This window comes from Phoenix dactylifera, chromosome 6 (genome assembly GCF_009389715.1).
Source record: "Phoenix dactylifera cultivar Barhee BC4 chromosome 6, palm_55x_up_171113_PBpolish2nd_filt_p, whole genome shotgun sequence".
Lineage (NCBI taxonomy): Eukaryota > Viridiplantae > Streptophyta > Magnoliopsida > Arecales > Arecaceae > Phoenix > Phoenix dactylifera.
Genome location: NC_052397.1, coordinates 4,861,533 through 5,000,581, shown reverse-complemented (window position 1 = coordinate 5,000,581; position 139,049 = coordinate 4,861,533). Strand labels below are relative to the sequence as shown.

Below are 139,049 nucleotides of genomic sequence, written 5' to 3'. Positions count from 1 at the left end.
TTTATTTTTATAAATTAAAAACTTCAATTGTACGGTCTCAGGATGGGCCGTTATTTTCTTTTCTTGTCTGCTGCTCTGCATAGTTAAATTCTTTCTTTTTTCTTGATATGCCGACTTGTAACCGTCTGGATTATTTGCTCGGCTGTTACCCGTCTATTTTCAGCGGGCGGCGAATCCGAGCCGTATCATGCGGGATTCGAACGAGAGTAATGGTGGTGATGACGTGGCATCTCCATGAGCTTCACCTCCCGGCGCTCTCCTCCTCTGGGGTTAGCTGGCTCTAGGGTGTGGGTTTGGGGTGCGCGGTCGAGTGCTTGTTCCCTCGGATTGGAGCGGATTTGGGGCCGCCGGCGGCGGTGGACGGGGCGATGCTGCGGTTTTGGTACCAGTACCAATCCCACAAGGGCGGCGCGTTCGCTGCCCTTCTGGTAGTCCTTCTCCCGGTGTTCTGCCCTTCTCTTTTCTTCCCTCTCGGCCACGCCTCTCCTTCCATCTTCTCGGTGAGTTATGCCCTTTATCGCCCTCTTTCTCCCATCTGGAATCGTTGTGATTGAAGTAATTCAGAAATTTAGTGGATAGTGGTCTTTATTATTACAAATCTGATGTGATTTCTTCGTTTTTGGAGTTGTGAACGATTCTATCGTCATACAGGTTCTATTGTCATACAGGTTTTAAATTTGTCTCAGTCACTAGCCACAGGATGCATTTATAATATTTTATATTACTAATAATTGTACTTGTCACGCCCCCGCCTCTGCGAGGCACGTGAGGCACCTAGTGCCCACGTGGGGGCCACATGAGGGGGGAACACGGGGCTCCCCTGCTAGATATTGTCCGGTTCTGGGGCTTCACGCAAGCGTCCTTCACCCCTCCCCGGTTTTGTTTTCCACCCAAAACGCATCTGCAGGATTTGGAGACACCCGCCTCATATGCCCAGGCTCTAGAACGAGTCTTTCCGATGTGGGACTATTGGGCCTCACACCCTTCCCACCATCGGACAAGAGCCGTCCTCGGCTCTGATACCAAATGTCACGCCCCCGCCTCTGCGAGGCACGTGAGGCACCTAGTGCCCACGTGGGGGCCACATGAGGGGGGAACACGGGGCTCCTCTGCCAGATATTGTCCGGTTCTGGGGCTTCACGCAAGCGTCCTTCACCCCTCCCCGGTTTTGTTTTCCACCCAAAATGCATCTGCAGGATTTGGAGACACCCGCCTCATATGCCCAGGCTCTGGAACGAATCTTTCCGATGTGGGACTATTGGGCCTCACACCCCAAATCCGAAATTCTACTTTGTGATAAGCACTCTCTGAGCGAGACTACTTTGGAGCTCGAGAATGATATTATGGTTACATACCTTCAAAGTTTGAAGGTTCAAGTAAGTTAATTTCGAGGACGAAATTTCTTTTAAGGGGGAAAGAATGTGAGAGCCCAGTTCATTAACCGGCCCGCATACAGCTAAACCAGTGGGCCAGGCCTATTGGCCGTTGCGGCCTCTAACTCTTCGGGGGCTATAAAAGCTTCGAACGTCCTTCCTCAGCGATAGGGTTTTCTGAACCTACGTTGATGCCGCCGGAGAGGGGCGTCATAGTTCATCCCCGAAGCCAGGTAAGCCCCTGACCACCTTGTTTTCTTTCCTGCATTTCCTCCTCCCGATCCACATGGGAGGATAGATCAATTACAAAAAAAAAAAGAAAGAAAAGAAAAGAAAAGAAGAAGAAGAAGAAGAAGAAGAAGAGGAAGGGAAGGGGAAGGGCTTTACCTGTGGTCTTCGACGGCGGATCCATCGCGGGAAGCGGTCGCAGGCTCAGCCACAGCCGTCCTGCGGGCGCTGCTGGCCGGTCGCGGGCGTCGTCGGCCTCGGCCGATCACCTCCCAAGCGATCCGGCATGGAGGTCTTCCCCTTTTGCTTCGCGGGAAAAGAGGGGAGATCTAATGAATCGTGAAAGGAAAAGAAGAGAAGAAGAAAAAGGGAAGAAGGAGAAGGCCAACCGTCGCGGCTTTTCTTCTTCTCCCGTGCGCATCTCCTCCGCGGGAAGAAGGAGAGGGCCGATCGCCATGGACGCCGCCGGCCATGGTTCAGCTCCTGCAGACCTCGCCCTCCTCCCTTCGTGGGAGAAGAATGGAGAAGAGAGGAAGGAGGAGTCGGGAGAAGAGAAGAGGAGGAGAAGAAAAAGAAAGAAGAAAGCAAGGGAGAAGCTTCGGGAAGAAACAGGAAGAGAAGAAAAGAAAAGGAAAGAAAAAGAAAAAGAAGGAAAAAGAAAAGAAAAAGAAAAGAAAAGAAAAGAAAATAAAAAAAAAGATAAAGGAAAGAAAAAAAAGAAAAAAAAGAAAAGAAATAAAATAATAATAAATAAATATAATAAAATAAAATAAAATAAATAGTAAAGTTGAGAATAGCAAATAATTGATTTTATATGATATTAATAGGTACAGTGGAGTTGCCCAACTGTACTTAGGGATTCGTGAGCGAATCAATGTAAGTAATCTTGGCACTGATCTTAAAGTTTTTAAATTACTGTTTATTCATCATTATGAAAATGTATTGCTTATGATATATTTTTCTCAAAACTAGGATCAAGTATATGATTGCATGTAATTCATGAATTTGATTAAAGAGCATCCTTCATGAATATTTGATGGTGTATGAGTTATGAAATTATGATTATGTTAGACTGTATGAAAAATGATATTTGAGGCATGTTTATGCATTTTAAATTATATAATGCCATTTATCATTTTCAAACCTATTTATGATGATTATGATTTATGAAAGAAAAAGAATATGATTTATGAACTCTCAGATAGCTATGACCACCTCTAGAAATAGAGGCCAGTCGACACCCTGGAGCTAGCATCCAAAGAATAACAGGCCCTCTGCTAACGGGTTAAAGTTGGTAACGAATAACAGAATTAGTCGACTAAGATTAACAGGCCCTGTCACGGGATTATAGTGACCATAGCAGCACATCCGTCTGAGAGTATGTTTTATAAAGTATGGATAAATGGCAATATTTTTATATGACTTGCATTATCATGATTATGAACTTTTATGGATAGAACATGCATTGCTTTATGACCTGATTTGTGTATATCATCTATAAAATGTTTTATTTTACATCAACTGTTGGCTTTTTAATCACTGCATTGGCATAATTGTACTTGATCCAATAAGATAGTACCTGGTTACTTACTGAGCTGTGTAGCTCATACCTTTTTATCTACTTTTTTTCCTACAGATGATTAAGACCACTAGAAGCAGGGAGCTTGATGTTATTCAGGGTTGGGGTAATTGAAAATGTTATGTAATAATCAGATTTTAGAAGCTCTGTACTGTTCCAACTTCTTCACTAATGTTATGACATTAGTAAATGAAACTATTTATTTTTATTATGAAATTTTATGTGGCTTCGTGTTATTGTGTGCATAAGATAGCAATAGCACGGCCGTGTCATGATCCGGATTTGGGGCGTGACCGTACTTTTGGCTTCGGCTTTGAGTTTGGGAAGTATTAGTAGTGTGCCACGAAAGCATCACTTTCGCAATTCTAGTGTGGTGGAGTATTTTAGTCAGTAGAGAATAGTAACATGGTTAAATCTTAGATGCTTACATCCTATGGGGTCACATAACTATCAGTTGGCTTGTTTGTGCAAGAATAATAGCGCTAAAGTTTGATGTGGTAACTTGCTATTAGGTTATATAACCATCAATTAGCTTTTATGCACCCTAAAACTTTGTTTTGTAGTATCTGGGCCTGGTTGGTTGTTAATCAGTCGTTAGCAAGAGGAGCCAGAGAGCTGGATGGTCTGAGGAAAGAATTTCTTTGGGCTACATTTGATCTGTTTGATGTACGGTCTTCCCATGAATTTACTGTACTTGAGAAGGATTTGATTTGGTTGTGGGCACGTTAATTGAATGAGTTACTTTGTGAAGAGGTCGAAGTTCTTAGAGTGTAGACTATTGTTAATTAGTTATTTTGTATAGGGAACTATTTGATTGTGGGTGCCATCAAGGGCACATTCCAAACCTGATTAGCATTCAATTTTGGATATTTGGTTCTACATATCACGCTTATTTTTAGATTAAGGTTTGGTAGGTCCCCTTTTTCATTTAAACATATTAAGCAAACCGGCTTTAAATCCACGCTCTCAGGTATTGACTTGATATGAGAGATTGCAGTTTGTTCATACACTGGTCTACATGTATTTTTGGTCCAGACCCAGCTCCAGGAAACATAGAGCTAGTTGACTGTGTGATCCCAACCCTGGCTTATGTTGTGCTTTCAGTTTGTTGTTTAATTTGCTAAGATGTCTGGAAACACACACAGAGGAAGCAAAAATGAATTTCAGGGATTCTCATGTATGCTGCAGGCTTAATGTATGTATGGTTGGTTTTGTAAATTTTGAAGATTGTGTGGACCATATACTTAAATGACTAAATATCTAGTTTCAGTGGTTTGAGTTGGTTAACTCTTTTTTCCAATGTTTTAGTAGTTTGTTTCGCAAGCAATGAACTGCAGACAGTTTTAATGCATATAGCTTTTGTTTGCAATTGTAATTTGTATGCATGTTTTCTTGCTCAATGGTATTTATGGTTCTTCCACTTATGATTCTCGTATAATGGAGGAAATTCTTTATTCCAGGAGTGGAATGCCCCTAAACCTAGGCAGATGTCTCTTCTGATGGGTGCTTTACAACGCCAAATAGTGAGTAAGCTGTTGAATTAGCAGTAAAATTCTTTCATTGAGCTTATACATCACTTTGCATCCATGGCTCTGATTTTTTTTTTCCTTTTTTTCCTATAGTCGGATGAGCAGAATTCTGAGCTCTGGCCCCCCTTGGCACACAAAAGATGGGGACCATGTATTGAAACTGAAAACAACCCTGGTAAGTACCTGATAACAGCAAGAGCTCAATCACTTTCCCAACTTAAGTGGTAAGTTAAAAAAGAGGTAGTTTTAGGTACTTTTTTGCTTTTAAGCAATATTTGTTTGATCTTCATGAAATGCTTATCTTTCTACAGACATTTTATTTTATTTTTAAATTGATTTGCAGTATTGATACCTACTAAGTCATCTGATATATTCAAGTATTCCTTGATGGCGGGTTGAACCAACAGAGAATGGGGTAGGCTATTTACATCATCTGAGTCATCTGAGTGGACATCTGATATATGAACATATGTTTATGGATAAGAGAAGCCATATTTGTTCATTTTCTGGGAAAGCAAGCCATGGTTTACGTATCGAATATTTTTGTCTTATAGATTTGTGACGCAGTTGCTGTTGCTAAAATTTTAAATGCAACCCTTGTGATACCTCACCTTGAAGTGAATCCTGTTTGGAAAGACTCAAGGTACCTCTAAGTAACATCTTGTTCTTGTTGTTCTTTCAGTTGCTAAGTAGGGCATTTGGACTACAAGCATTTAAATTAACTTGCATTTGCTGCTGCAGCTCCTTTGAAGATATTTATGATGTGGATCACTTTATTAATGTGTTGAAAGATGAGATATCAATAGTTAGAGAATTGCCTCAAGAATTCTCATGCAGCACAAGAGAGTATTATGCTTTGGTTATTCGAGCTACTAGAGTTAAAACTGCATCAGTTGATGCTTCAGCGAAATGGTATATTGAGAATGTTGCTCCCCTTCTTCAGAGGTTCGTAAAAATGATGAATATTATATTGGTAGCTGACAAATAAGTTACTGATAAAACTTTTACAGTTATCTAAAATTTTATGTTTGTTCTCATTTCGTTTTATTATTGTCTTGATCATTCTTGATGTTAACTCCTGTATTGCCAGATATAGTAGGTTACCATTTTTATTACTGTTTGGTTGGTGATGGAAATGATGAAAATTGCTATTCTGAATTATTTGGGCCATCTGATTTTGGAAGTTAGCAGCTTTGTCATACCTGTATTGCAGGTTGCAACATCTTTATTCATCAAGAAGAAGATTTAGTTCTTGATAAGATGGCTCATGTTTGCATGAAGGGTTAGGTTTGAAACAATTTGATCTTAGTCTGTATCTATCCGAGTTAGTGAACTTTAGTGAACTCTGTGAGAGGAAGTCTAAAGCTTGACCTTTAGACAACATTGGCTTTGGTTTTCTAGAACTACCTAATATGGTTTTCTTTTCTTCCTTTTTCATGGTTTTTTCTTGCTGGTTCTGTTGTTGTTTTCATCCTCTATTGACACCCATCCCAAACATGACCACATTGAGTATTGAGAATGCTCTTGGTAGTTCATCTTTGCTTGTCATGGGCATCAAAAGTCAATCGTTCTGTTGAAGAAATGCTCTATGACATTGTTTCATACAATTTTCTTCTGGGTTTGCTTGGACACATTTCTTCCCTTATGTTGATTATTCTTCTCTATTGTTGAGTTGCAGAAATTGGCTAATCTTCATCAGTCTTCTTTTCACGTGACTGAACCATTTCAACAAATTTTGGTTCCCTTCACTTAAAGTGATGCAGCTGATCAGCTCCTGTCATGGATTCTTTTCTAAATTTCCTCTTTATAAGCATCCAACTCGACATTCTCATCTAATTTTTGCATTGCATATGCACCATTTTTTGCCCCCTAGCATAGTGAATGATGACCCTGGGTTGACTACAGGTTCTTGCCATTCTTAAACCCGAAATTCAGGATAAAGCTTTCCTTCCATTGTCTAAGTACATCCAAACGAAGAGAGATTGGACCTCCAGCCTACCCATGGAATTGTATATTTACACGAGGCTGTATTGGCTTTTAGGACAATGGATTACAGTGGAGGCTGACAATAAATCTTCAGTTAATAACAATGGTATATTTGTAAGTTGTAACCTTTCTTATAGAATGGTATCACCATACAGATTCATTCATTTGGCATCACTTTATTCTGAAATTATATCATCTATGTCATTTGCCCTCATATTTTCATAATTTCTTGTACTTATTCTATTCCATTTAGTATCCATGCCTTGTCCTTGTGGATCCTTTCATAGCTTTATCTACTTATTCTATCCCATTTCATTTGCTATATACATGTGACACCAAATGTCCATTTTATTACTAATATGTGGTTTTTTTCTTTTACTTTTCCTTTTTTTGGTGGTTAGAAACTGTTCCGCAGATATTTCTGTTCAAGGCTTTTCTAGATACTTTAGAACAGGGAAGCAAAACAAAGTCTGATAGACAAATCAATGATGATACATTGAATCAGTTGGGCCAGAATGCATGCTTGGGACTTCAGCTGGCAGGCCACAACCAATATCAGTCGGATGGTCTGAATTTGATTTGTGAAAAGAAGTTCAAACCTCGAGCTGAAGTTAAACTACAAGAAGCAAACCTAGATTTCCAAATGAATGGCTTTGAGCTGCCCAGGCCCAGATATGATGCCAGTATTCAGATATGGACTTCTACCTGTGGTCCGTGTGGTCTTCCTGTATTTGCTAAGAACTCTTACCCCCAAGTAAGTTCTTGTGGATTTACTTTATAATTTTGTTTATGTCAATCATTTGCTAAGATCATTTGATATTGGTAATATGAACAACTAAAATGGGGGAGCTATGCAAGGTGACAACAGTAAGCATAAGAAATAATATGGCATCACGAGTAACCAAAGCTTTTGAATACTTGAAGTACATGAAGTAGCAAGTACAACTGAAGTAATTCGTACAAAGTATATGCTTTTCAACCTTTTTTTGATGTTAAACTCAGCAAGCATGGTTTTGCTGGTGACTGGCGTTGGCAAAAGTTACACTTCAGCTGCTGGCACAGATGCAGTGCTTTATTCCCTTTTCCTGCTGAAGCCAATTTTAGTTGCAGTCACATGGGCATGACTATGAATTGCCAAGCATTTCTGCCAGACATTCCTTGTCATATGATCATATTGATGTTTTTCAATATGACACCCCTTTTAATGATAAACTGGGAAAATGGCATATGACTGAATCAATCAATTTCAGAATCTACATGCTTAAGCCTTCATTTAACATTGGGCATATATTTGCAATCTCAGCATGCATGCATACATTGTTGAGTTCTTAATACTGCATTTTTCATGTCTTCATGTTACTTCCTTGGCTTATTTTTTCTTGTAAGGGTGTTCCCCTAGTATCTTAGGTCCCAGTTAAATTATCATCATAAGAAACATGAAATGCAAAACAAAGTTCCAAGCTGGACGCATAACATCTAATGTTCTGACGTATTAGGGAAGAAACTGAATATATTTATGTGTTCCATTTGCTTCAATTAATATTTTTCAGTGATCGTGTAGTATAAAGTTACTGTGACTCTCCGACACATAATTTTGACAGGTACCAAGCTGCTTCCTAGGAATGCATGCACAGGTGGATTGCTAGGACTATGGTTTCTGAAAAGCTCTTTATCTGGATGTGAATGGCCTTGTCTTCCTGTTGCTGATGATTACTTAATCTACAAATTGGTCTCCAATTTCAGTTTCTATTGAGGTTCGTATTACTTTCCTTGCAGCAACCAATAGGACTTCATGACTTGTAGCATAGTTGCATTGCGAACTTGGTACAAGCAGGTTTGACGGCATTTACTGCTGCTGATTGGCACAACTCTCCAGCTGTTGTCAAGATTTTTCCCCTTCTCTCTTTTTTCATACAATCATCGGAAAAAAGGGTACATATACTAATGGTAATTATGTTCTCATTGTTATGCTTGTTCAGCAACCTGGCCAGCATCAAAAAAAAAAAAAATTACATACTGCTTCTCGGATCGTCTTAGTTATCATACCTCTTATCTGGAAAGATCCTTGTAAATTATATTATAATTGTCTCCTCTTGGCCTGCTTACATGGCCAGAAAGTTTTTGTTCTTGTAAATTATACACAAGCAGAAAAGCTTCAAAGCCTGTAATACATGTAAAAAGAGATGCCCCGACAAACTGACCGGAGCTGTAAACTAAATTCAGGTGTAACTGAAATTTATATATCCAATTCTCTTTCAATACTTTAAATGTAAGGATGCTTCCTGTGAATCTTAATGCTTTAAGAGGATCGATGGTCTCTCCTTGCAATTCCACGCTCTGCATGATCAGTTTTTCCTCATTTCTTGATCAATGAATATCCACTGCAATCCTGTATTTGCTTCTTATTCTCTTAACTATAGTTTGTCATTTGAGAAGAACATCGAATAAATTTATCCTCAATAAGCGCAACTAAAGGTGAAAATAGAGAAGAAGATGTAGATGGCATTACAATAATATTCAATATCCCCTGTACATGGCAGTTTTTTTTTTCTTTTGTTTTACATAGTGGCCCTTCTGACTCAAAAAGGCCATCTTACCCTTCTGTTACACAAGACAAGAACCTAGCCCCGGAGTGTTTGAATAATGGTGTTGTGCCATGGGTCAGAAAGGTGTTGCAGGAGGTTGTCAAAGGGACCTTGACCAGTAACATTGTGCTGAATAATAAACCCCAGGAACGCCAGCATCGCCAATCTCCCTGCAGATCAGTCAACCCAGGACTTAGCAATCCACACTATAAAGAAAGCTTTTAATGGGTGCTTTGATGCTGAGAGGTTACCATTTGCGAGCTCCTTCTCCTTGGCCTCAACCGTGGGGTCGAAGTTGAGGGGGTTGAAGATTATGCCCCCAGGATAGCCTACCTCATTGGGTGGCAAGCTGTAGTTCTTGAAGATGGGGTCCTGGTTGACGCAGCCTGGGTTCTTGATGTCCTGCCACCTTCTGATCTCCACGTAGTGGAACAGGATGAATTCGATCACGAAGAGGGTGGAAGATGATGCGAAGTATTCAGCCTTGCCGGCGTCATACCACTTGGGCACGTTGATGATCCCGATCTTCGTGAAGACCTCCGGGAGGAGCATCCCGACGACGCCCAGCATCGCCCACCGGCTATTGACGAGCTCCGCCTGCACGTACCACTTCAGGTTCTCTGGATCCTCAGCTAGTCCAAGTGGGTCGAATCCATTGTCCCCGGGGAGGCTGCAACAAAAATTACAAGACAGCTTTGAGAAGATCGTTAACGGACCAAGTAACGGTAATGTTGGTCGAACTCGCAATTGGATTTGAGACATGGTATTGACCTGCCATTTAGGTAGGCAGGTGAAGGCAGGCCCGGGAGCCACTCGCCCTTCTTTGCCTCCACCTTGAGTGAGGTGGTGGTCTTGGAGCGTGCTGTTTTGGTGGCGAAGTCTCGGGCGAGTTTGCCGGAAGAGCCTGTGAGAAACCTGGCTTTTGATGCCTGGGGCCGGAAGACGGCAGCCGAAGCCTGAGTTGTGACCGTCGCCATCTTTCCGACCAACCGACCGATGAGTTCCGGCGAGGGATCAGAACTGCCTGATGATGGTGTTTTAGTCCCTCTTCATTCCTTTGTATTTCGCTGGAGAGGAAGCTTTGTGGTCTGGATTCATGGATAGGACGCACGGTTGATGGTATGAAGTTTGGGAGATCGAACGGGTAGGATCTGCATGGGTTTTAAGGGAGCCAATGAGAACTTTTGGTCCTTATCCCTTCTTATCTGAATGCAAGATCCCAAGTATTAGTTGAAGCCCTGCTATTGGCCAGAGAAAGCCTCGTGGGACAACTCTGATGGCGATTCCTCTTTCGATGCATAACAAGCGACTGACTGGTTCTGGTTGTTCTTGCTGAAGGGTTGGGCTAGAAAAATCTTGTGGGCCTACCAGTTCCGTGGCGTAATGCTATTGGTGGCAGATAATGGACGGCACTCAACCAGGAGGTGCAGCTAATTGTTGTCTAGGGTGTTCATGATCTGGTTTGGATGGTTGTGATCTTACGAACCCACAATGGGTTGGGATAAGGTAATCTGGCCTTAGAAGTCATGGTCCGGCCCAGCCCATGAAACATCCACAAGTTCCCAATTTTGTATTATTGCTAACCTGAGCCCAGCCCAGAAATTTTATGTTAACGTAGTCCGCAGAAAAAGATTAGGGTCAAGGTTTAGTAAAATGTATGGAAGTAGCCCAGTCTGCTAAGACGCTGGCCCAGTCCACCAAGCACCTGGGCTCTCCGGAAGCGGAATCCCCCGGCAAGCGTTCATCTCCTACGGGGACCGTTGAAGCCGAATCAGGTGTAAGCTATCAAGGTTTGAAAACACGGCATAACATAATCAAAAAAAGGAAACACTGTATAACTGCAATGAGAACCGCACATCATTTTTTTTGGAATTAGCTATGGTGCTTCTTAAAATCTTTGCAAGATAATTTTATAGGATTAGGGCTACGCTGGGATTAGGGCTCCATAAAAATTTCCCCTGATACCCACTAATAATCAGCGGTTAGGATGAGTCTCCACTTCTTAATAAAAATTAAAGTAAATTATAAAAACTTTTCTGAGATTAGGGGTAAATTATATTTACACCCAATAGTATGAAAACCTAGGCTTACTCCCTTGAGGTTTATTTTTATCCAATACTTTAGCCGATAATTTAATGGAATGCTAGTCAAAATCATTAACTTTTAATGGGACCCAAGTGCCACATTAGGAACAGTTTTAAAATGACAAATAATATTACAAAAAAATCCTAAGGTTTATATTTATTACACTTATACCTAATATTTTGTAAAACCTCCCGTTACACCCAGTTAAATTGATAGCATTAATGAAACCATTTATTGATTGTAAAAAATTAAAATTACCCCTATAAGAAAATAAAGCTCCTCTTTCACCATCCTGATTCTCCGATCTCTTTGAAATCTTCCATCTTTAAGAATCTTCTTCTCTTCAAGATTGAGTGGCTAGAATTTTTTTCTCGCTTCACCACCCCACCATGAGCGTTCCTTTCCAACGAGCGACGTACAACAAGCTTCCTTTCTAACCAGCATCCGATGATAAGCATATTTTCTGATTAGGTTTTGTTCTCGCTTCTTCGCCCAATATGTCATAGAGATCAGAGATGTTGGTGTATCATTTATTGATTATGAGTTCTACTTGTCCAATACGTATATATAATTCCTTACTATTGTCGTTGTGGATGAGGATTCCTATGTCTGTATATAAAATTATGATAGCTCTGGCAGCCTATAATCAAAAGGATCCAAATCCATACATGTGCGAAAACTCTTTTTTCTTGGAAGGTGCATCGATTATGTTTCCATAGTCTGGCTTGGACCATGAACAGACTGGCTTAAGCAACAAAACTTTTGATACTAGTTTCTTGCAACAAAAAATTTTAGACGCATCCACTTGCCTGAGAGATCTAGATTGCTTTTTTTTGGTACATAGCTCTTTTTGATAATTCATCAAGATCAAGCTTCAGACCCATGGCGACTTATGGTTGTTTTTCTTCTTGGATGGTTGTTATATTACTTTCAAAAGTATATTTTATTTCTAATCTCAAGAGGTTTTTTGTAATTTACTCACCAATCAGAGGTAGTTTTGACTTTTTACATGAGGTAAATGAATTTACTAACACCTTTAATTTAACTGAGTATAAGTGTAGATTTTACAAACTATTGGATGTAAGTGTAATAAATATACACTTTAAAGAATTTTTTTTGTAATTTACTCTAAAATTATAAAAAACATTGTAGCAATCTCCTATTTTTTTTTTATCGTTGCAAAAAAAAAACTTTTTCTTTTGAATCATAGATGAGCTCTTGATTGTTGGATTAAAGAACGGATATGACATACCTTCAACATGCATTGGATCATTTGATCGCTAGCACAAGATCAGCTGCATATTGTGCCTCAAGGTATGTGATCAAGTAAAGTTCATACATGCATTGTGGGAAAAAGCTGTGTGCATCATGGATCCACAGCACATGATGTGTGAGAGATCAAGAATTGCAGCACGTATAGAACCTGCCTACCAACTAAAACTGAAATGAAATCATATTGACTTCAGACTGGTAGAGAGAACAGCTTGTATGATAGGTTTCCAAGTGGTTCTTCGAGCCTTTGGAAGAAAACCTGTTGGCGGAATATATATGACTGTTTGATTCAAAGGATCATATCTGTCTTCCAAGTCTGAATTTGATTGCTATTGATGCTGCACCAACCATAGTGCTGATGCTTTGGCCTGTTTGTTTACTCATTTGTAATTAGACGGGATTCTTCTTTGAGTGGAAAAAAATTATTGTTAAGAAAAGACAGCCCTGAGAAAAAGAAAAATGAACAAAATGCTGCAAGCTATGCTGCTTGCCATGTTGTCAAAACTGTATTGCAATTTATATAGGCCAAATATTTAAGATAAGATTCGCTGGCATGACCATCTTAATAAATTTGGCTCGTGCTAATGCCCTTTTTCAAGGAAAAAAAAGTAGAAGAAGAAAAGAATTTATTGCCACGATCATTAGCATCAAATTAACATTTGAGAGTAGTAAGAAGACCAAACAATCTTGTCATTCAAAATAACTCATGGAATCCAAGTAAACAAGAGAAAGGGCAAAAATAACGAAGAAAGAAAGAAAGAAATCTTGAGGTAATCTCCCCCCCCCCTCGTTTTTTTTTTTTTTTGGAAAGATAGATGGCACTTTTTTGGTGGTTGTGAGCCCAGTTTCTTGGATATCTTCAGGACAGACAAACCAGTGGTCTTGAATGAATCAATCAAAGGTACTATTAGTTTTGATATTTCATCCCCTGCAAGATACTCGTGCAAATAATCAGAAGCTGGTACAGATGTTAGAAAGAAGGGTGCTTCCATCACCGCAAGTACCCACAAGCAGACGAGAAAAGAAGAGGCCAGGAAGGTCCCTTCCGGGCCCCTCTCCCTTCACAAGCTGCACCTTTTCAATTTTTTAGAAGTACTAGCAGTCCAATTGCATTGAAGGATCAAAGTACGTAAAGTGACCCAGAAGAAATACATCAAGAAACTTCATTAAAATTTTAACACACCCAAGGATCATTTCTTTACTTTTTACCATGAGAGAGAAATGGTAGGAATTTAACCTGCGTTCAGAATAAATTCCAACAGGGTCCAAAGCGGCAGCCTGGGTTAGACCGAGGAATCCATTATCCTCTTGGGAGGACCAAACAGAAGCGTTGCCTTCAATGGAGGCGGGGAAGCTTCCCGGAAGGCTACGTTTGAATGAACTTCGCTCCCTTGAAGGCCGTTCTTGTAACATTTCGAAGTGGTCACATCTCGTTAATAAAATTCTACAGCCGCCGTCCTTCGTCCAGTCCAATCGTACTCGTTACTGCATCTCTATAGCTCTGTTGGGTTTAATTTCGAAGACTGGATTAAGAATGTGAATACCAAAACTTTCACATATTAATTTATTCTGTCTATAAGTAATTTCTGGCTAGAAAACATAGCCCTGTTTACGGGAAACTAATTAAAGTTTAGGAATTACAAGCAAAACTCCTTCGAACTGTTTAAACTTATATTTATTTTATTTGGCGACCCTTCTTTTTGCTGTAACTATTTTTTTTTTTAACTTTTTTTGCCTTTAAAGGAGATGCAAAGCTCCCATAAACTTCATTAAGAGAATAAAGGCGTACAGAAGGATTTGAGTGTGTTCAGCTGAAGCAAAAGCAGAAAAATAAAGCAGCATGGATTGAGAGAAGTTAAAAAGAAAAAAACAAGAAGAAAAACTACATCATGGGATGAAGTGTGAGATAGCTGTTTGTTTGTTTGTTTTTTTTTTTTTTTTTTTTTTTTTTGTAAAGATCATTAGGTGGTTCCTAAGGATCTTTTTTATTTTTTAATCAATAATTCTATCATTTCAATCAATTTAAGAAAATTGTCTGAAGAACTACACATATTAAATACTAGAAATAAACAACTCTCAAGTAAAAGTAAAAAAACAAAACATCCTATAGAACAGCAAAACCATTCGATAATGGTTCTAGGTGCAGCTGCTTATCTTTCATCAAATAATGCAACATCAGTGATATTGGAACTTAAATTTCTCATGTGAAGCAGTAGCATAATTTTTCATTCATTAAAAGAGCATGTACCTCTTTGCTAGCTAATTATTTATACATATTTCACATTCAGTCCAATGCAACTTAAACATGAAGTCCTAGAGAATATCATTCATTTCCCTGGCAGTTGATTAGTGCATTCTGTTATCTATGGATTCCGGGCTAACTACATCGGCCGGTTTTATTCCTGAGTGTTGATTGGATTAGACTAAGTACAGTCATGGGACCCACTAAAATGGTTCGAGGTTCCTGACACCAGCATTTTTGCACTTAAAACCTCGACAGGGATTTTAAATATATTGGCCATGGAATCCATAGGATAAGATAACAAAGGCACCATCAAAGTACTTTCTCACTCTAATAGCATAACCTCCCAGCAAAATTTTGAGGTAGGGGAGAAAATATCTTTTTCTGAACTGAGTTTATGGAAACATATCAAGCAAAAAAATTTGATTTTCTGAACTGATTTTTTTTTTTTTTTTTTTTGACGCATAGGTGGGATAATTTCACCAGATCAAACACCTCAAGAGATAACATCTCCCTCTAGTTTTCTTGTTTAGGGTTTTCGCGGCTTAGGAAAGGTTAAATTTTTTGGTCTGCTGTTTTATTCAGGAAATTCTCAAAAGAAGATTAATGTGATGATTACCAAGCAGAAACATCAAAACAGAGTGAAGGTAGCCAGTTGGTAATTCTTAATTACATTTGACACGGAAAATTTTATACTTTTATGATTTGAATGAGAATCATCTTATAATTAACTGACTAGAAAGTGTTGAACCCCACCTTGACTAGATCTGAAGTCTTCCACTTCTTAACAAGTCAGTTCTTTGGATCATGCTTATCAAAGCAGCCTTCTGAGAGTCATTGTAAATAGACCTTATGTATAATTAGACAGAGCGCTCCAAACAAGTGCAACTTGGAAATGATGAAGAGGTAGAACAAAAACATCATAAACACCAAAGAATCCACTTGCATTTCTTAAATATAAAATTTAAGATTACTCTCATTAACACGGCTCAGTATAACAGGTACATACTCAGCTAGAAGCTGATTACAATGACCACTTGTAAAACTTCAGCAAGCTTCCAGATAATGAAACACAAACACAATAAGATAAGTAAAAGGAACGATGCCTCAGAGCTCTTCCTATGTGCCTACTGGCGGGTGGTGAAGGCTCCACCTCTGCCATTCTTCCACACTCAACATGAGACAAAGGCCCGCAAAAAAGGCCTTTTGCAATGGAAGAAATCCCACAATCCAATTATATAATATGATAAGAAGGGCCACTCTTAAAATAGACGCTTCTCATCCTGTCCTTTTAGTATACACTACTAAGACACCAGATTACTCTCAATAAATAGACTTAGGACATATCAAATCCGTATAACCTACTACTACCATACCCCCAAGGACAGAGGGTTCAGCGGAATTGGCCACCAGCGAAGGTTTGGCCGAAGGACCAGCTAGCAGGAGCCGCATTGTAGGAGACCACCGAGCGGCCATCACTTGTGGTGACTTTGAAGGAGAGAGCCTGGCCATTGAGGTAGCTGTTGCTCTGCCAGTTCTGGCCCCAGTTCCTGGACATGGGCTGCCACCCAGTCCTGGACCCTTTGATGGACACTGCATGCACATCCCCAGCCCCTCCCACATTGGTGATGAGCACCAGGTTGAAGTAGGAGTGGCCATTGATGGTGAACCTGATTCCCCCCTTCTTCCTGCATGGAACCCTGCAATATAGACCAAAAAGAAGGGCCAAAAGAGAGATGCAAGACCTTAGTGCTCAGAAGGAACAAGTCGTAGGACCAAGCTAATGAAGGGAGGTTGAAGATAATGATAGAAGAAGACCTCACATGTGAAGAAAAGTAGAGTCACAGAATGGAAGCAGGAAAAGGAAAAAGAGAGGGCATGGTGACCCGCAAGATTCTTATGGGCAGTATTGGTACTTTATAAAACATGAAGTAAAAACAAAATAAATGGCTACAGAATTTACTAAAGTAAATGAGGCCCTAACGTTTCCAACATAGAGCAGGGGTTTTTTTATTCCTTTTAATCACTAAATGACTGAAAGAAAAAAAAAATAGTTATTGCTTCAAAAGGGGCAGATGAGTATTGTCAGTACTTAAGCGGACCATGATTAAAAAATGATTAGAAATCGTTTCCAGTCTTAATGAAGAATTTTAACAGAGCACATGGCTTTCTTTTCTTCCAGCCTACCTGAAAGAAGTTAGTTTATGGCTTCAAAAGGATCATATGAACATTAGCAACACAACAGAGTCCACAGAACCACATAGCATCCAAATAGAACAATAAAAGTATAAAAAAATTGCTGGCATGGTAGTAGTTGTTTCCTAAACGCAGGAACAGTATCACAAAGGAGAAGAAGATACGTGGTAGGACAAGAGAGAGAGAGAGAGAGAGATAAATGAAAGATCCAGTATAGGCACCTTCTGTAAGCAACAGGGACAATTCCAGCCCTATACTGAGCAATGCGCTGGAAGACAGGCTGAGAAAGGTCAAAATGCTGCAGTGGAGCGTTGCACCACCCCCCAGCATCGTTAGGAAGGGCATTGTTAGGAGGGCAGAAGTTGGTGGCAGTGACCACAATGGAACCAGGAAGGCACCACCTGGAGTCATCCACACAACTTATCTCATAACAAGCCCCACAGCTCAGCCCATTGTTAAACAGGGCAGTGCTCAGGGCTGCAGTGCTAGTTCCATATCCCTGGCTGTACAAATTTCCATAGCCACAAGCCCCACCTACAAAGGATTAAATGAAAAAGGAAACACATTACATTCAATGGGAATGAAATAGTTCGAACCTGATGGATTACCACGTTGGCTTACCCATTGTCCCAGAAGCATCACCACCTCCATAGAAGGTGGCATGGGCTCTAGACCAACCCCATCCATGTCCATATCCATGGGCTGGAGAGAACAGTGGAAGGAGACTCAGCAAAAGAAAGCCAAGATAGGCCATCTGCCTGCGAAAACAGAGGTGGTGTTAAAGTTAAGCCGTTATAGCTATGCGGGAATCAAAGGAGGGAAGAGAGATGATTACTTGGAATGGAGTTTTGAGAAGAGGAAGAAGGTGGGGAAGACAGGTGTGGGGAGGGAGCAGGAGAGAATGGTTTGTGTTTTGAGGGAAAGGGAGGGAGGGTTTGGGGGGCAATAAATAGATGTTTGCAGAGTGAGGGCAGTCCTTTAACCCACATTTGCAACTGGCTCGGTGGGGACTGTTCTGGGTAAACAGGAGAGCTATGTGAAAGTGCTGGGAGTATTTTGATTTTGGAAGAACCGTGTGAAGGCAAAGACTCAAGTAGACTTCCAAAACAAGGGACATTGTTCATAAAGGACTACTTAGGCAAGGAAGCAAGAGAGATGATGATGGTAATGAAGCTTTTTGAGGGACTGAAATGTCCTCAAGACATAATAGCATTAGCTTTAGCAGGAAGTGCCATATTTCTTTGTGACACAGCCTTCTCATTAAATACAATATCTGTGCTTGCAGGCCCACCTATCTGTGCTTTAGCATTAGCTTTTTAGCAGCCTCCCCCTAGAGAAAAAGAAGACCATCCATCCCATTTATTATAAGCCTTTAAGTCCACCAGTTAACTCTCCAGTCAGGTGAATCCGAAAGAGCAGTAGACTCTAGCCTGCTGGTTGCAATGTGGAAATTAAAAGAACAAAGACCATGCGTTGCGACTCCCTCCTCTCCCAGAAATAACTTACTGCTGTAGTGCAAGAACTTGTTCTCTAGTTCTCCTTTAATTCTATGATGTGGTCAGAGAACACCCGAATATTTTTCGGGTTACACTTATGATTATTCTTATTCCCCCACAAAAAATAAGAAAAAACAAAGGAAATCTTGATATAAGCATTTGCGTTTCCTATGCTCTCGACTCAGCTCAAAAGACAGCATGTATTGGTTGGTACCTACCATTAACAACTTCCAGCAAGTTTCCCGGTGCAGGTACGTTGTTTTCAGATGAGATCAAATCCAAGGATTAATGCACGAAAATTTTTACCAATGCATGTTTCCCATTGTTATGAGGATATAGGAATTACAAGATCTCACCAAGGATATATGTGCTTCTCCTTTCTGAGATATGTGGGATCATGAAAGTGACGAGAGGAGCTACTCGGCAGCCACTCGCGAAAAGAACACATGCAACCTGTTGGCCCTTTTCTGGTCTCCAAACACCTCTTGGCTCGTACCATTTTGTAGCTTACCACGAGCTTGTTCGATTACATTCGCAGATTCTTGCACACCAAATTTTTTTTTTTTTTTTTTTTTTGCTAAAGACGAATTTTTATACAATACGTGTACGAATACATCCAATAAAATCAAAAAATACTAACTCACGGAGAGCCAGTGACAGCTTCCCCTCCCTCATCCAAAGGGTGTATCTTGAATGATGAGCCACGAAGGCAGCTACTCAATCGGCTGCCCCATTGGCTTCTCTAAATACATACTTGGCCTGAACGGTCACCCCAACCCCACACATCATCTCTATATCTCGAACTAAGGGGTGGTCTGTGCCCTCGCCCCTCGGCCCCTTCTGGATCCAACTGATAACTGTAGCCGAGTTGCCCTTCAAAATAATCGAACCAGCCTGCAAAACCTGCCTCGCATATCGTACACACCAAAATCAATGAAAGAAAAACAATCAGAAGAAGTCAAGTGAAAGCAACAAGTAACCTACAAGCTGAGAACTCTACTTTATCCTGTCCACATCCATCGTAACTTTCAAGTGATGTTGCTAACTTTCACCATCCAGGGCTAAACGGCTTTCGCCTTGGCCCAAAGGACTAGCTAACTGCTCTGTAGCTCTACAGTGATTCAGACTTTGGTGGTAAAAAGAACAATTCTCCCCTCTTACTTGGACTAGATTAAGAAGGATAGGTTTTTCCTTTTCCTTTTTTTTTTTTTTTGGAAGAAAATGCGTTTCTTGGGGATGCACCACTCATTCAAAAGGCTCAGGTCTCAAATCATTTTAGATCAGGCATGGTGGGCTGTCACAGTGTGACGGTGGATTTATCAAAAAGAAAAAGGTGAAAGTTGCCACACATACAGGGAGGTTGTGGCCACTTGCAGTCCATCCTTTTTGTATCTTGGGAATTTAATGGACCGTGCTGTAACCACCTCCCCTTTTTTATCCATTTCCCTTTCCCAAGTTCTTATTTTGTGTGCTTTATAATGGACGCTTGATGCTTGTAATATGTTTTTGGATCTTTTCTTTTAAAAAAGCTTTCTTGCTGCCCTTTGCATTATATTCTTTGCTTCAGAATAAGTAGATAGGTTAACCAACATCTTATTCCATATGCAGGAAACTAAAAATGAGAGAGAGAGAGAGAGAGAGAGAGAGAGATGTCCTGTAATCTAAGCATTAGGGAAGTGATCTGGTCAAAGATTGGCGGACTTGCATGGTGTTCTTATATACAAAATGCCATATGCTGGTTATTTTATTTCAAGTCCTCTGGCCAATTGTAGCAACCCAAGATCTCACCTAAAATAGCTAGTCAAAAAGTATTTTTTAGGTTTCTTAGTTCTATATAAGTACCTAAAATCTCTTCGACAAATAACTGATGTGGGACTGAACACATGTCATGGGTCCTTACATACTTTTAAGCTCTGACATCCTCGTCGAGCTAAAGGTTTAAATTCATTGAAATCTAATCATAAGCACCACGATTGGCCCATAGTCAGCCCTAATACATCGATACCCTACTTGAAAACACTATTGAAGAATTATGAGATATCATATGATATATCACTCTTGAGGTGCTGAATTTTTATTGATATCTGATGTATATAAGTCTATTGTTTATTCGAGTACTATTAATAGTTAGTTTGTGATTTCATGTTGTATGTGACGATTTCTTGCTATTTTCAAACTTATATTATGGTATTGGTGTAGATGTGCGGGGATTCTTAGTGGACTGTAAAACTCACATCATCTCTCCTTTTTTTCAGAGTTGCAGGATGCATAATTTGGGATAGGTTGGGTACAAAATTCGAGTATCGGAGTTATCAGTTAGTTAATTATTTTTTTTTTTTGATACCGATGAACATTTGAAGATTTTGTAACTGAACCAGTTTGATTATGTGGACACGATGAATTTATTTATTTAGGTTAATTGATTAATTGTAGAGTTATTAGATTTTTTGTTCATCTTTGGTCTTGCATGATCTTTAGGACACTGCTCTAGGGCTCATGCGAGCCGTGTCATGTGGTCGACCCAGATAATGGGTTCGGGGCGTGACACCAATCGTATAAAACTTTTCTATGATTGGATACATGTTTAAAGAGATTTAGTTTCGTCTGCATAGTTATATCATGGGACCGTACGTACTGGTTTCTTTAGTCTAGTTTCACTGGCTTCTATTGTAAGTTTCATACAATTAGCGCAAACTCTGCGGTTTTGTAAGAAGTCGAGTTTATTATTTGGTTCATCATCTCTTTATGAAGGTCATGATCAACACACAAGACTAATTAGGGTATGCTAGACTTGACTAGCTAGAAGGTTTTAAGCTAGGAAGGTCGATGTTATAGTTATGTTAGCGAACAAAGCCTACTAATATTTACAACAAAAAAAAAAAAACAAAGCCAACTAATTAATGTTCCATGGAAAAGTTAAGATCATGGCTTTGAAATGGTATCATTTCACTCCACCAAATCTCGACAAGAAGAATCGATACATGATCTCTACATAAGAGACTAAAAGAAGGCCATTCTTTGGGAAAGCATGGTTTGGCCTTGATTGGGGCTACATTGGCCTAATAGTATGTACTTTTTGAAAAGATGGGTGGGTCTCAACTTCCCAACTGCCACCGCTATGAGTTCAAGTTAGTAGTGACTAACCGTTTAATTTGGTGAAACACTATGGGCTATCATTTCAAGTAAAAATTTCAAATCTGCAATTCAAGCTTCCAGTAGAAATCCCTTCAACTCAAACTAATGGAAAAGCAAAGAGAATAAAGTGCGCCTCCCCAAAAACCCACCTCAACTGCAATGTGTGAGTTCGAAAGTTGCCAAGGGTAGAATCATAGGAAAAAGGATATGGCAATGGCCCAATTCGATTTTGAATGGAAAAGAATACCATATCATTCGCCGCAATGCGAAATCAATCATGTGATGATTACCTTAAAGCAAGGTAACTAAAAGGATAACGTAACCACTTCTTTTTTCGAATAATTTCTCTAACTTCAAATCTTAAATCATGAACTTCTTTTCCCTTCATCTTCTCCCAATGTGCTAGGTATCCTTCACTCATCTATTCAATCTAGAATGGGAGCAAGTGCATGTGTGCTAATTAAGTAAATGCAATGACTGAAGTTATTAGTCCAGGTATCTTGGTTCGTGAGGATTGTTCATCTCTTCCAGAGATTATAAGTTAAGAATGCTCTAAGGACTCGTTCGGTTCGCGAAATATTGTTTTTGAAAAGTTGATACCTGGAAAAGTAGTTTTTACATATTTGGTTGAACATGAAAAAATGACACATTGCAGAATAGCCTATATTTGATTGAGTAGCTACTTTTTTAAAAAAGTTATGTAAAGTACTGGTTATGCCTTTAATAAAAAAATTTACTCTATTCTATCTAAAAGCTTAAGAATATTTTTAAAAAAAAAATTACTCCAATTTCCAGCCAATAGAAATTAGATTTTTCATGTCTAATATGTTTTTTTAATAAAATATAAAAACCTTATTTCTATATAAAAACAACCAAACATGAGGCATTCATTAATTTTTCCATCGGCCACATTTTCCCTCCTCCTCTTCCTACAAACCAAAACGAGTCCTAAGATTCCCATAGTTTTACTTTAATCACTAATGGGACCAAAATAGGATAAAGGGGTATATCAAGGATAGATTTAGCTTTTTCTTTTCTATTTTTTCGGGCGGATCTTGGGGAGACGATGCGCTTCGACAAATTAAGGTAAAGATGATTCTCTACGCAAGGATGAATTCTGATCTTTTCGTAGAGTATAAGATTCCAATGGGGGACATGCCAAGCTAAAGACGCTCGCTAGATTTGACATGCATGACGGTCTACGTCGATGGGTAACATGGCTTGTAGTTTTACTTTAATCACAAAGTGCTTGTTTCATAAGCAAGAGAAGGCTTGTCACAAAGTGCAAGCCATGACAAAGTGCTCCTGGATCATGACTCAGTCCACGTAAAATTGTAGGACGAATTGGATGTGCACTTTTCTGTCCCATCTCACTCAACTTGATGTCAATTGTCATGTGAATCAGCACACAGACACATCGTATGACAAAGAAAAAAAAAGGGAAGCAAAAGTAATAAAATTCTAGATGAAATAGCAATTACTCTGTTTAAAATGATCTTCTAAACAAGCAAGTCAAGAAGGTTAGTGCTGAAAATATTGGAGTGATTGTTTTGATAGGACTCTCAGCCATCTTAGTAGAAGATCGGAAACGGCGAAGCATCTCCATGAACCGATAGTTAAAATGTCATTATGACTCACCGTGTCTCGAAGCATCATATTGGAAACTCAAAGCTGGAATCGCTGGGTAATGCGTGTTCCCTCTAAGAAGACTTGTACGTATATGACAACTGGTAAGTAATTGTCCTGCTTCAACACCAAAATCAAGTATCCAATCTTCACTATAAGCGTGCGTAATAGTTTCTTTGGTAATTGACACCTTGTGTATAGCTATAACAATCTAGAATCTTGTCCAAGAAGACTAACCGGAAGGTATTTTTTAGGCTTCTTAGTCCTATGTAAGTAGCCAACATCTCCTCGACGAATAACCAACGTAGGACTAAATCCGTACGAGTCCTCACATACTCCCCTCATTTAAGTCTCGACATTTTTATTAGGCTAAGAGTCTAGGTTCATTCAAATCTAATCACAAACACCACAATCGGCCTATGGTCAACCCCAATAAGCCTGTGCTATAGTATCTCCTAGTTCGCATGGGTTATATGTGAATGCCTGGCCCGTCTACTTGATTGGCCTAAGCTTGGACCAAAACTAGTTGGTCGTGCATGCTCGGCACGTGATCAACCGAGGAAGACTCCTAAGGTCACTAGAGACGCTAAGGCTCCTCTATAAAAGGTACCCCCTTCCCTCTATAGCCCTCTACCAACGAACTTTAAATGATTTATTGATGCATATAAAAACTTATGCTTGATCCGTTAAGTTAGTAAAAAGATTACTTATTGAGTTGTATTGCTCACATATCTTTATTCTTTCCTTTTCAAACTAGTAGGATCGTTAGGATTGAAGGATAGAGATGAAGAATGATTCAGGCTTGGAATTCACGCTAGCAAGTTTAACGATTTTGTAGTAGAATTTTAGTTTTTTAATTGACTATGAAATTTGTAGTTAATGAATGACTTTTTGAATTTTGAGGTTATGAATTTTGGGTATTTAAATTTGGATTTAGTTGCTCTGAACCTGCTCTTATTTATTTATTTAATGGATGATGGATTTGGATTATTTTGTTATATTTTTATTTGAAGTAGATTTGTTTACTAATTATGATTGTTGGCTTCGTATTATCGGGAGCAGTACCCCTCGATAGCATAGGCTATATTTCGAATTTGGGGTATGACACTATGGATCGGTGTGCTCTAATAGCATTTGTAACAATTCAAGACTTTACTTAAAAAGGCTATTTGCAAGATATTTTAGTTTGGGTTCTTTAGTAGTATATAAGTACCCAAAATATTTCTAACAAATAATCGATGCAGAATTAAACACATGTCCGCATGGGTTCTCACAATAGCACACCACAAACAAAAAGAGAGCAATGTAATCTCAAGTCTTGGAGGCCCGTATGCAGTAGGGCTTCTTCTAAATGAAACCACCAAGATATCAAAAGAACACAAAACTAACCCTAGGAAAAAAAGGTATCAAAAACATTTTCTCAAAAGGAAATGTCATTGGAAAACAGAGAGAGAGAGAGAGAGGGAGGACCGTGACAAGTAAAGCCAATAAGTGCATGAACTTGGTAGGTCTTGACAGCAGATACGCTTCCATGTGGCCAATTGCATCCAGCTACTCACGCCAACCTAACTCCTATTTGATATTGGTGGAGGAAAAGTGGCATGGTCTTGTGATAGAGATGTGATAAGGTAGGGATAGCGCGCATAGTCCAATTCAAACCCCACTTTAAATGAAAGTGGTAGTTTTCTCATTTTCTGTTCCTGACTCATTAATCCAGCCAATATTACCTTCTTTCTTTTTTCGTGTCAAAACGTTTCTCTTAATCATAAGATTTTGGTGATTCTTTCCCGTACTCAGAAAGCTTATGACATCTACAGCGTACCGTCCGAAGAGTTCTTTGCGCAGTGTGAACCGAGAAGAAAGTGTTTTACTTAGAAGACATTGGATACCAAACATGAGCCAAATAAGGTCCTATGGAAAGGGCGGAAATGTTTGAAAATAATCCGCGCGCAGTCAAAAGCCATGAAACGCGTGGAACCGCTGCTACTCGTCACCAGCTAGTCCCGCTCCCACACCAAACATTGGATCGGATAGTATATCCCGTAGGTGAGAGCATCAATTCCCATGAGCTGGCTCCTTGTACCACCATCCTGTGCGAGGAGACAGCTCTTGATAGGTATCTATCGCTGGTCTGAGCCTTGTCAAGCGTTCAACTCCGTTAAGCCAGCGGCATTAAATGGCGATGTAGTTGTCTCACCGGCTCCATCACCACATTACTGTGACAATTTGACGGAATGTATCCATTCTGACACTGTCGGCATGAAGATCGTAGCGTACCAAGTTGTGAAGGGGGAGGAGTTCATAAGACCAGCTAGGTCCAGCGCTGCATATTAATTGCCGAGCATTGGCAGGTCAAATTTGAGACTGGCAGCGAGTCATGCGGCACGCGAAACGTGCGCTTGTACGGTGTTATATCAAGAGCACACGTGGGCGGAGGACCGTCGTCGCCCTTTTGCCTTGGGCAGGCCCCGGAGCAAAGCTTTCGGTGCATGGCTTTTGCCTGAACAAGGACAGCAATGGCGGTCCGAAGTCTGCATGGGAGACGCTAGGACAGGCTCCTCTCTGCCTTCCTAGGCGAGGAAAGAGTGTGTTCACCCGAAGTACCCCACGGCGACTTCATCAAAACTAATTAAAAAAATAATTAGAAAAATAATTTTGATGACAACATGTCCACAGATAAAGATCCAGAAGGCATAGACTTTATGATTAAAGTTCATGGTTCCAAACTGATTACAGCTAAAGACGGCGTGCTTTTGATATAATAGTTATAGAGGCAGAGCTCAGAGCATCATGAGAGGACATCACTTACGCAAAATGTATTTTAGAAGCTGGCAACATTTATCTTGAAGAAGATTCAGCTATGATGATTGAGTGAATAAAGAATGAGATCCGATGGAGGATGGACACCTGCTGCTTGGTGACATTCATAGGCTGGTGAAAGATTGTGGCTCTTTTCAAATTGTTCATGTGTATCGAAAAGCGAATAGAGTCACAAATGGTCACCTCCTTTGTTTGCTGCTCAGTTTTCGGAAGAGATCTTCTGGACATGTTATGTAACTGCCTCTTCATCTTTGCGCCATCTCATTTTCTCTTGATGCTTTCTTTCGTAAATTAAGAGTAGCAGCTTGCTCATTCCCACCCACTCTCTTGAACAACTAATCGTAGTTCCAACTTGGTTTTGCCAAAGCTATAAAACATTCCAGTTCACTGAAGCCACAGATTAAACGATTCGCTTCTATGATAACAGTAGGCAGCTGTTGTAAGTCTTCCAATGATTAATTCCTTCTTAAACTTCGTTTGACGAGTTGGAAATCTATATTGACTGCATCAACCACTATTTACTAGTAACCAGTGATTTTTTGGCTGCATACCGGTAACCAGCGACGAAGTGTTATGTTTGAGAACCGGCCAATTTCGGTTGGATAGGCAGCCGACCAGATTGTATTCTATTATAAAAGAAAAACAAAAAAAGGTTACTTCAGGTGAAATAAAACCATCAAACGGATTTCCATCAAAAAAAAATCCAACAAAAAATTGTACAACAGATCACTCAGATGAAAACGGTGAGAAGAAGGCGAAGATGACTGAAGCACTCGGTTTTGACTAATCTTTTTTTTTTTTTGGTTCAAAGTCTTGACTGATCTTTGATGACAAAAGATGCCTCTCCATTTGACGACTGTCCCCATCCAGCAGTAATACTATTCTCTCGAAAAAAGCCTCAAATCGCAGTAGATACATTTTTTCACTTTGGAAAAATGGCTTCCCAAATTACTCTTAGTAAGTGAACTTATCAAAACTTATTCAAACTGATTATTAACTTTGTGCTTAGATTTCAAAATAGCAATGATATTTTAGCTATTGTTTATTATTCTTAGTTACGTCTTATTTCTTTTCAAGAAGTATTTCAATAAATTCATATCCACAAGTTTTGTTTTCCCCCGACCTTGGGTAATCCATGGTCTTTCCATCTTTTCGTTAAAAAATTCCACATTTTTTCCAAATTCCAAATCTTTGCCTCACGCCAAATCATTTCCAAACGTCACACTACACACTCGGCAGCTAGGAAACTCCAGCGGTGAGCACGTCAACAATATGCAAGATTTCCTCGGGACCCTCGACGACTAAAATCGCCGGCGAAAATCTGCCTCCCAGGCCCAGCAGCGGATTCCGATATAACACTTTTTAGTGCAGTCACCACATATGCAAGGCTCCGATTGGATATTTACCACAAAAAAAAAGGCTACGATTGGATTAGACAACCCACATAATCTTCGAGATTCAAATCAAAGGGACGGCATAAGGACCCGTTACGGCTGTCTTCCTCCATTCCGGGTCTCTTCCTGATGTCTCTGAGGCAGTTTACAGCTCACAATGGAGATTTAAGTCAATAAATAGGGAGTGCAAACGAGTTCCACGAAACCTGTAGGGTATGGCTCCATTGATTGGTTGAACGCGTCTCTCAGCAATGTCACGGGCATTTGTTGGAGACCTGCTGTTTCGTCGTCATCAGAGATTCCTACGTCCCAAGAGGTAGCCATGAATCTAGAGACATTCATCTTTCCCCTTTTTCTTTGTTGCAAAATTTCGTGGTCATGCTAGCTAACATAGAGAAAAAATTGCTTCAAGCATTCCAGGATGGAAAAACTTACAGCGTTTCCACCTTCAAATGGCGTTTAGACTGCTGAACATAATGAAGAGATTGGACAAATATGAATGTCACTGCTTCCAAATCACGAATTTATTCAAATATGATCATTATAAAGCCTAGTTCCAACCCTTGTAAGGCCAGCATAAACACTTGATAATGCAATCTGTAACTCGCTATCCCATGCCAACAATGAAAGACTCCACCACATTTTCCAAGAAAAGAAGGTAGGATAAATTGGGATAAGGTAACATCTAATAAGGGCAATTTGTTTCCAGGCTACACAAAGCATCTCCGTTCAACACCATCAACATACAGAGAAAAGAGTCATTACAAAGTACCATCAGATCGTTGATAGAATATACTCATTGAATACTTGCAACAACAGATGCGAGGGAAGCAAAAAGAAGTCAGAGGAGATGCAGCTTACGAAGGGTAATACAGAGGCTGCCCAGCTGATGCAGAAGTAGGTGGCCGTGCATTTGGCAGCATACCATACTGGGCCATTGGTTGTGAAGCTTGAAGTGATTCAGCAGGAGCACTAGAGATGGCTGCCGAGGCAGGGTAATGGGAAACAGGGGGCGGTGCAAATGTTTGACCCGGATATGTGCTTGGAGCTGCGACATAGGCCCCTCCCCGCATGCTAGGATCCCAAGTTGGCATTTGCCTATTGGGACCTGGTGCTTGTGCACCAACCGCATAGTCGTTACCCGCATACATAGATGCAGACTGGGGATTAGCCTGCCAACCAGCAGCAGCAGTTGGCAAACCGGGAGCTTGAGGTATCGTAAGCATACCTGTGTCTGGAATCGTGTAGTCTCTGCTTCTATCATTATGTGCCTGAAAACACAATGGTGTATGATCAACCACAAGAAGAGCAATATATAAATAAAATAAGGTGTCAAGAAACATACGCAGATGGACAGTCAACAAATGGACATCAAGAACCCAACCGTTTTCTTTTTCCTGATGCCTACCAGAGGTTTCTTCCTCTAAAACCACTTTTTAGCTTGTTTTAACAGTTCTTACTACTTTATGTAACCCAAAAAATCATATTTATACCTTTACATTGAGATCAGTATGACGAGAGTATGACAGATGAAGCTTACAATAACCACCCTCATAGATGCAGTGTCCCTCCAAAGACTCTTTGGCAACTGCTGCGGTTGCTACATCTGAAAGGACAGAGACTCAGAATCACAAGCGTACCATTTACTTGGAAGAATAAGCACACATGACTCTTCTCACCATAATGAAATACTAAACAGTTAAGATTTTTCATTATAAAAAAATTGTTTAAAATAGGAGGGCGCCAATTCACATGTCTGATCACAGGGGTTGGCCATTTTATGGAGAAAGAACTTTCAAGCTGAGGCAATTGCCATGATGCTTTCAGCGTGACATTTAGAATCTCAGCACAAAAAAGAAAATAAAAACACATAACTATGTGGATACAAATTTGAACAATATGAATGCATTAATGGAAATAAAAGACTAAAACACAAAAAATCATAGAATATACTCAGTTTATTCGAAAGTAGTCAAAATTTAGCAGTTATAGATTAAAAACTCCAATTCATTGATCATTGTACAAACCACCTCTTCAATCCCCCAACATTTTTTCCCTGGTCTAGTATCAGTACACCCTTTAAATGATTAGTTGAACTAATGACCACGTTAACTATTTATATGAACATCTGAACAGCTAAACAGATGTAATGGCTCATTTAATCTTGACGCAACCACCATCTGATCAGTCCTATGCATAAATGTGAAAACAGAATTCAGATTCTGGCATGTGATGATAAGATTTGGCTTGAAAGTAAGAATTTAGTAAAAGCATAGGAGTTCCAGAAGGATAAAATGGTAGAATCAATTAATATGTATGTGAAAATCTGGAGGGACTTCGCATGATCTTGTTTGTGTAGGAGGGTCCAGAAAGAGACGGATCAAAAGATGAGACCAGGTACCAAGGATTCCAAAATGCTTGTACAGATGGAGGACAAAGCCCTCGAGTAATAGCAGATACATTCTTAGAACATTTGGCATAGCGTCTCTTAAGCATGTGAACAAGCATGGTACATTTCCACTATAATGGCCAATTCTGAATTGGTTTTGATCGTTTCACCAAAAAAAAAAGAAATGTCGTTATGCATAGTTACACATACATAAATACACTTTATCATCTTATGGAAATCGCAAAGGATTTCAAGCTTATATTAGGCACTTGAGGAGACCTCCAAACCTTTGGATGGAGTCCTTATAGCATGTCAGATGCATCACTAAACATCACCGGACCATCTGGACGGTGTCCTTATAGCATGTCAGATGCATCAACAAACCTCAACGGAGCACTACTTTGGAGTCCCAATGAAGTTACCGAGTCTTCACTACATGTTTTAGTTTATTTTTCTGTTTAGTCCCTTCTTTTAGTTTTAGTGTGAAATAAGTTGTGAATAATTTAGTCAGCATGCTTAAGAAGCACAAGGGAAATTTGAGCATTAGAAAAGGAATAGCCCTTCATATGGGTTGGCTTGTTCCCCTATTTCCATTTTATATCATGTGCATACTTTCCTCTCAATGAAGCTATGTTCTTTTCCGTGTGTAGCTGTGTGTTTGAGTGTAGTTGTGTGTGAAACGTGGATGCAGGTGTGAAGCCCTGGGAGTTAGTCCCCAGCCACCAATGTGAGATCGGAGACCATAGCTTTCTTCATGTAGCTTTTCATTGCATTCTTGTTATTGTTTTCAGTTGTCCTTGTTTCCAATCCAATCACGGTGAACTAAGCTTTCCCAACAATCACCCATCTGTGTTTAACATGGCAGCAGCCTCATCCATCGAAAACAGGCTTTATTGGAGTACCTGCCTGGCTGGAACCAGTCTCTACAGGGTCTGGCCAGGTCTGCTGTTCCAAAGGACCTCCTTGTTCCTTTCTTGAAGCCTTAAAAGTTCCTTTATTCCTCCGCTGAACCTCCAGAAATGCAACCAAATGGTGATGCAAATTTATCACCTTGTGATCCTTTTGATTGCATTAAGCTACGCAATTTTCTGATCTGCTTTGTTCTGATAACTTTGAAATTAATCTTTGAGATTCTTATTCATATTAACCCCTAAATTAGTTCCTGAAAGTCCTTGTTGTAAGCAACACCCTCAACACAAGGGAAGCATTCAGCTGCAGGGCAGCCATACATGCTCCAACAGCAAGGAACAGGAACAAGCTTGGACCATTGCAGATAGTTGTTATCAGCTCACGCTGAAAGAATGGACAACAATCATCATAAATTACTGTAATTAATGAAAATTTACATTATATTTGTTCATGGACTGTGTTTAGTTGTCTACTAAGCATCATCTGATGTTTATTTTCAGCAACCTGTATACATGGCATGACTTTCATAAATCCACTTTGCATCTAAATTAACTTCTAGTTTATGTACTGGGAATAGGAGTCCCTGAATTTAACTTCCAGATCACTAAATTAACTATCATATTGGAATCAGTTTCACATCATTATAAAAGCTTGGATTTCATTGAAAGTGTGTGGCATTGCATATCAGGTTCCGAAGGGTTGTCCTGCATTAACAACCCTTCTTTTTTTTCAAAATTTTGGCTAAAGTAAAATCCCTTTCCATTCTTCACCTTGTTATCCGTAGCAAACAAATGTTTCTATGTCATGGATTTCTCGAAACCCAGAATGGCAGCATGCTTTAACAAGTAAGCACATATCAGCCCCTCATTTCTTGGAAAGGCTTAAAGAAAGAGAAATTTGTCACAGATAGCAAGATTTTAAAGAATGTGTAACATCCTGGGGCAAATAAACCAATCACACAACCCAAATGCCGCTTTTTTTCCCCAAAAGAGAACAGTTAAAATTTAACGGTGAAAAACTTCTGAGAAAGGCTAATAAGATGTTATTCGGACTCTAAACAAACATAAAGAGTTTTAGACCAAACAAATAGACAAAGGAATATCATGCAAACATTACATGTCTTACCATGGCTTGAAAAAACAGACCAACAGAAGCATGACTCAACAAAATTTACCCATACAAGTATATCAGCATATCAGAATCATCTGTTATCATGCATGCGTGCATGCCTTCCTGCAAGCATGAGCATGAGCACATGCATGTCCAATTACAACCACACACAGTTATTAGCTCATACCTTACTACAGCATGTGCTTAATATCAGTTTAATTATCAAGTAGAAACCTCAAAAAAAAAAAACTATCATAAGGAACATGCTTCTCGTCCTACAGAAGCCTAGTATTTGCAATTATTGTATGAAATTGATACCAGATATATTAAATACTATGCAAATAACATCCCTACCAGGATATTGAATTAAAGCCTGCATTCCACCATTCTTCTCAAAAATTGCAATTTTCTGCACGGTACCAAATGTCGAGAACACCTGAAAAAGAAGTGTCAAATTTATTATTTATCTGTACTTCGATATAGAACTGAAAATTCATATTTAAAAAATATATTAAACATCTTACCTTATGAAGAACATCAACTGTCACTGCATATTGCATATTCTCAATAGAAGCTAAAAGTACATTACTCTCAGGCTCCTTTTTCCTTCCATCTGGACCCAATGTAGGCTGCAAATAACTACTCATGAGTAGACCACAAAAATTAAACAAAGGAAAATGTGGCGAAATCATTCTAATATATAGAAGTCACCTGTAAAGTTCCCTCAATCGCTGAGGGGTTTACAGGAAGATAAGGGTTTGTGTAATCCCTGCACAATCAGCCAAAAACTTAGGACAATCTAACCAGCTAACAATTTAAATGGCAGTGCTAGTTTGAAACAAAACTAAACACATGCAAATGCAGAACAGTTAAGAAAGTAAAATGTTAATGTAAAAAAGAAGGCAGAGGATGTGTAACAGTATAGTGCATTATAAGCCAATATAATCACCATATGCAACATAAAATAGTGATATAACTTTTATACAGGTGGTTCATTTAAAATCCCTTCTTTTTCATTGTTCCCTTCGAGGCCAAGGCATCAGTAAATGTAAGATTATTGAGATGCTATTGCAACATCCATCTCCGAAATCTTCCATTCTTCCTGATCCTTCAACACAAAACCCAATTCCTTCCGCACAACAGGTCTCCTCTGGTATTTACAAGCACATAGCATCACAACCAGCATCATCATTTGAAACTCCAGAAGCATCATTTATATAAAAGAAAAAAAAAATAGATCTGGCCATAAAAGGATTATTATTGCTCAAAAACATGGTCTGCACCACTTCATTAGCAGCAAGTTACAAGATCCATATACATTCAACTTGCCAAAGGTGAAATTTCCATCACTAACATGACTTCCATGCTTTTAAGAAGTGAGATCTATTTTATGCTTCATACCCGTTGTTCCTTCAGTTTTCCTTGACTTTACCACCACCATTCAGAAACATGTTTAAGATATAAAGGAGACAGGAAGGCTTTAGCATTTAGAAATCCCCCGGAAAACTTATATAAACAAAAACATTTTATGTATCCAAACAGGTTAAGCAACTCATCTATGCCTGTCCAAGCAGTTTCTTAGCTCTTGCAGTCCACAAGTTATCACACTCATAGATAATTATGCACAGTCAACAAAAGGACCCTGACAAGGAAAATGCAGCCATTAACCAACATTACCAAATTATTGTTATATTCTTTATATTTCACATGCAACCCCATGCCAAAGTGGTATTTTTTCCCGCACATCATGGCCCCACCAGTAATATATGCTAGGCTTGTAATTGGTGAGATCAAACTTGAAAGACTTGTTACATGAAAGCTGACTTGCATAGGTGACTTCATCATGTAAGAAGATGAGGGTAAGTAGATCACATCTGTCTACTTAAAATGTATTATACAAGTTCTATAGGTCATGCCCCCCAATATCAGAAAGTCCAAAAGCTGTGGGCATAGAAAAAGAAATTAAAAGCCATAACATGCACCAAGTATATGAAGGGTGCTGCCTAAAGGTCCCTCAGTCTACATGCCTAAATGAGCCATATGTTCACATTCAAAAAGAGATTTCTTTTTTTGTTTGTTGTGTGTGTGTGGTTGTTGTGTTTTTCGTGTGTGTGTGTGTGTGTGTGTGTGTGGGTTGGGGGGGGGGAGGGGGGGGGGGGGTTGCGCTTCTAGCCTACATATTAAAGATTGTCAATCATTCCTCAAAAATACTCATTGGCCCCAGCCTTCTAACATTAAATCTAATATTCTTTGATGACTCAATGGGCAGGTATTTGCTACAACTCTCGTCAGAAATCTATAAAGATCTAAAAGAGCCAATGTCATAGAGTTCAATCAAGTAGCAGTTGACGTGAATCTCATGTAGCACAATTGACGCAACTGCATAGATATCCTTAAGATCTTTCGCATTGTAACCATGCGCTTAGGTATTACCAAATTAGCAAGGTTAAAGTGTACACTGGTATATGAGTACATTACTGAAACACTTGACTGATAATTAATAATTACAGAGGCTGCACCGTACTGCAAAATCAAGATGGAAGGAGGTGGGGTGTCCATATTCTAGACTTGGCCTGTTTGTACAATAAGGCCAATGTCAAAGTAACAAGGTTGTAGCAGCATTTGTAAGCACCGCACAGTCTGAACATAAATTAAGTTTTGTCCCAAGAAAAACACAGACACATATAACACAAGTAATTAAACAGAAAATGGTGATTTATCAATCAACATGAAACAGAATTTTTCCTTATAATTATTTATAACTACAAAATCATATTACATGTTTAATTATGGAAACACAAGTCGCACCATATGCACAATCTGGATGGAAGCAGGTGGGCTGCTGATATTCGAAAGGCTGTTGACATTCAAAAAGTTACACCCAACTGTGCAATAAGGCAATCTGAAAGTGACCAGGTTGTAGCAATAGTTGTATGCACAGAACTGTCTGAACATAATTTAATATATTTCTCAAAGCAGATCTAAAATGTTTCATTTATAGTTTCCAGCTAAATATGCTCTGTAATAATGCCTAGAACATGTTATGCAACAGTTCCTTGCAGGGACACATCACCTTCATGCTTGTGAGACAAGGAGAATTACAAAAAGAAAAATGACAAGCATTGATAGATTGGTTGCACTGATTTACCTGCTACGATGTGATTGGAACTTGATATTCAAATCTGTGTGTGCAGAAAATGAGATACGCAAGTGGCAAGAGGTAACATGCTCCGGAAGTAAGTATCTGGAAATATCAAGTTCAATCAGTATGTTTTTCGAGAAAGAAAATCGAATTTTGCAAAGATTTATATTTTAAATGGAAAATAAAGTGGAACCTTGGAATACTTCTTCCATCCAAGGCATTTCTTGCATTTGAAGCAGTTTCTGCATCACTGTACTGAATTAATGCCTGCGAAAAGTTCAAATATCAATGTAAGTGACCGCCTTTAGATCATATAAAAATAGTCTCCCCAGACAGCAATGTTTTTACCTGAAAACCAGCAGCCTTTTCAAAGGTAGCAATTTTGTGCACAAATCCAAAGGCAGAGAACACCTGAGATAAAGGTGGAATATGATTATTGCACAAAATATTTTTACAAAAATAACAACCCCCCCCCCCCCCTTCTCTCTTCTTCCTCCTCTCCCCAAAACAGAAAACTATTAATTGATCACATTTGAATAGCAGAGGGGAACCTGTAGGCAGAGCATCGCATTCATCAAAACTTCATAAGCATCATAGATACTGTGATCTATATTTAAAAGGATGGACATGATGCATGAGATATTTATTTTTGACACCTCCTCAAAATAAAAATTAAATGAGGAAAAAGATGGATCCCCACAATGAATATGCCTTTAAAGAGGGATATAGCCAAATCATGTTGGCCACCAGAAATTTAACCTGTACATTAAGTACTTCAGTTGCAAAGAAAAGAATCACAAAAAAACGTTTGACAAGTTACTGTCAAGCACAAAAAACTTGCAAGCCCACTGCACCATGTATTAAAAAAAAATTAAAATTATAACATTTATGAGCACTGTTAGATTCTAGGTATTGAAAATTTGACTACAAAAACAGTCCATTCAGATCAACTTTGCCATAAAACTCCAATGAGGCATTATGATCAAGTACAGTTAGAGAGTACCATTCTGTCAAGTTTAGGTTCAAAAAGCTCTAAATGGATTGATCAAAAGAAAGAGATAGCAAGAAACGTTGTGTCACTCCCAATGCAGTAGGTTGACAACGAGGACATCTTCTTGTTAACATGGACCTGCTGATCCATGTAGAGAACATTACTAGAAGCCATAAAGATAAAGCAAGACCATCTCAGTTTCAAAAAATATATTTGACAAATTTCCACAAATTTTACTCGTTAATACAGTCCAATCAACCATAAGTGCACTTCTTAAAGATGATGACCATAATAGCCAAATGGGTCCCTTTATAGAGAAGAATCTTGGCAGATAGGACTTACCAAATGAATGACATCTATGCTAACATCGCCAGCTTCAACACCTTCAATAGTGACAAGCAAGACATTCCCAGCAACATCTCCAGAGCTCTTATTATTTGTAATTTCCTGCCTATTTGAATACTGGATATAAACAGTTTTACCACGAACTTGTGCAGGCTCAGATGAAGAAGCATAATATGAAACCATCGAAATTGCTTGATTAAGATCTGCCTGAGAGAGGGGAAAAGTTACTAAATGTAAATAAAGGTGAAGATCATGAGATTTTGAGTGAGAAATACAAAATAAAAGTTGAATTATAGAAAATAGTGAATTATGCATTATCTGAATGCAAAAGGCTTCATAAATAACAATATAAAGAGCTAAACTTCAAAACAACCTCAACGATATAGGGGTACAAGCTAGGAATAGGAGGAAAACCATGAACAAGAACAAAAAGGAAAAGCAATAATTTATGATGTTACAGCAACCAATATAGAAAGGAATTAAAATGAAATTACAATCTGACAGCGAAAACACAGAAAATATATTTCCTCGCTTTGTCAGCTTTGTGCCTAGTGCAAAGTGAAATAAAAAGTTTAAGAAATGTTTGCATAAATATAAACTATACAGGTCTAAACATACATTAAAAAAGAAAACCAAAATTATAACTACGAATATCCAGGGAAGTATCCTGAGGTGGGTTCCCAGTATGATTGTATATTTGATAGATGACATGAACACCCCCCTTTTTACCTTTCATCCTGCATTTAAGGCCTCCTAGCATCTGGGCTCACCTAAACATTTTATAATATTTTTCAAATTATAGCAGCACAAGTAAATTTAATAATTTGTCTGTAACAACTTATTTCCTCAAAAGTAATTTAGAAATAAAGAATTATGCGTGCAGTGTTTCTGTTTAGTGCACAGAGTTAGATTTTTCCATTTAAGAACTACGATTCAAATAAAGCCAGTCATATCAAACTAGATCCTAGTACGCAATCACTGACAAAAAATATAAGTTTTTACTCTTTTCATTTCAAATTTCTTGCATATGATCATGCTTATAAGCATAGCACGCTCGTGAAAGGTTTCTCACATAAGCATATTTCTCCCTCAAACATTTCCTTTAAGCTAATGCTAGGGAAAAAATTGAAAATCTTCTGGAAGATTACTTTTATGAACCTTATAAAAGATCATATTTTGACCAAATATTTATTTGAGACTGACAATGCTGCCTGACAAGGTCCAGCAAAGATCCATTAATTTTACTATATGCCCTAGCATGTGGCTAGCACAACATGGTACCATATAATAACATTAACTTACCAAGCCAGCAAGTGATTAGAACAAGCACAGGCAAAGAACATGGTTCTCTAATCCTTGCCCATGGTGGAGACTGGAGATCGATCACTACCTCTTTAGTAATGGTTCAAATTTTTAATTTGTGGAGGTCACTTAAGAACACAAACTTTAATAAATATTTAGCTCTGAATATCCAACCCTCATCAAATGTCAATTTTCGACTAGCTCCCAAAATACAAAATGCAAAATTATCTATAGTAAGATTCACCATACTAGTGTATACCGCCCCATATCAGGTGTACTATGCCATACCGGCACTGAACCAAGACTCGGTACATGCGCTCGAGGGGGGGGGGGGGTCCTTGTGTCTCAGTATGTCGAACCAACCCCTGCACCGACACTACATCAGCATTGTATCAGTAACAAGATTGTGAACCTTGATCTACAGAGGAACAAATAAAAACTATATTAAAAATCATTGCTAAACCATAGATTATGGGCTTTTGGGAACCTCAAAATCTTGAGGTCTAGTCCTAATTATAAACAATCGAGCAGTTATGGCTCAAATTTTACAAAAGAAAGACTCTAAAACCAGCTTAATGCAGAAAACCTGCATCAATGGTAAAAATAAATCATTATTTTTGGTAATTTGGGCAGCTCTTCTATAAAAAAGGCCATACTAGTTTACATGATCTGGAGCAACTGGAAAGCTCACCACTACACCTATTAGTGCTGATTTTAGATTCAAATTCTTTGTCGGTTGACTACAGCGAGGGCCTCTTCTGATGCTCTCTTGAAAGAATACTCCATATTCAATGTATTTGCACTGCTAATCTAGTCAGCCTCAAGCACGCCCACTGTGCAAGTCTCATCAGCAATCATAGTACCCTTGTTAAAACTAAAAGACTGAAATCACTGGAATTAAACAGCATATTTAAGAAAACGAAAAAAATAAATGACTCAATCATGAATAAAAATGTAAACCTAGTAACACGCACAAGATCTATTTATTATTATCAGACAAGACAAGAAGCAGATTAGCAGAATGTCATGCATCTCAGTCATATCTATCTTTGTTAACCTTATGCCTATCATAAACAAGGCAATTATCGAGCTTCTGCATTTATCACATATCAATAGATCACACCTTCATGCCCCAAGATGCTAAGAAAGACAACAAAAATTAATGACCACAGTGCATGTTCATATTATAAACTTGAAAAACCTTGAGGTTCTCTTCCAAACTTACCTAATCCAGCTTACATCAGTTTTCAAATCTAAGAATATTTTTAAATCCAGATTTTTTGGCAAAAGAGTAGAACTCGTGCACCCCATGACCAATGAAAACATTCAACTCTGAGCTTTATAATTCATTTGGAGTAAAACAAAAAAAATTCCATAATTTCAATGAGGTATGCATAAAACTAAATGAAAAAGAAAAGATTTTACAAAAACTATGAAAATCAAACTAAGATTTAACACAAAGCCCTAAACTAGAACTTCTTTAATCTAGTTAGATTCTTATACTCTGAACTTATATTGAAGAAAAAGAATTGCAAGTACAAGATTATTATTGTCATGGGGCAGATCACATGTTTCTCATTCTCTTTATCCCCATATAAATACCCTCCCACTCCACTTTTGCCCTGAATTTATTTCTTAACCTATCCAAAGACATTCTATGATACCCCCTTAACTAATTTATCTAGCTTGCTTCCTTAATAGCAATTGGAATCTTGATCATTGTCATCTCTCCGGCCCCAACTGACCACCTCGCATCCTCCCACCTGTAACCACAACCCCACATTTAGTCAGATTATCGCTCCTTCAGTCTTTTCCTTATAATCCCAGTCTATAACAAATGCCTGCTAAATTGCATCCTAGTGGCATGACAGTCAACAGATGACTGCTTCATTGCATCCTAGTGGCATGACAGTTAATGGATGACTGCTTCATTGCATGCACACGCGCACCCACGCATGCACACGCGCCCACGCGCGAGCGTGCGCGTGCATGTGTGGGCGCGCATGTGTGTGCGTGCGCATGTGTGTGCGTGCGCATGTGTGTGTGTGCGTGCGCATGTGTGGGCGCGCATGTGTGTGGGTGTGTTTGCGTGTGGGCATGCGCGTGTGTGGGTGTGTTTGCGTGTGGGCATGTGCGCGCGTGCGGGTGTGTTTGCGTGTGTATATGTATATATATACACATATATATATATAGCTAGACTTAGCTACACTGGAGTAGATCTTCACTCAGATCTGATCAGGTCTACATTGCACATTGAGGATCCCACATAGATGATCCAAGCCATTGGATGTAATCTGCTACTTCTAAACTACTTACACACCAAAAATTATGTAACTTAAAGCTCAACTTATGCATCAAGTGATCAAAAAACATAATTTAATTTTATTTAGACTGACCAAATTTTTGACTATTTATAGAGGGCTCTAAATCACACAATCTTTGGTATGTAAGTAATTTAGAGATATTAGATTGCATCCAATGGCTCGGATCATCAATGTGAGACCTCCATTGCCTAATGCAGCTCTGACCAGATTGGAGTGGAGATCCACTCAAGTGAAGCCAAGTCTCTATCTCTGTATATACACACGCACGCATATATATATGTATGTATGTATGTATTACTTTCAGATTTCATATTCATTATCTAGTCCACTTTTTATAACTTTGTCATGCGTTGCACATGTAGTTGTCCTATCCAAAACAAATCTATATAAATATTGCTAAAGCAACCCACTATTTTTGGCTGCAAAATTAGCAGCTCTCTCCTTTTTCTCTGCAAAAGCAAAAAGGAGAATTTTTCTAGTTTCAACACCCAAACTCTACACCTCTTCCCATGTTAGGCTATGCCTCATCTTTTTGATTGGGTATTTTAAGATTTAGATCGATAGTGATTTTTTCTAAAAACAAGTATAGATTAACTCTCTCGATAGCCAAAACTTGGGAGAAAGGCCAGACACACTTTTTTGCAGTCTCATGATTAACCAAGGAGGCAAAGTAGCGACCCTCTATTTGAACCACATTAGCATATAAAACTTTCTTTAGTTTTGATCTCTATCCAACTCTCAGTACCTTGCTCAAACCTTTTTGCTTGATGCTCCTCTCTTTTCTTCTAAATGTAACCTCAGAAATATTGAAAAATTAAGATCGATTAATGCAAAAGAGTAGGACTCAAACAAGCTGAGCTGAGTCAAGTAGTAGGTTGCTCATGTTTGGCTTGCTATATAAAAGGGTAATCAGCCTCAAGCCAAGCTTGATGACCCTTGCTCAAGCTCGGTTCATTTAACATTTGAACCAAAGATTAAACAAGCTTTTTATTATTATTATTGAGGCAGAGCCCCTGTTCACTTTGCTAGCCTAATGTGTTCAAGTTCAACTTGGCTATGAACCTATCTTTAAAAAATGTTTGAGCTCCATTCATTTTCTAGCTGAACTGAGCTCCAACGAGCCTATTATCAGGCCTAGCCCCAGCAACTTGATTTGTCTGCAGCCCTACAAAAAAGTAAACCTTCTTGGCAGCTTAGCAAGCAAAAAAATGTAAGTACAATGACTCTCTCTCTCTCTCTCTCTCTCTCTCTCTCTCTCTCTCTCTCTAAAAGCCAATAAGTACAAGACGACCACCTAATCTTCCACTAGACTATCATAAAGCAGCACATTTATATTTATCAATCATCACACCATTGCCTACAGCAATACCAATAAAACATGGAATTTATATCTAAAGCTAATTGACTTCATTCCTGAAATATCCACCCTCACGAAAAACACCGATTCTTGATTTTCATGTTTCGCTGATCCCATCCAATGGGCTTACCGATGTTATGTCATCAAAGGCTACAGACAAAAACTATGGCCATCATGCTAATCCCTGATACCCCGATACAATCAGAGACATCAGATAAAATGTACAACCTAAAGAAGAATTCACGATACAAATCCAATTGGATCTTTGCATGGATAGCTCATAAAAAAGAAGCATATCTTTTCTTTTTTTGAGGAAATACTTACAAACTCGACAAAAGCCTGGTTTCGGTTGGCACCGACGTTGCTTTTGGTGTTGATGATCTTGCCGAAGGGGTTGCAGAGCTCGACGAGCTCCTCCTCCGTGCACTCCCACGGCAGGTTGCGGAGGTGGAGCACCTTGGACGGCGTCTGCGTGTACCGGAACTGCGGCTGCCCCGAGGACGAAGACATCTCCCCCTAGCTCCCGATACCTGGATCACCTTCCGCGGCTATGACGGACGAAGGAGAGAAAACAAGATAACGGCGTAAGATTTAGGGTTAGGGCTTGGAAAAAAAAACTTTCCGAAACCCCACCTCTCCTTCGGCTGCGATGAAAAAAGCGAGCCAAGGGCGGGAGGAGAAGAACTCTTGTTCTCTGTCGATGAAATTCTAGGGTTATGATTTCCGAGGGAAAAGAAATCTGGGGGCTTTGGAGCTTGGGGAGATGGGATTCGGGATTAATTTTTTTCCTCGGAGGTTTCTTTGGCTGGGGTTTGAGAAGAGGATTGCCGTGCGACGGGGAGATCCAGCGGCTTCCTTTATGAAGGAGCAAGAACGAGAGGAACGGTGGTTCGTACCACATCAAGACGTGATCTTGACCGTTGATGTTGGCTAAGATGGCTAACCCGATAACCGAGATCGAAGGTTAGCAAGAATTCGCCCGACCTGAAATCAGCCCGAACCAAACCTTTCCGTATTAATTTTGTTCGGGGTTTTTCCAAGCATGGGTCGAATGTTTTTCGCCACAAGCAAACCTTAAAACAAAAATAAATAAAATAAATAAAACAAATACATATGGTTCAGAATTTTGAGCTGACTCAAGTAGGTCGAACTAAGAATTTTTTGAGTAATGATATAAAGTTGTTCCAATGTTCGTACCTTTTTTGCTTTATTATTAAAGTTTTAAGTCTAAATCTTGGAGGGTGGATCTCAAGTATTGGGTCCTAAGTAATTATAATATAGAGGATCTTCCTCCCTTTCTCTCCCAAAAAATAAAAAAACTAAATACCAGCTGTTTGAATTAGGTTGAAATACAACTAAAACTTGTAATCTAGTTAAGCATGTTAAATGAGATCGGGTATAATTTGAGTCTCAAAAATAGATTAAGCTATGAGTCTAAAAGTTTCGACTGGATTACCGATATCGATTTGTATATGGGTATGGATCAAGAGATTGCCAAGTACTTGATTGGGTCAAGAATTGATTAAGGTTTATATATTATTGTTGGGGGAAAAACCCCAAGTCATGCATCCACGGAGGCGCTCAGCCAAAGAGCGCCGACCGGAAAGCTGCTCGGTCAGAGAGCGCCGACCGGAAAGCTGCTCGGTCAGAGAGCGCCGACCAGAGAGCTGCTCGGCCAAGGAGTGCCGACCAGAGAACTGCTCGGCCAAGGGATGCCGACCAGAGAGAGCGCCAAGAAGAGGCGCCCAGCCAAAATAATCAAAATAGGGATGCTCGGCCAAGGGATGCCGACCAGGGGGCAAAAAGCGCCGAATAGAGGCGCTCTGCTAGAAGGTGCTCGCCTAAAGAGCGCCGACCAGGAGTACTCAAAGCGGCCCCGCCACAGGGCGCCCCATTGGGCGACCAGCTCGGCTCGGCACCCCTGCCGAGCCGATGCCTTAATGCTTAACCTCCGCCTAAAGTCCAAGTGACTTGACAACTCTTACAGCTTGTAACCTGCCGTTATCTCCAAGCCATCAAGGCATAAGATCTTCGCAGGCATTCGCCACGACCTGCCATTAATGCACGAGACTCCCTCAAGTCTCCGATGCACTCAAGTCATTTAATGAACACGGCCCAAGACGATCTCCGGATCACTGAACCATCAGAGCGTATGGCTCTACCTGACCGCCGGTTCATTCGGTAATAAATGCACTTACCATCCACGGACCCCAGGCCCACCACGGCCGGCGGTTCAACAACTCCAACAGGTCCGATCGACCGTGACAACTCCCTGGTTCCGGTCTGATCCGGTCCCATTCTCCACTACGCCATTAATGGGCTAAATCGTGCCCAATTATCACAGAACAGGACAAACCACCTGTCACCTCCCAGGTAACCAAATCCTTTTATAAAAGGAAGCCTGGGGGGGAAGAGGAAGGAGGCTCTGGGGACGGACTCTGAGAAACCCCTAACAAAAACTCCCCGGACTGGACCCTCCGGGAGGGGGTGGGAGGAAGCACAGACACAATTGATGACATCATCCCTTTCATCTTCTTGATCTTATCCAGATATCCTCTGTGTCTTCTCCACATACTCTCCTCCCCGCTCTCTCCACATACTTGCCCCTCTGACTTAGGCATCGGAGGGCCGGCGCCGGGGAGCCCGGCCACCGGCTTTTTTGCAGGACAGGGCAGGACTGGACGCACCACTCCCCTCCTCGGACGCTCCCACGCCCCACGGTGGAGGACGCAGCCGACCGGCGCACCGCCGTCCGCCCCCTGTAGCAGCGGAGCTCCTCCTTCTCCGGCTTCGCGGCGGCCCCCGGGTCCAATTTCCAGCAACAGTTGGCGCTAGAGGAAGGGCCCGAGTTCGCTGCCATGAAGCTAAGAAGCAAAGGGGCTTCCAATGCCTCTCAACGACCTCCACCTAGTCCGGAGCGTTCCGTCCGGAACTCATCACCTCCGACCGAGTCAGTTCATCAAGTTCGGCCGGAGCAGTTCGATGCCCTGGTACAACAAGTGCAGGCCCTGGCTACCGCTGTCCAAAGCCTGCAATCCAGGGGCATCCCAACGGCACCGCCTCCTCCAGCTCCGGTTCAGCCGGAGCCTCCTACAAGTGGACTTCCCCTTCAAGGTCAGGACTCCCAAGTCCAGGCCTCCCCCTGGAGAGAGCGCCCAGCCAGAGGCCACGGAGGTTGGCCACAGCCTTCAGAAGCTGAGTCGGTTCCAGGGCAACCTGCGCTCGAACGAACCACTGCAGCGATTCTCCAGAACGATGAACTCGACCGGAAGGTCGAGAGGCTGGAACGTCAAATCCAGGCACTCCACGGGAGGAAGTCAGGACGTAACGGCGACTTCGAGTTCAATACGAAGTCGCCCTTCTCCCAGGAAATCGAAGATGAACCGGTCCCGTCACGGTTCAAGATGCCCCAGGTGGAGCCCTACAACGGCAAGGCTGATCCCCTGGACCACCTGAAAAGCTACCGGGTCTTAATGGCCCTACAAGGAGCCTCGGAGGCCATGATGTGCAAAGCTTTTCCGGCGACACTCCGAGGACCAGCCCGGTTGTGGTTTACCGGGCTAAAGCCGAGTACTGTCTCCTCCTTTGAGCAGCTCGGCAGACAGTTTGCTGGCAATTTCGCCGCCAGCCAGCCACAGCGGCGGACATCCGACTCCCTCCTCGATATCAAACAAAAGGAGGGAGAATCCTTCAAGGAGTATTTGGATCGGTTCACCTCCGCAACATGGGAGGTCCGGGAGCTTGACCAGTCAATCGCCATGTCGGCACTGAAGACTGGAGCCCGGTCCTACAGATTTCTCTTCTCGATCGAGAAGAGTTTTCCCGCGGACCTCACCGAAATGTTCGCTCGGGCGCGGAAGTACGCCAAGGCAGAAGAAGCCGTGGCAGCCAGGCGGGGCGGAGCCGAGCAGAACCCCAAGAAGAGACGCCGCGAGGAGCGCGGCCAGCCTAAAAGCTCGTCTCCGCAACGAGCTAAGAATCCGCCCCGCCCAAAGAGTCCACCCCGGCTGAGGGGACCGCCACGGCAGAGGTCACCACCCCGCCCGAGGTTCCCACTGCAAGCCCCTGCACCTGAAGGGAGGTATGAAAGATACACTCCCCTCAACGCTCCTCGGGCCGAAATCCTCATGGAGATCGAGAGTCGGGATCGCATCCGGCTCCCACCTCCGAAGCCTGATACCCGAACCCGGCGCGATAACCGGAAGTATTGCCGTTTCCACCGGGATCAAGGCCATGATACCGAGGAGTGTTACCAGCTCCGAAATGAGATCGAAGCACTCATCCGCCGGGGGGTGCTCGATCGGTTTGTGCAAGGCCGGCGTGAAGAGAAGCAGCCCGCCGGAGGAGCAGCACAGCCTGAAGGTTTGAATGCCAACAGGCCCATCGCCGGCGTCATCAACACTATCCACCGAGGAGGAGCCTCGGCTGGAGAAGCTTCGGAGGAAGAAACCTCCTCAAAGCGCCTGCGCGCCTCTGAAGCCATCTCCTTTTCAGATGATGATTTAGAGGGAGTCGAAACTCCCCATGATGATGCCGTGGTCATCTCCATGATCATAAATAGATTTGATGTAAAACGCATCTTAGTTGATAATGGAAGCTCAGCGAACGTTTTGTACTTTGGTGCATATTGTAAAATGGGGATGGCCAAAGAACAGCTGCGGAGGATGAATGCTCCGTTGGTTGGATTCACTGGGGATTCAGTCCCAGTAGAGGGCGAGATCAACCTTCTGGTCACAGCCGGGCTCGCCCCCCGTGAAAGTACCGTGGGAATGAACTTCCTCGTGATACGCCTTCCCTCGGTCTATAACGCCATCCTCGGAAGGCCAGGCCTCAACGCCCTCCGAGCGGTGGTCTCCACTCATCACCTGCTCATGCGATTCCCCACCAGCCAGGGGGTCGGCGAAGTCCGAGGGGACCAAATGCTGGCAAGGAGATGCTACCTGGCGACCCACGAGGCAAAGCGACCCGCCGAGGCGCCTGCCCCAGCGACTGACCAGCCCTTAACTGAGGTCATGGAGGCACGGGTCGACCCTCAGAAAGAGCGGGTACAGCCTGGTGAGTTACTAATCCAAGTTCCCTTACGAGAGAGCTTTCCTGAGCTAACCGTGCAGGTCGGCTCTGGCCTCGATGAGCACGAGAGGAGTCGTCTCGCCAATTTCCTGCGAGACAACATGGATGTCTTCGCATGGTCGCCTGCGGACATGCCGGGGATAGATCCAGAGGTCATGGTCCACCGGCTCCAAGTAAAGCCGACCAGCAAGCCTGTGCGGCAGAAAAAGCGAGGCGCCGCCCCTGAGCGCCAGCGAGCAGCAGCCGAGGAGGTCAGTAAGCTCCTTGGAGCCGGCTTCATCCGGGAGATAGCCTACCCGGAGTGGCTCGCCAATGTGGTCCTCGTCAAGAAGGCCAACGGGAAGTGGCGTATGTGTGTGGACTACACCGACCTGAATAAAGCCTGCCCGAAGGACAGCTTCCCACTTCCCAGCATCGACCAGCTCGTGGACTCCACCTCGGGTCACGAGCTGCTGGCATTCATGGACGCCTTTTTCGGATACAACCAGATCCGCATGGCGCCAGAAGACGAGGAGAAGACCGCCTTTATCACCGATGGGGGAACCTACTGCTACAAGGTAATGCCGTTCGGCTTGAAAAATGCCGGGGCAACCTATCAAAGACTGGTCAGCCGGATCTTCAAAGATCAGATAGGCCGGAATATGGAGGTCTATGTGGATGATATGCTGGTAAAAAGCAAGGTGGCGCAAGATCATATAGCCGACCTCAATGAAGCATTCTCCACACTCCGAAAGTACCAGATGAAGCTCAATCCAGCCAAGTGTGCATTCGGGGTCACCTCCGGCAAATTCCTCGGCTTCATCATTACACAGCGAGGAATTGAGGCCAATCCAGAGAAGATCCGAGCCCTCCAAAAGATGACGCCCCCCAGGACGGTCAAGGAGGTACAACGGCTCACAGGCCGAGTTGCAGCCCTCGGGAGATTCATCTCCCGCTCGGCTGAGCGCTGCCTTCCATTCTTTGCAGCCCTCAAGAAGCCGAAGAACTTTTTATGGTCGGACGAGTGCCAACAATCTTTCGAGGAGCTCAAGCATCTCCTGGCTTCCCCTCCCCTGCTCACAAAGCCACAACAGGGTGAGATCCTCTACTTGTATCTGGCCGTCTCCCCTATGGCAGTAAGCTCGGTCCTGGTCCGAGAGGAGGGCAAACTTCAAAAGCCAGTGTATTATACCAACCGGGTCTTGAGGGACGCCGAGACCCGATACACCAAGCTCGAGAAGACCGCCTATGCTCTGGTCATCTCGGCTCGAAGGCTCCGACCGTACTTCCAAGCCCACACAGTGGCTGTGCTGACCGACCAGCCGGTCAAGCAGATCCTGCAGAAATCAGATCGCGCGGGACAGATCGCCAAGTGGGCCATCGAGCTCGGCGAATTCGACATCGAGTACCGACCCAGACCGGCGATCAAAGCACAAGCGCTCGCAGACTTTATTGTCGAGTGCACTGTACTGGATGAGATCGAGATCGAACCTGAACCACCAGTGGAGCAGATCCCGAGTTTGACATGGACTCTGCATGTCGATGGCTCTTCAAACTCGGGGGGTAGCGGAGCAGGGCTCATCCTCACTAGCCCAGAAGGAGTGGTCGCCGAGCAAGCCCTGCGTCTCGAGTTCCCTGCTTCCAATAATATGGCGGAGTACGAAGCGCTCGTCGCCGGGCTCAAGCTAGCCAAAGAGCTAGAAGTGAAGGACTTGAAGGCCTTCAGCGATTCTCAGCTCGTCGTCAACCAAATTGTGGGCGACTTCGAAGCCAGAGACCCGACCATGCAGAAGTATCTTCAGAAGGTACGGGATCTCGCCTCGATCCTGGACTCTTTTCACATTCAACATGTTGCCAGGTCGGAGAACCTCAGGGCCGACCAGCTATCAAAGCTGGCGTCCTCTCGCATGAGCGAGCTTCCCAAGGAGGCAGTACTGGAGTATCTCCAAAAGCCTAGTACAGATGAGCCCGAGCAGACCCTCTGCACTGAGTTTGAGCCAAGCTGGATGGACGAACTCATTGGCTACCTGCAAGACGAAGTCCTCCCCACCGACGAACAAGAGGCTCGCCGGATCAAACGCCTCGCTACCCGGTACATATTGTACGAGGGAAAGCTCTATCGGAGATCCTTCACCTCTCCCCTCCTCAGATGCCTCCGTCCAACGGAGGCTGATTATGCCCTACGCGAAGTCCACGAAGGGATTTGCGGGAACCATTTGGGAGGGCGAGCATTGGCCCATAAAATTCTGCGCCAAGGATATTATTGGCCGACACTCCAGAAGGATGCTATGGACTTCGTCCAAAGATGCGACCGGTGCCAAAGGAACGCCAATGTTCAGCGCCGGCCCTCGGCCCCTTTGACTTCTATCAGCTCCCCTTGGCCCTTTGCCCAGTGGGGAATTGACATCCTAGGGCCATTTCCACTGGCCACCGGGCAAAGAAAATTTCTGGTCGTCTCCATCGACTACTTCACCAAGTGGGTGGAAGCCGAGCCCCTTTCTCGGATCACCGAGCAGAAGATGCGGAATTTTGTTTGAAAGTCCATTATCTGCAGATTCGGGCTTCCCCGCATTCTCATCTCTGACAACGGTCGCCAATTCGACAACATTCACTTCAGAGAGTTCTGCTCCGAACTTGGCATTGACCACCGCTTCACCTCGGTCGCGCATCCTCAAACAAATGGAGAAACCGAGGTAACAAATCGTACTATTTTGCAGGGTCTCAAAGCCAGGCTCGACAAATCCAAAGGACAATGGGTCGAAGACCTATATAATATCCTGTGGGCTTACCGGACCACGTTCCGTGTCCCCACCGGCGAGACTTCCTTCAACCTAACTTATGGAACGGAGGCCATCATCCCACTGGAGATTGGGCTTCCCTCTCCAAGAGTCGAGCATCATGATGCCAGCTCCAACTCCTCACAGCTCAGAAGCAACCTCGACTTGATCGAGGAAACAAGGGAGGCCGCACGAGTTCGTATGGCGAGGTACCAGCAAAAGACAGCTCAGTACTACAACGCCAGGGTCAAAATCAAATCTTTCAGACCAGGGGATCTTGTCCTCAGAAGAGCTGAAGCCTCCCGACCAACTGAGCAAGGGAAGCTGGCCCCAAACTGGGAAGGACCATACCAAGTCACGCGCATCCGCCGACCCGGGACTTATCAGCTAGAGTCCCTAGACGGGACTCTTATTCCGCGGAGCTGGAGCTCTGAAAATCTCCGCGTGTACTATCAGTAGAACCCTAAGGGGTTCCCCATTATTCAACTATTGAATTTCATTTTATGAATTCCATTCTATAATAAACTTATGGTCCGCATACTCATTTTGAGCTCACCGATTTTCCTGATTATCTCATGGTGTCAGGATTATTTCTCCTACCCTGACCACGGTCAGGATGCCCTGCCGCAACGGGAGGCCCCGGCTATAGGGATGCCCGAGATGCCGGGATATGAGTTAGCGGTCCTCTCTGACCGGACGAGCTCGGCTCGTGCTCCATCGGTTATGAGTTAGCGGTCCTCTCTGACCGGACGAGCTCGGCTCGTGCTCCATCGGCTATGAGTTAGCGGTCCTCTCTGACCGGACGAGCTCGGCTCGTGCTCCTACCCTGAGACGTCAGGATGCCCCAATATATTGGGATGCCCTGCCGCAACGGGATGCCCCGATCCGTCGGGATGGCCCGAGACGTCGGGATGGCCCGAGACGTCGGGATATGAGTTAGCGGTCCTCTCTGACCGGACGAGCTCGGCTCGTGCTCCATCGGCTATGAGTTAGCGGTCCTCTCTGACCGGACAAGCTCGGCTCGTGCTCCATCGGCTATGAGTTAGCGGTCCTCTCTGACCGGACGAGCTCGGCTCGTGCTCCTACCCTGACCACGGTCAGGATGCCCCGAGACGTCGGGATGCCCCGATCCGTCGGGATGCCCCGAGACGTCGGAATGCCCCGGCTATAGGGACGCCCGAGACGTCGGGATATGAGTTAGCGGTCCTCTCTGACCGGACGAGCTCGGCTCGTGCTCCATCGGCTATGAGTTAGCGGTCCTCTCTGACCGGACGAGCTCGGCTCGTGCTCCATCGGATATGAGTTAGCGGTCCTCTCTGACCGGACGAGCTCGGCTCGTGCTCCATCGGCTATGAGTTAGCGGTCCTCTCTGACCGGACGAGCTCGGCTCGTGCTCCTACCCTGACTACAGTCAGGATGCCCCGAGACGTCGGGATGCCCCGGCTATAGGGATGCTCGAGACATCGAGATGAGTTAGCGGTCCTCTCTGACCGGACGAGCTCGGCTCGTGCTCCATCGGCTATGAGTTAGCGGTCCTCTCTGACCGGACGAGCTCGGCTCGTGCTCCATCGGCTATGAATTAGCGGTCCTCTCTGACCGGACGAGCTCGGCTCGTGCTCCATCGGCTATGAGTTAGCGTTCCTCTCTGACCGGACGAGCTCGGCTCGTGCTCCTACCCTGAGACGTCAGGATGCCCCAATATATTGGGATGCCCTGCCGCAACGGGATGCCCCGATCCGTCGGGATGGCCCGAGACGTCGGGATATGAGTTAGCGGTCCTCTCTGACCGGACGAGCTCGGCTCGTGCTCCATCGGCTATGAGTTAGCGGTCCTCTCTGACCGGACGAGCTCGGCTCATGCTCCATCGGCTATGAGTTAGCGGTCCTCTCTGACCGGACGAGCTCGGCTCGTGCTCCTACCCTGACCACGGTCAGGATGCCCCGAGACGTCGGGATGCCCCGATCCGTCGGGATGCCCCGAGACGTCGGGATGCCCCGGCTATAGGGATGCCCGAGACGTCGGGATATGAGTTAGCGGTCCTCTCTGACCGGACGAGCTCGGCTCGTGCTCCATCGGATATGAGTTAGCGGTCCTCTCTGACCGGACGAGCTCGGCTCGTGCTCCATCGGCTATGAGTTAGCGGTCCTCTCTGACCGGACGAGCTCGGCTCGTGCTCCTACCCTGACTACAGTCAGGATGCCCCGAGACGTCGGGATGCCCCGGCTATAGGGATGCTCGAGACATCGAGATGAGTTAGCGGTCCTCTCTGACCGGACGAGCTCGGCTCGTGCTCCATCGGCTATGAGTTAGCGGTCCTCTCTGACCGGACGAGCTCGGCTCGTGCTCCATCGGCTATGAGTTAGCGGTCCTCTCTGACCGGACGAGCTCGGCTCGTGCTCCATCGGCTATGAGTTAGCGGTCCTCTATGACCGAACGAGCTCGGCTCGTGCTCCATCGGCTTCAGCCAACGAGTTCGGCCCGCTCTTCATCACCGGATCTCTGCCGGCGTCCCCGAAGAACGGAGTCCGAGCAGAGAAGTGTCTTCAGTCGCCTCGGCGCAAGGACACACGGTACAAGAGAAGCGTCTTCAGTCGCCTCGGCGCAAGGACGCACACGGTACAAGGTATCCATTTATGTAATGCTTTTACATTATTCTATCTGTTTTCGGATTTCTCTGCCGACGTCCCCAAAGAACGGAGTCCGAGCAGAGAAGTGTCTTCAGTCGCCTCGGCGCAAGGACACACGGTACAAGAGAAGCGTCTTCAGTCGCCTCGGCGCAAGGACGCACACGGTACAAGGTACCCATTTATGTAATGCTTTTACATTATTCTATCTGTTTTCGGATTTCTCTGCCGACGTCCCCAAAGAACGAAGTCCGAGCAGAGAAGTATCTTCAGTCGCCTCGGCGCAAGGACACACGGTACAAGAGAAGCGTCTTCAGTCGCCTCGGCGCAAGGACGCACATGGTACAAGGTACCCATTTATGTAATGCTTTTACATTATTTTATCTATTTTCGGATTTTTCTCTGCCGACGTCCCCAAAGAACGGAGTCCGAGCAGAGAAGTGTCTTCAGTCGCCTTGGCGCGAGGACACATGTTAAAGGTACCCATTTATGTTTCTACATTAATGTTTACATTACCTATTCTGTTCTCGGATTTTCTCTGCCGATGTCCTCAAGGAACGGACACCGAGCAGAGGAGCGTCTTCGATCGCCTCGGCGAAGGAGTGCTCGTGACACCAGCACATCATCATACAAAGTCCGGCGAATCCCCGTCACAAGCTGACGGGCATTCGACTTGTTCGTTAGAAACGAACGTGGTCCGCCCCGGCAACGCGAGGATTGATAATAGGTAACCTCGCTGAAATTTTAGTCCTGGTGACCGCCTTAGGGCTCGGTCAAGTCCTGGACTAGGCACCGGAAAACTCTCCGAGCCCGAATCCTTGGTATAAGCTCAAGCGTTGCTATACCACTGGTTGAAGGACCGAGCAATGGAGCTTGGCAAGCCAAACTTAAACTCAAATCCTGTGGCGGGAAAAGCTGAGGCCCTAGAGCCTGTATCCTCGGAACCTAAAATGGATCCGAGCAGAAAAACTTTGGACTACGATAGACGAGTTTTCAAACAGAAATGTATATTCATTTCAAAAAGGCCCGTAGGCTAAGTACAAAATTCGGGTTTGGCCCTTACAAGTATGGGAGGCCATCCCGACTATACAAGAAATAACCAAAATTACATCGAAGGCTCGAGCTCGACCACCTCGGCCTCGGCAGTACCGGGACTGGTTGGCTCAGCACCCGGGACCTCTTCGGTGGCCTCGGCAGCAATGGGGGTAGCCTCGGAGGCGACCTCGGCAACTTCGGGGACGGCTTCGGCCGCCTCGGCCAGACCTCTCTGGTCGACTTCTGGAGTTTCTGCCTCCGCCTCCGCCCCCGGCCTTTCGACCCCTGCTCCCGGCTTGAGCAGGTTTACATCGAAGTCCGGGAGAAGCCGCCGCAACTGGTTGCGGAAATCCCGGAAGCCTTGGATCAGCCCGTTCACGCCCTCCTCTGCCATGAGTTCGCAAAACTCCTCCGACTCGCGGAAGAGCTTCACTGCGTTTTGGGCGTTCTCCCGGGCCTCTATCTCCCGGGCCTCGTGGTACGCGGCTTTCCGCTCGAGGCCCCTCAGCTCCTGCTCGAGCTCCGAATGTCGGAGGCGGGCATCCCCCACCTCCTGCTCGCGGAAGGCCAACGCCTGCTTGGCTTTGGCCAATCGAGCCTCTGCGGCGCGCAGCTCGGACCTCGCCAATGCGTGCGCGCCCTTCTCTTCATCGAGCTCAGCGGTCAGAGCTCGAATCTTTTCATCAGATGCTCCGACTTTCCCTTGGAGCACCTGCTGTTCGGCCTCAGAGGCCTGGTATTTCTCCTCGGAGGCCAGGTACTTCGCCTCGGCGGCCATGTACCTCTTCTGGGCCTCCTCGTAGCTGCGCTGGCACCTCCGGGCTTTCTCCCGGTACTCTTGAACCAGGTGCATCAGCATCTCCGTCTCGTGCAAGTGCTGTAAAAGAGAGACGTAAGGCGCCACGAGTAAAAAATCTCTACAAATCACGTAAGAGGAAAATTTTACTCACCCGGACGGTATTGCAGCGGGTAAAGTCCATGAAAGTGTTGTAGCTCATGGACTGCATCATGGCCCGGTCAGCCGGGAGCAGCGCGAGCCGAAATATCTCGCGCGCCACTTGTGGGTTTTCGAGGGCTGAGTCACCCTCGAACACTGACCAGGCGGGTGCATAGGGCACCCGTTCCTCCGAGCCTGATAGGCCCGGAAGGCCAGCATCGGCTGGCCTAGGCAGAGCCGACCCCGGGGCTCCCTGACTGCTCCCCGCCGCGGAGCTAGGGGGCTGGGGTCGGATGAGCGGCCGATCTGACCGCCGCACAACTATAGCGGGGCGTGCAAGCACGGGACCCGCTGAACTCCTCCCCTGGTCGGCAACTAGAGCGTCCTGCCGACCAGGGACCTGCGCCAAGGGCGCCGGGCATAGGGGCGCCATCGGGGCTCTGGAGCCCGAGCCCCCGGAGCCCGCGCCCTCTCTCCGATCAGCCTCAGGGCGCGCGGGCTGAGAAGGCCCCGCCTCGGAGTCAGCGGGGCGAGAAGGCCCCGCCTCGGGATGCGCAGGGCGAGAAGGCCCCGCCTCGGGATGCGCGGGGCGAGAAGGACCCGCCTCGGCCACCACCGCCGCCGAGGGAGTCGAGGTTGCCGAGACCTTCTGCTTCTTTCTCGACTCGGCGGGCTCTCCTGAGAGCTCGGCCGCTCTCTTCTGGAAGCGAGCATAAAGAACTTCGCTCTTCGTCACCATCTTTGCGATGTCTGCAAAGACGAACAAAATTAGAACATTAGAATAATTAAGGAAATAAAAGGTTGCTGTAATTATCCTTACTCTGAGGACGTGCCGAGCTCAGGCCCACGTTCACCAGAGCGTCCTCGCTAATGAGGCCGTTCAGCAAAATCCCGTCCCCAAGGCTGCGGATGGTGTCGAGGATCTCCTGCTCACGCGGAGAAAGCTGGGGGAGCCTGTTGATGGACTTAAGCTGGGCCGGCCTCCACCTGGGGTCAAACCCCCAGGACCGTTCAGAACCCAGGAAGAAGAATTTCTCCTTCCAACCATGAATGGATGAGGGGGCACCATGAAAGAGTGGCCGACCCGCCCGAAGGGCAATGTAGAGCCACTCCCCGTCCCCCGGATTCGACTTAAAAATAAAAAGTCGCCGAAAGACGTTGACAGAGGTAGGAATCCCCTGCAGTAAACACAGTGACAGGAAGCCCATCACTGTCCTCCAAGCGTTCGGAGTAAGTTGCGCCGGAACCAACTGGCATACCGCCAGCAACTCATTCACGAAGCTGTGAAGAGGAAACCGGAGGCCGGCCCAGAGTGACTCCGAGTGCACTCCGATCCGGCCCACCGGAGGATCGGTTATCCGATCCCTTCGCCTGGCGGGTTCCAAACGGAACCCGTGAAGAGGGAAAAACCACTCTTCGGTCATCTCGACCTCCAGGACACTCATGGTGGACACTACTTCACTAGGCAAAGAACCCATTGCGAGAGAGAAGTCAAAAAGAAGGGGGACCTGGGGAAGATGCCGGAGAAAAGGGACTTCGGTCTGAGGAAGGCTGGAAGAATAGGAAGCTGGAAGCAGAAAGCAATAGAAAGAGGACAGGGGGCCGGGGGAGAGTTTATATAGACCTCCCCAACGGCCCGGATCAGCGAAGAAAACGCTGCGTCCCGGTTAGATGATAACACGTGTCGGTCTAAAAGACAGAACGACGCATTTAATTAGGGCTAACGCTTTGAACATTGAAGCGCCCCATCGGATCGTGCGGAAAGGCGTCCGCAATCGAAGATCGTGCGGCCCCATCATGAGCCCACGACGCAAGGACGCTTCGCAAAAAGTGTCCCAATAATGAGGCTTTTCGGGAAGGAAGAGACGCCGCCTATTAAAGGCACCTCGAAGCTTCCGATAATTCAAAACGCGCAGTAAATCAAAATTTTCGGAATTCGTAATGACCCAACTAAAGCTACTTCCCGCGCTCCAGCTGGTAGCCAACTGGAACTCGGAAGTCGGGGGGTAGTGTTGGGGGAAAAACCCCAAGTCATGCATCCACGGAGGCGCTCAGCCAAAGAGCGCCGACCGGAAAGCTGCTCGGTCAGAGAGCGCCGACCGGAAAGCTGCTCGGTCAGAGAGCGCCGACCAGAGAGCTGCTCGGCCAAGGAGTGCCGACCAGAGAACTGCTCGGCCAAGGGATGCCGACCAGAGAGAGCGCCAAGAAGAGGCGCCCAGCCAAAATAATCAAAGTAGGGATGCTCGGCCAAGGGATGCCGACCAGGGGGCAAAAAGCGCCGAATAGAGGCGCTCTGCTAGAAGGTGCTCGCCTAAAGAGCGCCGACCAGGAGTACTCAAAACGGCCCCGCCATAGGGCGCCCCATTGGGCGACCAGCTCGGCTCGGCACCCCTGCCGAGCCGATGCCTTAATGCTTAACCTCCGTCTAAAATCCAAGTGACTTGACAACTCTTACAGCTTGTAACCTGCCGTTATCTCCAAGCCATCAAGGCATAAGATCTTCGCAGGCATTCGCCACGACCTGCCATTAATGCACGAGACTCCCTCAAGTCTCCGATGCACTCAAGTCATTTAATGAACACGGCCCAAGACGATCTCCGGATCACTGAACCATCAGAGCGTATGGCTCTACCTGACCGCCGGTTCATTCGGTAATAAATGCACTTACCATCCACGGACCCCAGGCCCACCACGGCCGGCGGTTCAACAACTCCAACAGGTCCGATCGACCGTGACAACTCCCTGGTTCCGGTCTGATCCGGTCCCATTCTCCACTACGCCATTAATGGGCTAAATCGTGCCCAATTATCACAGAACAGGACAAACCTCCTGTCACCTCCCAGGTAACCAAATCCTTTTATAAAAGGAAGCCTGGGGGGGAAGAGGAAGGAGGCTCTGGGGACGGACTCTGAGAAACCCCTAACAAAAACTCCCCGGACTGGACCCTCCGGGAGGGGGTGGGAGGAAGCACAGACACAATTGATGACATCATCCCTTTCATCTTCTTGATCTTATCCAGATATCCTCTGTGTCTTCTCCACATACTCTCCTCCCCGCTCTCTCCACATACTTGCCCCCTCTGACTTAGGCATCGGAGGGCCGGCGCCGGGGAGCCCGGCCACCGGCTTTTTTGCAAGACAGGGCAGGACTGGACGCACCACTCCCCTCCTCGGACGCTCCCACGCCCCACGGTGGAGGACGCAGCCGGCCGGCGCACCGCCGTCCGCCCCCTGTAGCAGCGGAGCTCCTCCTTCTCCGGCTTCGCGGCGGCCCCCGGGTCCAATTTCCAGCAACAATTATATCTTGATCTAATGCAAACTTGACTCAACCTAACTAATTGCCAATCTTAAGTACAAATAGCCGTATAATCAGAAGATAGCAAGCATTTTTACTTGATTTAATTCTTCAAATCTGCTGGCTTATTAATCCCTTAAAAAAGGAAAATTGAGTATTGGTCTAATACTAAGTCTGACGATGGATGTACGTATTATACCGACACCGCCATAAAGTGCCCATTTTGTGTCCATGCAATGTTCCCTCTGTCACTTGACAACAGAGAATTTAAGCCGTCTGAATCCAATGACATAAACATGCAAGTGAACAAAGATATGCTGTCTATACAGGTGCCATGCTATTATTATATCAATACAGTATGAAGTTTGTTCGGTGTATCAAATAACGATATATCCTCATACCGTGTAACGATATCGAATTGGTATAATATATCTCATACCATCCAATTTGGTATAGCACGATATACCATGCAAGAAAACCCAGGCAACATAAAGTACATTCTTTCTCTGGCACTCTCCACGGCAAGGATAATCGAGTTGGGAGTTGAGAGGATAACTGGATGGATAACAGTTAACCTAAATTTTCTACTATAACTTCAAACAATAAACAACTCAGATCAATCATATTTTTTGCAAAAAATATAAAAATGCACCGTAGCAATCCCCTAAAAGATAACCCTTTCTGTTTTTTTTTTTTTTGAATCAAGCATGGTCCAGTGTCTAGTGACACATCTCTCTCTGCTCAGCAACAAGAGATTCTGAATTCAATTATTGAATGATACATCCAAAACTCTAAACCAGTTGGTGAATGTGCCCATGCACACATGCCCAAAAGGGCACTAATAGTTTGATCCCTTATCACCTAGTACATTATCTTCGGAAAAAAAAAAGTACAGGTAGATGACTCTTCTGCGATGAGAACTGGGTCCACTTTCCACCGGAAAAAAAGTGGTCATTTAAGAGGCATTGCTGGATCTTCTTCGACACGAGTAGGAGTAATAAGAATACATTACAAGCGACCAAAAACGAGAGCGATAACTAAGGACATGCTATTTACGAGCTGTTCCATAAACATGGGGACCTAAAACGGCGGCAGATGAGAGGAATGCAGTGTTGAGGTCCACACTGGAGAATCCAGTTTCCGAAATTAGCTTCCCTGTTTCCCTAGTCAGGTGACACCCATCTGAAACGAACTGCTGGAGTGGATCAAGAATGCTCTGCACGAATCGGAGGAGAGAGCCATCTGCAAGAGAAACTCCATTAACAAGAATGAAACACAAAACTTTAAGAGCATAGTTGACCTGCTCATCAGTCTGGCAAGAAGTTCTGAGAAATACCACGCGCAGCCACATGCTCAATGAATAAGTAAAGACCGCCTGGTTTTAACACCCTTTTAACCTCTGCATGAGTTTGTGATAAATCAGTATCTATAGCACTAAATACTAAAGAACTAGAAGTTTAACATTTGAAAGCACCACGACATCCTTTGATTATTGGATAGAAGCATCTGTCCATTTTTCAACACAGAATTACCAAATATGTATGTCTATTGTAGAATGAACATGCTAGCATTTGAATTTGGCATCGAGAGAAGCTAGATTTGGAAAATGCAGGCCAGTTCAAATTAAGCACTGAAAAGAACAACAACATCGCTTTGGCCAAGTGGTCAAGGCATGCGCCTGCTAAGGACATGGGGTTTCCCGGCGAGAGTTTGAATCTCTCAGGCGACGGGATTATTTATTTTTTTACTCAAAAGAAATTAAGCACCAAAATAACAAAACTCAGATGCAAAGTTATATGCTTGAGTTAATACACGTACCAGATTGGCATGTTACCCCATAAACATTATTATAAATTAAATATAATCATTTATTCTTGTTGGAATAGCAACTAGACATTGTTAGCAAATATTCTCATTTGCAAACTAAAATTTCCAAAGCAGGTTATACCAAAGAATTTACTAGTAGTAATGCAAGATTCAAAAATGCCAATATTATATAGCTTGTGCAGTCAACTTCATATACAGTGTAAATAGGTAAAAGAAATCCAAAGACATAGGAGCAATTATATTATATAATGAACATTTATAGAATCATATAGGCACATTGCGGAGCTAAATCCAGAAGTTTACTTCCTGAGCAACTGCCAATTAAGATACACATGTTTCATTATTGATGCCTTTTCAGACATAATTGGTGGTATAAGTTTCATCCTCGAGATAAAAAAGGCCTTAGACAAAGAAAGACATTACAATTTTGAAACTATGTTGTCACCGAGATATTTCTATTGTTTTCTGTGGTTTTGTCACTGGTAGAAACATATCAACAAGCCTCATACCACCAATTTAGGCCAATTGTATGCATTCTACTTCTTTAGCAGTTACCATGCAAGGATAGGTCTTCTGATATAGAAAGTCTCTCCAAATCATTCTTTTCTAACTGATGATATTGAAGTCATCTTAGGTGTCCCCATTCTAGAATTCTCACAACAATAGCAGGTTAACCAACCATCTTTGTGTGTGTCTCTCTGTGTGTGTGTGTACACATCTTTATGATGCAAAACCAGAGGTGCACAATGAAAGAGCTGTTAAACATGGACCTTAGAAAGGAACAACGAATTTATAAATACCTCTAAGTGCCATGTCAATGTCTTTGGTAGAACACAAAACCAGAGTACCAATCACTGCATCCATGGTATCATCTCCTACAGGTAAAACTTCCCCAACCTACATGAAAGTATGGACTTGAATTCCCGAAGCAACCAGTTCTCACAAATAAAGAGCAATGCATTGCACTAAAGTTGGATTGACAATAAATGTTTCTACGAAAACAACATAAAAGTCAATCAAAAAATTGAAAAGCTATAAATTCCAAAGCTTTAGCCCAGAAACCAACTTCATCAAGGGGGTACGAGTAATTAAATAAATGCTAGTCAATGGCTGCTTTTTCTTCCTTTTGAAACCAAACTTTCAGGCAAAATCTTTAGATATGTTGCTTTAACTTTAAAGATCCAAAAAAAAGCCAAGACTAACTTATTAAATCTACATCATGATTAAATATGTTTTTCTATATATCTTTGGCATTATAAACCATCAATAAACACCAATTATACTAGATAGGACATGCGTAAGTTTTTTACTTGCAGGTAGCTATCAATTTTAATACTTTTTTCAAGTCACCACCAAAGATTTTCAGAACATATGGACCATTTTATGATAGATTGCTAATATACTGCAGCTACTTTAAAGTAAATGATAGGTCACATCCCACTTCTAGTTTCTACTAAAAAAAATCACAATTATTATGTTAAATTTCCACCTTTCATGGGAAAAACAAGCACATAGTAATAAGCAGGATCTCTTCATGCATAAATTCTTTTGTAAATCCTTAGCATTAAAAATTTGCTATTCTTAAAAATTCTATTGGTTAAAAAAAAGGAATTTGTAGAAGAAAGTAGAGAATAAAAACTTCCTTTGCCATGCACAGTTTAAGTAACCTACCTCTGAATGTCATATGCTAACAAAATAAATGAACACCTCGAGGCTACAAGTCTCCTTTTATTACTTCACAAACCTCAAGACACCCAGATACTTTTAGGCCAACTCACCATTGTACATGTCCTAAAACTGACAATGAATCAACTCTCTCAAATATCTTCAGATGCAATTTTTTGTATGGCCCGATTGACATAATATATTCCAGATTACATGTATTTTGATCTAATTTGCAAGTGACGTGTAAAATTATAGGCAATATCACAACAGATCATTCACAGCCATAAGCACCTAAGAATTGCAAGAAGAATATCTGAACATGTGTGGGACTACTCAAAATAAAAGAACTGTTGGATATATAACCAATACAAAGGCCACTTTAATGGCATAACATTAAAAAAAAATCTCGGGCAAACATGGAAAAGAAAGGAAAATGATAGCAACTCTTGAATAGATAATGTAAGGTATTAGGCTAGCTCAGCCAGATTGTATGGGATTCTAGCCATTAATGCAATCCTAAAATCAGGGAAATAAATAATGAAGTTGAAAAAGATATTGGATGGAAAGCATCATACCCCTCGCATAAAACTAAAATTTGATAATGGTAGCCCGGCTGCTACAGCTGCTGCCTGAGCATATTTCTCCATCTTTTTATTAGGGTCCACTCCAATGACATTAATATCTGCTGCACTTGCATAGTATTTGAAATTAGGACCAGTGCCAACGCCAAGCTCCAGTATTTTCTTACTCTCTCCTGTCAATTGAGAAAAGAGTGTTGCTTTGTAGGCTGCAACCTTCACCAAAATTGAAGAGAAAATAAATAAGAATGATTAATAAAAGTCAACAATATCAGTCATCTCTCATACATGTTATAAGAAAGGTTAGAAGGACAGCCTTGTATGAGTCAGTATGTTGGGAAATAATGAATAATAGGAACATAACTGTCGCAAATATGCCCATTCTATGTTGTACAACTAGAAAAGAAGTGCTGGAAATGAGTAAATTAGAGGACTAAAAGAGCTGCATTTACACCCACATGATAAATTCCTGGGGGCGGGGGGTGGGGTGTGGGGGATGGGAGAGGATCAACCAGGATAGTTTGTTCATGCAGAATCAAATGATGCTAAGACGGTGCCCCATTGATAACAGGGGTTTGGATAAACAGAATGAATGTCATAAAGGCAAGGAAAGCCCTGGAAAACCTAAAAGTAATTGCGCAAAAAATAGGTTATGAGAAGTATGTGTCGATAGAGGATGATGACATATTATACAGGAGGATCCATGAAGAAAAACCAAATTGATCGGATCAAGAAGATTGACTGTGGTTATAGTACCAATATGCAAGACAAACATAAGTACAGAACGAAACACTTGAGGCAGGCAAAAGACAATGATGCCATAGTTGAGCCTCATTTATGATGCAAATACACAACTCAAAAGGGTCTGCTAGAGTTTCAGATGATATATAGTTCTAGTTGTATATATAGTGCAAGTTCGTTCAACGTGTGCTCATATCATTTAGTATCTGTTAGCTGTGAACATTAGGGCTACAACCTATTGTATGTATACCAGCTAACCCAAACCAAACTTAGTTACCGCATTATAATGTGTGCTAACAAGCACATTCTTCTTCTCAGTCAAGTTGAAGTCTTCATGTTTCCTTGCCATGTATGAGATGTCATATGGCTATTGCAACTAGACATCCAAAACACCCATGTAAATTTGACAAAAACGTTTGACTTGTATTCTCCTAGGCACAACAAAATAAGAAAGTGACGGTTATATGCTTAAAACTTGATAAAAGTCCTGCTTTAGGTATGAGCATGAAATTGTTTAGCTCGCTAAAGTTGAAATAACACGAAACAACCTAATCCAGCAAAGATATGTAGAATCTGTCTAGCTCATTTGAGGTTGGGCAAGCAATCCTCCAATGCGATCATGAAATATTATTACATTGGAAGAAGGAAATCCAATCATAAAGTAGAAAACCATTTATTGACTTCTTCCCAACAAACTTTTATCAGATTTTCTTACCAAAAAATAATCTTTTGAGACTAAATACCATCCAAGTGCTTTTCCATTCACCAACCTTCTCCTTAATTATTAATCTCTCCATTTTTTGCCGCTCAAAAGATAGATTTTTAAATGTTAAGTATTTTAACATCAAAGTTTCTATTTTTAAAAGGACTAAACTTTAAATAGCCGTCATATATTCGAGAAAGAAGGAACTCTACTACTGACCTCAGCTTCGTACGATCTCGTGCCCAGCTCCAGAGCCTTTGCGTAGAGTTCCTCATACCAATCCGGCCTCGAAGGATGGAATCTCTCCACCATATCCTAACAACAACAAAAACATGCAGATTTACAGTGAACTTTGCAACAAATCCCAGAACTTAATAAGATCCTCTCTTTTACTCGTAAGATCGCGAGTTCTTGCCTCCGTATCGGAGGGGCCAGGACCCGACGCCTTAGAGGGAGGAACTGGGAGCAGCGCCGCCACCGTGGTTCCCAAGAGGCCCAGCCGCCGTCCGCAGGGGCAGCATCGGAGAGCGCAGGACGAGCGCGGGTTCAAGACCAAGCCCGCCGGCTCCGGCGACGCCTCTCTGGCAGGCGATGACCGGGCTAGTGTTAGGGTTAGAGTACGAGCTTTCGGTGGAGGCCGAGAGGGGGGCCTCGGGAGACGCGAGACGGGGGAGGCGGAGGAGGAGAGCTCGGAGACGGAGGAGTTCATGGTCCGGCGCCGCCGCTTGCCGCCACCGGATCTGGCGAGGAATTTAGGTAATTGATCGACCTGGACCATCCATTATATAGGGTCTTGAAGAAGGGGGCGAGGATGGTCATTATATATCGTAAAGTTGCGTTTGGACTTTGGAAAGCACAGACGGGACTGGGTCTGGTTTAACGCATTATAATTTGAATAAATTATAAAAACCCCTCTGAACTTTACATTTATACTTACAACCAATAAATTATAAAATTAATATTTCCATTCTATTAAATTAAGAACATTAGTAAAATTATTTATTTTATAAAAAATTTAAAATTATTTTAAATAAAAGAGGATACATATTTTTTTTATATTCTTAGGCGGCTTTTATATCACTTAAAATTATTTTCGGTCTCATTTAGGGTTAACATTTTTGACTAATATTTGGTTAAGTTATGAATCAAAATATTGAATAAAAATAAACTTCAGGTGGGTAAGTATAGATTTTTCAATTATTGGATATAAATATAATTTATCTCCAGTCTCAAAAGAATTTTTATAATTTTGGTGTTCAAAGAAACCATGGATTAGATAGCTTTGCACATGGCTCATCACTTCTTGATTATCTATGGACCACCTTCGATCACTGCCTATAAAATATTATCTTGATAGATGCATCTACACTTGTTAATATAGAAGAGACAAATTTTGTTTTATCAAAAAAAACAAGCATGTAAAAAGTTTGGACTGAATTTGAGCTAAACCGAGCATGTAGCTTGTCAAGGCATGAAGAATTATTTTATTTGAGTTCATACAGAGCATCGGTGTTCTACATAAGTTTGCTATAAATTTATGTATATCTTGATAATAAGTTCACACAAACTTGATTATAATTTTTGTTATATTTTAAGTTTTGATATGAGAAAGTATGGTAGCTATGATTTTTCCATCTTTTAGAGCCTATTTGGGTGATTAGACTAAAATCCTATGAAATTTGTAGGTTGGACCAGTACAACCAGCAAAATCATGAGATTACAGACTTGGCTAGTCTATATTCATAAATATTTAGGAGGTGGCATTAGAGTAGGCTAGCCTGACTCGCATAAGGAGAAAAAAAAAAGCTTGCTATATGAAATTCGTGCCAAGTCACTCCAAAACCACACCTACTTATTTATGAATATAGAGTTTTTGCTGGTTGTATTAGCCCAACCGATGAATCTAATAAAAGCTTCAACTCAAGCATTCAATATAGGCTCTTAAGTAGCTCTTTTCAAAGTTTAGGATGATAATGCACAGTTTTGTTATGAAAATCTGATTGCATTTTTTTTTCCAAAAGAAACTTGATTTTTTTTAATAACTCAAAAGAAAGAGATTTCATTGGTTTAAAGTTTGTGAACTCTTATGTATAACCTAGTATGTTTCTATTCTCATTTTCTTTTTAAGTGACTGAAAATAGCAGCACACATCTATTGTCTTTCTTCCCCACAAAACATTGTTCTAATAAGGTATCTCTTCTCCAATAATCAATCATGCGGGGAATGATTAAATTCTCGCATGACAACTAATTGTCGTGAGGTATTTGCTTCAAGTAATGATAGTTGAGTGGTCATGTAGTAAGAACTTAAAATAGATGGCTGCAGTACTTTTTTTTTTTTTGCTTTGAAAACGCGGGGGGGGGGGGGGGGGGGGGGGGGGATTGCTATGTCAGCAGGGGATTGCTCTGATTCACTTTCTCTTACTCGTTCTATGGAAAGAAAATCCGGAACAGCGAAAGCCAACTGCCCTTGTGGAGTGAGAGCGATGCTCGAGTTACTTATGGTGGTGCTAGGTGTAACGTACTCATACGGAGGATAACCATACTGGAGCCCATAGGGGTAACGAGCCCTCCCCACGGATGGGGAGGGTATGAGTAAAACCGGCCGGGGTGCCCAACACACAGTCATTTCTGCTCGCATCGAACATTCTCCTGGCGGGGTGAGGGCCCAGTGGGGGCTGCTACGCGGAAGTGGGCTTGTCCTTTCCTCCCCCCGGTTAACAACGGCGGACCCTCTTTTTTGAAATGAAATAGAGTCCCCACTGGGCCCTCACCCCGCCGGGAGAATGTTCGATGCGAGCAGAAATGACTGTGTTGGGCACCCCGGCCGGTTTTACTCATACCCTCCCCATCCGTGGGGAGGGCTCGTTACCCCTATGGGCTCCGGTACGGTTACTCTCCGTGTGAGTACGTCACACCTGGCACCACCAAGGCTACTAGCCGACCAGTAGCGCTTCTTGACCCCGTGTCCAGGCGTGGGCCATCCGATCCCCGAATTTAATCGACGCCCGCGCATTTCGAACCTGGAATCACTTGGTCAGAAGCAAACACCCCGTTTCAACTGAGCTACCACCTTGGTGGCTGCTGCAGTACTTTTGAGGTGCTTTTTTGCACTTATTAAATAACTTGATGAAATACTCTCTCAAATTTGATAAATATTTTGTGTTGTCTATTTCATAAAGAGCATCACATTGATGGAAATAATGGAGGCATATTTACTCATAAAGATAAGTATTTATAAAGATCAATAGAAATACTATGGATAGTTTGCACCACACTATACAAGTAAATATAGTTAATATAGAGGTATACACTCGAGAGCTTCGCATGCATATTCATTATGCATTTTGGTTGACAAATGTAGTAGAATAGATATGAAACAAGATTATATAATTCTAAACTGAATTGTATAAAAAGGGACTTTGGGTTTATCTCATTATTATGGCAGGCTCCGTTACAGGCTAAAAATATGGTGTCCATCACAGGCTAGAAATGTGGAACTATAATGTGCAGGCTCCGCCATAGGCTGAAAATATGATATTCTGATAGATATTTCTTATAGGCTAAAAATGTGGAACTATAATGTGCAAGCCCCACATGATGTAATAATATGTAGTGCACTAGACGGTAGGCGAGAAATAGATACGGATGCATAGCTCCATATGATGAAGGTTTCAATGACGCGCCTTTAAACCGTTATAACAGCCGCCGTTTGGTTAGACCATCGGCCCATCCCCGACCGCACCTACTGAGCCGGGACAATCCAGCCAGTAGCTCGTCTCCTCGCCCATCTGTTTGGTCTCTCTTTCTCCCCCACCATAAACCCCACACGCCCGTCTCTTACCCACAGGATAAGGATATAAGTCCCGCCTTCCGCCCCTCCCCTCTCCCCCACCTCTCTCGCTCGACGCATAGAGGAAGAGAGCGAGGAATCTCTCCTTCTCTTTCTCCTGACTCCCAGTCCTCTCTCGCTCGAAGCATCGAAGGAGAGCGAGGAGGGCAGCGGCCATCTCTCCACCCTTTTCGGGGCTAAAAGGTGCTCTTTTTCCACCTATTCGACCTGTATATTCGTGCCAATAATCATGTTATTGAGCTGTCTGCATTCCTTTTTGATGCGACTGAGATGTCCACTTTCATTTATGTCTGCTGGGTTTTTGTTAGATTTTTCCCAATTTGGAGTTTTGATTTGTCTGTTTACGAAATACTGTAGAAAAACACTTTCTTTGCCTTGTTTTTTTTTTAATTTTAATCTATTTATGGGGAGGGGTTTTCATCTTATGGTGATAATTCTGGGTAAAAGATGGGAAATGACTGGTTGTAGAGAGTGTTTGTTTTATGGAAATTGAAGCATTTTAGTTCTTCTTGGAGGTCTCAAATGTAACTGTGAGAAGGAATTATGCACATAAAAGAATCTGGCGAAGTTTGTACTCATAGTAGTGAAAATATGATGTTTAGATGTGAGAAGAAGACTCTGATGTGCCAGAGATATACAAGGAACATTGGGTTATTATTTTTTTGTAAGTGTTTGATGTGGTGAAAGGTTTATAGAAATATTAAAAAGTGCTCAGTGGAGAATATTAACTCCAAGAAGGAGGTATCTTCTGGTTTTTTGAGGAGTGATTGGACGGTTTGCTTAGAAGTTAATTTTGTCAAGTGGGTTTTCCCCTTATTCTTTGCATTGTTAAAGGATCCTGGAAATTTGATCCGAAAAGTTGGAAGGGCACTGCTGATAGCAGGTATCTGTTTTTTCCGATTGGTTAAAAAGGTTGATATTTTCTATGTGAAACAAGCACCGTGTACAGCTTCTATATGCTAGTTATTTTGATATAATTTTGAAGCACGGTGATGATTTTGGAAAGGCTTATGGGAAGTAAATGTGAAGGGTCACCAAAATATAGATTCCCATATCTAGCTGCAGACGTTTTACACTTGGCAGAAAATTAGTTAGTGTGTTGCATCATCAAAAGGTGTTTGGAATTTGAGCTTGCACATGATGTTGATATAAATATACTCATTCATCTCCAATGGCGTTTTTTCCCCCGGTTATGTTGATACTGTTCGTGTATCTTCTTTTTCACAGATAACCTGCTACTTGATCTTATGATCTAGTCATGGACTTCTAGAAACTTATTGCTCTGCACAGGCAGGTTATTGCGGATCTGATTTCCTTATTGAGATATAAGAACCCAACACTTACAATCTTGCTAGACTTCACCATGTCATGACGACATTTTCTATCGTATCATGACCAAGGGTCGATGCATTGGGTATGACTGATGCGTCAACCTGGCAATGGCTCGGTATGCACTCGTGCTTGATGAGCTGTGCCAGTTCTTATTGTGCACTGACATGGTAGCATACCAAGTATAGGAATGCAGCTTGTATTTTGTCAGATCCATATGTCGATAAGGCCTTAGCATGATATGTATCATGCCTGCCATGTTGTCCATGCTTTCTGATACTTAGATTTATCCTAGTGATGCTGCAAGATCATCATAGCATTAAACATTAATTGTATATACTCTGTGTGTAATGTCCAGTAGGAAACAAAGGTTTTTTCATACCTGCAAATTTCTATTTTTTTTTTAACAACTACGAGAGATTTTTGTTATTTATTTGTAATCACATGGTCTTTTTTATCCTATTGTCATAATAAGATATTCTTAGCTGGGAGATGCTAGTTTCACTATTTTCTTCAATTTCTCCAAACCTTTTACACTTAATGAAGTGGTTCTTTCACTGTTTATTCTACAATGGTTCTTTTGGAATTTACTGTTCTCCATCTTTAGTAATGAGTATTAGAGTTTGCAGGTGATTATCCTGAGCTTGTGGTGTTCTGTCACAGTTATGTTCCATAAGGTTGTGAGCACTTTTGTAGCGCATGGGTTTAGAAGACTATCTCTAGGATAACAATGCTCATGAAATCACAGATATGTTCCTACATGAACCTCTGTGGTAGAGCAGCACATGTACTGTATCTGACACCTATCTGAAGATGGTTAGGTTCAGAGCATAGCATGAGCATTCAGAAACTTGAACTATTTAGGTTTGTTATTTTTGTACAAAAACATTACCCATGATGCTCTCCTTTTCAAAATTGATTCAACCTTGCAGGTAGCACTTTTTTAATCAATGCTTCATGCTTTCAACATGTGTATTAATCTTAGCTCTAACCTATCATCTGAACAGGACAAGTTTCAACATGTGTATCAATGCTTCTTTTATGGAATGTAGGTTGGGGCATAGTAAGTGATAATCTGCTTCACTAATTGAAAAGATGTGTAATAATACTTGAGCTGAAGCATGGGTACCTTCACTGTGACTTTAGGGTAGTATAAATGCCTAATTCTGGTTCATAAAGTTTCATATTTGTTTAGATACATTTGTAAAGAGGTTCTAGTACCATAAAAGTTTGTATTTTTGTGGAAAATACTTAGAGGTATTAATAATGATTACATATAATTAAAAAATAAATTGTTGGATTAACTGCCATGTTAAATAAATATTAGGTCTTGGTAGGGTGGGATGTCATTGCATAACTCATTAATTTGTAATTGTTACACTTCAGCCTTTAATATATATCGCTCATGGGACCAGAGTTAAAGCCATCTAAAGATAATCTGCAAAACTGGTCATCTGGTCCCCTTATATAATTTGATCCCAATGCTCCAAGTTTTTTCAACTTTCTCTTGTTTTGTCTTTATTAATTATACTATACACCAATAAATGGACCTGTATTACCACCATATGCAGTACATTCTCTAATTCAATGGTTATTCATCAAAAGCTCTAAAGGATGAGTCATCCCAATTATGCCTACAGACTACATTCTACATAAATTATTTCAATTGTTACCAATGGAACATTAACTAGTATCGGGTTTAAGGGCTTCATACTGCAATATATGTATCTGCGAATGAAAGATAAATGGAACTCATTTATTGTTCAGATTTAGGACCTTGATCAAGACCTTTTTACATGATGAATCAACAGAGAGTCACAAAATTATAGAGGTCTCCGGACTTTGATTAATGCCGTATGGTCTTATCTGATGATTATTGATCAAAATATTTATTTAGAAGTACCAATAGGACTGATTTGGTTAATCTATATTTACAGCTCAATCACTTTGGGTGTAATCTGCTAACAAACTCTACCTGCTGTAGGGCAAGAAAGGAATTGGAACCGCTAGTTGCTGACTGATATTTTAATTCAGAGGACTGCATTCAACATGATACCTGTAATTAATTGCTCTGTGGGCAATATCACTCTGCTTCCTGGAACTACTTGTGGCCTTAGGAAGGAGATCCAATCAACAAGATGCCATGTTTCTGGAAAATATTTAAGGCCAACACCATTGTCTCAGGGGTTTCTATTTACAAAAACATCATTAAGGCTGTTTCGGAGATACTATAGTGGCTATGTTTCAAAGCATGGTTCAAGAGTCCGAATCTTTGCAGCTGTTGGGACTGATGTAACAATAGAGGAGCCAGATCCTGCTGTTTCAGATGAAGTTGCTGATGAAACTTCAGAAACTGCAGCTAGTTCAGCTGAAACAACTGAGCATGCCCCAGCAAACCCCGCTGTTCCTTCCACTGCCAAAAGCAAACGCCCTAGTCCTGTAAGGAAAAGTGAGATGCCACCTGTGAAGGATGAGGAACTAGTGCCAGGTGCTTCCTTTAAAGGGAAAGTAAGGTCAATTCAACCATTTGGTGCTTTCATTGACTTTGGAGCCTTTACAAATGGACTGGTACATGTCTCCAGGATGAGTGATGAATATGTCAAGGATGTGGCCTCTTTTGTTTCTGTTGGACAAGAAGTGACAGTGAGGATTGTGGAAGCAAATAAGGAAAGTGGGAGGATCTCTCTGACAATGCGTGATACTGATGAACCCAGGAAGAAACAGCAGACAAGAGAAACTCCTGCCGATGGAAGTAATAACAAGCCAAGAGCTGTCAGAAAAAATGCTGCAAGGTCGAATCAGAAGCATGATGCGGTGCAAAAGATTTCTAAGTTTGTTAAGGGACAAAATTTAGATGGCACTGTGAAAAATGTAACCAGATCAGGAGCTTTTGTTTCACTTCCAGAAGGGGAGGAAGGATTTCTCCCGATCTCTGAGGAATCTGAAGGGTTTGGTGGCATTTTGGGAAACTCCTCTCTGCAGGTTGGTCAAGAAGTTAAGGTACGGGTGTTGCGCATTACAAGAGGGCGGGTGACTTTAACAATGAAAAAAAAAGAAGATGTTGAAAAGCTAAACTTGCAACTAAATCAGGGGGTGGTGCATGTAGCAACAAACCCATTTGAGCTGGCTTTTCGTAAGAACAAGGAGATTGCTGCATTTTTGGATGAGCAGGATAGAGCACAGAAATCTTCTGAAAATTTAAGCATGTCAAAAACTTTGGAACAAGCAGGAGGATATGATGAAAATGTAGCCAGTTCTGACACTCTTGAAGTTGACGGCTTAATGGCAAGCAGTGATGAGAACCACGTTGTTGGTCCCTCTGATTTAAGTGAGGAGCTGGAGGATGAGAAAGGCACTGTTGAAGAGCTGCAAGAACAAGCTTCTGTTGAAGCTTACGTTCCTACTGATTTGGAGAGCAAGGATGAGGAACCTGCAAGCGCTCAGGCTCAGAATGCTGAGACTGTTCCTGAAACTGTGCAAGAAGATGGGGAGAGCTCTAAAACCTCAATTGAGCCCTCTTCCGATTCTGTTTTAGATGAGGCCTCTATACCAGATGATGTGAAGGATTCCAGTGCTGCAAATGTCACTGCAGAGGAACAAAACCTAAGTTCGAAAGCTTCAAGTTTGGAGGGAGGTGAATCTTCTGCAGATGGCTCCTCTGAAAACTTGCTAACTAGTGAATCTTCCATAATTTCTGAAGGCAAGGAAGAAAGTGCTGATATTAAAACTGTAAAGAAAAGTGGAGGAATTCCGGTTTCAGAAAGTGGAGTAGCAATGGAGGCCTCTGTAACTGAGGAAGCTAGGGAAGCTGATGTCACAACTGGAACTGTCGTGGAAGATGAGACTGATGGTAAAACTTTGAGTGCAGAAGAAAATGAATGCTCTGTAGATTCTGCAGGAAGCGAGAAATCATCTGCGATAAAGGATTCCAGCATCCATGTGGAGTCATCTGGAGAAATTGGTAACCAGAAGTTATCTTCAGAAGGTGTGGTTCCTGATGAAGTTGTTACTAATCAATCAGAAGATACTTTAACTGATGAGAAAGTGGAGAAAGTAACACTGATGCCAGTTGAAAATGAAGGGGCCTTTGCTGAATTAAAAGAAGCAAATGCAGAGGCTTCTGAAATCTTAAATGGGCAAACTACTAATGCAGATCAAGGAAGTGATTTCAAAGGTCAGTAGTTATCTTCATTGGTCACTTCTTTAGCCAAAAGGCAGGCTTCCTGAGTAAGTTTCTCAAAATTAACATTACTTCATATGTTTTATCTGGACGATGAAAATGCATCTCATTGGCTGCAGTACGAGAGCAGTGGACAGATATTATAATATTTGTCCAACACACTAATTAGTATAAACAGTACTTCATCTGTCAAAAGAATCAAGGTAAAACAAAACAGCCATAGAACAATAGAAGATTAACTTTGGACATTGAAGAATTTTGTGACTTAGATCAGGTTTCACTTTTTAGCCAAGTCAATTAATTGCTTTGTAAAGTTAAAATTAATAATATAACAGAAAAAAAAGAAATTGTAGGCAATCTCCCCCCTCACATTTTATTTTTCAGAATCTACTGTGGAATACCTAATGTGTATCTGTCGTTCACATCTTTATGTACCGGTACTATAAATTTGATATTATCGAGTACATGTGGTGACATTTGGAAAATGGCGGACACTGAATCTGTATCAACTTTGACACCCTGAAGCTGAAACTATACCAGCATCAACCTTGTCCTATGCTTTTCTTCACTGCAGCATGTTGTGCTTTACCATGTTCTCGTATGTTTACGATGTAATAAACTGCTGAAATTACCTGACCATTTTTTTATGCTTGAAATACTCATTGAAAATCTTACCTAGTCATCAACTTTGTCATGTATTCTAATATTAAATCCATCACCAAGAATCCATGTCACACTCCTCAAATTTTTTACAGCATGTGACTGATTTCTTATCTTGATTGACAAAGGATTTTTTCCTCTCTGAGTCTCATGCATCATTAGCTATACCTGCAGTGCCTCTGGTATTATTTGCATTATAATATTAAGGGGAAATCTCGGGCAAATTGATTAATGCTAATAGAATCTTGGTGACAAATCTGTCCTTTGATCTGATGATATTTGTGTGGCTTGCAGTTGGTGCGCAAAATGCAACAAGTATTTCTGCAGCTCTTGTAAAGCAATTACGTGAAGAAACCGGAGCAGGCATGATGGACTGCAAGAAGGCTCTTGCAGAAACTGGGGGCGACATTGTGAAAGCCCAAGAGTTTCTCCGGAAGAAAGGTTTAGCAAGTGCTGAGAAAAAGGCCAGCAGAGCCACTGCAGAAGGAAGAATTGGGTCTTATATCCATGACAACAGAATTGGAGTCCTTATTGAGGTGAACTGTGAAACAGATTTCGTTTCTCGAGGTGAAATTTTCAAGGAGTTAGTTGATGACCTTGCTATGCAAGTAGCTGCTTGTCCTCAAGTACGCTACTTGGTTATTGAAGATGTTCCAGAAGAAATTGTGAACAAGGAGAGGGAGATAGAAATGCAAAAGGAAGACCTTTTGACAAAACCAGAGCATATCAGGTCAAAAATTGTAGATGGCCGAATAAGAAAGAGACTTGAAGAATTTTCATTGCTTGAGCAACCTTATATTAAGAATGATAAGATTGTAGTTAAGGATTGGGTGAAGCAAACCATTGCCACAATTGGGGAAAATATCAAAGTAAGAAGGTTTGTTCGCTACAATCTTGGAGAAGGTTTGGAAAAGAAGAGCCAGGACTTTGCTACTGAAGTGGCTGCCCAAACCGCGGCAAAACCATCACCTGCATCCCCAAAGGATCAACCATCTGAAGCCAAGGAAGCTGTCGAAAAGTAAGCGCATCCCTCCCTCCCCCCCCCCCCCCCCCCCCCGCCCCGCATCCCCTTCTTCCTCATGCACAGGTTCACTTCCATAGCATGCAGAGCAAGTTGCTGGTCTTTCTGGATCAATAACTTCTATGAACTGATAACTTCTATGAACTTTCAAAAGATACAAGTTCAAGACTATAATAGTATGCAATACATTGGAGTGCGAAAACCCTTATGTATCTGATGAAGCAGTTGAATCTTCTAATCAAAGGGTCGATCATAGATAATAAGTTGCTTCGTTAGTTCAGGGTTAAAAGAAACTCGAAAGGAAAAAGGTGCAAACCTGTTCATTATTGTATCTGGTCTAATGCTAAGATGTCTTTGGCTATCTGTTGTAGATAATTATTTGGAATTTTAGTGAGAGTAGATCTTCCTGTTTAGCATTTCTACTGATCCTAGAAACTTCACATTGCAGGCCTCCAACAGTTGCTGTGTCAGCTGCCCTGGTCAAGCAACTTAGGGAGGAAACAGGTGCTGGCATGATGGACTGTAAGAAAGCTCTCACAGAAACTGGTGGAAACCTTGAGAAGGCTCAGGAGTACCTTAGGAAGAAGGGTCTATCATCTGCTGACAAGAAATCTTCCAGACTAGCTGCAGAAGGTCTGATCTCTTCCTACATCCATGATTCTCGGATTGGAACGCTGATCGAGGTCAACTGTGAGACTGATTTCGTTGGTCGGAATGAAAAGTTCAAGCAGTTGGCTGATGACCTCGCAATGCAAGTTGTTGCATGTCCACAGGTTGAGTTTGTCTCCACAGAGGACATCCCAGAAAGTATCGTACAGAAGGAGAAAGAAATAGAAATGCAGAGGGAGGACCTGAAGTCAAAGCCTGAGCATATAAAGGAGAAGATAGTGGAAGGAAGGATTGGGAAGAGGCTGGGGGAACTTGCTCTCTTGGAGCAGCCCTTTATCAAAGATGACAGTGTGATGGTGAAGGATCTGGTGAAACAGACAGTCGCTGCCCTTGGAGAGAACATCAGAGTTCGGAGATTTGCTCGCTACACTCTTGGGGAGAGCGAGGATTGAAAGATGTGAAAGGTAATGGTGCTGCATTTTTCATGGGCCTTTCACATGAAGAGTTGGAAGATGGTGCCAGAAGGGTTGTATGCTTCATGTAAGAGTAAGGTTGTGGCGTTCAGTTGTATTTATTTAATTGTATCATCTGTTGGTCATCCAGAATACATTTTTGACATCCGACATATGGAATCAAGGGATCAGTAGTGCAATTTGATCCTATTTCTGTTGTCTCTATCATGTGTTCTGCATTTTTTTTCTTTTTTCTTTTTTTTTTCTTCTTCTGCTGCTGATCTGCAGGTATGTTCAAATACGAAGAGAAACAAGTTTATTGGGGGTGGTAACCTGCGTTAGCATGGAACATGGTTTCTTGGTGGAAATTGAAGTGCTGTTACGTTCTATGCCGAAGACATGCAGATCAGTTTCACCGTAAAATTTTGATTCTGGGACTTTGTATGCCAACTACCAAGTTAGGATGGCTATTCAAACACACCCTCCCAAGAATGTCTTATATCTCAAATAAATTTAGATCGAAGAATCTGTTATTATTGGCACTTACCAGGATGATGAAGGGTAAGTCGAATGTGCCTGTGGCATTACATCTAAACTAATAGAGCACTACAGTTGAAGCCAACTAAATTGGCCTTTTAGTTAGTTGAACAGGGGAGGGATATTTGTATTAAAAAGTTTAGGAGCGTATCACCGTTGTACTACATAGACTACCGGACATTCACAAGGGCTTGGTGAAAGAAAACGGCGGGGGGTAATTTTCCTGTCAACACTTGCCTTCAAAGAATCTAAACTGGATCTCTGGTGCTGTATTTCTTTTTACATTCCCCAGTTAAGAATACAAGGCTGGCGTCGTCCACCAACTGGCATTTAAATCTTCTTCTTTTGTCATCTCTCCCTGCCTTGCGGAATGTTGTGTGTTTCTTAATTCTGGCTGGGTTCTTGCTCTTTGATTGCTGGTTATTGCTGTGTATATGTTGATGCCGTATGACTAATTAAAAATTGTCCTTTGCCATCAATGTTTAGGCCTGAAGGGTGACTCCCAGATGGTAGTTGGATGGCCGCATCTAGCATAGGAAACATTATAGAGATTATTATCACAACATGGATGTTGGATGCCCTATTCTAGCATAGGATATCAATTTTTTTTTGATGTCTTTTGCATAGAAAAGGACAAAAAAAAATGATGTCCTATTCTATATAACGTTGGCTTGTACTCTTATTTGCGCCAAATAGAGGCCAATTTGATGGTTTGGAAAAATTACTTCTCACAACCTCTCTGTGAGCTGGTAAATAATGATAATAATGCAGTTCTATTCTAAAAGGACGTAAATGTGATTACTTCGTTTGTAGCTTTTCCAGCAAGAAAAAAAAACTTCTAGAAACAAATAATGACATATGCCCTAAAAAATTACTCATGTTACGTTGGGATATTAGGAAATTAGGGTTTGTGAAAAATGACCTTATGTCATTTTTTAACCTGTGAAATATAAATGGACAAAGATGAAATTTTAGCGAGTTTTTATATTTCTTTTTTCTCCATTTTCTAAAGTTTCTCCATGAGTCTAAATGACTTCAAGGACAACTTTTCGGATGGATGGTCCTATTTTTTTATAATAAAAAGATGAAAAAATTGTGAAGCCATGAAATTTGTTAAGCAGTTTCTAACAATTGACTGAAAATAAAAGAAGGGCATCCTCCAATCAACTTGATTCACAGTCCAGCAAATGAGCATTTTTAGATAAAAAATGTGTAACGGGATTCTGCTTTCCCATTACATGAAAGATGGTACAACTCTTGAAACTTTTTCAAAACAGTTTTGTATCTTCAATAATTACTCAAATAACAAAGAACTTTTTTAGCAATGATGGTAAAATTTATTGATTATAATTATCTCTTCAGTTTCTTTGATCCTTCAAGTCAGATAATTTTGATAGGACTGAACATAGCACATAAATTTGCATAATCAATGATGCATAATTTTGAAAGCGTTGTTGAGCTTTGCATAGTTTGAAGAAATAGCTATTTCTCCGAAGAGTTGCACCTGGTTGTTTTCATGTTGATTGCTGCTATTACTTTATGCCATTGCAAGGAAAGGAATTCCTTAATTTTTTTTTTCCTCCTGAACCTGTGGCCTTCAAAGGATCTCAATTTTTAAATGAATGGTCCCCTTTCTGCAATCACAAAGACCTACTTGGAGTCATTAAAATGTGGGCAAAAATCAAACAAATGAATCAATTCTTTACTTCTGCTGCTGATTAACCTTCTAAACTTTTTCAGCAGAGAAAGTTGGAGTTGGTGAAGTTGAAAATTCCTATTTTCAGGTACTGAAGTGGAGGAAGCTATCTGAAAGCAGCAAAGTTTGTATCAACAAAAAAAAAAAAAAACAGCGAAGTGGAAAAGCCTTCTCTCTATCTCAATCTCTGGCTTTTTTTCTTTTTTTTGTGCAACTGTTGTTAGTTGTGGCTTCTTTCTTCACTACTTTCGATCTGTTTGCCTTGTGCTTATTTCATCTTTTTGTCTCTTGCCCTCCTCCCCTTCTACTGTACATTTTAACCATTACCAAATTAGATGGCCAAGCCTCCCTTTTCCAAAAATAATAATACTAATAATAAATCACTAAAAGAGAAATATACAATCGAATTGGTGTTAATTTTATGTTACTTTCTTCTAGAAACCTGATTACTTTCCCTTTCGGGAGGTGAAAAAAAAAGGTCGGGTTCTCTCCCATCCTCGGACATCCAGAGCCAGTTCTCCTCCTCTCTATAGAGAGGTACGCCACCTTCCCCTCTTCTCCCAGCTCCTCTTCTTTCACGAGTCCTTGTCCTCATTTCTCCCCGCCGTTTTGGAACTCCGAGGGTTTTCTTGTTTATTTTTACTAGGCTCTAGGGTTTTTGTTCTTCTTGCTCTCTCTCTCATAGCTGGTTCTTTTTGCTGCGTTCTTTAGGGTCTCAGGTTTGTGGCTTAGGCTTCCCCTGCTCGATCTTTCATATGCGTGTATATCTATTGCATCTAATTGAGTTGAATGGTTACATTTGAATTCTCCATTGCATGGCTTTGGCAGCAAGTGAAGCAAGTTCTTGGTCGGTCAGCCACATTCTGTAATTGTTCATAAATTCGCATGGTTCGGTATATTATATGTATGGGGATAATTACAAATCCACCAGAATTGCAGGGTATATTTTAGTTGAAGATAACCATTGTTTTTATGTTCTATAGATGGTTTGGGATTTATGTATCTAATTGTAGTGTAATTCTGCTCTTGTTTACTAGTACTGTTCATGTCATCTCGGGGCAATGGGTTAATGAACAATGCTTTGTTGTGCTATATGCGTAATTGTAGTAGCAGCACAGGCAAATTCTTGCTATTAGTACAGCATTGCACTAGCGTTAACAGCACATTCTTGCTGTGTGGCCATCCAAACAGGCTGATCGAGGGAAGGAAAAAGAGATACTATCATGCTCCTGTTTATGTGTAAATTCTTTTTTTGGTCAATACTTATATACAAATAAATTCTGTAATACTTATGTATAAATAAATTCTTTGGTATACGATATTTTCCCTGATTGATGTGGCGGATTTTTGGTCTAGATGTGACATACAAAGGCAATTTGATTCAATGGCTGATTGGAGGAATAACAACAGTAAACGGTCCTATTATCAGGAAGACAATGTATACAACTGGGGAAGCAAAAGAAGAAATCTCAGTTATGATAGAGACCCTAATGTTTCTGGACCAGAAGATACTGTCTACCGATACTTGTGTCCAGCAAGAAAGATAGGAGGTATCATAGGAATCGGCGGCGAGACTGTGAACCGACTGAGGGCTGAAACTCTAGCCAAGATTAGGATCGGAAATAATGTACCAGGTTGTGAGGAGCGAGTCATAACTATCTGTAGCTCAAGCTCAGAAACTAATGCCTTTGGAGATACTGATGATCATATTTGTCCTGCACAAGATGCACTATTCAGGGTGCATGACAAGCTTGCAGCATGTGAGGTGCAGCGTGATGAAGACAAAGAAATGGGTGGACCACAAGTAACTGCCCGTCTACTTGTACCATCTGATCAAATTGGATGTGTAATTGGGAAAGGTGGTCGGACTATTCAAGGCATCTGTACTGAAACTGGTGCTCAGATTCGCATCTTGAGGGATGAACATCTTCCTTCATGTGCCATTAGGGGTGATGGGCTTCTCCAGGTATTGTAGTTTGTTCATTATCAATCTACTTTTGCTTCGTAGGATGATATATTATGATACTTCCAGAATTGTTCATAATGAATCATTTGTATACAAAAGCTTTTGATGGTTTTCCTGTGCTTGCATCTTAGTGATTTGTAAGTAGTGTATCTGATGTTGCACTTCAGACAGTCTTGGTATTACAACCACAGATGGCAGCTAGCATGCCTTATCCCTTGATCCATGTCCAATGCAAATATTTATTCTTCTTGTAGTTGCATATAATTGGATGTGCATAGTTCTGCTATCCCTGTTCACATGACTGTCACTGCTCTCTATTTGTCATGTCTTGCATTGAATATCTTATCGTGTATAACCTATTGGTTATCAGATTACTGCTGAAGCCCCAGCTGTGAAGAAGGCATTGTTTCAGGTCTCATTTTGTCTTCATGACAATCCATCTCAGTTGCAGCACCTGTTTTTTCCCAACATATCTCATTCTTGCCAACCAGGTGGTCCATATCGTGGTCCAAATGTAGGTGATGCAGCAAGTGAACGGCCAAGAACTTACCCTTCAAGGGATGGAACTTCTGCAAGGGAATTCGTGCTACACTTGTTGTGTCCGTCTGTCAACATTGGCCAGGTTATTGGCAAGGGTGGTGAAATTCTCAATCAGATCAGGCAGGATTCTGGAGCATATATCAAAGTAGATAGTTACTATGATGATGATGACTGCACCATATCAATTTCATCTAAAGAGGTGAGAGTCATGTATACTTGTGAAATTTCAGTATTGATCTCATAATTTTATCAAGGTTTATCCTCTTTTCATTTTCCTCTCTTCAGTTCTTTGAAGATCCAATTTCCCCAACTATCGATGCTGCAGTTCGCTTGCAGCCTGGCTGTAGTGAGAAGACTGAGCAAGAATCTGGCGAACTTTCATACACTACCCGCTTACTTGTATCAGCACGGCGAATCGGTTGTCTGATTGGTATTGGTGGATCTGCGATATCTGAGATGAAGAGAGCTACACAAGCAAATATCAGAATAATTAAGACGGACCTTCCCAAAGCTGCTTCTGATGACGAAGCAACAGTCCAGGTTGACATGGTTTTGGTTTATAACTATTATTGTGTATTATTATTTTAATATTTGTATTGCAAGTTTTCACCTTTTTTACGTAAGCAAAAGAGCATGAGTATTTTGTCGTCTTAATGTTTGTACAGATCAGTGGAGACAATAATGCTGTCAGACATGCTCTCATGCAAGTAACTGCACGGTTAAGGGCCAATTTATTTGGAAGGGAGGATGCTTTGTCTTCAATTCTGTCTTCCATGTACCAATCTATGCCAAGAGATTTACATGGTCATGGATGTTCTTATTCTGCTGAATATTGTGCTTCAGGTGATGTGCCACCCTCTGAAAACTAAGAAGCCATGGGCCTTCTCAGGTAAAGTTTTTTATTAGTTGTCAGAAAGAATCCGGAGGCGTTATTTTGCTCTGAATCTGTAGTGACGTTCAAATTGTTAGAAAGTGGTGCAATCATTTCTAATCTTATCTTTTCATTTTATCAAATTTTATATGCAGTATAATGATTAACTCATTGGCTACTCCAACTAATCATTTTTGCTGTTAATCTGTCTAGGGTGGTTGTGGTTTTGGAACATATGATAGATCTTCATTCTGGCAGCACTGGTAAGGGTCTGTTAGATTGCTGAGAACCATTATTTTTGGGGTTATTTTATTTTGATAAACTTTGGTTTACCTAACTTCTGAAGCTAGCATCAAAGTGCTTAAATTTCTTAGTGCAAGAAGTCCTGCACTTGCGTAGTTATTTTTCTTTTGCATTGAGCTTTTGGATATTCACACTAATATCATCATGTTGGATATCTTATCAGAAGCCATGTTTTCTAAAATTTTAGATCCACGAAACTATAAAAGTTAGGTTATTTACCATCACAGGGAAATTCCTGTTATATTTGCTGATTTCAAGATTTTGCATTGGGGCCTGTTTCACAATTTTTTATGATTATCTTTTGATATATTTCTCAACCTGATCCTTGCTGTTCTTATTATGACAAATGCTTCTGTCTTTAATCATGTTTGTGGTTTTGCATCTTTGAGCTTTTGCACATGATAATGATCTGTTAGTTCAATTTGGTTTGTTTCATGTAAATTCTGAGGCTTGCTCGAACAGTTTACGCTGGTGTATAGATGACAGCAATTGCGTGTTACCATCCAGCTCAGTTCATGGACAATATTGTTGCTTTAAGCTTGCACTAGGTCTACAGACATGTAAATTTTGTGAGTATGCAGGACCATGTGATGATATTTTCATTTGCACCCTTTCTCAGTAATACAATGATTACATTGCAATGTTGTCAACTCTGCAGGTGAATTATGGTTTGAATTGAATTGAAATGTTGGTGAGTGTCGTGTATGGAGGGTCATTTTTGATACATGTTAAGGTTTGGCAAATTCTATCAGTTGCTCTGAGGTAAAATTAATATCAAGGCTCTTTTTGGGTGTAGTTCAGAGTTTTTGTATGTAGCACTAGCTGGCCTATTAGAACAAGCTTATGAACTTTGTATTGTCCCATTGTCCTGTTAATCTATTTTTCTATCATGATTTAGATTGATTTAAAAGTTAAAAGCTGACTTAAAGCCGGTCTATAAACTAGAGAGCAATTGCTACATTGGAATTTGGAAGTTCTTTAAGGGTCACAATTCAATATACGTATATTGAAGACTAGTGAATGAAAGACCACCACATAAGTGATGAGACACATGATAGCTTCGATATCTTTGGAGGAACTCTGTGAGTCTGAAAGATGATGACTCTGAACTTCATGATGCTTTTTGAGATCAAAACATTTCTCTTGATTGCAATGCTGGAAGATCATTCCAACTGTTTGTGCGAAGAAATGGTGTCAGCCAGTTGATCACTTGTTTTTGTGTTGCAATTAAACGTGCTGCTGTACTGTTGCCTAGCTAAGTTAGCTTCACTTGTGGTGCACTATGATCTGTGGACAAGCTGCTTTCTGGTAGAAAATGCAGAAAGAGTGGATATGGAGATCTTTGCAGAGACTTTATGTGATGTTGACATCATGGTCAGGTCATTATTTCTAAAGATATTTTCTCATTGTTTGAGTGATGAATTTTGTCATTTCCTTTTCTAATCCAATATGAGAGAAAAAGATTTTTTTCAACCCGCTAAATTTGGATTTTTCAAAAAATAATAAAAAAACAAAGGTATTTTCAAAATAGGATTTTAAGTCTTCTTTTTTTTTATTAATTTTTCAAGAAAACCGATTACAATAATTTATTTATACTAGTAAGAGTATGGCTGTCCTTACAAAATTCAAGTTAAATTTTAGTTAAATTTTCTTTCAGTTGGACGAAGTTATAACTTTTCTTAAATACATATAGCTAGAAAAAATAACTATAAAAAAGCTAAAATTCTTTCGAAATTAACACTAGTCTTTTACATCAATTTTAGGTTCAGTTGCTTTGTTTATTTCTTCTTAAATCAAGAGATATTCTCGATTATTTTTTTCTTCTGAAAAGAAAGTTTTTACTTTAACTGGCTTGTTTTGAGATTCAAAAGTCACTGTATGTTCTTGATTGCCGTGCGTATCAAGTTCTTTAGCAATGGAAAAAATATTTTAGATTTTGAAAAATTATTAAATTTCAAGAAAAAAGATAGACATTGCACTTGAAGTTTGGTGCGCAGTTTGATTTCTCTAATATGATGGTTCTGGCTTTTAGACTTTGTCTATATCCATCTGAAGTGATCGTAATGGTCCATAGTGAGTTTGATTACCTTTTTAAATAATTCTCTCATTCTTGTGTTTTTAGGAAACTTTGCTAAATGAAGAATGAGTGTTACTTGTTGGTGTTATAAGCAATTTAACCATAAGGTATGGACGACGTCAAATAAGGTGTCTTGAATTGATTGGAGTGTATAAGCAATATTTGTGTAATTAATTAATGTATGAAAGTTTCACTGCATCTATGCCATAAATTATAAAATTCCAGACCTTTATTTGATAATTTTGTGGCATGGATCCTATTTACTACTGTAGGTTGGCACATAAATACTGTGTACATGGTGCAGATGCTACTAAGCTTGTAGGGTTGCACATGTGGCGTGATATGAGGAGTCAGGTGGGGCTTAAATTTTGAAAAATTGGGAGCATGAATACATTGGGGCAAAATGCACCTCCATGGTGCTCTTCAGAGTGAACCCAAAAATAGCGATCACTCAAAGCATCATGTGAGAAAAATGTGAATGTTAGAACATTTATGTTATCCTCATTTAAACTATTTTGAGCAAGTGAAAGTTGTAACATCCATTATCCTATGTACCATTTCTAGAATCATGGTTTGGAAGCTTGAATGGTTTAAGTAATATAGTAATAAATGATCTACAAAATATGTAGATGATTAAAACTTTGGTAGTTTTCTTCTACCACACATTAGGTTGGAGCATTATAGATTATTGCACATAGAAAAACTATAATTATCTATGTATTCTGAAGGCCTTTTTGAGACAAAAATCAAGTTGATAGATACAATGATCAAGTTGATTGATACAAATATCACAATCATTGCTTACATTAAAAGTGGTTGTCCCTTTTTATAAAACGATTATGACAAGCCCAGCTAAAAATGAAATGATTTTTTTCTTTTTGTGGATGAGAAAATGTACCAGCAAAAATGCATATAATATAAAAAGGGACAAACAAGGTAATATCGCAGGCATATATAGCAGGCATGGTTGGAGGAACGTATGAACCAACCAACTATGAGTTTCCTTTGAAATCAAACAAACTTGGGGTGGACCAAAATTGCCTCCTGCATTGTAAAATTAATAATGAAACCCCTAGGCTTTTCATGTTGCACATGAAAATATTTGAATAAATTGATAATGAAACCTTTAGGCTTTTCATGTTGCACATGAAAATATTTGAATGAATACAAGGGGAACCTGCTGAGGCTGAGGAGAAGTAGCTCGTTGATTTAGGATAGAACAAGGAAAAGCTTAGATTGTAGAATCATATATATATATATATATATATATATATATATATATAGAGGATCAAGTTCAAGTTACTCGTAATGTAACTTTTATAGAGTTATACCTTTTTAGAATTGAATGGTGAGGGTCCATATCGATAATCTGAGTTATTAGATGTGATTTATTTTTTATAAACTATTTATGTAGCAAAAATCATGTGATTTGAAGACTTCTAGCTTATGCACCAAGTGGCTAAAATTTTTGGATACTTTAAATAATACAGAACAATGTATGTTTTTTGACCATTTGATGCATAGGCTAGTAGTCTTTAATTGCATTATTTTTAGTGTAAGTAATTTAGAGATAGTAGATCACATTAAAGCTGATCATGGCCTAAAATTAGGCGTAGAAAATATTAAATTTTACATAGGCCCAACCTGTAGCCTGATTAAACAACGAATGGAGTTTAGGCCCAAGGCTCAGCTCTTGATAAGCTCTAAATCACATTAAATGCCTTGGATCATTGATGTGGAATTCCATCATTCAATTCCAAAAAATACAATTCTATAAGAGTTGCATGAGGTGTAAATTGATCCTGACCTACACACACACATATATCTGTGTGTGTGTATTTATATATATGTATATTTGTATACATATTTATCTATATATATATATGTATATATTTGTGAATTATGTAATTATTAGGACAAACTATATATGTAATACAAATTATTTATTTTCCTATTTGAGTAGATTTATTTACTATAATAGGAAAACTGTACAAATCATAATGCTCACAAAACCCACAATCTTAAAAAAAAAATAGAGTATTATAATATTAAAAAGTAGCCGACATGGCAACATTATCCAAATTAGGGCCCGTCTATATGCACATCATCATGCAACTCATTTGAATCTGACAAGCATGATCATGACCATTTTATCTATTTGGATTAAAAATAGCAGTAATTGTATTATTTATTAGATGAGGCTATATGAGGTACCTTTTTATCACTTGATATTTGTTCTTGTATAAGAGTCTATCAGAACAGCAATAATGTTGCATTTACACTATCCATGATCAGCCATTAGTATCTCATTGTCACCCTAAATAAAATAACAAAAAACACAAAATCAATAATTCAACATTTTTATTTAGTATAATGATTATAAAAAATAATTATAAAATATTGACCAAAAATATGGGTGATTGATAACCTATAGTAACTAATTAAGTATGCAAAAAGAAAAAAATAATTCTGGAAGAGTAAGAGTATTTTATCGAACTACTTACTGCCTCCAATTATTTGTTACATTCTCCGTTTCCTCCAACATTCCAAAAAATAATAGTAGTAATGCCACTTTATATATAATTAGACAAAAAGGAAGAAAATTGAATAAGAAAAACACGCACGATAGTTTTTTAAATTTAAGCAAGGTAGGTGATCATAACATTATTATGTTTGCACCATGCATAAAACATGGTATAGTTTTAATTCATATGAACAAATTCAATTTGCTTTCCTATCATATTATACCAAATGAGCCCATTTTTAAGCTTAACCAATATGACAAGGTCTATGATGGGGAGGGAATCAAACCATAGTCACAAGTTTGGTGTTAGTAAAAATTTGGCAAAAATTGATAAAAATAAAAATATTATTATAACATATATTTATACTCGTATACAATAACATATATATTGTATGATATAATATATTCTTTACCTTAATTTAAATAATAGATTTTTTTTTTTAGAAAAATAAAAGTGCAGGATAAACGTGTGAACTGTGGAAGGACGTGGGGGGAATTAAGATGAGAAGAACATAAGAAGAGTAAAACGGTGGAGAAGGCACGGGAAAAGTTTGTCTTCCACTAGAAAGAGTAGGAGAACAAGAAGCATTGTATACTTTTATATAACATTATATTTTAACTCCAACCATTCTCCCACCTGTTTCTCTATGACCGCATAGTGGGGTGGCTAGGACCCTTTCGAAAGCGTGTATTAGCTCAAATGAATAATCTAAAGATTCAAGATCTATTTGTGACCATCACCAATTTAATGATATATTTGCAACATATTAATGATACATTGATGAATTAGCAATATAACTATTTGGCTAGACTATGAACTACGAATAATTCACAAAGTTTCAAAATTTTGGTCAATTTTGTAGCTATGTACCAAACCATTAGGTTAAGTCATGTTGGCAAAAAAATAGTAACCTCTTTCTCACAAAAGGTACAAACAAAACTCTGAACTAGCAAAATCTTCTAAGAAAGTATTGCACAAAGATTGGACTTTGAATGGTTGATGTTGTTAAGAGACACAAGAAGCACCTAGTTATAGTTCATGGCACCGCATCATTTTGATTGGGCCAACCATGCAAGGTCGGAGATTTTGGGCTTGGTGGGCCTCAACGAGCTTAAAGTCTCTAGGCCGGTCCGATTCTGAGGAACTCGTCTGGCCCAATATAGGGAGGAGCCCATTAATATGCAGGGATCTCTCTATATAATGCCAACCAACGCTCTTCCATCCTCGCAGTGCAAACCCTAAACCCTAATGTCGCCTCCATGTCCCAACTCCACCCTCCTCCCCCCGGGGGGTTTCCCGTCTTGTACGTAGTTTTCCTCCCTTAATCCTTGTTTACTGTGGATGTCTTATGTTAAATATTAGCTTTTCTCCTTTTCTTCTTCCCTGGAATCCAGTTTTTTCCCCCTTCTTTTGGTGATTTGGGCATCATTCGGCATTGATATAAGCATCCATGTTTTTTTTTAAGCAACATCGATCGTGGTTTTAAATACTTTGAGTTTGTGATTTCAGTGAAAAGGAACGAATCCAACGCATTTCGTTTCTGTTTATCTCTTAGAAATCGTTTAAGAGATTTTTTTTAAAGTTTTTTAAACTTTAAAAAACTTTTAAAGGAACGAAGCATCCAACGCATTCAAAGTTTTTTTTTTTAAACTTTCTACTCGAAGACTTCAGGAATTAAAACGGGCTAATGGAGGAATTGGTCATGAATATTTTAGCATGTGATCAAGGCATTAAATCTTGCCCAACAACGCAAGTATGCTTTGTTTGTGGAATTTTCATGTCCTACCGTCAGAAAGAGGGGAAGTTGGTATGGTTTAAGTTCAGATTTGTGGTTAGAGTTGTGGCAGAAGTGTGCAATTAACTGATCTTTTGGCCATTAGAAAAAAAAGATTGGAACTTGGTGGTGTTTTTAACTCGAAGCTTGGACGCACTGCAAGTGATGAGAAAACAGACAGGGACATCAGCACTCCTATCTCTGGAGAGTGATGATTTGCTCTAATGGGAATCTCTCTGATGCACAAATTTGTTATTTCTCTCGATGCATCCCTTCCGATCTGCACTTTTTTTTTGGTGATATATATAGTTGTTTGCAGTCAGAATTCTATGGTTCCTTTTTCTTTTTTAATTTTTTAAATTTTAAGACTAGTCTGCTGGTGATGCAAAATATGCACGTATTATCGGATTCAAAACGACGACATTTTAAGATTGTCACTACCACTGAGGCAGACTCGTTTTTGTGGTATATTTATTCTAATTCATTGGGTTTTGAGTTTTGCGTGTTAATTGGTGAATAATGTAGCAGTCTATCTATCTATCTATTACCTGGAAATAAACATATTTGTATTCCTTTATAAAGTATTTATTGTTATTATGTTCTGTATTATTCTATTCTTAATTTTGTCATTACATACTGATAATTTTGGTCCTATGTTCTTTTTCTGCATGAAATTGTTGCATTTTTTTTTTCATTTTTTGATTATTAGATACAAAAAAATATACCTTATTTGAGATTAGGAAGTATCTTCTTATTTTTGTTTAGATATCCTATTTTTCCTGTTATATTCTGCTTTATCTAGTTATAATTTTACCTTTTGATGTATAATTTGATAATATCAAATTCCTATGGTGATCTTAAATATATTTTGAGACTTGAGCAATCACTTTGAAAAGAATTTAATCTGGGGCGGTCATTTTCTGTTTAACTCTTCTCTACGGACAATTTGCACTCCTTTGTGGTGGTTTGTTTTCTACATGATAGGCTCATTAGCCATGCACTCTATAAATTCCTAAGCATTATACTATGATCCTAACTATTTCATGTTGATTAATTTTGTACTATTCTGAGGTCAGCTAGCTTGCCTTTTTCATCTATTTTTATTGCTATGTTACTTTTTCATTTGTTTTTATTCAGATATTGATAGAAATATTTACTTTGATTTGATTATTTCGACCAAAGAATCATCCATGGCATATGTCACTGCATCAGCAATTGATATATTTTTTTTTTTCATTACTTCAAAATTCTTATGCATATTAAATGTCCTACCGAACATGATGAGGCCATGTTTGTTTTCAGCTTTTCACTTTTTTTAATGATACACTTGTAAACTTGAAATAGTTAATATGATCAGAGATACTTGTCTTTGAGATCAATCTGGATCTGCCAATGGGGCATATTGCACATATTACCAGATTCAAGAATTGTCACTGCCACAAAGACAGTCTCCATCCATAGCCCTTTTTTGATTTATGATTGTATTTGTGTTGTATGGTTATGAATGAAATGAAATATATCTTCAAATGATATTAGTTGATTAGAAGTTTTCTATTGTTTTGCTATCTATAAGTGGAGGCAAACCTTTATATAGGCTTCATTCATATTTCACAATATGCAGCTTATTAAGATTTAGTATATAGACTTTCCCCATCCTTTTGCAAGCTTGGTGTTAGAACGTTTTTGGCATTTCATATATGAACTTCATTTTTTTTCTTCTTTAGAGTGCATTATGTAACTAGATACCAGTGCTGACTAGTTTGCCTGATTATGAGTTGAAAAGGGCTCATTTGTGTTCTTTGGAAAGAAGCAAGCTTTTACCATGATAGCTATAATTTTTTCAGATCACCATAAATTTCTCCTCTATTTAACAGCATAAAGATCTTAGCGATGCTTTTTACTGTTTTATCTTAATTTTGTGTAAGTTGCAAATGATGATAAAACAGACAGGGACATCTGCACTCATCTTGGGGTTGATGATCATGTCTTGGGAATTAATTTATTGGTCTGATGCAACAATCGTTTTTTTTTTTGTAAGTTTATATGCCAAGTTTATCTAGATCTTGAATGTCTTGATCAAGTGTGAAGTTACACTGAATTGATCTGGGTTTCCTTACATACATATTGCCTGCAGGCTTTTTCCTCGTAATAACATACTACTTCAATCGTCCTGCTTTTGACCAGTGATGTTTATTCTTTTCATTTTTAAAGGTTTTGTTACAAGTGCCTGTGATGGTTATAAATATACTTTGAGTAATTACTATGAAAAGACATCAAACTGAGGCACACTTTTCTTTATTGTCCATTCTTTATTTTCTTTTTGAAGTGCAGATCTCTAAGCAGTTTGGTGTTCTTTTGTAATAGTAAGTCCCTTTCTATTGGGTTTTCTACTCTGATAGTTTTTGGTGTGTAAGGCTATTGATTTGATTTATATATGTTTGTTCTTTATGAGTCTCATTTCTATGATGATTAATAGCATTTTCTTTTTGTTTTTTTTTTTTTGGGGGGGGGGGATGGTTGAGGTATCTATGATGCAGACAGTAGCTGCAGGAGTGGCAAGTCATATCTCCATTTTTCGCGCATAAAGTTCAAATGTTGTCATCATGTGTTTGAAGTATCTGAATGAATCTCTGTTGAAGTCCGACAAGTTTGGAGGGGAGAGGAGAGATTTCCCCACCGAGTTTTACTAGGACATAAGGGAATCATATAAGAGGCTGAGGACCAAGAAAACGAGATATTATTAGTTAAACGAGTGTCGAACATCAGATGACCTAGTTTCGTTCCGGGGCGCAGACGACACCATGGTTTAAATAGCTCCAAAAGCAGTCGCCAACACCGGGCTGCCGAACCTTTCTTAGTTCGGCCTTCGAATAACTACTGAAAAGTTCTCAGAGTTTAGAAATGTGCCAACCTCTAATCATACTAAATATTTCTGGTGAGAACTCGAGTATTTGGGGCTCTTGAACCTAAAATGTGCTAAAGAGGTGACATTGTTTAATTTAAGAACCACTTAATTTTTGTAGCAGCCAATTAATCTGTCTAATTTTTTTTTAATATTTATTTTTCAAATAAACGAGGGCTAAATGCCATTTTGGTAGCTCCCAAGGGTCTCCGAGAGTGGTTTACGTGTTGCTTAAGCAAGTCGTCAAACCTAATTGTAGTCTCTATCTTTGAGTCTGAAAATGAAGACAAAGCCGTCAGGCTCACCAGACTCCAGTGAAAGCCTTAGGATTTTTTCTGTAAAAGTTTCTTCCCTCTTTGCTCTAAACATCTCTATCTAACCTTCGTTCAATTGCCAGCATGATCTGATGAATTCTTCTTGGTTTCTGTTGAACGTTATAGAATTTGAAACCATCTTCCTCTTCCTTCATGGGTCTGCCATTGGTGGTCAATTATGAGCTGGTTGATGGTCTGATTTTTTTTGAACTACTATCTCTTTTTTTTTTTTGCTTTAATGCTGCCACCATCCATGTGTCATGGCTTGTCGTTCGGGTCGTTTATGTCGCTGCTACCAAGGGTCACTGCTGTGGGGTGGCTGACCCTAGAATCTATCTTCTCTCTCTTTTGAGAGAGAGCTGCGGATCTCTCTTTCATTCTTGCTTTCACTCTCTCTCTCTCTCTCTCTCTCTCTCTCTCTCTCTTTCTCTCTCTCTAGATTTCCTTATGGATGTGGAGGTCGATAAGTTAGGATGACACTTGACTTTAGAAGGGATCCCAAGTTAGCGTTATATAGCCCTAAGAGCGGTTTTAGGGCGTGATGAAAATGGCATTAGAGATTAAGGTTATGAACACTAGGAAAATGACAAGTGATATCAGGGCATGTCTAAGATCATTAGGTACCGTGATAAAAAATATTTTGTAAGGTTTGGTATACAATTTGCATCTCAAGTTATAATTCGGGGGCTTTGAAAAATTTTAAGCCTTGTCAATTCCAATATAGGGTAGTATTTTTAGGCAGAAATTATATAACAAACCTAAAGTATTTGGGTATGTTTAAATTAAAGTGCGCCACAAAAGTATGGTAATTTCAATCATATTGAATTTGGTCAAAATTATTAGCTGTAAATTGGCGATCGTTGTGATAGAGGACTTGATTTTTTTTTTCACCAGTGAAGGAGGCTATTTAGGAGCCTGAGGATAAGGACTAAGAATCTTTAGTTGTTTGAAGCTTTAAGTATGTTAATTTTGATTACTAAATTATTTTTAAGAAGAAAAGAATGTAATAGCCCATTATTTTGGACCCGACCAGGTCGAGCTTGGGCTTGTTGGAATCATCATCTTGGGCAATCTGTATGCATGGCATGTGACAGGGGAGGAAGATTCGGATTAATTGTCGTCGAGACTTGCTGGATTCCTCTTAGTTTTTGTTAAACATTTTTCGGCAAGTTATCATTGATTCTCCATCGAAAATTGAGATATGGACTTCTAAACCCTCTTTCTCCTTCATAGTTTTAAGACTGCCATTGCCGGCTAGTTTTGAGCCGGTTGATGATCGAATTTCCTTTGAAACAAAGTATCCCCTATTTTTCTCTTTTTTTTTCGTGCTGCTAATCATGGCTGCCGCTAGGGGCCACGGTCGTAGGGTGACCGACTTAGAACCCATCTATCTCTTTTCCTGTTGCTTTTTCTCTCTCTCTCTCCTCTCTTTCTCTCTCTCTTCTTCACTCTCTCTCTCTCTCTATATATCATTTGGATTTGTAGAGGTCCATATGTATAGGTAAACTAAGATGACCTTTAATCCTAGGAGGGGTTCTACTTTAGTGTTATACAACCCTAGGAGGGGGTTTGGGTCGTAACAATTTGCAACTCTATCTAATTTTACATAGCATTCATAAACTTCAAAAAAAAATATAACCATATTTTTATATTATTAACTTGATCTACTATCTATCTAGTAATATTCTTGATTCTATAGTCACAAAATTTAATTTTCCAACTTATACCTATATGTATACATATATTTTTTATATCTAATTTGTATTCGTATTCATTTAAAACAATTATGGATATAATTCTTTGCATCCTATTAATATTCATATCTACATGACTGAATCTGTATTCGTAAAACAAAATAAATATAGATATAAATAATACTTTAACCCGAGTTCTAATCTGCACGACTGCACCCCATCCTTGTGGCCGTCTTTGCCTTCACCTCCTACGAGGTGGTTGATCTTCTAGAGTCCAGTGTTGCTGTCGTCTCCTTCCTCATCTTTTGCTGCCTTGCCTTTTTTTTTTTTTTAATCTTCTCCCCTTTAGCTATATCGTTTTGCGCCTCTGTCATGGATGCGTCCACGAGCTCCATCATGCCTACCACCATCCCACCATCTCCATTATGCCTACCACCACCTTGCTAGTTTCCGACCCGTCCCCTTGGCTTGACTCCATCATTGTCCCACTCACGTCCTGGAACTCAAACCGCCATCATTGCCCCACTCATGTCCTGGAACTCGTACCTCCATCATTGCCCCATTCATGTCCTGGAACTCAAACCTTCCGTCCTCGTGCTTAAAGATAACAAGAAACTACAGCACTTGCATGATGACATATATAAAATATTATAAAAAAGGGTCATGTATGGCGGCATCTCCACTTATTTACATTAGAGTATGCATCTCCGACGGGTACTTGGTCGCAGGGCAAGTGGATAGCCGTTCAAAAAAAAATACGAACAACTTACAAAAGCAATATGTACTGGAACTAAACCTATTAACGAAAAAAATACGAACAACTTACAAAAGCAATATGTACTGGAACTAAACCTATTAACGAATCATTGATGATTAATGACATGATGGCGAACATCACGCAAAACAGTTTTCACAATTTACCCCTATGCGAAGAAACATCATCATCTCAATATTAGCCTGTAAAATGTTGGAACTTGGCTGTTCGGCAAATCCAAGAAGGATAAAAGAACGGAGCTCATGGATTACCCGTTGGTTTCCTTCGCCTCTGTGTATTGAGATTCCCAAAATATACCACATGTCGCAATTCCAGAGCCTCTCTGTATGATATGTTTTGGGACACTCTGCATAAAACTTTTATTAACAGAGCGAACCATTCCAAGAAGAAAATTTGCATCCTGGGCAGCAGCAATCATCTTTTCTTGAGTTCAGTCTTAGAAAGATCAACAGTAACTCGACTTAATTAATTTCTCTCTCAAAAAAAAAAAAAGCTTGACTCGATTGTAGTTTGCAGCAGTTTCCAACGAGAGGCGGGCTATAAGGGAGATTACATGGGACAACATCAAATTGAGGGAAGAAATATTTTATGCAGAGCTATGTAGCCGAAAGAGAAGTCTACAAGCCTAATAAAAGGTGGCAGCCGAAAAAAAAAGAGAGGCTGTGTTCAGACGAGAGGTTAACCCACACCCTGTAACCTTTTCATGTCAAGCCATAGCCCATATTCACGAGGTCCTCTCTCTCTCTCTCTCTCTCTCTCTCTCTCTCTCTCTCTGGTACACCCAGAGATTCATTTCAGTATTCACAAGATTTGAAGGATAAAAAACAGTGGGTAAATATTGACCCATCGTCCCCTTTCTGCCACAGGCCAGGGGATGAGCTGTGGGCTATTGCAGTTTGGTTTGGAAAAGCTATGAGCAGCATAGCTTTTCCAGATCCTTCCACAAAGCGATTTTTTTTTATCCCACTTTCTTGGCTCTCGTGGTCCTTGGAAGTTTTCTAAAATGGTTTCTCTAAGTCCATGTAAGTCTCAGTGCAGCTGTATTCTAAATACTTATGATGGTTGAGTTAAAGCTTGTCGGTTCATGTTCCTTTGTTTTTTCTTTTTTCCCCAAGAAAAAAGGTTCAAGTTCCATTGTTATCTTCTAGTTCTAATACTTATGATTAATCTAAATTGAGAATATCGAGGATATGCTCACAAAAGCACTTTTGTCACTGCAAAAATGAGATGAGAGAGCCAATGTCCAAATCAATCCCGGGATGGAAAGCAAGTGCCGGTGAAATTTCTTTACTGCATAGTTTTACAGGATAGAAAGAGAGAAATTGATAACAAGTGCTTAAGGGGTTTATGCTCATTATCTTTTTTTCCTATCATGGTAATAGGGCAATCCAGTAGATGTTTGATGCAGCACAGTAGTGCACCCACTCAGCACTATCAGTCTCAGTGGTAATCTTAGTATGACTGTGATTGGTGCAAGATTTTCAGAAGCAGCAAACAAGTGGCAACCCGCTTTTTTTTATATCTATATTTTTTGATATGACACACTATGAACATTGCTGATGTAGGAAAGTTTCAACAGTAAGGGGCAATATTTGTTTAATGAACTAGAGGCAATAACTATGTAATTACTAAAAGCTTTCCTTAGACAATAGCCACCCAAGTACATGGAAGTCAGGGGTCACAAGATTTATGTCATTAAGAAGTCTGCTGAAGTCTGCAACATAGGTTATGGAGGCATTGTCCTTAGCCCTAGCCCTCTGCAACCATGTCATGGAAACCCGACTCTTCTTTTTCTCCACTGGTCAAAAGGAAAGGGTTCTTTCTTTATAAGGGCTTCCCAACCACCTCCCAATGCCTTCCAACACCACCTTATTCGTCCGCTCTTTTTGTGAAAGTTCTCTTACTCCAATAGAATCTCCTCCTACTTCTTCTAGCAGCCTTCCACTTGCTCCTTAGAGCAACGATACCTTCCTTTGTTAAAAAGAGTAGTAGATTCATACCTTCCTATGCCATATCCAGTGTTAGATTCATTCCTTTCTTGCTCTTGGGGATTTATTATCGAAAGATTTGGTATCATGGGCTTTGACTGTTAATAGTCATCTAAGGTCTTGCATGTGGAGATGAGGTCATATTGTGCAGCCAAGGATGACTTGCCGGCAATCTTTGTGCATGGCCATGTAGAGGGCTTCATGCAACTCTATCCTGTTTACAGCCCTCACACTGCATAGGCAGCACTACTTTTCTGCTTACTTTTATGAGGCTAGTGTCTAAGAACCGGGTTCAGTCCCATGAAGAAATCCCGGCAAGTTGTTTTTGGCTACATATTTACCTCCTTTTCTCATGCTAGACCTATGATGAAGGCTCAGACTGAGGTTGTTTGATGCTTTTGCTTATGACTTGTGTGGCTTTGAAATCCTCAATAGACCGTTGATGCAATGCACCAAGCACCTATATTGAGTGAGAAGGAGGTATGTCAATATGCTAAACAATCTACTTCTCATTTTTCTTGAGGAAATAATCTACTTCTTTTTTATGCCTTTAAAAACCACTCCACTTCTCATTACTCGTACACCTCGAATGATTTTTGAACAACTCCAAGAGGTTTCTTGCAGAGGAACTGACCTCCGATTTTCATCTTTTTCCCACCCCTCCCCTTTTTGTGTGGGTCTGGTTATTATCCCTTGTTGTAGACTTAGGCCTTTCCTCCGCACAAAAAGATATGCCATTAAAACTCTCTCTCTCTCTCTCTGTGTGTGTGTGTGTGTGTGTGTGTGTGTGTGTGTGTGTGTGTGTTTGTGTGATTGCTACTAGACCGTATTATTCTACTAATAATATATATCTCCCCCAAATCATGTTTATTGTATGGTTATCCGTGCTGCAGAGAAAGAACCATGAGGGGGAAAAAGAAGAAGTACTCGTCAGCGGTCTCCTGCTTCTTTCTTCTTGTATTTTGGCCAGTGTTTTCAGTACCGATAATCTACACTCACTACACATCGCAAGGTTTCCAGCACGAAGGTACTGCACTAAAGTGAAAGCAAATGTATTGCAAGTCGCAGCAAGTCATCTACGCATTCTGAGAGCTGGTTGTCCTGGCGACCTTTAATGTTTCCTTCATTTAACTGTTCTATCTCTCAACTCACCATAGCGGCGTGCTTCCATGAATTAATCGCACCCACATTGTTACGGGCAAAACTGCATTAAATACTGAGCCCTGGTCGGCAACTCATGGCAACGTCTATATAAGGTGGCTAGCATTCTCATAATGATCCATGTTTCCTATCTTTTGGAGCTCAATCACATCACAATGTCATCGACGTATACTTAACTGATACTGCTAGTTTAAAAAATTAGTGGCAGAATCTAGGATGATCAGTTGTTTGCAGGGCTTTCAGCACTTAAAATGCCCAGTAAAAATCTTCTGACTGATACGGAATCCAGATAGTCCCTCTTGGTTCCACCATGGGTATTTTTTCAGTGCAACCTAGTTTATGATACGTTGCCCTCTCCTCTCTTTACATTGAGATCTGAAAGGACGGTGGCTACGTATCTCAATTCCAAAAGCATTAGGAAAACAAAATCCTGGAATGGCTAACCAGTCTGTCCAAATAAACCTTCTCTTTTGGTATTCCACCACACCATTTTGTAATTTTTTTTTTCTAACGCAAAGCTTTTTTTTTTTTTTGATTGGGTAGTACAAACATCTTTAATGAAGTAACTATGGCATCCATTTGGGAAAGAAAGGAGAGTACTATCCCATCTATATATGCAACCTAATTTTTCAGCCCTTTCTAGCCAACCTGTGTTTAAGAACGAAAAACGTCCTTTCTGCTGGACTTGGATCAAAAAGGAAAGCAAACGACATCTTCTACTGGATGCATTTCAAAAGGAAATGCAATGGTGTAGAGTAAGTTGAAAGGCTTCAGCAGCAAAGGGGATTGGTAAGGCAATAGGCCAATACAACCAACATAATCGTCCTGGCTCTACTATATGGATGCTTCTACCAGTTTCCAAGATAAAAAAGCTGAATTGGTAGTGAGAAATTCTACCCAATGGTGTAAGATATAAGAGCAAAAATGGAGGTGAAATTTCACTGATGGGGAATGGCCGCCCTAATTTAGTCAAGTTGAAATCAAAGCACAACCCTCTTTGCTAGCTAGGAAACTAGTCTAAGCGGAATAACTAGGTGACAAATCAATGGTCATAACCTATGAACCAGATCATAACAAGTCTGTAATCAACATGATCTCAATGTGACGGATATTGGATCATAAGATTAATTTGAACACTTCAAGAGCATATCATCTGTTTAATTATTCTTCAGTACATCTTCTTTTGGAGAAGAGGAAGGAACCGAAGGCCCACCTAGTGGTATTAGCCGTGTCCAAAAGAAAATACTTTCAAGTTACAATCCTAGTAGCCACTGGGCCTGGGTTGAGAAATTGATGCACCAATGCTTAAACTTATAATCCAGATCGAAACTTCATGTTCAAGATCAGAACCCAGCACCAACACCAGCGAGGGGGGCAGGCTGCCCAGTTTCTGTAAATATTCTTCAGTACTTGAAACCCTAGAAACCATCCATCAAAGAATTGTTGACGGAATAGTGCACGCCAAAGGCGTTGAATTATTACAAGAATGTGTAGAAAATATAGACACATGGTAGCCCATATTCTATGACCACCTGGGGAAAACCTGTTTCTACCATGCTTCTTATGGCCTTAGAATGACTCCGAGTCCTTCAATGAAATCTTCGTAGTTACGCATGAACAAAAGATACTTAACATTCACATTTGCGCAAAAGGTCAGCTTTGTGGGTCTGAAGGTTAACTAGTAACCAGTATAAGCATGCAGAGAAATGTCTCCAAAGTTATTGTGGATAGTCAATCTACTGGGCATCTCTTTTCCTGAACTCTAATAAATATATCTGCTGCTCATTAAATGGCAGGAGAATTCGCTGAACTATTTGGCATTTGTTTTGAGAAAAGCCTTATTATTCTTCATCTGAAAATTAGAACCACCTCTAAAATTTTCCTACAAAACTCCAACATAGCATCTCCCATTGTTTTTGTCCAATTGATTACACTTCAATTTTGTTACTAAAATTTTCCATGGAGTCATGTCCTAACCGCTAGTAATGGCTTCAGTCGGGTGTAGTGGGGGGTATTAGCATTACTTGACATGGAAGGAAAGGGAGAAGAAACAACTGTAATCATCTTGCCTTCCATAATCCTTCGAGGACTGGTTCAGACTCTCGCTACTCATAATATAAAAGGGAAAAAGATGGAAGAGTAACTTTGACACTCAAATATGTTAAGCTTATGAATTCTTGGAGGCTTATTGACATGCTTATGTGTTAATATTTGTATGCGAATCAGGAGGTTATGATCCACGATGTCGCAAACACTTAACAAGGATGTTTTTGCAAAACATGACTCAACATGCCGAGATGGATAGAACTTCTAGTGCTACAAGGGTTGAGCCAATCTCAAAGATGCTACCATCAGTTTCACATGAAAAATGATGCTAAAAACGAACCTAACATATTTATGTCGGGGTGGAAGTACCCAAAAGGTGTAACGACCTAGAACCTCATTCAGAACGATCAGAACGACCAGCGAGAAAGTATTTTTTGGATTATACAAGTACCCAAGATCCATTTAATGCATAGGACCAAACGCATGCCTACGAGGATCCTCATAAAAATGGTGCATCGATATCTAATTGAGATAAGAATGGGGATCATTTTGAAGTGATACGAAGATCACAGTAGAAACAGTTACAGCTTTGTTCATGATCATCAGATCCTCATAACCAGGGTCATGCTGAGCAATGGAGCCACAAGATAAGGTCTTTAGGAAAATTATTAACAGCATCTCCAAATTTTATTTAAGCGCACCGCCTGCCAGTTATAAGAAGTATTGCACAAAGAGACATCTGCATGTGATTTTTTTAGTTTTTTTATTAGGCAAAAAGGTGCAGGCTCTTGCCGTGACATTTCACAAACCTTCAATGAAAGTATCCACCTGTGCAAAAAGTATCACGAATGAAAGATTAGAATTATGGAAACTGATTAGCTAAGACCAACTCAGGACAAGGTAAATTATTCTATTTAATCTCCCGTTTCTCAGAGAAACAACAGCAACAGCGGAACTTTGGGAAAATCGTTAATTCAGTTGAACGAGACTACAATAAGCGCAAACATCTTCAATCAGGATTTCTTCTCTAATTCAGTTTATACAGGAACATAACGACGCGATCACTCTTTCTATTGTTTTCATAATTATAATTAGACTAGTAGAAGTGAGCGTGTCAGCTGGTTGAGTTGGTGAAGTTACTGGATATTGAATACTAGTAACTTGGGTACAATCCTAACCTCCCCTGCTTTCGGCCAGGCTTCCTCCAATCTAAGTTCTTGGACAAAATAAGACTAATATAAGTAGGAAATATCCAAGATATACTGAACTCCCCAATTTTTACTTTCACCCAAAATTTATCAAGCTCAAAATGAAAGAATTCCCACCCGTTATCAACAAAAGATGAAGATGAGCTGCTCCTCAAGCTAATGTTCTCGCACTATGCTAATAGAACATCAACTATCCCTAGTAGAAAGCTAACAACCCACCAAATATAAGGAAATAACACCAATCCAACATATATATATATATATATACCCAAATTAAAACAGTTCAACGTAAATCCGACTAACAACAGTTTATGAGATTACAGAAGGAAATGCTCAAAAAGAGATCACAGAAGGAGAGAAAAAGAAAGAGAGGAAGGAAAAAAGAGAGCCAGGAGCCATTAGATGAAGCGGGGGTCACAGAGAGATGAGACCTTCCTTGACGAAGAGGCCAAAGACGAGGATGAGGAGGCCGATGGTGACGCACTGCGTGGTGGAGACGATGGTCTGCGAATAAGCGCACAGCGTCACCGCCGTGCCAACTAATCCTATCAAGAACCCGCTTAGATTACGATCCATCTCCCCCTTCTCTTTTGCTCCCTCTCCCTCCCTCACTCTCCCTCTTCCTCTCGCTCTCTCTCTCTGGATTCCAGCAAATCCAATTCCGATTGCGGGAAGAAATCCCGAAGCTTTAGAAAAGTCAAAAGTCAACTCCTTACCCGCAACTTGGCTGCCGTTGGAAAGAGTAAATTGTTGTACCCCCCCCCCCAAAAAAAAAACGAAAGGGTAAATTATCCCCTCGGGCGAGGAAGGGTCAGGCGACAGCCGCGCCACGTGTCTCGCAGGCCGGGTTTAGGTTTAACCGTATACTTAATTTTACAGTTCGAACAAGACCGCTAGTCCCTGGGCCCTATTGGACCAACCCAAAAATCCTCTTTACAGCAGCTCACTGTGAACCACGGCCCATATGCAAGGCTTGTCATGAGAGTGGATAGCATCTATTTTGAAGAAAATTCTGCCATCACAGACCGATGATGGACACTCACTGCTGCTAGACATTTGTAGGTTGTCGAGAGATTGTGGCGCATTTTGGACCACTAACATCTACCGGAAGGCGAATAGGGCGGCTGGGTCTTCTCTCTCATTGCACAGCATTTAGGTGGGGTTCTCTAGGAGAATCAAGAGGTTGCCCCTCCTCCTCTTCGACAATTTTTTTTTGTCTGATTTTTTTGATTGTACTCATATTAGATCAGTACGAGTTACCAATGAAAAAAAAAAAAAAACTACGCTCCTCAAAGGTGGTCCCTATTTTGGTCCTAGCTTCAGTTAAACGATTTTTTTCCCCTCAAATCAATGTTACTAGGGTTTGAAAAGCACAAGGCTTTGAATCCTCGGACGTCTTTCAAGAGCAACTTTTAAAAATGGAATAACTTGAACCTCTCACAAACATGGGTTTTGGACTATTCCAACAACATAGGGAGCTGACTAAGGGTTGGAAAAGGCTGTCCTTGTTCAGCTTTTGTAAGAACTAATAAGTGTAGAATATATAAATAGATATGTTTGCTAAAAACTATAAATAGATATAAAAAGGAAAAGAAGTTTTGATATGTTATAGGAGTTTTTTTGTAAAAGAAAATTGATAAAAGATGTGCTGTTCTTCACTCTAAATAAAGTGTTGCAATGCTAGTATTGCTTCTTTATATATACATCAAATATTAATTCTAATTAATGAAGATGAAACTAAAAATAATCTATACCTAAAATTCAGTTGCATGACAATTTTGCTCCACAAGAGAGTGAAAGAGCATTTGATCAATCCCATCTTTCACTGGACAAGTTCCTCTTCCTTGCCAGCTTCCTCTAGCTCGCGCAAACCTCCGACCTTCTGCTCGATTTCTTCGATCAACTCCTCTCTCCATAGCTCTGCTCTCGCAGCCGCCTCAATTTCTTCTTGCTGAACAGAATAAACACTATAATAACACAGATAATGGGAAATTCATCTATATCTTAGGACTGCTACACCCATTATTTCCAGAATCAAAAAGATAGATCAGCTTGCTGATAAAATACATGGGATTGTAATGATGGCATTAGAGAATTCGCACGTTAAATAGAGTAATTGAACAAATAACCAGCAAAGGAGAATTCAAAAGAAACTTAGTTGATAGAGCTTGTGTTGTTGCAAGGGGACATGGTGTTCCATAATAGACATGAGGAAATAGAAGGTAAGGATGCTCCGTGCATTTTCAATTCAATTTTTGGGACTTTTTGAGGTTCCTCTGGCATTTATTTACACATGGTGAAGGGTGGATGTTCTCAAGGAATAACTAAGTGGATTATACCTAATAATTTGATAGCTAAGATATCCAAATCAATGATTCCCACCTTTTATCCTGATATCAATTTTTTTTCAAGTGTCCATGAACAAAACTTAAAATGCTTCGGAGACCTGTTGCCCGTGCTTCAGGCTTTCACTAAATGAATGTTTTATCAGTAATAGAATATTTTTTTTGATATATAGAAACTTTTCAGATCAAGTAAATTTTCATTCACATATATTTCAGATTGGAAGATATTACTTCTGCTTCAGAATATGTAGAACTCAATTAATGTTGTCGATCAGTTAGAACAACTAATTAGAACTCAGTTAAGTGCTATTTCGCTTCTTGTTTCCTATGTTTCTTTTTTTTTCTTTGCATCAATCTCTGTTTGTTCCATAATTTTGAAAAATGGAGTCCAGGCTATTTGCTGTTGGGTACCTCACCTCATGAACATTACTTTCGCATGAAAAATGCTCATTCTAGCAAATATCCTTCAAATTCCTCCCTCTTTATGGGTAGCTGAGGTTGCCGGCCATTTTTTAACTACTCAACAGTGAGGTCCGACCGCTCTCCCAGACCCCAACCCACACAGCCTCCCTTGCATTAATAAAACTTGGGTGGCTCAGCCTCCCTTAATTAAAAAAAAAAGCAAAAAACTCATGGCCAACAAAAATACCGAGCAAATTACCAACCATTAAGCAGAAAGACACCTATCTAAGTCACTTAAGAGAAGTGTACCTTGTCATAATACCAGTGAACAGAACCATCTCCTCCTTCTTTTCTGTATTCCTCTCCATCATAGAATGGATCCTAAAAATGGGATTTTATCATCAGCAAGGAGTCAAGGACTGAGAAGCCTATTAGCAGAGCAAATTGTTTGAGGGATCACCTTTGTGGATCCAAAGAAACAGCAACCCCAGCAGGTGAACATGATGTACATGGTATCTGAAGGAAATCAGAGCGAGAGGAAACAGCAGAAGTTCATCACTTCAAGAGAGAGAGAGAGAGAGGGAGAGTATTAGTTAAGCCTTCACTCACAAACGTTTTTCATGGTTTCATCATTGAGATGCCAAGCTGACTTGTGGACTACATAGTCTCTCGAATACGGCACATGCTCCGTCATGATAGCCATGAGAGGCCAATCAGGGAAAGCATGAATCTTCCATGAAGATGTTCCTCTGCCCCTCTTCCCTTCACTCTGTAGTCCCAAAACAAAAGCAAGTATGTTATGGTAGTAGCATCAATGATTTCAAGTCATCATTTAATATTCATGCACTGGTCTGTCCGTAGATTTTCCGTTCAATTTAGAAGATAAATCATGTAATGGATTGTGATGCTTGACGGTTTTTTTTTTTCCTTTCTTTCTAAGTAAAATGAGCAACATGCTCAAGGAATTATCGATCGGATGAGATCTGTACCTGAGACCAGCTGGTGTTCCACCGAGAATCTTGGAACTTGTTAAGCTGCCAACATCAAGAGAGAGAAACAAAAGAAAAAAAAAAAGAAAAAGAATTTCTTATATAGGACTCAGAAAAATGTGTTCTATGTCAGAAGAGAGGTGGTTCGAAGTTTATCTACTGCTTTTGGGAGGGAGAACAAATCAGCTCTTGTTCGAGGGAGAGCAGGACTGTGAATCTGTGGCTTGAGTACTGAGAAACCCATAGTTGTCTTCACTGCTTTGAAACTAGGAGAAAAAAATAGTGGCGTTCTAGGCGAGCTTCATTTTGCCTCGAAGGCAGTGGATAAGGAAAAGCTGTGTAGTGTCAATCCGTTACCACACAAATTTCATAAAAATGCTAGCATCTGGAAGAAGTGCCTCCGGATAATGTCTCCTTAACTGGATGAACAGAACTTATCCAATCAAACCCAACCTGACTCGAAATATATGAGTGTGTATTGGAGTGACTCCATGTGTAAAACCCAAGTCCAAATTATCTGGGTGCAAAACCGAAGTAAAGCCTTCTATAACACTATCTGTGACCTGGTACAGAATCTGTTTCAAAAGATGACCTAGAAAAGGAGTACTTAACATTTATTGCCTTACCTGATTATTAAACCCTGCTTAAAAGGATAACCTAGTATAGGAGTACAAGATACTTATCACCTACTTCCGAAGAAAAGCAAACAAGGAGAGTGCAAACAAAGAAAGCAGGCTGACAACTGCCCAACCAATAAGTGTTTTGTTTGATTACCCTAGGCAACCATCAAAAAATACTTTTTGTAAGAAATACGTGAGCATAATTGTGAGGACATATGCGGGTGTATATTTAATCGCGCATCGGTTATTCGCTGAGTAGATCTTGGGTATTTATACAGAATCAAGAAACCTAAATAATACCTTCTGGTTAGTCTTTTTGGATAAGATTCTGCATTGTTATAAAATAGTATCAAAATAGACATGGCCTATAACCTATATAGATTAGGGAACACTGCAGCACGGATTTCTTAAGACTGGCCATGGGCCGATCGTGGTATTTGTGATTAAATTTGAACCCTTAGCCTGACGAGGACGTCAGAGCTTAAATGAAAAGAATATGTGAGGACTCGTGTGGGCGTGTTTAGCCTCACATCAGTTATTCGCTGGGTATATCTTGGATACTTATATAGTATCAAGGAAATCAAATAATATTTTTCGACTAGCTTTTTTGGGCAAGGTTCTGAATTGTTTTAATAATCTTTTTATTCTGACAAATATAGTACAAAAGGAGAAAGATATACATGGATGGAGAAAACAAAAATTAAAGAGGAGATACTGTTCTTCTAGAAAATCATCTAAGTTACAATTTAGATATTTGGCATTTATCATGTACAATTGAAGTGATTAGCTCAGCTGTAGTACTTTTTGGTGGATCACCAAGGTTACATTGCACTAAAATTGTTTGCAACTAGATTTTTTTTAATCTCGGTACCATCCCTTTGTTTCTTATTGAAGTCACATGTTTCTATCTCTAAGATATAATTAAAAAGGGACATATTCAATAGAAGATAACCTATCTGACACACTTTCAAGTCCATGTACCAAAATTGTATGACTCCTAATGTTATCCCAAGACAACAAAATAAACACCCAATTTAATGTCCTAGAATGCTCCGCCTTTATGCAACATAATTTTTGCATTCTAAAATTTCCATGACGATCCCACCAATATCATAGGAGGCTGCCTCTAAAATGCACCACCAAGTCCTTGAGTTGGTTGATCCTGGTCACACGTCAGGTCACTAGTTCCTTAGACCTTATCCAATTCTTAGCCTACTCTCCTCCGATTTCCATTTCCTCTCAAATATATATAAAAGAAGGGGATAAATATATGACACGTGGCAGAAGCAAGCAGCTTAATAATTCCCACCACCAGCTGCCGTATCATCTTCCATAGAATCATTAGTCTGAACTCGATTCACCCCAATAAAATTAACACCTTCTTCCTCCTTCGATGGGCAGCTTCGCCAAGAATATGATCCTATGCCATGCCAACATCACCATGTCCCGGAGTGACGACCACCATCGCCGGCTACAGCAAGCAGTCCATGCACCGGAGGAGATGCCAGGGATGACGACACGGCGGTGGGCTTTGCTGTTTGCAGCCCTGGCTGGCTCCGCGATGCCGGGGTTGTGGCGGCCGCCACCGCCGGCGCAGGCGCAGAGCTGGGGCACGCATTCGTTCATCAAGGAGAAGTACTTCCAGCCGGGGCTGACGCCAGAGGAGGCGGCGGCGAGGATCCGGCAAACGGCGGAGGGGCTCCGGGAGATTAGGCACATGCTGGACACCATGTCGTGGCGGTTCGTGTTGTACTACATCCGGCTCAAGCAGGCCTACCTCGACGCCGACCTCAAGAACGCCGTCGCCACCGTCCCCGAGGCCCGCCGTAAGTCCTACGTCAAGATCGCCAACGAACTCGTCGAGAACATGGCCGAGGTTGGTGACGAAACTAAAATTTATTTTTTTCTGGATAATAGAATTTAATATTATTGGAAAAATATTTCGTTTAAAAGGAAAACAGAAAATGAACTTATAAATTAAGAGCACATTTACTAGGTTTAGTAAGAAAATAGAGATATGAATTTATAATTTAATAGCATATTTTGTTAGGCTTAAAATAAAAAATATTTTGGAAAAAAGTTGAAAAACGGAGGAAAAATACAATTATTCTTTTTAGAAAATTTGGAAATATGAGTAAAATATATATTAAAAATGTAAAATATATTTTTAGACTAAATAAAATTAAAATTCAAAACATATTGAAAAATATTTAGTTTAAAATGAAAACATAAAAGGAATTCATAAATTTAAAATATATTTTCTTAGATTTAAAACGAAAATTTTAATACGTCAGAAAAGAACAAAAAAAATAAATTAAAAAATGTAGAATTTAGTTCATTAATTTAAAATATATTTCTTAGGTAATTTACAATGAAAACAGTAAAAAAAATTTTGGAAAAAGAACAAAGTAGAAAAATATATTATAAATAAAAGAAAGAAAATAAAAAATATTTTTTTAATAAAATGGCCCATGCAGGTCTCGAACCTGCGACCTTCGCGTTATTAGCACGACGCTCTAACCAACTGAGCTAATAGGCCAGATCTAGATAGCTGTTCATATTCATTTCTTCTTACAATCAGAAAAAAAAAAAATCTTCTTACTACTTCCATTTATTGCTCTTTCTACAGCTAGATCGTTATGTAAGGTCTCCCAAGGTATATGAATCCTACCTCTACTACGAGAAGACACTTAACTCATTGGATGAACTGATAGCAATGCTGGCTTGACCATGGGAGACCCTATGTGCCAAGGTTGGATATGTTGTTTGAGCTAAACTTTGTATTGGCCAGCAATGGATGGTCAAGCAAAACAAATCTGCAGCAAAAGAGCCAGTTCGATGCAAGAAATTATTGATGGAGCTGGGGGTGGAGTTTGCAGCATTGAATTGCTGCTTCAGGTGCGCATCAGGGAAATCTCTGAGAAGAAAAAATGCTACATCATCCTAGTGCAATAGACAGCTACATTATCCTAGCGATCCATCAAAAAATGTTTCGTCTAAGATCAAGTGGGAAATCTCTTGTATTATTTGAATAGCATCAAAAAATAAATGCCAAATTATCTAAATTGTAAATCATCGCATTGTCAACGTGATAAATGCCAGATATATAAATTGTAACTTGAGATGATTTTCAAGAAGGATGGTATCTATTAAAATATTTGCAGAAGAAGAAGAAAACAAGAGAAAAAGAGAGAGAGAGAAAAGTAATTTTATTTCTCAATTTCAATCTATTTAGTGTGAGTTATATATACTTGACTCTATGTAAAGAAAATAATATAGGCTGATATAGGATCACACTAACAATGAAAAATATAACTAATTGATGCAAGTTATTATATGATCCTTAAAATCATTTTAATAAGATCTTGCTAACAAAGAAAAATAATAAAAATTGATACAAAATCACGTTAATAAAGAAAAATATTATAAGTAATACAGGTTGTTATGTGATCTCTAAAATTATGCTAACAGTATTTGTGTCTATGTTCATCTTTTTTGGCTATCTGTTGCTATTAGATATTTCCCAATTAAAGAGCTGATGTAGTTTCCTGTTATTGCATCTATAACACAATCATCTATTCGAACACATCCATTAACAAAGAGAGACAAAAGCTTCTCCGATCACAAAAAAAAAAAAAAAAAAGCTTCAGGATTTGTGTGGTTTAGCAGTAGATGGTTCCTTATGACCTTAAAACCCACACACACACACACACAAGAAAAATATAGAGATCTAAAGCAATATTCGTGCCCAAGTTATAGATCCAAACATACATTGTGACCGGTTTTAGCAGCTTCATGATGTGTGAATCATGGGTGTGGTTCGGAGCAGGTATGCTCCCGAAGGAACTTTATGTTGGAAATCAAAGTATGATGCATCTAGAAATTACTATTTAGAATATAAAATAATAAATCAAAATTTAAAACTTAATATCTACAAATTTTTATCCAAAATCAATTAGTAGAAAGCTTGCCTGGATCAACGCTTGTGAGGCACGCTCCCTGAGAACGTAATTCATCCCTTACGTGCGGGTCTGTGGTGATCTCGTCTCCAAAGTACCACAATCCGAGTCAGCTTGATCCATCTTTAATGAGCATGATTGTTGAGGAGGCTCGACTTGACTGACTCTTTCGGATGTCCAGAAAAAAAAAAAAAAAGAATTATGTAGTGATGTGAGTGAGAGTGGATTATGGATTAAGTGATCCAAAACATATGCGACCCGCCCTGTTTTGCGCATGGCACGGCCGCTGGGCCGAGTTGAGTCATGCGCACGGGCCACCAACCCAATCTTATAAGGCCTGATTTGGGCTTTTTGGAAAAGAAAACGAATTTAAGTAAGAAGCTTGCTTCCACAGTTCCACGTATCCGATGGGGAACTAAAAAAGAAACAATTTTAAAAACTTTGAATTACTTAATGCATAGGGATAAGATTGATTTTGATTTTTTAAAATTAAATTTTTTTTATAAGCTATAAACTCTAACACTATGTTTCCATCAGGCATCATACCCAAATCGTACCCATAAAGCACACCATATGGTGGGCTACTTGCTACTAGGACCTTGATTGCATGATGGTGGGGTTCACTATTACACATTACATGCGTGTGCAGATCTAAGGTTATTAAATTTTGGCATAGGTCTGTAAAATTTCCTTCTCAAGCAGCAACTTAATGAGTTAGGTCATTTGGATCCATGATTAAATGCTGCAAGGGAAGCCAGCTGGCGCTAATCATTCCTTGGCCCCGCCTTTCTAGATAAAAAGAGAATATTCTTTTTATCAAAAAGCAAGAGAATATTCTTTTAAGATTAAATTTTAAATTAGAGTTTGTCACCTGGGACGCACTTGATGGACTCGGGGAACCTAATCAAATTTTGAAAAATAAAAAAGAGTGCAACTTGTTGCCGCCACAATTCGAAGTGAACCGCTGGGGTCAGACAAAATCTAAAGTAAAAGGTTGAAGTCGGTTGATTGGGCTCTGGGATGAAGAATTAGGGTGAAGAGTGCTGATAATGATTGAACGTAGCTGAAGAAGCTTGTCTAACGTAACTCGTCTGGCCTAAAAATAGGAAGAGAAGTCTATTTGCCGAAGTTTGTTTAACGAAAGATCCATTGATGCTCAAGTCAGCTGAATTCCAAAGGAACAAAAAAAAAAAATGAGAGAGTTGCAGAGTGCGCTAGAGTGTGAGAGCTTAGACAAACATACTTGGAGGTCCCTCTGCTATCTCTTATATTGTTGCCTAAGATGACAACTCAATAGAGAGGTGAATTAGGTTTACAAATTTTTTTACAAACTTAAACAATAATTAAATAAAACTAATTTAAACTTTAAAATGCATAACAAAATAAGTAATAAATAAATATACAAGATAAGAACAAGCATAAACAACTCAAACACAAATATTTTATGGTGGTTTGGAGTCAAACTCAATTTCTACGTCTACTCCCTAAAGCTTTCTCCATAAAAATTTTATTATAATCTATGAACAAGATTACAACACAAATATTTTTAGGACTCACAACTAAATTTAGTTGATTTTTTTGGCAGTCATACAAATCAAGCTGTTTTTGCTAGTACATCTAAACCAACCTCGAGTTCCAATACTTAGGAACTCTTTGCTTATTTTCAAGCTCAGCAAAATTTAGTCGTTTTTTTAGGACAATCGACTGCAACCTAACTGTTTCATAGGTACAGACAAATCTTACAAGCTTGTTGATTTTTTGCAGTGTCAGCCACACCCAAAACTCCACATGAGATTTTTTAATCTCGTGCACAAAAGAAAGATAGAAAATAAATACAATATAACCTCTACAAAGGTTGGATTTTTGTCGTTGAAGCTTGAGTTTGATTGCACTGAATGTTTGGATCTTGAAGTAAATAGATTTTGATACTTTCCCATTTTTCTTTTTCGCTCGCTCTTGATCTTGTGGTAGAACTTAATGATTGAAAGTTAAAGTTTTCTCTATAGATATTTAGAAGCTCTCTGAAGTAGATGGAGGCTTTGAATGGTCACTTCTCAAATTGATCCTCAAGTTCAAGTTCTAGAAGTGGTGATTGACTTATATTTCTTTTCTTTTACCTCATCCACTTAATCTCTAGCTCAATTTGGAAGCTTGTATAGCTTGAAAAGTTGTTGGAGAGCCGTTTCTAGCCGTTGAAGAGGTTGAAATAGCTGTTAAAAATGAATATGGCCATTTTATTTTTGCAAAAAACTAGTCGTTATTGTTGTCAGACGCAAATGAGTCGACTCTTCTTCCTCAGAGGGCGCCTTGAAAAAATGCTCTTTTTTCTATACTGCCTTTTGCATGTGGTTACTATGGGGGCGATTCATCTATGTTTGGGGTCGACTCGAGGTTGTTTAGGGTTGACTCATAATCCACTAAGGTCGATTTGCTTAGGCATGAGCGATAACCACCCGTCAATTGGTGAGATTGTGATCGTGTCTTTAATAGCAATTAATTGCTTAAAATACACTTAAATTGGAGCCACATGGCTTATTACTGCTAGTTGCCTAGCTCGCTCTAATTGGTACAATGGTTAAATTCGATTGATTGCTGTGGCCGACTAAGTTAGCTGCTAAAACTAGTAAGTTGGTTTGTGCCGAGGTTAGGCTGACGAATATATGCCATAACACAACTCAATACGGTAGAGCCATGGCTTTTATTTTTGGAGTTAAAGAAATAAAATGGAACCCAGGTTGAGGCTCACCCGACAGGGATCGTATTATAGCCCTTTAGGATTCATATTGTAATAGTATATGGGACATATTAATGAGATAATATAAAAGCATTTTATTAACGAGATAAGCACATAGCCAAGAGCTCGTAAACAAAAATCTCGTATCACTGAGATAACGAATGAAATGTTCTAGACTTCAATAAATTTGACTATTACTTGTTTCTGTCCGGCCTAAAAGCGTGCGAGAATTTTAGCGCCACGGACGCTCAACTAACAATACAAAATAAGGATCAAAGTCTCCGGAAGCTCACATGACTCGTTCCAACTTCCATTTCAGCTAAGTAATGGGAGCTTAAGACAGCGACGATGGGGTTCAATTCTTCCTATTTATTTATCTATTCCACGGCCATTGGTTTCCACTTTCCACTGATTCCGAAAACGAGGTCCAGAAACTAATACCACATTAAAGGGACCATCATAGTTCTCTCTCCTCGTCAAACGAGAGTACTTACCTAGGACCCAACTTTTAAACTGGAGGCAGATGTGCAAAATGACAAAAGTGGAAATCTTGCGACTTCTTTCCACAAAGAACATGGAAAATATCAAGAAACTTTATGATACAGTGATAGCTTAATCTAATTAAATAAAATTATCATCACATCCTTTTGTATGATTGCCAATTGTATAAAATTATAAGAATGAAAATAAGTTTTTGTAAATTTGAAAAAAAAATTACAAGACATTTTTCGTTTACAATCATGCATTTTATTTTCTAACATTTTTAAACTAAAAATAAACTTGGAAAAGGTGTAGCATAAATATTTCTATAAATAAAGGTACACATGCAATTCCTCCCAAGTTTAAGTTGATATACTTGAAACAAGTTTATGTTTTGAAGTTTTAACTTATTTGGTTTGGTATTAGGAAGTGCAAAATATAAATAATTATGTCTAATTTTCACGAAAAATATTATATCTATGCTGGAATAGTTAATCTAGGAGAAAAATTATTCTTACTTCTAATTTGAAATAGTTCCATAGCCACTTGAATAACTCTACACTCGGGATAATTCAAGAACTTAATGTCAGAAATAGCTTATAACTATAGCTTTCTTTACAATAATTATGTTTGACATAAATATTTTTTTTTTTAATTTGCAGACAATACAATATAAACATCCAAATATGTGGTAAGTATGCAACTAATCCTTATATATATAAATATTTCTTTAATTTTGAATGGGACATTCTAACGTGAGGAGCAAGGATGGACAACTTAACGTGTGGGTTGAGGCATCACCGTCACCATGACCATGGCCAAAAATGATATATGTATAAATAATAATAATAAAAAAATCAGTAAAATCAAGAACCTCCCCTCACAGACTGAGAACTCCGATCCAATTGCATGGAGTGAGTTCAGAAGTATTCGTTTCCGGTCAACAGTTTGAAACAAAGAAACCCCTCTCCTCTTTCCCCTTCGGCGGCCGTCACCTTCCCTCCCCTCTTATAAAAACCCCCCTCTCTCTTCTATTCAACGACAAGAAACACCCATTCAACCCTCTCTCTCTCTCTCTCTCTCTCTCGTATCGATCTCATCATCATCTATTATGGGGAAGGGATTGTTTGATCTGGAGAAGCACTTCGCCTTCTACGGGGCGTACCACAGCAACCCGGTGAACGTCTTCATCCACATGCTCTTCGTCTGGCCCATCTTCTTTACGTCTCTCGTGCTCTTCCACTTTGCTCCCCCTCTCCTTCACCTCCCCTTTGCCGATGGCGGCCTTGCCTTGGACTTCGCCTTCGTCTTCGCCCTCATCTATGCTCTCTTCTACGTCCTCATGGAACCCAAAGCCGGCTCCCTGGCTGCCGCCCTCTGCTTCCTCTGCTGGCTCGGCAGCAGCTCCCTCGCCGCCCGCCTCGGCTTCTCCCTCGCTTGGAAGGTCCGTCGACTTTTCCATTCTTTATTTCTTCATGATTTTATGCGATCGATCGGATTTGGAGATCTTGTTTCGCTGATTGACTTGGGTATGATTTCGCATGGTGTTAATTGGATTCGTCTTTCGTTTTTGTATTGTTTGTCCTTAACCTTATTTGATGCGAAGAGCGGGTGCAAAATTTAGGTTTTCGGTATACTTTTGGCGCTGTTAGGAAGCGGATTCGTGTCGATTTTATCATGATTAGGTGTTATTGGATGCTTGTGAACTGAGGATCATGCTAAAATTGTGCAGTATTGTGATTGTCCTTTTGGTCTCAATTTAGTGCATTGTAAATGTGTTCTAGTGCAGGGATGTTCTGATGTATCAACAAATTATTGTGCTCCTTTTTTATCTTTATAATTAGTATGGGTAGCTGAATGCGTTCTCCTCCTCTCAAACCCTTGATTGGGACTCATACTGGGTTAGCAGGTATATTCTTTTGTCTTCCTGTGATCATTGAGATTCCGGATTAGGATGCAAGAGATCAGTCCCAATTGTAATCTTTTGCATCTTTTTGTTTCTAGGGAACCTAACCATGTGTTCAACATTTCTTTAATTTTCTTTGTGCTGAATTCTTTCTCTCTCACACACACACCAAACATGTGTCTGTTTTTTTTCTTTTTAAGTGTAATGACATAATAAGAAACTTAAAACATAAGATATATTAAGACCTGGACAATAAGTTAACATAGTGCTATTTTAAAAACAACTGTTTCACCCGTTGGACTTGTTCTGTTGTTATGACTGGATTATTGCTGTAAATTATTTACTCATTGATCTCTTGATGGAGAAAGCAATGACAGATTGCTCGAGAATTTTAACTGCATTAGCTCATCTCTTTTGTCTCCCCACCATTAAACCTAAAATACTTCTAACCTATGTCAGGGGAAAAGGCACAATTTCATTTATATGAAATCCATTTAATGAACGTCACATTCAATTGAAATATAACAACTATTAGCAACATCAAAAATATAGAATACTAATAGGGTGACCTGAGTAATGGAATTGCATACATTTTGAGAAGGCCGGTAGTTTCAGCAGTTATCACCAACAGTCTAAACATAAAAAACATGAATGAATTGGAGTCAAAGACCTGAGTCACCTGAACCTTCAGAAAATAGGGGGAAAAGAAGGAAAATTTTTCTTCATATATAAAGGGATCATAACTAGCAAAGCCAGCTAATTGTCAATTAAAGAATCCATCCCAAGCTAGGATAATCAGAAAATCAATCAGCATATTTACATCTGCAGATCAGCCTGTCATTGGTTTTGGAAGATGCTGCAAACTCTGATTTCCATCATGGTACTGTACACCTATGCTAGACCCATGTTCCAGATGGAGGTTGTCATACCACTGTGGTGATCCCAATAGTGCTGATTTTTCCATTAATATTTTATTATGTTTCTCTTAGTCCATAATGGCTAGAAAACTGCATGTGGAATCAATGTTTACATTTTTAGTCAATTATTTTTTTAAGCCCTCATTGATTATGGAATTTCTAATGGATCTAATAGATTGATGCCCTTGAAATATTAATCTGGATTGGTGACTGATTAAATCTCTGCCTTTTCCAAATTGACACATTCGATCCATCTTTTCAATAGGTCTTATTCAGAGCTCTCATCTAAATCTCTGCCTTACCCTTCAAGGGAACATGTACGCTAAACATTGTCATAACCCAGAGACTGTATAACACCTTTTATAGTTAGAATCTGTGAACTGTGAAGTACTTCATAGAGAACTCTCCGTATTTTCCTAATATCCTAGCATCCTCTCCTTTCTAGTGAAAAAGAGAACTAAATATTTAAAAATTTTAAAGATTTGTTAGAACTGCTAGCCAAGGTTCGTCGTCTTGGTACCGGATCCTGTACTGGTGCCACACTAGTACTATATTGGTACGGTACGGTATGGAGTGTTTTTGGCATATCGAGTGCTGATACGCTTTCAGTACTGTGTACTGGTACCAGACTAATATGGTATATCTCGTACTGTCCGGTTCGGGCCGGCACGGCGAACCATGCTGCTAGCTTTAGTCTCCAATGCACATTGTCAGAGGTAAGAATGTTAAACAACAATTGCCCTTCTTGTTTCAAGGCAACTTATTGTCATGGCATTCCACTTGAAAGCTACTTGGACAAAGTTTGGAAGTGTAATGCTAAAGGGAACTCGCTCGCATAATCTTTGTGCCTGAAGTGCGCTCTTGTTTGTTGGTTCTTTCCTAACCTTGTACTGACACTATTCTGGAGCAGTATAGACCTTTTATTTGCTAAATGTTCTTCAAGTTGGTGAAAAGGCATCCAAATATACCCTTTTCATTGTTCAAGCATAACCACAATCTGAATGAAACGAATATAAGGTACTATTTATTGTAGTACTTATTAAGTGGAAAATCATCTTAATGAGTGATGCATCTCATGCCAGATAGTTCCATGCCTGCTTCTACCGATGGTTCAAATAGTTTTTGATAAGTTATTTGATAAAATTATCAAAAATGTGCAAGATTTATTGCTTAACAGATATGTTTACTCTATCAAAATCTACATGAAAACCAAGAAAAAGTTTCTTGACTAAACCATCTTTGCCCATATGTGAGTAACTCATGAGGCGCTCGCATGCTAGCCTGATTGCTTATGAGTGATTCTAATTTGTCTATAAGAAGCAGTGATGTAGCAGCAGTGTCGCTGGTAAAAAATTAGGAAAGCTTTTCTGAGGTTGCAGTTCAAGTAGGGATCCATGCTTGTCTGTTGGTTAATTTTAGGATTAATTAGTTACTTTATGCAATCAGTCCTTGGCAGTTGAGGGACCATGGAGAAGGAAATCTAAATCTCTTCCTTCTTCTAATTGAACAATTTAATGATATCATCAAGATGAAGAGGAGGATAGCATTACTGCAACCATTTGAACTATGAAGAAAGCATTGATGGATACTTGGATCACTTTGGTTTTTTGTGCTATAATTGGTTTTGACTGCTAGTAGGTGGATAAAAACCTAGGTCCTTGTCAAGCAAAACAAGCATTTTTTTTTCTGGAAAATTGACATAACTGCTTTCTGGATATGGTCGAATTGTTTTCTGCTTAGGATAATTGCTCACTTTTTTACTTTAAGATGTCTTGGCATGAGTTAGTCTGCAAATCAGCTTAGAATAAATGACTAGGTTGAAGGAAAGATAACTTTGCACATTTCCTGTGCCACTAACATATGTCTTTGTTACATGTGTACTTCAATCTAGCTTGGTTCTACCCCTACTATCGAAATCTGTGTGGTATCGATTCTATATGAAAGGCTCCCTTGGCACCTCTAAGGCTCATACCATACCTCAAGTAATTTAATACCTTGTATTCATTTGATAACTTTAGGCTTTGGTATATTGGATATCATCTGTCATAATCATCGAAGTTATTCTTCCTTTTGGAACATTCATAATTGCAGGGATCACTATACACTTATTATCAAGCTTGAGCTATTTTAATCTTTATTGTAGCATGGATCATTTATTTATGCCTGTAACTGATTCTTCAAAGTTGAACTACACTGCCGATAAGGTAATCTCTTCTATTTTTTTGTCTCAGAGCAACATATATTACAAAGCGAGCCTTCGTATGTTAGATTTATGTCATACCATTTATTTGAAACCGCATGCCATTTTCAAACACCAAAGTATGCCTATTGATGCAGGACTGGACTGCATCACATTCAATAGCTTGAATTGCTGATTTATAGTTCTTTAATTGTAGGCTTTAGATAGAAAACATTAGGATTTGTTGAGGTCAATAATAGCCAACCACGGTCGTACAATAAGATCTTTAAGTTCATAATTTTATGAGGGTCGGAAGGGGTCTATTTAGATAAGTTAAGGGGTCAGTTGCTGTTAATGACACTGTACTGCAGATAGTGGTGCTACAACACTTAAGGATCAACAAGTTGTTTGTTTGGGAAATTTTATTAGGGATTTGTTTCCATCTTTGTAAAGAGTCTCAAAAGGATCAAAATTCATTAGCTTTTGGGTCAAGTTTGTGAGTTTATAAAGAGGGTCTAGAAAAAAACTTGTATACTTTCTTTCTATCTTTCTTTTTGAAATGAATTGAAGGTTTGAAGCCAAGTTCGAGTGTCTGATTTCTTCTCTGTCCCTCTTCCCCTCATCTCTATAACCCTCATTCTCTTCTTGTCCTACATCAATTTGGTATCGAAGCCAAAGATCCTACCTTCTCTTCCTTATTGCTTGAACTTCTGTCTATTTATTTCTTATTTCTTTACCTTTTATCATAGTCGTGAATGAGAACTTGAATTTTAGAATTGGTTACCTTCATGAGCATGTCAAATATGGGAAGAAGATCTTTTGCTACATAGTGGGCCTCTATCAAGAATGATGTGATGTCCATGTAGGCTGCAATGCAAGCAATTACAGTGGCTTTAGGCGTGTAAAAACTGTCCAAGGCCGAACTACAAATCAAGAATCTTAGATGAAGAAGCCAGAGAACTTATGCATGAAGAGCTTACAATTGGTGCTTTATCATGTGAAGAGTCTATGGTCAAGGATTCATTATGCAACAGCACCACCATCAAAGTTTTGTTAATTGAGAATCCGTTAGTTGATGATCTATTGCACCACCATCAAAGTTTTGTTAAATGAGAATCCGTTAGTTGATGATCTATTGGATCTATCAGAGACAAAGGATCAAAATAATGAAGATCAATGCAAGGAGCATATGTGGCAAGATCAAATTGCTAATCTAAAATCAATGATCAAGATCAAGTCACATGAAGATCCATTCCTTACTAATTTGCTCGATTCCTCAAAGCTTGTCATCAAACGGATGATCCACACCTTGTTGCTTGTAAAACAATGGACATTAAAACAATCAAAAAACAATTTGATTTCAAGAGAACTTTATGTGGGTCTCCATTATCAAATCATAGAGGACTTAAAAGAGGATAAAGCTTTTGGAAGAAAAAAAAAGATCTTTTGGATGATATTCACGTAGTGGAAGCGAATGATGCGGGAGTGAATTGCATCACATGCAACCGCCTGGATTTTGATGATTTAAAGTTCTTCTATTTCCAATAATGACAACCAAGATCATATCATAAGATCTTTGAATCCATAATTTTAGGAGGTCTAGAAGGAGTATATTTAGGTAAGAGGTGGTAAATATTCACATTAGCATGAATAGTGATGCTTCAGTACCCATGGATTGTTAGGGGTCAAACAGCTGTTTCTTTTTAAAATTTTATTAGGGATTTGTTTTTTCTTTATAAAGAGCTCCAAAAAGACTAAAATTTATCAACTTGTGGGTCAATTTTGTGAGTTTATAAAGAGGGTCAAGAAAAAGACTTGTATGCTTTTTTTCTGAAATGAAAGAAAGGTCTGATGTCAAGTTCGGTCGTCTTATTTCCCCTCTCGCCCCCTCTTCCCCTCCTCTCTATGACTCTGATTCTCTCCTTGTCCTACCCGTCTTTCTGCTAACAACTTTACTGATTAACATAGCCTTCTTGAATGGTTGGAGTAAATCTTTGTTTCTCCTATATTCAATAGTTCTTTTCAGGAAAGGACTACCCAAGAGCACCCAAGAATATACTAATCTGCCAAAATATGCACTATAAGACACTTAAACACAAATACCTCTATTTAGTACCTTCTTGCATACTTCTTGAAGTGCATTAAATGTAAGGGTGACTTGAATTCTTTAAAGAAAAGGTTTTGAAGTTAAATGTCTTTTGAGAAAATACATCAAACAAATTTTATTATTATTTCATGTAATTGACACCTAAAATTTTCTGAGAAATGTCACTGTTTATAGAAGATGCCAACAATAGGATCTGGTTTCTGGGGGCTAATAATTGAAGGGTGAATGTTTTGAAGTAAGAGGATTGATGCAAGTTCAGGTGCTCTTGGCATGTTCTTACTGCAATGGATATATTGATTTGAAGGAGATATGTGATCAGTCAGTCCTTATTCTACTGGTACTTACCAAATTCCTGTTTTGGTGATGAGTTCACCTCATAAAATTAGAGAGCTGCATCAACTGCTAAAAGCTGTAACAAAAATGCCAAGGAAAAGGAGGGAATTGAAAACCCTGAAGCAACTAAAGCATGATTCTTCCTTCATGCCTGAACTATCCAGCCCATGAAGGAACCTGTCATTCTCTTTGCTTCCTTGAGAGTGGTCAAAAGAAACAGCTTCCTCTGGTGATATATGTTTTTTCATTGAAAATATTTGCATGCTCCATGGTGGTTTTCCTCCTTCAGCCCAGTGAACAACTTTACTAGTTCCCCTGCATGATAGCAAACCCAAATGAAAGAGCTTGAGAATGGAAAATTGTTTTCAGAGTCATGGGTTAGTATTGATATTGGCATACTAGTATTCTCACCAAGAAATTCAAAACCCAAATAAAAGAGGTTGTGGCATATCAGATATGGAGCACTAGTATTTCAATCTTTTGGTCATCAAATCTGATCCTGCCATATTAAGTCCAATGTTGGCATTCAGCTTTTGGAAGAAGAAGGGAAAGTCTTGGCAGTATAAGGAGAAATCCTCCAAGGAGTGAATAAATAAATCCCATATGCAGTCTGTATCAAGCTTGAAGGTTCAATTTATCTCCAGGATATATTTTAGGCTATTTGCATTCACATACTTTCTTTCTAAATCCTGGACCCCACATTTAATTTTAATGCTTCTTTTGTTTGTCTCATCATGAAAACAAACATTTATGCTCCAGTTCCAGCTTTACAGTCATTTCTTCACCTTCAATGGTTCATGCCAAGTATTATGTTCATGGCTTTTTAAAAAAGAAAGAAGTATATATACTTGTCAGTATATGCATCATCCCTTACCATATATTTGATTATGAAACACTCTGTTTTATAGTGTTCATGCATATCTATTACTTTGAAAGTTGAAGCATCCTTTTGCATTATGCAAGACCAGAATTTTTCAATTCTAACATAAATACTCATTGTTAACCTCTTTTTCTTTAATCTCCTCTCATGGCAGTATGCTAGAGATTTTCAGCCCTTAAGCATTTCCATAAAGTCTCACTTGAAAACTGAATGTTGAAAATGCATTTTGAATGCCAAGGGTGGTGTTATGATTAGCGAGCAATAAACGGTGACTGGGAGCTCAACTTGTTCTATGCCCTTAACATAATAGATTTTGATGATTTGTTAATGGAATTAAGAAATATCACTTGTGTGCAGTTTCATGTTTAAAAGTAGACACTGATAGTTTTCCTGCAACATCTATACAGGTCGTTCTTGCTGCTCAGTTGTTTTGCTGGACTTGGCAATTTATAGGCCACGGAGTGTTTGAGGTAAAGTATGCCTTTTATGGTCATTTCATTCTGATAAGAACCATGTGTATCTTTGTTCTACGGACTGGTGCAACTGAAACCTTTTCTTTTTTCCCGTCCTCTCAGAAGCGCGCACCAGCTCTTCTCGACAATCTTTCTCAAGCTTTCTTGATGGCCCCATTCTTTGTTTTGCTCGAGGTAATCATCTGCATTCTGTGATGTAAAAGAATCTAAAATGAAGAGTATCCTGACTTTCTGTGTATCCAGGCACTTAATTTTTTCGGGTACGAACCATATCCTGGCTTCCATTCTAATGTAAGTGCAAAGATTGAGGCTGCTCGCAAAGAATGGCAGGCAAATAAGCAGAAGAAAAGTTCGTAAGGGATAGCATCTAAATCACATTACCCATCATTTCTCCTTGGCCCTGGTTGCATCAGTTTACTTGTTAACACCAACGCTGTTAGTGTCCATGCCATATGTGCTCAGTTATAGCATCTATAATTAAAGAGCATCATACCGCAGTTTGTACATCACAAAAATCATGTATTGTGAAAAAACAATGAAACCATCTTGAAATGCTTCTGTCTATGTTCCAATTATTACAATAATGCTTGCGGATGTATTACACGCGCGCACAAAAAAAAAAAAAAAAAGGCTTTGAAGTGTCATACTCGAAAGCATGTCGACAAGCTGTTCCCAGGTTCTGGCTTCTGAACTCCCCTTCCTTTCATTGATTCTCTGACATTCAACACATCATTCCATCGGCCAGCACCTGCATACATGTGTGACAGGAGAACATAATCACTGCTATGATCAGGTTCCAACTCATCCAGATGCTTTCGAACTCGTTCACCCAATTCAATGTCCCCATGAACCCGGCATGCCCCTAACAATGTCCTCCACACCACTGCATTGCCTTCCATCGGCATGCTCCTTATCAGTTCATAAGCCTCCTTCACAAGCCCTGCTCGCCCAAGAAGATCAACCATGCATCCGTAGTGCTTTATAGTGGGAGTGATACCACAGTCTCTCCTCATGCTATCGAAGTACCTTTGCCCTTCTTCTACCAGACCTCCATGGCTGCAGGCGCAGAGCACTCCTAGGAAAGTAATGTCATTTGGCTCTTCGATTTCAGTCTTTCGCATCCTATCAAAGAGCCCTAGCGCTTCATCTGCGTGCCCATGCATTGCAAGTCCTAGTATCATCGAGTTCCATGAAACTATATTCCTCTCTTTCATATCCTCGAATACTCGAAGAGCTCTATCAATTGCCCCACACTTGGCGTACATATCGATCAGAGAGTTCAGAACTGAGATACTCCGATTAAGAATGGAACCGCTGATGCTTGAATGAACCCATCTGCCAAAATCCAATGCGCCCAGCTCCGAGCATGCCGACAGAACTAGAACTAAGGTGGCCTCGTCTGGGTGGAAACCACTTCTCTTCATTATCCCAAGCATCCTCAAAGCCTCCTTGTATCGGCCGCGGTTCACATAGCCATCAATAAGAGTGTTCCATGACACTACATCTACACTGGGCATTTCTTCGAATACCCGGCGAGCGGTGTCCATCTCTTCAAACAGGCCATACATGTGGATGAGGGTGTTGCCCACGTAGACATGGGCATCCAGGCCATGCTTTAGTACACAACAGTGAATTTGCCTGCCCAATTCGACAGCAGTCAGCTGCCCGCAAATTTTGAGCAGGAACGAGAAGGTGAAATTATCTGCCACCTTCCCCTTCTGTCGCATCCTCTGGAAGAAAAGGAAAGCTTCCTCTGCTCTGCTAGTCCTCCCAAATCCTCTGATCATAGTGTTCCAGATGAATCCATCTGGCCATTGGAGCTGTTCGAAGATGGCCAATGCGTAGTCCATGGATCCATTCTCCGAGACGCAGCAGAATGTGATGGCTCTGCCCACAACAAACACATGCTGGTCGAAGCCGGTTCGAATGATCTGGGAATGTATCTGGGAGAGATCCCTCATGGTGGAGCACGACTGGAAGAGGGAGATGAGGCTTTGCTCTTTTGAGTGGTAGCTCTCATCTAGCTCTTCTTTTGTATTTGTTGGGTCATCAGAGGGTAAGGAGCAACGATGAGTCCGTTGTCGCAGTAGGAATGGAGCAACTGAGAGCCTTCTGAACGATCCAAAGATATGTCTGTTCCAGTTGCTGGGTAAAGTCATAGCTACTGGATTATGAAGCATGGAATTGTGACCCGCATATATTTGAGTCTGAATACACGTTGCTAAGATGATGCACAAAGTACTAGACCAACCTAATGAAACTTATCATAGATAAATAAAGGTGAGCAGGGGATTAGAATACTCTTTTAACTCATTTGGTTCTCAAATTTTTTATTTTTTCCTAGAAAAACTGATGCTTAAAAAACAGTTCTTTCATATTTGTTTGACTATAAAAAAGTGATACTTTCTAGAATAGCCCAAAAAATTTATGTAAAATAACTGTTAAACTTTTAAAAAAAAAAACATCTTATTCCATTCTATCTAAAAAAACTTTATGGGATTTTTGAAAAAAAAATACCTCAATTTCTAGTTGGTGGAAATTAGAGAAATTTTAAAAACTACTTTTTCATATTTTTTGTTCGAAAACTTCAACTAAATATAAGTTATTATTATTTTTTTTTTTTCATAGATCACTTTTTTTTTTCTCCTCCTCTTTCTGCGAACCATATAAATGTCAATCAGAGACTTGTGTTTCAAATTCCAGCAGGCACAGAAGGTAACAAGAGACGCATGGGCTCTTCACTATCTGCCTCAATCACGGTAGAAGCAGCGTCCTTCCTAACTCCTCTTGCATCCATCAGTTTCCTAATCTTCTCTACCCCATACCACTCACCAGTGGATGCATACATATTGGAGAGCAAGACATAATCCCCGCTTGCATCCTGTTTCGTCTTGAGGATCTGCTCCTTTGCATGCTCTCCCAACTCGATGTTCCCATGGAGACGACAAGCTCCGAGCAATGTCCGCCATATGATCGGACCTGGCTCAACCTCCATAGCGTCCACAAGCATGAATGCTTCCTTCACTAAGCCAGCGCGACCCAACATGTCGACCATGCAACCATAATGCTTGATGTTAGGCTCGATTCTGTACTCATTTTTCATCACAGAAAAGTAGCTGCGGCCCTCTTTGACTAAACCACCATGACTGCATGCAGCCAATACACCGAGGAAGGTAATCTCATTTGGCCTCACTTTCTCCATCCTCATACGCTCGAATAAATTTACGGATTCTTCTGCCTGCCCATGAAAAGCTAGCCCCCCGATGATCGAGTTCCAAGTCCAAACATCCTTCTCTTTCATTTCTCTGAATACCTCCATTGCTGTGTCTATGCTTCCACACTTGGCGTACATGTCTATCAGTGCATTACCAACAGGCATACTTAAACCGCTCCTCGAACACATCTCTGAGAGAGAGCAATGTATCCTCTGCCCGATTTCGAGAGCACCGGAGTCCGCACAGGCAGATAGCAAGATCACAATTGTGGCTTCATCAGGCCTCTCTCCTGCCTCCAGCATCTTCTGATAGGCTTCTAGTGCTTGTGCATGAAGTCCATGCCGTGCATATCCAGCAATCATCGTGTTCCATGACACAACATCCCGTTCTGGTGCCTGATCAAACAGCTCTCTGGCCTTCTCCATTTCACCCTGCTTCGCATATCCAGCTATTATTATGTTCCAAGAGACCAAATCTCTGCCGGGCGATTCATCGAACAACCGACGAGCAATGCCTAATTTGCCTCGTCTCGCACAGCCTGCAGTTAAAGCAGATCGAGCAACAACGTCCCCTTTCGCAGCTCCATCAAAAAGAGCACTAGCAATCAGCAAATCTCCGCAATTTGCATGCAAGTTAATGAGAGCATTCCTCAAGAAAGCATCGGACTCTAAGCCAAGTTTCACAATCATTCCATGGAACTGTGCTCCGGCGAAGGCTGACGCGAGCTTGGTGCAGGCTTTAAGGAGGAAGAGGAGGGTGAAGCTATCAGGCTTCGTACCACTTTCCACCATCCGTCTATAAAGAGAGATGGCATCAGGGGGTCTGGAGCTATGAGAAGCACCCCTAATCATGGTGTTCCAGATGAAGAGGTCTGGTTCGGAGATTTGTTCAAATAGCTTGTAAGCATAGTTCATATTCCCATGGAAAGAACCGACAGAAGAGAGCAACAGCTCTCTCAGTGCTTGGAGATCCGAGTTGAATCCTCTAACGACCATGAAGCCATGGATTTGCTTCAGAGCCCTCAGGCTAAGGTATTTGGACCTCCTAATCATAGAACTCAGCAATAACTAGTAAACACATAGAATCCAGGGGTGTTCCACATGAAAAGGTCTGGTTCGGAGATTTGTTCAAATAGCTTGTAAGCATAGTTCATATTCCCATGGAAAGAACGTACAGAAGAGAGCAAGAGTTCTCTCAGTGCTTGGAGATCCGATTCGACGTCCATGAAGCCATGGATTTGCTTCAGAGCCCTCAGGCTAAGGTATTTGGACCTCCTAATCATAGAACTCAGTAATAACTAATAATCACATAGAATCCAGGGGATCTAGCGCTCCTGCAAAAGCTTATTGAGTTACCATTCCCCAAATAAAAGTGAATTGCTTAGTGTTTCAGTATTGTAGGGCTTTACCCTGGGTTAGAGGGAGCCCTTCCAGAAATTCTCGATGGCACTGGGCTGAACCCAGGCCAAAGAGGGGGTTTGGAAATAGTTTTCAACCAGCAATTGACGCGCCTCGGTTATAACCTCACTAGCTGCGTCATTGCCCCAAGCGCAAAGATGAGTTACAATTCCCATCACCTCCCATTTTATAGGTAGAGCTATTTCGGCTTCATTGCTCCATGTCCGATATGGGACTAACAATGGGAAAGGTTTTTAAATCAACTATGCTAGTGGCTGGCTGAGACCGAGATATCTCGGTCTAATTTGACCTAACATAGTAAATGTAATGCTATAGTTTGGAAGGAACCGAGATATAACATCAGCTCGGATTAAAAACTATTTATTTTTAATTTCAAATTTTAGTTAAAATTTATATTCAAGCAAGCGAAAAAGTGATTAACACATACCGGCATATAAAATTATATGGCCTGACATCTCCGAATTTATTGATAAAATATATGGCCGAAATTTTCATATATATTCTATTGGAAAGTGCTAGATATCGATACAAACTAAGATCTCGAATGAGATGGAAACTTGTTAATAGGATATCAACCATCCCTGTACTGATAGACAGCTCAAGTTCAATAGAGCCTGCCATTGGTGGTCAGCCAAGCATCCCATCCAAAATGTTGGACATGCTTTCTAGGGCACTGCATTTGCAAGATAGTAGGGCATATGTTGGTCTCTATTTATGTTTAGAAATGTTGAAGAAGGAATTACTTCTACATCCCTAATTGGATGGGATCCTAAATTACGTTTCAAGTCTCTATGTTATGAACATCATATGAAAAAAAAATGTCCAGGAAAAATTAAATGGAACTCTCTGATAAAATATTAAATAGCTTGCAATTCCATACTAACGCAAGATGTTAAGTTCACATATTCCGACTCTGTCTGCCTTCTTTTCATAAATCAAGAGTCATGCCTCTTCTTTTCTAAAGTTATGTTCTACCTTGCTATAAAAAATACTGAGATAATAAATATATAATCATTTTAACTAATAAATAAAAAAAAGGAAAAGTTAAGATGGCAGTAGAGATGAGTCCATGAAACCCCCCATCATCACTGCAATTTCTTCATGCGTACAGAGCACAAACTACTCACATCAAATTGTAGCACTAAGCATAGTTATCAGTGCTAGTCCCCTGTTATGCAACGCAGGATGTCATGTGAAGTACATGATAAGGAGGCATGGTTCATCAATCAATCATTGATGCATGTTTGATTTTTATAAGAATTTGTGTGGGCGTATGTTTAGTCTCACATCGATTATTTGCCGAGAAGATTTTGTATACTTATACAGAACTAAAGAACCAAAACAAAAAAAACCTTTCAGCTAACCATTTTGGATGAGGTCTTGAGTTGTTACAAATGGTATCAGAACGAACTCAGCCCATAGCCTATATAAACTAGAGGACACTACAGTATGAGTTCATAAAGGCTGACCATAAGCCGATCGTGGTGTTTATGATTAGATTTGAATGGATTTAAACTCTTAGCCTGACGAAAACGTCAGAGCTTGAATGAGGAGAGTATGTGAGGATCCGTGTAAACGTGTGTTTAGTTGCATATCGAGTATTTGCCGAAAAGATCTTGGGTACTTATATAGAACTAAGAAATTCAAAAATATACCTTGTGGGTAGCCTTTTTTCGTGAGATTCTGAGTTGTGGCAATTTCATTGTAGAGACATCATCTGGCTAGGATAGTTAACAACGTTCAATAGAAAGTTTTTATTTAAAAAGAAATAAAAAGCGACTCCCATTGTAATACTCGTCTTTTTTTTTTTTTTGGTCATTCATTTTAATACTGTCCTGGACGTGATGGTTTGGTAGTCTGTGTTGCTCGGACTCTTGCCTTTATGAAGCCTAAATGGACATCTTTTGGAAGCTGAGAGCATCTTAGTTCAGTTAGATTTTTAGATCTTTAGAACTTTTGGATTGCTGGAATCCTTTGGTACCCTGCCTAGAGTGCGGCCTAGTGAGTTTTAGGAGGGAGGAGCTTAGCCATGTGAGCGCATCCATGGAGTTAATGGCCTGGTAGGGAATATTGTAGAGAGAATTCAATGCTTTTTGGCTCGAGTTTTTCTCTTTTGTAATATTTTTATGTGTTAATAAAAAATTTTGTTTCTCTCTCTCTCCGCATATTTTTTTTTTCTTGCAATCCTCTATCATATAATGATTGTTGCTTGATCCTATTAGCTCTAAGCATCAAACAATTCTATCCAGATTAGATGGAGTTATTCATTCAGGTAACCACAAGCAATCATTTTGGAGTTAAGAGGAGAGTTGTTATTGCTTGAACTATCAATCCTCATCATAAGAATGGGACAAGACTTCATTAGGAATCTCTTTCACATCTTCCACACTTCAACTACATTTCTATCTACCAAGCATTTTGTACGATGTAGTTTAAATTGCTCTTGTTCTTAAGGTTCAAAACCTTTTTTTTATGATGAATAGAAGAAAAGAAGTCGAGTTACTTCTTTTTTTTTCTATGTGATATTTGAGTAAAAGAGTTAGTTATGACTGAAGTAGCATATATTTGTTATTTCTTCTCTCTTTTCGATTATTTTGTTTGCCTATATATGTTAAATCACCATCATATTAATCAAATCTAGATATTCTTTTTGTCGTAACTTTTTTTATTTTCGTATATCAATCACTAAGCAATACTAAATTATCTTACTTAAGACATTACAAAGAAGGGGCATTCTTTTTATCAGTCCAAACCAAGATTCGCGAGAGAAATATATGCAATTGAAAGCACAAACTTAGGAGTTGATTCCTAGCACGTGATTTTAGATACTTAAGAAAGGAGCTTATGTAATTTATGACATGCCACCATCGCCACATGATCTTTTTCACATATATTGAGATTAACGATCACATTGTCATTTTTAAAAATCACTCATCGTTGAATACATTTTTGAAATCCAAGACGAATTCACAGAGGATTATCTTTGTGAAGTTGCACAATCACTTGGAAGTTCTCAACTTCTCATGCCAGTAGTATCTGCCGATCATAGAAGAGTACAAAAATTATAAGAGATCCAAATAACAGCAACTTTAAAATAAGTCTAAGAGGAAGTATTCAACAAAGCCGTACGGCAGTGATGCTGGCAGTAGCCAAACACAAATAGTGGAGTAGTTACCAAAAAAAGAGAAAAGAAAGGAAGATAGGTAGCCGAGCTCCAGCTTGCTCCAAGTTTCCCATTTGTTTGGACTTGTCAAAGATTCAACCATATATGCTTCATCTAAATATAAAATGATACAAAAAAATAGTATATCTCTGGCTTGCTGAGGTATTGGGAAGATCAGATTAAAAGAAAAAGATTATGGCTCTCTGGTCAACCATAAAAGGATTTAACTAAGGCACGTGATAGAGTTATTTATTTAGAAAAAGGATGAAATTTACCAGATTTCCGGGCCAAAAAATAAAAGCATTTCAAATTGCAATAAAAATTACAAGTAATTCCTATACTATTTTCGACCGTAGAAAATTGGTACAACCTATGCATATAGAACTTTTTTTTTTTGGTACAACGGCTGCTCATCCTACTCTAGTGTAGGAGCAACCAGCAAAATCAATGGTTATAATCTGACACAAATACGAGGGAGCATCCTGATGTGGCCAACATATCTCTCCGAAGTATTGCGCAGCATAGGAAGTAACCCAGTCTGCAACTCTGTTCGGCTCCCGACATATATACACTGCTTGGGAGGCATTACGGTCTCTTAGCATCGAACGAATGTCACAAAGCAGGGAACTCTCATCCCCCTCTATCTCATGTAGAGTTTTTTTGCCAACCATAAATCCATCGGGCCTATACAAGTTCTTCTTACCCATAAATTTTTGGAAGGTTTTCGGCAATAAATTTTTTAATTAGTGAGAATATTTTTTTTTTTTTTGACCATTGCCTCCAAGCCCTTCCTATCCAAATAAATCAATAAATAAAATTCAGATGTCATTGTTCGCATGAAGTTCTAAAGTTAATCGACTCATTTTTTTCATAGAAAAAAAAAAATAAAACATTAACTCGTGGCCAGCATGCTTGTAAAATATCATGTCTTATCCCAGTTTTTTGATTAAAAAAAGGACTAAACCAAACCTAATCTAGCCATAAGCAAGTTGGGACCAAGTCAAGTTGGGATAAGTTGATCAGTGGAAGCAGCGAGCAACCAAGTGGCAAAAGGAAGCGTCCGACCAACAGTCACGTGAGCAAGGCAATTTATGAATAATAATAATAATAAAGAATAAAAGGCAGAGAGCTAACCTCGTTGGAGACGGCTGTTATTATTTGCATTCATAATCTTTCACGCTGCCAAGGCTGGATTGGTGGACCAGCCAACCTGCCCCAATTTGCTCATAAAAAACTAGATACGATCTCACACCAGCTAATTTAACTCAGATTCATATCACGAAAGATTTGAGATAAAGTAATTGTTGGAGCTGATTTTTGCTGCAGGATGCTGGATTATTAAATGTTTTTAGGTGCATCACATGATAAGCTTGATGGACTTCATTTGATTTGAAAGAATATTAAATTCAAATCCATCGATATTGTTGTTGAAACTTGCATAAAATTTCTGCTGCTAGTATTGCTCTCTTTCTGAAATGATCATCTAAATTCAAGCTCAAAACTCTGCTCGACCAAACACTGAAACGATGATGCCAACCAATGAATATATTCTCCTTATCTCCATGCAACTTTTCATTTAAGAATGAAAGATGCTAAAGGTTATCTGTTCGGATCCTCTCAGTGCAATGATCATATGTAAAGTTTAGTGATTGACTGAATATGATTATTTGAACAAAGAAAACAATCCGTCTCAGGAATAGCAAGCAGTTGCAACTCAGGAATCACACGTATTAATTAATACTGCAACCACGTTCCAATTTGCAACAGATGCCGTATAGCTAAGACTCAAAATCATCTCCTTAATTACTTGACACCAACTACCCGTCAATCCTAACAGTGTTGTGGGGATTTAAGCCGTCCCTTAATCAAATTCGATCATAGAATTCTTGATGGCTTGGTGAAGATGACCACGCTCTCACGCGCGACCATATCGTGTCATACCGTCGTTGTAGCTAAGCCAGCTCATCTTAAGCTCTTCCATGTCCATCCCCACGCCAGTTGGCGGAGAGAAATTAACAAAAACCTAAAGATAAACATTGATAGATTAATGTCGTGGACAAGTCTGACACGTACACACATCGGCAGCTTGCATGGGTCAGTACCACAGTGGCAGTGCACAATGACAAGGATGGTATTTGACCTGCTTCTGGTACGGCTTTTATCCTGTAGAGTTCTAGATCATTATGGACGGTTTTTTCTTTGTCACCATGAGACGCCATGTATAGCCTCGTTGGATATCGTGAATGAATAAGAGCCATCCATCTCCCAAAAAAATGATGTGATGGCTATACATCATAGCATAGAACTCTAACATGCGAAAATTGCACCACGGATGATCCAAACTTCATGCCTGCGCTAACCATGTGGAGCTAGCTTTGTGGTGCAATGTTAACGAAGTCGTAATGCAAGATTTTAGAGACAAAGATGAAAACTAAATTGCCTGATACAAATCTATCTTAATGGGGATACCAAAACATACTAAATAGAACTTTTGGCAGTCCACTATTGTTAAATGAGAAGATATTTCTGATCTAGGTTCACATGCCAAAGATATTCATGCTGCCAACCACACTTTAGCCACCACATTAATGTGCAAGTGGAGGGTTTTTTTTTAAAAAAAAACTCATGCCAACACGTAGCCAGTTAAGATGGTAAGAAAGAACTTATCAGTTGAGGCGTGTTATTGCTATCCTTAAGAATAAATCGTATTTCTTGGAGAATAAATTTCGGTGTAGCAGATAATGGCAGCCTATTCTTTATAATACAACAACCGGGTTATTCCAAGCATATACTCATAGATATAGTGACATTAGCGTACAACCTAGCACCAGGTTAAAAAAAGTTGAAGGCTATATAAAAAACTTGAGAGTTTCATCTCTTTCTAATATGAAAATAAAGAAATTACGTAAAAGGAAAGAAGAATAGGTTTGGAATTTTGAAATACTTTCTTAAGCACAATTACATCCACCGATGGCAATGCCTGAAATGACACGTCCTGGTGGCGACACGTAGGTATAGGAGCACAATTTCGAATACAACATCGCCTCGTGCACGCTTGCGCCGCCACCAACTCATGTTTACGCGTGTCACGAGAACGCGTGGTTTGATTTTTTTATTATTTTTTTTTTTTTTGGGGGCGGGGGGGGCTTCATATGATGGGAAAAACTCCCGTGGCTGTGGGGGGGAGAGCGTGCGCGTAGGTTGGTAGCTGGCCTGCATAGAGGTGGGAGTGCTGAGGTAGTGAGGTGGCTGGATATGGACGTTTACTCAGGGATCGAATCTGGGCCGTCCGGCAACCCCCATCACCGTTGAACGGTTCCCGGGACGTTCGGAACTCTTCACGGCAGTTCGCTTGGCCACCTCAAGTGACGGGATACCACACGCGTCTCGCTATCATTGGCACAGTTTCCTGAAAGGGAAAGCCGTTCCATCCCATCCAACCTCCTCGCCGTAGCCCACCGCAGGACGACCATGGCTTGCGGGAGAGGGAGAGAGAGAGAGAGAGAGAGAGGAGCCATCATTCGTCTTGCTTTCTGGAACGGGTTTCGGTTAGAGGGTGACGGAAGGTGGGGTGCTTCCTTTGCATCCAAGTGGCACTGTTTTTTTGTGTTGACAATGAAACAGTAGACAACAAATTTATTGTCTCGCGCGCGCGCACACACACGCAAAAAAAAATTAGAAGAGAATTTTCTTTGAGAAAACGTGCATTTTGTGATGCTTAATTTGCTGTTTTGGCATGGCTCAATGTGGTCGTTATCAGCCATTATTTGCTTTTGAGTTGAAATATCATATGGGACCAGTAATTATGTAACTGGTGATGCTTTTGTGTTAATTGCATAAATACTATTTTGAGCATGGATATGTGTTATTTTTATGAAAAAAAGAGATAAGCATTACACATCATCATTTGGTTAAGGCAATATAATATGGAAGTTATCAAAAGTTTTAAAAATTATGCATTACATTATGAACCAAAGTCTGAAAGCTTTCAACTTGATCATTTTTTATGAAACACGTGTCCATTCCAATCATGTATAACGATCTTCTTGTCAGCTAAAGACTTATGCTTTGCTTCAAATTAAATATGAAGATTCTTAAATTTCTCTCTGTCCACACCTTTTACCAAATTGCGACTACTAACTAATTCCATCCTAGTGATAAATATATGTGATTAGTTCATATTTGTCTTGCATGCATATAGTATATCATGTATATGGCCTTCTCAAAAGTTCATTTTAATAAAGTCAAGAAAGTCGATATACAACTGAAGGTGAAAATGATCATTTTAAGTATTTTGGAGTTTAATAACATTGGGACATTAATAGACCGCCATTGATTGTTAAAAATTTGACTACGGATGGCTATCCAAGCAGAAAACCTATGGAATCAACAAGCAATATTTTTGATCGGATCCAAGGAATGCAAGAAATTCATGGTTTAATGGTAATGTCGACGAATTATAAAGTTGGTAAGTAAAATAACTTAAAAATCTGTTGACGTGGGATTGGAACCTTTATCATGATACCAAAGCAGCAAGTGATTCAGACCGTTGGGTTAGCGACAAAGATGGTTTGTTGGGGCTGTCCTCGGGTGTGAAAGGAGGGGAGAAAAAAATAAAAAGGAGGAGAGAGAGGGATGCGAAGTCCGAAGGTTGATGACAATTGTTGGGAGCTGGTGGGAACCAAGAGACCAAACCTCTCACGTTCTGTCCATAAGAATTACATTAAAGAATCGCTTGCAGATAAACTATTTACATCCCTAACCAGGAAATGATACCTCAAGCAGTAAAATCTTACCCAAGCGGCCAATTGTTGCACTACCAACAATTCAACCCCCATTATCTGATCTTAAAGCTAAAGCTTCTTACCTTCTTTGAGTTACAACCATCTGTCCTTGAGTGAGCTTTAATAGTTGACACGCGTCATCCATAATTCAAATTATATCGCAAAATTTTTTTGGTACAATATCAGCCATGGAGAGTCCGCAGCTAAGAGCTAACTTGGTTCAACCACTAAACTTATTTCGGATGGTATCTCTCTTACCCTCTAATTAGTAAGAGATCAAGAGTTCAATTCTAGGCGGCAACAATCCGGTTTCGATCCTCAATTTGTAAATCTCTGATTCTAAATATTGGTTAGGTTGGCCAGAGACCTAAGATCTAACCTAGGTGAGGCGGAGTAAGTACATATATGGTAGTGGATGAGGGTTGCCTCTCTTCTGGTCTCAAAAGAAATAAAAAGAAAGGAAAGAAAGAAAAAAGAACTTAGTTATTAGGATTGATGTGCAAATTCTTACTACTTTTGCTGAGGGGCAATTGGTTGGATGTAAGCTTCCGTGAAATGTCGTGGAAAGTCCAACTAGTATTGGTCCATTGCTTATCATCAAAAAAAGAAACGACTAATATTGGTCAATTGCAGGGTGATATCGCGAATCACCGAGTCAACTCACCCGGGTTCGGTAACCCCTTGGACTATTTCTAACATCGTGTCAGGCCAATTAGTTTATTCCAAGATAACAGTAAGACAAGACAAGAAATAACTAGAGGGGTTTGAAAAAGGTGGCTCGAACCATGTACCATGGTGCCTTGCAGGCCACGTCTCGTTCTCTAGAAAACAAGAGTTTAGTATAAAAGAAGGCCCTCTCCCTCCCAACATAATTTTTCTTAACGATTTCTTTCAATCACTTGAAGGCTAGGGGCTCCCCATCTCCAAGTACTCTCCCTCACCACCTTGTGTCCTAAGAGTACTTTATTCAATTTTCTTATGCGTTATTAGGTACAATTGGTTTGTTGTTAATCTCTTATTTTTTCTTTTCCTGTTGGATTGGCTAGAACCAGTGGTTATAAAGTGCCATTTTGATCCCTTATCAGTTCATATGGAATGTAAATGAGCTTCATTTGGTTCTCGAGTCCTCTTTATTAATTCAAATTGGTGATTAATACAGAGCACATCGCAAGCAATGGAACAAAGAGCTGTAGATGTTCGGGAGGGGCAGGAACACATGGACTTGCCACCTGGTTTCCGGTTCCACCCCACCGACGAGGAGCTCATCACTCACTACCTCTCCAAGAAGGTTATGGATGCCAACTTCAATGCAAGAGCCATCGGAGAGGTCGACTTGAACAAGTGGGAACCATGGGATTTGCCTTGTAAGCTTTCCTTGAAACCTTGAATCCTGGTTTTAGATCTTTGTTCGATCGTAAGTGCTGTCTTCTTACCTATATATATTTCTGTGTTTGGGATGTAAGGGAGAGCAAAAATGGGAGAGAAGGAGTGGTACTTCTTCTGCGTGAGGGACAGGAAGTACCCAACTGGTTTGAGAACCAACAGGGCGACTGAGGCTGGCTACTGGAAAGCCACAGGGAAAGACAAGGAGATCTACAGAGGGAAGAGCCTTGTTGGGATGAAGAAGACCCTTGTCTTCTATAGAGGCAGGGCTCCAAAGGGGGAGAAGTCCAATTGGGTCATGCATGAATACAGACTGGAGGGGAAGTACTCTGTCTACAACCTCCCCAAAACAGCAAAGGTGCTCACATACTCTTCTTTTATCTCTAGTCTAGTAGCACCTCAAGAACCCTACATGTCTTACTGACTTCTCTTCGTGTTCTTTTACTGTTTGGATAGAATGAGTGGGTGATATGCAGGGTGTTCCACAAGATTTCAAGTGGGAAGAAAGCCATGGGGCTGGTGAGAGTGGGATCATCCTTCGTAGATGAATTGGGCTCGTCTCTTCTGCCACCATTGATGGATGCTCCCTTCACCAGCATGAACACCTCATCGGCATCAGACCTGGCTCACGTGACCTGCTTCTCCAGCGCAATGGAGGGCCCAAAAGTCCATGAAGAGCTGCTAGCGGAGTACCTCAACTCCCCTTTTCTCTCTGCCTCGGCCAACCCTTCAGAGGTGCCGCCACCCTCACTGCTTCTCGCCAAGATGTCGCTGCCAAGCTCATCGCACGCTCGCCAAGGGGCTTCGAACTTGGGAGGCATGCAGTATTCCGGTGGCAGTTTGGTGCAGTTGCTGGCGAGCGATGGGTATGGCCTGAAACAGAGCTTCAAGGCAGAGAGGGAGATGCTAAGTGTTTCACAGGAAACAGGGCTCACCACTGACATGAACCCTGAGATCTCTTCAGTTGTGTCTAACAATGACATGGGAAGGCAGTCTTTTGATAGACGAGAAGTCCCATCTACTTCAGCTGGGCCTCTACTCATTAACGAGTCTCTCTGGAACTACTGAATTTAGTTTAGAAGGAAGCGCGCAGACAGAGTTAGAGATAGAGAGAAAGAGAGAGAGAGAGTTCTAGTATTGGCTTGTTTGTTTTGTTTATAAATCAGATCGCTTGTGTATACATTTTCTGAACCTCCAATAAGATGATTGTAAGAGGATTGTAGTGTTTGAAGATGATTTCTTGGAATTTTCGTCTTTTAGATACAGATTTGCATTGTTCTCTCTACTTTTTCATGAAAAAATTATGATTTGAAAGATTTGATTGTTTCTTTAATATTGTTCTTGAGCATTGCCCATGGAAAATTAGATGATAAGTTTCTCTCTCTTTTTTTTTTGCTATTTGTTGTTTGTTTTTTCTGCTTTAATTTAGGATTATGAAGTTATGTCGTTAATCCTTCACATCAACATATTTAGACATGAGAATTCTATCTAGAGGGCCCTCTTGTTAACATTATGAAACGTGGGGTCTTAGCAATCACATAAAAGATCCAATTCATAGGTCACTCGCAATATCATGTTTTGTCCTTTGTTGAGGCAGTGGGGCTCAATGATATGAGACTGATATCATATGATGTACTAAAAAATTGTCTATATGTATTCCTGATTGTTCCACCCACAAACCTGTCTTCCAGTGAATCAGATGCTGGCAAAACCCACCATATGAGTTTTTATTTGTGGCCAGTGTGAGTTAGGTCACCTACCCAAAATTCTTTCCTCATGACCAAATCATCCAGGGACAAATGCAAGGCTCTAGACCTCATGTTGTAAAATCATATGTAACTATAAGGCATCTTCGTTTATTTAACATGTTTAATATCTTTAGACGTACAGCTCTGGTTCCAGGGTGCTTCTCATTCAAGTCCTAAAATATGGCAAGGCAGGAGCCTGACCCATTAATTTCTCTTTTATGATTATTTGGTTCGTTCTCATTAGTGATCTTTATCCTCGCATTCTCCATTGTGGTTTATTGCCTTCTTGGTGTAAGCCTGAAATGAAATCTTCTGCATGTCAAAAGCCTTAATTTTTGGGTCAGGAACAGCATCTCAACATATCTTTTCCCCTTCAAATATGGAACTGCTTGAGACTTGCACGACAAGGCCATCTTTTCCTCCACAGGGATCCATCCATTCAGAGGAATGCTTGTGGTCCCAGCTCAAGGAGTAGTTGAGTCATCTAGATCAATGATATGTGGGGCTAACCTTATTATTATTGGTCATTTGGCCACACTTAGCTATGAAATGGACAGGTTCAATATTCTTTGTTACACAGTTGCATGCCAAGCTCATCTCTTGTAAATAGACTAGGTTATCTGAAAATAGACAAAGTTCACCTTAAAGGAACACTTGCCAAACTGGCCAGTGACAAAGCTTGGGAACTTGTTCTGTGGGATGAAGTTAAGGGCCACCTTTGTAAAACACTGATGAGGGTGGCCCTGGAAGCCAAGTTAGGAAGGTGTCACGGGAAGAATTTACATCTCTTTCGATGGAAATTTCCTAAAGTCTCTACCTTATTGGTTGAGACAAAATAGAGGATTTCAAAGCATATCATCAAATTTTGTTCTCAGTCGTTTTACTCAAACTGATCAGAATGCTGCCAAATGAGTAGTAATAAAAGTAGTAGAATAAACCTGAGAGTGTCTTGCACTGCTCATGGCGGTGTCACGGGGGAGGGAGTCCTCAAGACAAAGTTGTCCTTCTAGAGGCATCAATTCAGAAGGGAGTTCATGAATCAGATATGGCGTTTTAATAACACATTTCATATGATTGGAGGTAAAATTTGACATCACTGCTCTTGAGTTCTAGTTTTTTTTTTTTTTTTTAAGCCTTTTCTTTTCTCCATTTCGCGTCAATTGCATTACTGTTCATCACTTGAATATGGCATGCGTAAGGAATATGACTGTCTGCTGCTTGGGCTTTATTAAAGCGAACTGAGAAAGTGCAAAATATTAAGGCAAAGACTAAAGAAACTTTAAATTAGATTCACTGGCTCTAGTGTTAAGTCATATCTCTTTCTTCGAGGAAATGTAAAAGTTATTAAAAAAAGGCAGGATGATACTAGAATTTGCAAATTGTAATTAGTACTAACTACTTTACATTACTTTTGTGATTAAGGATGTTAAAGAAAATATATATTGTAATAAAGTTCCTTTTTTTGTTGTTTAATGTTAGCAAGTGTCAAATGGATTTCTTCTCATGAGTGCTCTGTCCATGATAAGGCTTGCTAATGTATTATAGCTCGTAGAGATTTTTAGAAGACAGTATTTGTTGTGCCACTATCCATTCTTCTTCTTCTTCTTTTGAGAAAAGTTGTATTAGTACACTTCCATTATCTTGATTAAATGGTTGGCGGTTTTTGTATCTTCAAATAACATTTATTTTTTTTATTTTTAAAAAGAATTTTTATGAGAATGACACCTGTAGTCATCCACAACCAAAATTCTATGACTTTCTCGGATATAGGCTTGTTGTAGGTGCTTGATATTTGTTATGCCACTATCCATTCTTCTTCTTCTTCTTTTGAGAAAAATTGTATTAGTACACTTCCATTATCTTGATTAAATGGTTGGCGGTTTTTGTATCTTCGAATAACATTTATTTTTTTTATTTTTAAAAAGAATTTCTATGAGAATGACACCTGTAGTCATCCACAACCAAAATTCTATGACTTTCTCGGACATAGGCTTGTTGTAGGTGCTTGATAGCTAGAAGCAACTAGGGATTTGCACTCCACGTTGGCTTGAATGCTCAACCCCATCCCACCCCACCCCACCCAAAACACAACAAAAAAAAAATCTTTCTTTGTGCCACGTTTCCTCTTACGCCTATCTAAAGAAAAAAAACTAGAAGTATAGATGAAACTTCTTCTACTAACAGAATCCGTTAATTCCATAATTTTAAAAATAAAAAAGAAAAAATTTGACATGCCAATAGAAATCATGCGTGAAGAAAGAACGTCGCATTTTTTTTTTCCTTTATTAAATTATACACACTTATCGACTTCCTGATACATACCATAAGCTTCTTTCATACATACTTAGTCGAACCCAATATATACTTCTAGATAAATTGATATATGGTTTTCAGAATATAACATTCACCAGTATAGTATATAGCTAGTTGATATACACTTAGCAATATAGTTTTTCAATATCCTAATATACACCTCCAGATAAATCGATACACAATATGATGCTGACCAATACACACTATATAGTTAAATGATACACACTCGTTGGCTTCCTGACACGTGTTGCCCAGAGATGGTCACCTAAGAGGGGGGTGAATTGGATGTTTTAAAAGCTTTTGACTAATTAAAAATAAAACACACGAATATATGCACTAAAGTAAAGAAGGAGGAATAAGAAAGGTCAATCGCAAACACAAGGTTTTATAGTGGTTCGGAGCTTCCACTGCTCCTACATCCACTCCCCAAATCACCTTTGGGAATTTTCACTATAATCCAAGATTACAGTACGGTAGTTTTGCGAGTTCACTACCCAACTCGTTGTTTTACACCGGGCTCACAACAAACCCTAAAACCCCCAATTTCACTTAGGCTTGGGACGCCTTTCCCTTGTTCCAAGTCTCTTGACTGGAACAAGCACCACAATGAAAGAGTTTACAAAGGAAAAGTAAAGCTCTAAAAAGCAAATATGACAATTATGAACAATAGAACCCGGAAGAATCCTTTTGCCGTTGGAAGCGTGAGAAATGTTGATTCTTCCGATGTGGACCACGTAGGGTTGAGTGTGAGCTTTGAATCCCGAGCGTACGAGAAAGGTTGAGCTTGAAATCACTTGGGAAGCTTGAAAACACTTGATTTCTTCACTTGAATGCACTCACTCCCTTGAACTTTTCTTTCTTACTTTTCTCTTGAATGATCTAGCTTTGGGTTGGTGAAGAGTTGTTGAGAAGCACTTAAGAGGTCCCTTTTATAGCCCAAAAAAGCAAATATAGCCGTTAGAGACAAAGTAAAGGATTTGAAATTCAAACCAAACCTGAAAAGCTGTCAGTCGCGTCCCAGACGCTCCGGGGACGTCTCCGCTTCAACGAGAGACGTCTCGGCTACAAGATTTTACTTTTTACGTTGTCTGGGGTCGACTCGGCACTTTAAGGGGACGTCTCGGCTTGTTTGTACTTTTTGAATAGGGACGACTCCGCTGCTTTGGGGACGACTCCGCTTCTTTATCTCTGAAAAATATGTCCTCTGGAATTCCCTGAGAGAGTCGACTCCGCTCCTTCAGGGGACGTCTCGGCTTGTTTGCACTTTATGCATGGGGACGACTCCGCTGTCTCAGGGTCGACTCCGCTTCCTTATCACCGAAAAAACCATTCTCTGGAAAACCCTGAGAGAGCCGTCTCCGCTATCTTGGGGACGACTCGGGAAGTCTCCTTTTTACTTGCGGGGACGACTCCGCGTACAGTGGGGACGTCTCGCGCATATCTCTTGAAAATTGCCTTTCTGCCGCCACTGAGAGAGTCGACTCCGCTAGCGCGGGGACGACTCGGCAGGTGCCGGGGACGTCTCCAAGTGTCCCAGTTCTTCCTGTTTGTGCCAGAGACGTCTCTGAAACTATCC

At 40.4% G+C, this 139,049-nt stretch overlaps 13 protein-coding genes, 1 long non-coding RNA gene and 5 other non-coding genes across 36 annotated transcripts; 10 read left to right on the top strand and 9 right to left on the bottom strand.

Moving 5' to 3' along the window:
- Window positions 1–138: 138 nt before the first annotated feature.
- LOC120110992 lies at window positions 139–9,266 on the top strand. 2 transcript variants are annotated; one of them, XR_005512134.1, is made up of 7 exons: window positions 139–500; window positions 4,641–4,703; window positions 4,803–4,884; window positions 5,053–5,124; window positions 5,264–5,352; window positions 5,451–5,654; window positions 7,097–9,266. XR_005512134.1 is itself a non-coding variant. In XM_039127217.1 (4 exons), the coding sequence occupies exons 2-4, from the start codon at window positions 5,561–5,563 to the stop codon at window positions 8,339–8,341; spliced, it is 492 nt and encodes a 163-aa protein (XP_038983145.1). In that variant the 5' UTR covers window positions 5,134–5,352; window positions 5,451–5,560; the 3' UTR covers window positions 8,342–9,266. The 2 variants fall into 2 exon arrangements, 1 of the variants encoding a protein (XP_038983145.1); XM_039127217.1 differs by lacking the exons at window positions 139–500; window positions 4,641–4,703; window positions 4,803–4,884; window positions 5,053–5,124 and having other exon boundaries at window positions 5,134–5,352; window positions 7,097–7,449; window positions 8,297–9,266.
- On the bottom strand, window positions 9,172–10,431 carry LOC103702942 (chlorophyll a-b binding protein 4, chloroplastic-like). Its single transcript, XM_008785593.4, has 3 exons — window positions 10,052–10,431; window positions 9,532–9,950; window positions 9,172–9,450 (listed from the first exon to the last, which is right to left on the bottom strand). The coding sequence occupies exons 1-3, from the start codon at window positions 10,255–10,257 to the stop codon at window positions 9,317–9,319; spliced, it is 759 nt and encodes a 252-aa protein (XP_008783815.1). The 5' UTR covers window positions 10,258–10,431; the 3' UTR covers window positions 9,172–9,316.
- A 5,394-nt stretch (window positions 10,432–15,825) lies between these two features.
- LOC103702933 (expansin-A10) lies at window positions 15,826–18,022 on the bottom strand. Its single transcript, XM_008785579.4, has 4 exons — window positions 17,911–18,022; window positions 17,697–17,833; window positions 17,297–17,609; window positions 15,826–16,579 (listed from the first exon to the last, which is right to left on the bottom strand). Exons 2-4 carry the CDS (start codon window positions 17,827–17,829, stop codon window positions 16,273–16,275), a joined length of 753 nt encoding a protein of 250 aa, XP_008783801.2. The 5' UTR covers window positions 17,830–17,833; window positions 17,911–18,022; the 3' UTR covers window positions 15,826–16,272.
- Window positions 18,023–28,042: 10,020 nt separating this feature from the next.
- LOC103702907 (polypyrimidine tract-binding protein homolog 1-like) lies at window positions 28,043–42,285 on the bottom strand. 6 transcript variants are annotated; one of them, XM_026803026.2, is made up of 12 exons: window positions 41,740–41,865; window positions 38,426–38,567; window positions 38,023–38,110; window positions 36,430–36,639; window positions 35,445–35,507; window positions 35,290–35,363; window positions 35,103–35,198; window positions 32,666–32,723; window positions 32,479–32,583; window positions 32,309–32,390; window positions 29,040–29,152; window positions 28,043–28,817 (listed from the first exon to the last, which is right to left on the bottom strand). In XM_026803026.2, the coding sequence occupies exons 4-12, from the start codon at window positions 36,613–36,615 to the stop codon at window positions 28,404–28,406; spliced, it is 1,191 nt and encodes a 396-aa protein (XP_026658827.2). In that variant the 5' UTR covers window positions 36,616–36,639; window positions 38,023–38,110; window positions 38,426–38,567; window positions 41,740–41,865; the 3' UTR covers window positions 28,043–28,403. The 6 variants fall into 6 exon arrangements, with proteins under 6 accessions (XP_026658827.2, XP_026658822.2, XP_026658831.2 ...); XM_026803021.2 differs by lacking the exons at window positions 38,023–38,110; window positions 38,426–38,567 and having other exon boundaries at window positions 41,740–42,285; XM_026803030.2 differs by lacking the exons at window positions 38,023–38,110; window positions 38,426–38,567; window positions 41,740–41,865 and adding an exon at window positions 35,648–36,228.
- Window positions 42,286–57,851: 15,566 nt separating this feature from the next.
- On the bottom strand, window positions 57,852–63,506 carry LOC103702896 (methyltransferase-like protein 7A). The gene is made up of 6 exons (XM_008785538.3): window positions 63,061–63,506; window positions 62,865–62,960; window positions 61,199–61,417; window positions 59,759–59,855; window positions 58,468–58,530; window positions 57,852–58,373 (listed from the first exon to the last, which is right to left on the bottom strand). The coding sequence occupies exons 1-6, from the start codon at window positions 63,421–63,423 to the stop codon at window positions 58,180–58,182; spliced, it is 1,032 nt and encodes a 343-aa protein (XP_008783760.2). The 5' UTR covers window positions 63,424–63,506; the 3' UTR covers window positions 57,852–58,179.
- A 2,978-nt stretch (window positions 63,507–66,484) lies between these two features.
- On the top strand, window positions 66,485–74,971 carry LOC103702876 (polyprotein of EF-Ts, chloroplastic). 2 transcript variants are annotated; one of them, XM_026803016.2, is made up of 5 exons: window positions 66,493–66,680; window positions 68,456–68,690; window positions 69,811–72,000; window positions 72,961–73,684; window positions 74,136–74,971. In XM_026803016.2, the coding sequence occupies exons 3-5, from the start codon at window positions 69,876–69,878 to the stop codon at window positions 74,746–74,748; spliced, it is 3,462 nt and encodes a 1,153-aa protein (XP_026658817.2). In that variant the 5' UTR covers window positions 66,493–66,680; window positions 68,456–68,690; window positions 69,811–69,875; the 3' UTR covers window positions 74,749–74,971. The 2 variants fall into 2 exon arrangements, with proteins under 2 accessions (XP_008783732.2, XP_026658817.2); XM_008785510.4 differs by lacking the exon at window positions 68,456–68,690 and having other exon boundaries at window positions 66,485–66,680.
- A 2,283-nt stretch (window positions 74,972–77,254) lies between these two features.
- On the top strand, window positions 77,255–81,884 carry LOC103702849 (KH domain-containing protein At4g18375). Of its 9 annotated transcripts, none has more exons than XM_026803002.2 (8): window positions 77,525–78,220; window positions 78,338–78,947; window positions 79,318–79,686; window positions 79,773–80,027; window positions 80,153–80,376; window positions 80,572–80,621; window positions 81,124–81,230; window positions 81,320–81,884. In XM_026803002.2, exons 1-5 carry the CDS (start codon window positions 78,027–78,029, stop codon window positions 80,354–80,356), a joined length of 1,632 nt encoding a protein of 543 aa, XP_026658803.2. In that variant the 5' UTR covers window positions 77,525–78,026; the 3' UTR covers window positions 80,357–80,376; window positions 80,572–80,621; window positions 81,124–81,230; window positions 81,320–81,884. The 9 variants fall into 9 exon arrangements, with proteins under 9 accessions (XP_026658793.2, XP_026658811.2, XP_026658813.2 ...); XM_008785470.4 differs by having other exon boundaries at window positions 81,110–81,230; XM_008785459.4 differs by having other exon boundaries at window positions 81,078–81,230.
- Window positions 81,885–86,496: 4,612 nt separating this feature from the next.
- LOC113462468 lies at window positions 86,497–90,062 on the top strand. The gene is made up of 2 exons (XR_003384879.2): window positions 86,497–86,566; window positions 86,928–90,062. It is a non-coding gene; the product is annotated as an uncharacterized LOC113462468 (long non-coding RNA).
- LOC113462617 lies at window positions 87,193–87,283 on the top strand. Its single transcript, XR_003385378.2, has one exon. It is a non-coding gene; the product is annotated as a small nucleolar RNA R44/J54/Z268 family (small nucleolar RNA).
- LOC113462619 lies at window positions 88,962–89,054 on the top strand. The gene has a single exon (XR_003385380.1). It is a non-coding gene; the product is annotated as a small nucleolar RNA R44/J54/Z268 family (small nucleolar RNA).
- On the top strand, window positions 89,258–89,327 carry LOC113462623. Its single transcript, XR_003385386.1, has one exon. It is a non-coding gene; the product is annotated as a small nucleolar RNA Z267 (small nucleolar RNA).
- A 3,398-nt stretch (window positions 90,063–93,460) lies between the features above and the next one.
- On the top strand, window positions 93,461–120,024 carry LOC103702807 (2-hydroxy-palmitic acid dioxygenase MPO1). The gene is made up of 5 exons (XM_008785377.4): window positions 93,461–93,474; window positions 111,717–112,098; window positions 119,384–119,446; window positions 119,552–119,623; window positions 119,693–120,024. Exons 2-5 carry the CDS (start codon window positions 111,766–111,768, stop codon window positions 119,804–119,806), a joined length of 582 nt encoding a protein of 193 aa, XP_008783599.1. The 5' UTR covers window positions 93,461–93,474; window positions 111,717–111,765; the 3' UTR covers window positions 119,807–120,024.
- Window positions 100,706–103,247, bottom strand: LOC103702836 (photosynthetic NDH subunit of subcomplex B 4, chloroplastic). 2 transcript variants are annotated; one of them, XM_008785420.3, is made up of 6 exons: window positions 103,022–103,236; window positions 102,862–102,906; window positions 102,482–102,641; window positions 102,333–102,388; window positions 102,182–102,253; window positions 100,706–101,076 (listed from the first exon to the last, which is right to left on the bottom strand). In XM_008785420.3, exons 1-6 carry the CDS (start codon window positions 103,103–103,105, stop codon window positions 100,948–100,950), a joined length of 546 nt encoding a protein of 181 aa, XP_008783642.1. In that variant the 5' UTR covers window positions 103,106–103,236; the 3' UTR covers window positions 100,706–100,947. The 2 variants fall into 2 exon arrangements, with proteins under 2 accessions (XP_008783642.1, XP_026658786.1); XM_026802985.2 differs by having other exon boundaries at window positions 100,974–101,092; window positions 103,022–103,247.
- LOC103702824 (photosynthetic NDH subunit of lumenal location 2, chloroplastic-like) lies at window positions 104,809–106,618 on the top strand. Its single transcript, XM_008785400.3, has 2 exons — window positions 104,809–105,357; window positions 106,111–106,618. The coding sequence occupies exons 1-2, from the start codon at window positions 104,875–104,877 to the stop codon at window positions 106,207–106,209; spliced, it is 582 nt and encodes a 193-aa protein (XP_008783622.2). The 5' UTR covers window positions 104,809–104,874; the 3' UTR covers window positions 106,210–106,618.
- Window positions 105,947–106,020, bottom strand: TRNAI-AAU. The gene has a single exon. It is a non-coding gene; the product is annotated as a tRNA-Ile (tRNA).
- LOC113462464 (pentatricopeptide repeat-containing protein At4g21065-like) lies at window positions 119,868–121,801 on the bottom strand. The gene has a single exon (XM_026802977.2). The coding sequence runs from the start codon at window positions 121,627–121,629 to the stop codon at window positions 120,091–120,093; it is 1,539 nt and encodes a 512-aa protein (XP_026658778.2). The 5' UTR covers window positions 121,630–121,801; the 3' UTR covers window positions 119,868–120,090.
- Window positions 121,802–122,066: 265 nt separating this feature from the next.
- On the bottom strand, window positions 122,067–124,217 carry LOC103705230 (pentatricopeptide repeat-containing protein At5g15300-like). Its single transcript, XM_026802975.2, has one exon. It carries the CDS (start codon window positions 123,714–123,716, stop codon window positions 122,142–122,144), a length of 1,575 nt encoding a protein of 524 aa, XP_026658776.2. The 5' UTR covers window positions 123,717–124,217; the 3' UTR covers window positions 122,067–122,141.
- Window positions 124,065–124,221, bottom strand: LOC113462620. Its single transcript, XR_003385381.2, has one exon. It is a non-coding gene; the product is annotated as a U4 spliceosomal RNA (small nuclear RNA).
- An 8,633-nt stretch (window positions 124,222–132,854) lies between these two features.
- Window positions 132,855–134,726, top strand: LOC103702790 (NAC domain-containing protein 92-like). Of its 2 annotated transcripts, none has more exons than XM_008785358.3 (4): window positions 132,855–132,956; window positions 133,189–133,393; window positions 133,493–133,770; window positions 133,869–134,726. In XM_008785358.3, exons 2-4 carry the CDS (start codon window positions 133,204–133,206, stop codon window positions 134,478–134,480), a joined length of 1,080 nt encoding a protein of 359 aa, XP_008783580.1. In that variant the 5' UTR covers window positions 132,855–132,956; window positions 133,189–133,203; the 3' UTR covers window positions 134,481–134,726. The 2 variants fall into 2 exon arrangements, with proteins under 2 accessions (XP_008783580.1, XP_008783588.1); XM_008785366.4 differs by having other exon boundaries at window positions 132,902–133,019.
- Window positions 134,727–139,049: the final 4,323 nt, after the last annotated feature.

Coding starts and splice junctions, on each gene's coding strand:
- LOC103702907 (XM_026803021.2), bottom strand. CDS start 41,925: ATGTCTTCGTCCTCGGGGCAGCCGCAGTTCCGGTACACGCAGACGCCG. Junction 35,508..36,429: donor GCATAGATGTCATTCATTTG/GTAAGTCCTATC, acceptor CCTTTATCTCAG/GTGTTCTCTGCCTTTGGATT. Junction 32,391..32,478: donor CAGTTGATGTTCTTCATAAG/GTAAGATGTTTA, acceptor CTTCTTTTTCAG/GTGTTCTCGACATTTGGTAC.
- LOC103702790 (XM_008785358.3), top strand. CDS start 133,204: ATGGAACAAAGAGCTGTAGATGTTCGGGAGGGGCAGGAACACATGGAC. Junction 133,394..133,492: donor GGAACCATGGGATTTGCCTT/GTAAGCTTTCCT, acceptor TTGGGATGTAAG/GGAGAGCAAAAATGGGAGAG. Junction 133,771..133,868: donor ACCTCCCCAAAACAGCAAAG/GTGCTCACATAC, acceptor CTGTTTGGATAG/AATGAGTGGGTGATATGCAG.
- LOC120110992 (XM_039127217.1), top strand. CDS start 5,561: ATGCTTTGGTTATTCGAGCTACTAGAGTTAAAACTGCATCAGTTGATG. Junction 5,655..7,096: donor GTTGCTCCCCTTCTTCAGAG/GTTCGTAAAAAT, acceptor TTTGGTGGTTAG/AAACTGTTCCGCAGATATTT. Junction 7,450..8,296: donor CTAAGAACTCTTACCCCCAA/GTAAGTTCTTGT, acceptor TAATTTTGACAG/GTACCAAGCTGCTTCCTAGG.
- LOC103702876 (XM_008785510.4), top strand. CDS start 69,876: ATGATACCTGTAATTAATTGCTCTGTGGGCAATATCACTCTGCTTCCT. Junction 72,001..72,960: donor TCAAGGAAGTGATTTCAAAG/GTCAGTAGTTAT, acceptor TGTGGCTTGCAG/TTGGTGCGCAAAATGCAACA. Junction 73,685..74,135: donor GCCAAGGAAGCTGTCGAAAA/GTAAGCGCATCC, acceptor TTCACATTGCAG/GCCTCCAACAGTTGCTGTGT.
- LOC113462464 (XM_026802977.2), bottom strand. CDS start 121,629: ATGCTTCATAATCCAGTAGCTATGACTTTACCCAGCAACTGGAACAGA.
- LOC103702942 (XM_008785593.4), bottom strand. CDS start 10,257: ATGGCGACGGTCACAACTCAGGCTTCGGCTGCCGTCTTCCGGCCCCAG. Junction 9,951..10,051: donor CCTGCCTACCTAAATGGCAG/GTCAATACCATG, acceptor TTTTTGTTGCAG/CCTCCCCGGGGACAATGGAT. Junction 9,451..9,531: donor GGAGAAGGAGCTCGCAAATG/GTAACCTCTCAG, acceptor ACTGATCTGCAG/GGAGATTGGCGATGCTGGCG.
- LOC103702807 (XM_008785377.4), top strand. CDS start 111,766: ATGGGGAAGGGATTGTTTGATCTGGAGAAGCACTTCGCCTTCTACGGG. Junction 112,099..119,383: donor GCTTCTCCCTCGCTTGGAAG/GTCCGTCGACTT, acceptor ACATCTATACAG/GTCGTTCTTGCTGCTCAGTT. Junction 119,624..119,692: donor CATTCTTTGTTTTGCTCGAG/GTAATCATCTGC, acceptor CTGTGTATCCAG/GCACTTAATTTTTTCGGGTA.
- LOC103702836 (XM_008785420.3), bottom strand. CDS start 103,105: ATGGGTTTCTCAGTACTCAAGCCACAGATTCACAGTCCTGCTCTCCCT. Junction 102,642..102,861: donor GGAACACCAGCTGGTCTCAG/GTACAGATCTCA, acceptor TTGGGACTACAG/AGTGAAGGGAAGAGGGGCAG. Junction 102,254..102,332: donor GTTTCTTTGGATCCACAAAG/GTGATCCCTCAA, acceptor TCCCATTTTTAG/GATCCATTCTATGATGGAGA.
- LOC103702849 (XM_026802992.2), top strand. CDS start 78,027: ATGTCATCTCGGGGCAATGGGTTAATGAACAATGCTTTGTTGTGCTAT. Junction 78,948..79,317: donor GGGGTGATGGGCTTCTCCAG/GTATTGTAGTTT, acceptor ATTGGTTATCAG/ATTACTGCTGAAGCCCCAGC. Junction 79,687..79,772: donor TATCAATTTCATCTAAAGAG/GTGAGAGTCATG, acceptor TCCTCTCTTCAG/TTCTTTGAAGATCCAATTTC.
- LOC103702896 (XM_008785538.3), bottom strand. CDS start 63,423: ATGGTCCAGGTCGATCAATTACCTAAATTCCTCGCCAGATCCGGTGGC. Junction 61,418..62,864: donor CGAGATCGTACGAAGCTGAG/GTCAGTAGTAGA, acceptor ATTTTGGTGAAG/GTTGCAGCCTACAAAGCAAC. Junction 58,531..59,758: donor CATTGACATGGCACTTAGAG/GTATTTATAAAT, acceptor AAACTCATGCAG/AGGTTAAAAGGGTGTTAAAA.
- LOC103705230 (XM_026802975.2), bottom strand. CDS start 123,716: ATGATTAGGAGGTCCAAATACCTTAGCCTGAGGGCTCTGAAGCAAATC.
- LOC103702933 (XM_008785579.4), bottom strand. CDS start 17,829: ATGGCCTATCTTGGCTTTCTTTTGCTGAGTCTCCTTCCACTGTTCTCT. Junction 17,610..17,696: donor TGATGCTTCTGGGACAATGG/GTAAGCCAACGT, acceptor AATCCTTTGTAG/GTGGGGCTTGTGGCTATGGA. Junction 16,580..17,296: donor GTCCCTGTTGCTTACAGAAG/GTGCCTATACTG, acceptor TCTATATTGCAG/GGTTCCATGCAGGAAGAAGG.
- LOC103702824 (XM_008785400.3), top strand. CDS start 104,875: ATGGGCAGCTTCGCCAAGAATATGATCCTATGCCATGCCAACATCACC. Junction 105,358..106,110: donor TCGTCGAGAACATGGCCGAG/GTTGGTGACGAA, acceptor CTCTTTCTACAG/CTAGATCGTTATGTAAGGTC.